Raw genomic sequence first — 139,908 nt, forward strand, 5'->3', positions numbered from 1 at the left:
TCTATACATTTTCTTATTACAAACAAAATAGATCTGAAGAGGACTGAAGAGTCCCTCTAGGGTTATATTTAAACAACAAATGCCACAGTCCTCCTGCTGACAGTGATTCACTTCAAATGCTTGCTGTTTTTCATTGGCTTGCAGTTTTAGATTGTGCACAGGCTGATGATCAGTTTTTCTCTTGTTCCCTGGGAAGACCAACCATCGAGGATTTTTTCTCTTGCTCTAGAGCAGCCAAGGGCATCGACAGCTATGGCAAAGCTTTGCTCCCTTTGCTTTATCTCAGCAGATTCGAGTGGGAGAAGAATTTATATGTAGAATGTGAAAAGGCCATGTTAAGTTTTCATGTGACCATGGATAATCCTGGCATCTGTTTCTGCAAACTTTTCAGATTGTTCTTGTAAGTTAATGAAAGAGATGAATTGTTACGACGTAGGCCTTAGTTAGTTGAGCAGGCAACAGACTCTGTAAGTTTTCAAACAAATAAAAGCGAAAGACAATGGGAACCTGTGGCCCTTCTGACTTTGTTCAATGCCCAGTGCTATTTCCCTAGAAATAGAGGTGCCAAAAATCACCACGAACACCTTCCTTGTTCTCTTAGAATGGCAATGGAGAGGTGCCGGAACCCACCTGAAAGGTGCCAGAACTGAGTTTCTGTGAGTTTCCCCCCCCCCCCCGAAAAAAAGCACTGCCAGCTCCCATTATCTCTGACGGTTGGGAGTCCAAGAGCCTCTGGAGGGCCACATGGTTCCTATCCTGGAGTTGGGAGGCTGCAACAGCACATTCTAGCACATGCAGAATGTAAACATGTTAAAGGACTTGGGTTCAGGCCTAACCATCCTGGTTTCTGCAGGTAGGCAAATGGCAGGAAACGGCTGCGAATTTTGCTCTTGCTCAGCCTTGGCTTTCTCCTCTGCTTCTTCCTTGTGACCAAACAGAGTTTGCACATAAAAGTGGGACCTCCCCTTGACCCACCCACCCACCAAGGGCGCCTGCTGGCCAGCTGAAAAACCGCTGGCATGTCCTGTATGTGGCTTAATGTCTTAAGCTCTCTTCTGATTCCACCCAGCTATTTCTGTCCCACACATCAACATTCCTTCTCTCCCTCCCTCGCTTCCAGTGGAAACTGCAAGCAGATGCCACCAACTTAGATGGCTTTAAAAGAGGACTAGGCACATTCATGGCGGAACAAGGCTAACAGGGACTGCTAGCCAGGATGGCTATGCTGTGCCTGCAGTGCTGGAGGCAGCAATGCTTCTGAATACCAGTTGCCGGAAATCTCAGCAGGGAGAGAGAGCCCTTGTGCCGAATCCTGCTGGCCTCTGTGATGCTGAATAAGATGGGCCATTGGGCTCTTCTGATGGTCTGATGGAACACACACCCTTCTTGAAGGAAGCACAGTACCTTAAACACACAGCCAGACTTTGACTTGAAAAAGAAAGACACACACCCATTCCTCCAGATAGGACAAAGGAAGGAAGAAAAAAGGTCTTGCCTGGTAGGAGTGGGGAGAGCATCATTTTGAAAGATGGCAATCCAGGGACGCGAAAAGCTTTCGCCTGCATGCAGTTCTGCCTTTTGTGCAGCTGGTTATAGGAATGGCCTCTTTAAAAGTAACTGCTTTGGTGCATCTTCGGTCCCCTCCCCTCTCGGCTGCCACACTAAGTGGGAGGGTGGTGGCAACACTTATCAGAGATTGGCAACACCGTAGGGCTGTTGTGTTGCAGCTGGGCAGCGAAGGGAGTGGGAGAGACTTCTCTTAGGCTTCTGCTCTTTGTCACACACCCCAGGTCTTGTTTCCCTTGCCTTCTGCCCCCCTCCCCTCTGTGTTGCTCCATAAAAGCAGAGCATTTCCTTCTCTTCTGCAAAGGCTGGGCTTTGGAAAAAGCACTCATATAGCAATGCTGCCTCCCTAGAAAAGGGGGAAATAGAAGCCTTTGATCCACAAAAAACACCACTCTAGGCCCTGATGGGTGAAAGACTATAAACCTAAATCTCTCCCCTGAGGGCCACCCCACCCCTCAGCCTTCAAGGCCTGAGCCCAGATCCTGCAAAAAGGTGCGAAGAGCCAAGTCCTGCTGAGATCTGGCAGTGCCATCTTCCATGTGTTGTGTGACTAGTGATGTACAGGGTCTTCTTCCGTCGTGGCTGTTTCTGCATTACAGCAAAGTCCTGATGGCAGGAAGACACCTGCTTGCCCTTGAGCTACAAGGGGAGCCTCTGCACAAAAATGTGAGGCCATCAATAACTATTTCTTTGCCCCCGCCACCCCAAAAAAGGCATCTCCACTAGCATTTATTCATTTGAATATATTAATTCTCTCCAGCAACTATGTTTTTTCTTAACCCTCAACTGTTCCACTGTTCCTCCCGTATACGTGGTGTCTCTTGTACATATTGAGCCACCCGCGCAGAGTCTCTGCCACTCCTGCTGTCTGCCCCAGAGATCAGTGCCAAGCGAGTTTGAGGCAGCCGTAGCCCCGAGGATGGAATCTCAGGGCTCGATGCCATTTCCAGCTTCCGGTTCAGTAAGGAGCTTCGCTCTCTATCTCAGGAGCTGGCATGTGGTGCAGAAATAAATTTTCCGTTTATTTTTAACTAGCTCAGTAAGTGTGTATGCGTGTGTCTGTGTCCTTCTGTTTTGCAGCGTTTGGTTTCCACTTGCAGAAGCTGTGAGGGCCTTGGGGGCAAGCGGTCAACCTCACCAGGGGCTCCTCCTCTTCCTCCCAGGAGACCTGGCCGTCCACAGGGCATCCGCCCCGTGCCTCAGCCAACGTCTGACTTGGATTGCAGGTTGTGGGTGGCAGTTATGTAACCCTCCTCAGACAACATCAGGTAGTTTTGCATCAGGAAAGCCAAGCAGATTATGGAAGGAAGAACGATGTGAGACCAAAAGCAAGCCAGGCAAACTCTAGAGCTAGTGATAAAGCTATACTCTCCATGCCTTCTGCCACATGACTCAGGGTGCAGAGTAATGTACAGGTATCAGTCTTGGGGGTGGCAGAAGGAGCGTGGCCAGAGAATTCATGGGTGAGCAAATATTTGAATCTGACTCCCAATACCAGTACAGTGGTGCCTCGGGTTACATATGCTTCAGGTTACATACGCTTCAGGTTACAGACTCCGCTAACCCAGAAACAGTACCTCGGGTTAAGAACTTTGCTTCAGGATGATAACAGAAATCGTGCTCTGGCAGCGTGGCAGCAGCAGGAGGCCCCATTAGCTAAAGTGGTGCTTCAGGTTAAAAACAGTTTCAGGTTAAGAATGGACCTCTGGAACGAATTAAGTACTTAACCCAAGGTACCACTGTATCTCTTATGGCACCCACAAAAGGACTCAGAAAATCTCCCCTCCATAACCTGCAATGCAATGCAAGACAATTTCTCTTCCTGTTCAGCCCCTGCTTCCTCAGCTCCATTCCTGCCTCCAACCTCCTTGAACACAACCACATTTCACTGAGCACCAAGATGGGGCTCTGCCCTCGTTCCCCTCCTGGGCAGAGGAGAGGTGCAAAGAGCTTCTCCTTGTTAGCGGGGTGTCCACACACGGCCATAAGGTGTGTTCGCTGCCTTCTGCACATTGTTTTTTTGCCAGCGTCCACACACTGTTGTCTTCAAATTGTTGGTAAGTCATTCTTTGGGTGTTCTCAAAGCGTCTTTCAGTTGCACATTTATAGGCCATTGTTCTACATTTCACAATGCGTTCCAGAACTACTTCTTAGTTTAATTATGGTGGTTTTTAATGTGGTGGCAGAGAAGGAAGTTTGGCAGCATGGACCCCTTCCAAACTGAGGCTGGACAGTTTAGGTGCTAAGCATTTGCACAACTGGACTGCTTAAGTGTCTGCCGTTTATTTGCAAGCGAAGAGGGTGGGCACCTCAGAAGGAGCCACCTCCTAGGCCATGCCCACGTAACCTCCTAGGCTCTGCTCAGGTACCCCGCCAGGTCCACCAGCCCCCACTGGATGCTGGGAATTGGAGTCCAGAGAGGTCTGGAGGGTGCCGAATTGGCTCCCCCGGCTTAGAATAAACGTAGCGATGGAGATGTTTGCCAGCAAATTCTGGTGCCGCGTGGCCCTCCCTCACTTGAGCCCTGGCACTGCTCCCACCTTGGACAGAAGCAAAAACGGACCAAGGGCTTTCTTCTGCCAGAAGGTCCAGCAGGGAAGGGGTCAAGGCCCTTCTGCCTCTGAACTACTGTTCCCCTTCCTCAATGCTGCTGCTGCCACCCTGTGCCTGGCATTTCAAGTGGGCAGGGCGGGGAGGGAGGGGGGAGACAGACAGCCTTTGCTTGTTCTCTTCTCCCTCCAGTCCTCTCCCAGCTTTTCTTCTTCCTGGGCCTCCTTCAGCGGGCGGGAAATAAAAGGTTTTCTGTTCTCTCTGTGCTAATACTGTAAGCCTGGATGTCTTTGCCACAAGTTGCCTTTCTCTCTCCCCCTCTCTCTTTCTGCCTGACCTCTGGGAAACGTCCATGCCAAGGAAGGAAAAAGTGGAAATTTGCTGCACACCAAATGGCTGCTTACAGGGCGCCTTGGGGAGCCTCATTCTATAGTATTTGCCCCCCTCCCTTCTTTTTTGGCTAGCAGATACGGAGCAATGCAGAGGGAGAAGCTGGATTAGGCTGGTGATGCAAAGTGCCACCCGGTGTGGCTGTCAAGCCTTGCAGAATTCACTGTGGCATAAAACCCCCCTTGGGCTGGAGCTCAGGTTGGCACATGCATAGAATTGCAGAATGCTAGAGTTGGAAAGGGTCCCCAAGTGGTCATCCAGTCCAGCCCTTGCAATGCTTAGATGTATTTTCCGGCATTTCTCCACCTTGACAGTGCATCTGTCAGGGTCTCCTTCCAGGCACTGTTTGGGGGGTACCCAACCACAGTTCACTGCAGGCCAGGAAGGAGGTAGGAATAACTTGCTGGCGGAAGCCCCCTCACCTATTGCTCTCCACCCTGACTCCAGGGAACAGCAGAGCTGTAGGGCAGAGGAGGGAGGGCCCCCACCTGCCTCCTGAGGGACTTAATTGCTCAGTCCCATCAGCCGGGCAAAAGGACCCTTGGCACTAGCCAGATTGCTGGCATAGAGCCCTGTAGGGCAGGCCAGTGCTTCTGTGTAGGATGTATTGCACCCTTTAATATGTTTCTAGCCCACCTTCTCCCCAAGCTGAGATTCAAGGTGGCTTACAGCATTTGAAAACATCAGTTATAGAATACAGGGTAACTACAGTAGTTAAAACAATACAGTGGTACCTCGGGTTATGTACTTAATTCGTTCCGGAGGTCCGTTCTTAACCTGAAACTGTTCTTAACCTGCAGCACCACTTTAGCTAATGGGGCCTCCCACTGCTGCTGCGCCGCCGGAGCACAATTCTGTTCTCATCCTGAAGCAAATTTCTTAACCCGAGGTACTATTTCTGGGTTAGCGGAGTCTGTAACCTGAAGCATATGTAACCTGAGGTACCTGTAATTGAAATGCTCCCGTTGAAATACCATTTGCCCCAACGGCAGCCCGGTGACCAGAGCCTGCTTCTGATGGTGTGGAAAAGGAACCCCCCCCCCTTTTTTTACAATTGAACTAAGGCTACTGTTTCATTGAACTGCTCTAGCAGGAATGATCTGCATGACCCAAATGTCTTTGCAAATTCTATTTTTGCATTTCCAGAGTGTGGAAGATGTCCCTTAAATACAGAACTAATCCTGGAGTGTGAGCCAGTCAGGAGAATGGAGCCAGTCAAGAGGATGATGGGGGCATTTTCACAGATGGAAGAGGAGTGGATGGTAAAGTATTTTGATCGCTGCTCCATTCAGGAGACGCAACTTCTCTTGGTTCATAAGATTTGCCCCCTCCCGTTTTTAACCTCACAGCAAACCTGCGAAGTAGGCTATGCTGAGAGGCATCATGGTGTCTGAAGTGGAGCATGCCCAGTCACAAGCAGAAAAAGAAAATGCTTTACTGGATGAGTGAGCAGCTTCCTGGATACCAGAGGCTCTTCGGCTGCGATTCCTGCTTTGCGGGGGGGGGGGGGCTGGATTAGATGACCCTCAGGGTTCCCTTCCAACTCTACAAGTCTGCAGTTTTATGAAACGCCACCTCATTCCCTCGTCCCCTTCCTCCAGCTACATGAAACACAACAACAATTGCGTCCTCGCACGAGCCAGTGGCCTGGGAGCTGTCTGCACGTGTTCAGAGGTCCACAACTCTGGGTTTGGATGCGTCGCTCGCTCTGGTATGCAGACTTGTATTTCAGATGCTTGGCATGCATGCAGCTGCCTCTTGACTCCTCTATTCTTCTCCCTTCCCTGCTTCAACAGCAGCCGGACTGGTGCATTTAAAGAGAGAGGAAGGAAAGCCTTTTTTAAAAAAAACCCTTCTGTAATGTTTGGGGAATTTCAATTGGCATCCCAGGCCTTTTTCCAGCCAACGGAATAACGGTGCAGCTGGGTTTGAATTGCAGGGAACGCCTCCCTGCTTGTTTCCCAGCTCCTGCCGCAGCTGCTCCAGGCAGACAGACAGAAGGGCTGGCTGGCATTCCTGGATCTGATGGGGACAGCTCTCCCCTGGGGCCAGAGAGAGACCCCTGGCTCCTAGCTGCTGACCCCCCGCCCGGTCCCGGAGCGCCCCCATCATGCCGTGGCTGGATTTCTTCTGGGCTTGCTTCAAGAGGCCGAAGGTAAGGGAGCTCCCCCTCCAAAACCTCTCTGAGGCTTTCGCCACGGGTGACAGCTGCCGGGACACTTTCGATTGCCAAGGTCTCCTCTTTGGTTCAATTTCTTCCGCAGCAGATTGCCCTGCTCTGCCTGGCTCCTGTTGTTGCATGTTAGGCAGGGAACCAGCCTGTGGCAGCTAAGTTACCTTTTAAAAAAGGCATTTGACACAGCAGCAGCAGCAGCAGCAGCAACAACAACAACAACAACATCCGTCAGGTTTTAAGATTCTCAAATGCTGCAAACTGAAACATCTCAAACTACAGTTGCCGGAATTAAGCAGCGTATATATGATGCTTTTGGATGGCCTTTGGCTAAGGCAGTGATGGCAAACCTTTTATAGATGGAGTGCCCAAACTGCAACCCAAAACCCACTTATTTATCGCAAAGTGCCAACATGGCATTTAAACCTGAATACTGAGGTTTTAGTTTAGAGAAAACAACTCATATATTATCATATTTTGTCTCAAAAGAAAAGCACAATGACAGAGCTTTCAATGATACAAACAGCTTGTAAAAGTTTGCATTAAGATGACCCAAACTAAGTAAGGAAAGCAATCCCAAGTGCTTTCATTGACTTAAAATTATTTGGCAGAGAATTCCACACTTTAATGATTCCCCACTTTTAAGCTCCAGCCCGAGCAAGCAAGTGTTCTCAGCGTGGCCCTCTGAGTGCGTCCCCCATCACACTGCCATTTCCTGAAAGGGCCCCAGGGGCTGCCCCATGTGCTAGCCCCACTCCCTTGCCCAGCCCCGACTGGCCCCTACGCAGGGTGTCCGGCACGGCCGAAGGCTGTGTAAAGCCTCCACCTCGCAGCAGCAGCAGGAGGAAGGTGGCTGGTGGTGGCAGCACGCCTCTGAGTGCGTGCAGAGTGCTGCGCCCTCCCCACCCACAGCGGAGGGTCCCCAAGGGAAAACTTTAGCTCGGATGCATTGGGCAATGTCTGCTGTCTGAGGGCTGAGCCTGCTGGCAACAGCAGCATATGAAACTGAATGCCTAGTATCCAGCAGAGAAACCTTCAATCATCAGTTCACAGGTTGCAAATGATCTGTGTTATTGTTTGGGGGAAGGAAGAAGCCTGCACCCCAAATCTCTCCAACAGATAAAACAGGGACAAAATAAAGACAGTAGATGTTATTTTTTGGAGGAGGCGGAGAAAATAGGTGTAGCTTGACTGCATGAGACTGTGGGTTACAGTTGCAGGGGGCAGGAGAGGCTATCTGCAGTGGGTGCCCCCAGGGTTTTGGCTTGAACAGAGTCCCGCATGCTGTGCTCATACACTGAGCTTTAGTTTTGCATGGACTGAGTTCCTATGAACGTGTGCTGATAAGACACACCCACACACACCCACACACCCACACCCACACCCCTGCTTCCTTGCAAAGGGGGGGATTCAGAGGTCAGCCAGAGCTGCAGCATGCAACTGGTTAGGGATTCAGAGGCTGTTCGGGGGCTTTGCCACAAAGAGCCTCCAAAGCCAACAGTTATTTGCTTGCACAAGGCCATTCCAGCGGCTTCTTTAAAAAGAAAACCCAGAAAACCCACAAATTGCACACTTGTTACTCAGTTGCTGTGATGGATCCCCACAATGAGACTGAGCTGCTAGTTCCAAGGTAGGCAAGTTGTCCTATTTCCTGGGATAGCTCAGTTGGTACCTCAGCACAAGACTCTTAATCTCAGGATTATGGGTCTGAGCCCCACATTGGCCAAAATATTCCTGCAATGCAGGAGGTTGGACTAGATGACCCTCGTAGCTCTTCTCCAATTCTCCATATTCTATTATCCTGTGCAGTGCTGGTACCGAGCTATTTTTCCCCTTTGGCAAGGCTATTTTGTGTGGTAGGCAAGGCTAACTAAGGTACTTTCGCACCCCCCTAAAAAAAATATTTCTTTGATTTTCAAAAACAGGAGTCTTGTAGAAATGATAAAATTGTTCAAAATATAAATAAAAACAAACCAGAAATTCACAAGATATAACAAAAAATAATCTGTATAAAACTGTGCCCCTCAGAGTGGTCCGCACCCTAGGCAGCTGCTTAGCTGGCTTAAGGATAGCAGAGGCCCTGCTTCTGTGCGTGAAATGCAAGTGCCCTGTCCCCAATGTAAAGATTCACCTGCTGGACGTGATCAGCTCAGGCTGCAATCCCAGGCACACCCGCTTGCTGCAAGTCCCTCTAGTATTTTTATCTGAAGAAGTGTGCATGCACACAAAAGCTTATACCCAGAACAAACTTAGTTGGTCTCTAAGGTGGTACTGGACATTTTTTTTTAGTATTTTTATTGCCATTACTAATTACCTGCCCTTCACCCTAAGGTCCCGCGATGGGTTGCAACACTGAAACACAAAATTTAAATCTATAAATCAGTTTGTACACATGTTCGTCCAGGGGCCCATGTTCCAATATATTTTAAGCACCTGGGCATATCCCTGGCCAATGTAATCTCTTTGTCAAGAGTTAAATATTGTGCTAGGGTCCCTGTCCTCCTCACATACTAAGGGAGAAGAGAGAGAAACAGAAGAAACAGAAGAGGGAGAGCCCAGGGGCCGTCATGTTGGAGGAGGCAGCTGTGGAGTGTTGCACAAGATGTCAGAGGGCAGGAATGTCTGCAGGAAATTTATCCCATTTGCTGGAGGGAGAAATCCACCCAGTCCCTAGGAGCAAGGCTCATTGGGCTGGGGAGAGGCTGCCCCTAATGAAGGTCACTTGCATTTAATATTCCTCATACACCCTCTGTAGGAGGCCTCCCTAGAGTCTCAAGGGACCTTGGAGAAGAAGTTTAGGAATGTCCCATTCTCATGAATTTCACTTTCCCACAGGCCGTTGGGGACCCTCTTTCCTGTCTCAAGCTCAGGGGCTTAAGGAAGAGGCACTGGGACACTGGCCTCTAGCTGTTGTGAATCAGTAGGTTTTTTTTTTTTCTTTTAAGGGGGATAGAAGACTCAAGGGCAGGTCTGGAAAAACTCAGATATCAGCCCAGCTTTGAGAGTTCCAACCAGGTGGAACGCACAGCATGTTGGGGACGGGACTCGCTCCAGTCTCCAGCAGGCTCTTTCAGCTTCTACAGAAGTCTTTGCCACCCTGATATACACCTCCAGATGCTTTGAACTCCCATCTGCCCTATCCAGCACTGCCATGCCAGCTGGGGCTCATGCAACATCTGCTCCGAAAGGTCTGGAGCCTGTGATCCTGTGTCTGTTGAGCTGAGAACCTACGAGAGTCAACTTGGTGAGCTACCCAGACCAGGACTTTAATTGCACTCGGAGCTGCCTGTGATGAAAGCGTTCAGTAGCCCTCTTTCAAAACGGTTCCTTCCAATTGCTTATTTCCCCTGTTCTTCGATGGCCCTTTTGCAGCCCTGAGTTTTCAGTAGGGCAAGCGAAGGTCGCTATGAACCTGCTCCTGATTAGGGAGACGGCGGAGGCTCTTCCTCATCATATATATTTAACTGACCTTTCTACACAAATAGCCCAACCATTGTTTTGGATCTATTATTACCCAAAGGCACTACCATTAGCCACTGCTGTCACCCCTGCCCCCCTGCCCCCTTGAATACTGCATCATGGTCAAAAAAATTGTCTTTGTAAAACTAGCTCTGGAAATTTGGTTGGGATCTTTGTCCATGGCCAAGGTTTCAAAGAATAAGGCTGCCATGTGTTTCAAAGGATTGCATGGGATTTATAGAGAGAGGTGTGTGGGTTGAATAACTTACCTTTGTTGTTATGTGTTATTTTTTTCAGTGCTTCACATCACTGGACCGGAGGAGGGACGTGGGTGAGTTGCAGTGATCTCTGTCTTCATTCAGTCTTTCATTTGTTGCTGGGACATTTGTTGCATACCACAGGCAGAATACACTAAATTCTATGCATCCCAGAGAACCCAGATCAGGGCTGTGCGAGTCCCAGTGCCCTAATCAATCAATATCAATCAGTCAATCATTGTGTTTGACTAAAAGCAATGACAAATTCAATGACAGATCCAGCAAGTGAGTTAAAACCCGCACTTGCCATTCCTCCCCCTTTTCTTCTTCTTCTTCCTAATTGTTTAAACCAATTCATGAACCAAGAACTTACACATTGACCACTAATAATGAAACATAAGTTGTAGATATGTTTCCACATTTATTATGCTATTTTTGTGATGTATGACATGAGAAAACTTGGTATATTTATTTGTATAACATTATTCTTGTTTATAAAACCCAATAAAAAAACCTAAACACTAAAACTAAAAGAAATCCAGAGATATACATCCATTTCCAATCGGTCAAATTAATGAATCGCCTGCACCATGGTAGCCAAGTCTGCCCCTGCCCAGATTCAGGGTCAAGAAAAGCTGAATTGCAGCGTCAAATAGCAAGTTGTAACATCTGTTTGATTATTCTGTACAATTTACTTAACTTCCAATATCCTTGGAGGAGGTCCCTAAAGTCACGTGGGGGGTGAATAAAAAAGTTGTGGGATGAGGAATCCTGAGGGAATCCAAAGGGTGAGGAAGCTAAAATGCTAAAGGCATTTTGACTTTGACTTTTGACTTTGATGAAAGCTGTCCATGCTATACTCCTAGTGGTTGTCAAGTCCCCACTGACTTCTGAGGTGTTTTTCTTCAACGTCATAAGGACTAGAAACCTGTTGAATTAAAAATAGATTGGCAGTCCCATAACAGTACTGAATTCTGTGCTTGGTGCCAATTTCCCTGATGACATGTGGCATGGCACTGTCAGGGAGGGGAGCCCAATTTCCCCCCGTCACTTGGTCACTTGTTGCTCTGTATTTTGGTGATGTTGTGTGTGTCTTGTTAACGTAGGTAGAGAAAGAAAGGAATCCAGTTACACCAAAGTATATACAGATTTTTTGGGAAATGCTTCATTTCCACCTGACCCTTGGACTCCTGAACAGCTTCTCTTACGTAGGAACTCGACCTTGCAGTATGGCATGTATATTGAAATGTCAAGTTCTGAAATGTTCTGTTTTGTGAGTGAGAGAAGAGTGCAGCAAATAAAAATACATCCACATACTTAAAACTCCTAAGAAAAGAAGTATTTTATTTTGAAACCAGCATTTCAAAGCATCCCTTCTCCCTCTCCCGTTACAAAGAGTTTGCCGATTTCTTCACACCAAGCTCCCTGCATGCAAGCTTTGCAAGGTTGTTGTAACAGGCAGGCAGGATGTAACAGGCATTGCTTCCCCCGCTCAAAGCCTTCCTCCTCTGCAATCAGCCATTTCGTGGTGAAAGATACAATTGCTGTCCGTTAATCAGAACATCGGGAAGCGGGTGGCGATGTGGGTTAAATCACAGAGTCTAGGACTTGCCGATCAGAAGGTCAGCAGTTCGAATCCCCACGATGGGGTGAGCTCCCATTGCTCGGTCCCTGTTCCTGCCAACCAGGCAGTTCAAAAGCACATCAAAGTGCAAGTAGATAAATAGGTACTGCTCCGGCAGGAAGGTAAATGGTGTTTCTGTGTGCTGCTCTGGTTCGCCAGAAGCGGCTTAGTCATGCTGGCCACATGACCCGGAAGCTGTACGCCGGCTCCCTCAGCCAATAAAGTGAGATGAGCACCGCAACCCCAGAGTCGGCCACAACTGGACCTAATGGTCAGGGGTCCCTTTACCTTTAATCAGACATGAGTATATTCACTTACACGAGGCTCCCAAAATTTGGGGTGTCAGAGAGAAGGGTTGACTGGAGGCCCTTGTTGCCTTTCCATATTTGGGTCTGAGTTCATTTCAGCCAGCTTGCAAATAGCCACTGGCCTGGTTGTCTGTGGCAAGTAGGAATCACAGCTGAAGTCTCAATAGCAGTGACACACAACAGGGTTCATGAAACTGCCTCCATGCCGTTTCTCATTTCCCTCTTTGGACATTTGCAATGACCCGGTGGGTGCTGGCAGGGGGTGTCTGGTGAGCTGCTTTGCAGAGCAGATGACGCTGTGAAAACCTGGCTGCTTTCCCCAGAAGAGGGCGCTATTTCTCCACCCTCCTCGGCCCCTTTCTCACTCGGGGCAGGCCGTGACCTCCTGACCTGCCTAACGCAGTTCCCATTCAGGTCCAAAGGCTGCTCTCTTCTACAGCCTCCTTCCTTTCACTTCTCTCTGGTGACGCTAACCAAACTTCCCATCTATTGTTTCTGGGGTAAACAAGAAGCGAAGGATCTTGAAGCGAACACAGCTGGCTGGTGCTATGCCCTGGAAGGCGTTTGCTCTAGCGAACAATGGCTTTGGCGCCTTCAGGGAGCAAATTTACTCCCATAGCTGCCCCGTTAGCTATTGAAAAGGGGATGAAAACTGGCACGGTCGTGGGGTGTTCAGCAGTTGTGGCACTTCCTGGGCAAGCCAACTTTGCAAAATGAGAGGAGCCAGATTGCTCTCAGAGCTCTGTGAAGTAATATTTGTGACCAGCAGGGGTGTGCCCAGCGCTGCTGCTTCTCAGTTAAAACTACTCATTACATTATCATCGAACTTCACTCCCGATTTGTAATTGGATTTGGTGCTTTAATGACGGATGCGCACCACCTTGAATTCTTGGGAGAGAATCTTCGAGTTGGAAGGGACCCCAATTGTTATGTACTGAGTTGAATAGGATCCAAACTGAAGCAGTCTGATTGGTCCTAGAACAATAGGATCCAAATTGCAGCAGTCTGATTAGTCCTAGAACAATAGGATTCAGAATGCAGCAGTCTGATTGGTCCTAGAACAATGCAGCAGTATGATTGGTTGGCAGGAACCACCCAATCCTGCTCCAGATAGAAGTGAATCCACAACCTGATTGGCTTACAGTAGAATTCCGGAATTAGCCAATCATGTGCAGCCCATTGTGTAAATAATGTATATAAAGCAGATACTGTGAGGGGACATTCATTCATTCCTCCTCACCACTATGAGCTGAATAAAGAGCATGAAATCACTTTGCGACTCTGAGTATATTTCACCAATGATCATTTAGTCCAACCCTCCCACAATGCCTTATAAAGGGGATGGCAGTGATGAATGAATAAATAAATAAATGGGTTTATAATTATAAGTTATGTATCATCATCCATGAATCAGGTCAGGCCTCTTTAGGGAAGGAGTTTCAAAGAAGCGAGTGCTACAGCCGAGAAGGCTAAAGCATCCATAAGGTAAAGGGACCCCTGACCATCAGGTCCAGTCGCAGATGACTCTGGGGTTGTGGTGCTCATCTCGCTTTATTGGCTGAGGGAGCCAGCGTATAGCTTCCAGGTCATGTGTCCTGCATGACTAAGCCGCTTCTGGTGAACCAGAGCAGTGCATGGAAACGCCGCTTACCTTCCCACTGGAGTGGTACCTATTTATCTACTTGCACTTTGATGTGCCTTTGAACTGCTAGGTGGGTAGGAGCAGGGACCGAGCAACGGGAGCTCACCCCGTCGCGGGGATTCAAACCGCCGACCTTCTGATCAGCAAGTCCTAGGCTCTGTGGTTTAATCCACAGCGCCACCCGTGTCCCTCATAAAGCATCCATATCCCAAAGAATTGTATTCCTCCCTTTCTGAAGAGAGAGAATGAAGAGGGGGGCAGGAGCATAGATAGCTGCTCTAGCACCCGGAGCAGAGGAGGCAGGGCGATCCATGCACGGGGGCGGCACAACGAGCTGCCCACAGAGACCGCCTGGCGGATGCAAGCCCCATGCTGCCGTTTTGGGCAGCACGGGGCCCCGAGCCACCGTGTCACTCCCCACAGTAAGTGCCGCCCCCTGCGGTGTGCCATTTTGTCACCCCCTTCAAGGATGACACTCGGGGCGAACCACACCCCCGCACCCCCTTCCTACACCCCTGAGCGGGGGGAGGCAATGTATCCGCTTGGACCTTTGAAACAGCCTTTGTCTGGGGGTGACAACAAGGTGCTTTCCATGTGTGTTTTTGGACTCCCAACAGGCCCCAGCCGGGAATGGTCAATGGCCAGGGATGAGGGGGAATTGTTGTTCAATGATACCTCCAGGTCACCAGGTTGGTCACACGGAAGCACACACACATATCCACACATCTGAAAAAATGTTTAGGGGTACTTTCATTTTGACTCCAGGAAATCACCATTTTATAGTTCAAATCGGGAAAAATAGATACAGTAAATGGACACAAGTACAAAGATTCACAAAATGTTTCGGGGTATGCGTACCCCTGCATCCCCCCAGGAAAAAAAGCACTACACACATCTTTGACATTTTACCATTGCAACTCTGTGGACACAGATGACATCAGAATGCTGTTAATAGTTTTGTTGGGGGGGACAGACCAGTTCCAAAGTCTGGCTTTCAGATACACACAAAAAATATAAATCCATTATGTGTGAGAATTCTGTATGTGGGAGCGTTCATTAGGGCCTGTTTAATTGCTCCATGAAAGTGAGACCTAGAGGTCTTATTTATTTGTTATTATTACAATCACAGACAACAAAGTGCAATCTGACAAAGGGTTTGGAAGAGAGACTTGGCCCCCTTAAATGGCAGTCTGATTGATAGGTGAGGCTCAGGAGGTGGGGGTTGGACTAGATGACACTTGGGATCCCCTCCAACTTACTGTTCCGTGATTCAATGATAAGGAAGTGGTTCTTCCTTGCTGTGTACTGAAAAGCTCAGCAATTTACTGGAACTGAAAATAAAAACTAAAACTGATTTGGTTTGCAAATACTCTCACACACAAACAGAGTGATCAGAGGGAATCTCCCGTCTTGATTCATTTCTGCAGTCAAACTTGTGATCTCTGCCTCTGAGTCATTCTGGGGTGCTTCACACCCGGCATCCTTGCTGAAAATAAACCTTCCAGCACCAGCCTCGTCTGACCTCAAGAAAAGCAAAAAAACCCACCAACACCCCATTCTTGGCTAGACAGCTTTCCCCCACTGTGTCTGGACAAGGTTTACAGGATCTATCCCAAGCTTGACTATTTAGATCTGGACTTTCTGTCCTACTGACTCTGGGCTATAGCTGGGGGTGCAGTGGGGCTCCATCTTGCCTATATTTGACAACTTGGAGAGTTTTGCATTTAGGAGCCAAGAGACTCTACAGAGTTTCTTTGAGTTCTGATGGCGAAGGGGAAATCAGTGGCTGGTTTTTCCTCATCTTCCAGGGTATCGCTTTCAAATCTTGGCTGCTTCTCTGATCTCCCCAAAGCTCTTTGCAGTTTCCCTCTTATCAGTCCTCACCACACTCTGTCTTCTGTGATATCCAGGGACGCGGACTTATAAAAAATATTGGGGGGGCCCGGGAAAGCTAATGAATAATAAATAAGCTCATGAATATGCAAATAAAGTGGCGCCGCCTCCTCGTGAGCAAATAGGGGAGAGCGTGCTGCGCCTATTAATCAGCTCCGGAGCGGAAATTGGGTGGAGCTTTTGCTCGGGAGGGAGGGCAGGAGGCATGCAGCCCGACCCTGTGCATTTTGGGCTGGGGGAGGGGCGGCGATGGCGCTCTGCTGGAGGGGCGCCGGAGATTATTGGGGGGGCAGAGCCCCCCCAAACGAATTTTTGAGGGGGCTCGGGCCCCCTCAAGCCCCATGGAGTCGGCGCCTATGGTGATATCCTTGCACCTTTGGGAGCTGAAGTGAACCATATCAGGACCGTTTGCTTTTTGATCCTTCTCCACAAGAGCTTACATTAGATAACGCTGGAGGTGGTGAAGGGCAGTGGCAGAAGTTCATTTCATTGTATAAAGCAACCAAGGTCCCTTTCTAATAAAATTACACCAGAGGCCCTCGGGTTTGTGAATAGTATTACATTTGTCGCTCATCTTTCCTCCATCATGGAACCCAGAAGCAGTGCATGTGGTTCCTATCCATAAGAACATCAGAAGAGGCTGCAGGATCAGGCCAATGGCCCATCTAGTCCAGCATCCTGTGCTCACAGTGGCTGAACAGTTGCCTGTGGGAAACCAGCAAGGAGGACATGACAACAAGAGGCCTCTCCCCTCCTGTGGTTTCCAGCAACGGATATTCAGAAGCATTTCTGGCTCCAGTTGTGGAGGCAGAGCAGAGTCATTATGGCTAGTAGCCATCGAGATAGCCCTGTTTTCCATGAATCTGTCTAATCTTCTTTTAAAGCCACCAAGGTTGGTGGCCATTACTTCCTACCCACAAAGAGGGCTGGGAAAGTTCCCCATCAGTAATCCTGGAGGACTTGCCAATTAGTGTGGACAATCCTGAGACAAGTGGACTAATGGTTGAACTCAAGAAAAGGAGGAAATTTCCAGAGGACCCGGCGTGGAATTCTTTCAGGAAGTTTTAAGTCAACTAGTGCTTTTCAGAGTTACTGTAGTTGTCAGAAGTGGCCTTACTATGTGGCATAGGGACACGGGTGGCGCTGTGGTCCAAACCACTGAGCCTCTTGGGCTTGTCGATCGGAAGTGAGCTCCCGTTGCTCTGTCCCAGCTCCTGCCAACCTAGCAGTTTGAAAGCACACCAGTGCAAGTAGATAAATAGGTAACACTGCGGCAGGAAGGTAAACGGTGTTTCCATGCACTGTGATGGATCACAGTGTTCTGTTGCGCCTGAAGTGGTTTAGTCATGCTGGCCACATGACCTGGAAAGCTGTCTGTGGACAAATGCCGGCTCCCTCAGCCTGAAAGCGAGATGAGTGCTGCAACCCAAGAGTTGCCTTTGACTGGACTTAACCACCCAGGGGCCCTTTACCTTTACCTTACTATGATGCATGTTGAAGTGGTGAATCTGTGAGTGCACATACATGGGCATTTGGGCTGTGGCCCACAGGAAACTGTCTGGAATATGTCCAACTTAAAGGGTCAAAGTTCATTCTGCTCCATGGTGGATTGTGTCCTGCCTCGATCAGCGTCTGGCAGAGATAAAGGAGCACATGGATTTCCCACCTAAGTTTCGGAAAGGTCTTTGGCCACCTTGATACAAACAAATTCACAAGGCAGGGATACGTCACGGCACTCCGCATGAGCGTAAAAATAAAATGCAAGCTTTTAAAACTTCAAACTTTCCAGCGCGCGGTTACAGGAAAACTCTTGCGTCGAAATAAGAAGTGCAGTCAGACAGTTACACAACATCTCCTTTCTTCTCCTCTTGGGAGAGTCTGAATTTTCATGCCTTCCCCAGCTGTGAAAGTTTCCACTCGCCTCTGAAGCCCTCCCTGCCCCCCCCCACCAGCGATGATTTCCAGCTCCAGAATAGTCATCCAGCTCTAGGAAGGCCTCCTGCTTACTTGAGCGTCCCGGCAGAAGCTTTGAGCACAGCGACCCTTGATGGTTTGCGGAGGGGCATGCATTCAAAACCTGGACCACAGGCAGATGTCAAAAGCGCCTCACATTCTCTATCCATACCAACTCTGCCCACATTTTGCAACGGGTATGAATTATACGCATTGAACATTTGTGCCTGGGTTGATTTATAGAGCTTCTGCAAGCAGGGAGGGGAAGGCAAGAAAACTTAGCATTCCTCGCTCAGAGGCAGTGAATACCATAGAATTATAAAGTGTTAGGGTTGGAAGAGACACCAGAGCTCATCTAGTCTAACACGCTGCAACCCAGGGGTACTACAGGAGGGGAGAGTGTTGCTCTTGTACTCAGGCCTTGCTTGCAGGTTTCGCTTGGGGAAATCTGGTTGGCTGCTGTGAGAAGAGGATGCTGGAGAAAATCTGATTTAATCTTCCTGGTACTGGACAGCTTTGCGCCCCTGCCACAAAATCATGAAAACAGAGAACGCAACACTGTGCTTGCTCTGAACTGTGTCCAGGAGTGTGAAATACACACAACTGGATCACAAAGTGCTCATCTGTGTACCGTGTGGACGCAGGGATTGCCTTTGCAGCACATTCACAATCCCTGGAGGAGGAGGAGCTGTAAGAAGGTGGCAGTTTGTTGGGGGGGGGGCTGAGGTCTCCTGGCTCAGGTGCTGCAATTGTCCCGTGAGTTAACCCTCTCCCCTGAAGGAAGAAAAGCTCCCCCCCCCCAGGCAGCACGAACCAGCGCCAATCTTCTTGTTGTTCAGCACTTTGGAAAATAGCTTCCAGAGTCCTAAGGAAGGCAGGAAATCCACTGCAGGCTCCAAACATCCTCCTGAGGGTTAAGAGGAAGTTTTGGTGTGCAAGGCAGGAGAGAGGGGCAGGCAGGACTTAACCCTTTCCCAGCCCATCCCTTCTCCCCTATAAATACTCTCCCTCTACCATCACCATTTTTTAACCCATGCTCTGAAACTAAAAGTGGATCTTGTTGAGGTGGGAATGGCATTGGGGAAAATTGAAGTGTGTGAGGGATGGGTGGGTGAAGCATCCCTCTTTCATGCCAACCCTTCCCCATTAGTGCCTCTCTCCCCCCCCCCCACATCGCCATTATCCTGGCAGATGTGTATTGGTGAACATGTACCACTCCCCCAAAGAACACAGACTGAGCATAGACCAGCGTGCCTGAAGCTTTGCCTCTTCTCCCATTTGACCCCCACAACAGCCCTGTAAGGGAGGTTGGCTGAGGAAGAGTAACTGGCCCAAAGGAACACAAATAGGGATTTGAAGCTGGGTCCCCTCTGTCCTAGCCTGATGCTCTAACCACTGTACCTTGCCTTCATCCTGCTGGTCTAGTAACAGCAACTCAGAGCAGCTTCCAACCAAGAACAGATGAGAATGCGTGAAACGACAGCCTACATACTAAGAGCCAACAGATTAAAGCCAACAATCGTAAAAGCAGCAATGGAAATAATTTTTTTGAAAAATAGCAGCACAGCTAAATATTAAAAGCCTGTGGAAAGAAAAGTCAAGAGAAAGGAAACTGGACCAAAGCGGCAGGTCCAGGGCCTCGGTGGTGGCGGCCCCACCATCATGAAAACCCCACCCTTCTTTTCATTGCCTGAACTGGTTGTGCCATTGGCCCTCCTGAGCAGAGGATGGATGGATGGATGAAGTTTACTTACAGTATATGCTGCTTTCCCACAAAGCAGCTTACAGCAAAATTCAAAACATTGGAACTACAGAGTATTAGTAAGTTCAAAAATCAGGCAAACACTATTACAAAAGCAAAACTATATAGGTTTAAGTACATAAATACAATGCAAAACAAGTGTTAATCGCTAATAAAGTTTCTGGCACTGGTCTGGCTGCACACTAGGAGCCTGGCTTAAATGCAGTTCAGAGATGGGTCTTCTTTCCATGCTAGAGGACAGTCAGCTGACTCCCGCAGATGTACTCCACAGGAGGCTGACGGCAGCAAGAGGCAAATGCCAGGGAAGGCAAAGGATGGCAAGGCTCTCCGCCAGCCTCCTGGAAGTACCAAATGCTGGCGCAGGTCTTACTGGGATGGTTTGGGAGCAAATGGACCCGGGGCCATTCAGAGCTTTAAAGGCGGAGAGAACAGCACTTCACTGAGCCTGGGGAGAAGCAGGAAGGTGAAGAAGCTGCAACTAGATGCCAGCGGTTTGGTGCCACACAAAATGTCTCAGCGCTGCCGTTTGACCAACTGAAGTTTCCTGAGCAGTTTTCAAAGGAGGCCTCTGCATGGACAGCATCGCAAGGAAGCCAGGACATCATGGGGGTTCTGTGACGCATTTCGTACCTGCAAAGCAGCATCAGTCTGGAAACGGTCTAAGCGCCCCCCTCCCTGCCTGGCCTCACCTGTTGGACGGCAGCCTTGCCATCCTCGGAGCAGCTCGGCAGATGCTCAGAAAGGGACCAGGGCTGCCCCCTAGTGGCGTTTCCGAGAAGGCTTTTCGAAGAAGACTTCCCCGACGTGGCGCCTTGCTGGTGTCTTTGGCGCCCGGTTGTGGGAGGAAGAGCCTTGAAAGCTGAGTTGCCCCGTCCCTGCCGGTGCCTTTTCTCTCCCTTCCGAGCCTGGGGGAGCCCCAGCGGGTTCTGCTTTCCCGGCGAGGGCGTGGTCGTCGAGGAGGAGCCTGCCCGGCCCTGGATCTCCCTCGCCCAGGCGGCGCAGAGGCGCAAAGGCTCAGACGGAGGATGGAGCGGCCGGGCGCAGCGAGAGGCTCCCGACGGCGCGCCCTGTCCGGAGGCGGAGGCAGGACCTGCGGGCGTTCCTTCTCGCGGCTCCTGCGGGCGCGGAAAGCAGGCGTCGCGGGTGGTGGAGGGTCCCGGGGGAAGCCAGGTAAGCACCCGCCCGCTCGCGGTCCAGGATTCGGCCCCTTTCAGCCTCTGGTTTTCCCGCTGCTCTGTCTTTGGTCCCGCTTTACGCGGTTGGACTGATTTACTTGCTCCATTGCTTTTACAGGTACTTATTTTAATCTGTTTATTTGCTTTCTTGCATTTCCTAATGATTTCTTGCATGTCTCTCCCACCTTCTGCTCTCCAACTCCTAGGGTCCGAGGTCCCTTCGGTCCCCCCCACCCATTTTTTTAAAGCGTCCAGCTCCCTCCCCCCAAGTTGACGGGCATTGCCCTTCAAATGGTGAGCCTGCCCCGAGTCATGTGATTGATTATGCGGAGGCGGGGCTCACCTGCCACCCCCATATATTTTATTCAAGTTGGCACCCCTACCTGCAAGGATCTTCAGGCGGCCTACGTGGTTTCCCCCCACCTCATTCAATCCTCACAACAACCCTGTGAGGTTAGACTAAGAAACTGACTTGTCCAAGCAGTGGCGGACTTTGGGCTTTCAAATTTCAGCAGTGCCCTGTGCGATACCAACATTCAGCCACATCCTGCCTCTTGCCTTCCCTTCTAAGTCATTGTTTCGGTGCCCACTGAGGCACCCTCTTGGCTCTGCAATCCTAACCAGTCACACTCCCCTAAATCTGCCTCTGGCCTAAGGTCACCCAGTGAGCTTCATGGATAAGTGTGGGGATTTGAACCTTGGTCTCCTCACTCCTGGTCCAAGGCTCTAACCAGTACACTGCACTGACTTTTTATGGTCAAGGGGACCAGGGTGCCTCTTTATAGAGAGCTGGCCGGTAGCTGGGACACAGTCCTCCAGGCAGCAGAGGCTGTTGAATAAGGACTTCAGACAGAAGCCACCTTGGGGAATGCTTGGCTTCTGAAACAGCTCCCTGCAAGGTGAAAGTCAGCAGCTTAGGGAGAGAGGCTGGAAGCCAACTCCCAGTTACTTGCAGGGAGCTGGAAGTATTTATCTATGAACACAGAGAGTATAAAAAAACCACAACCATCTGAATTCCGAAGCAGTACCTTCCATTCCATTCTGTTCCATCTCCCAGGAAGAGGTTCCTGGAAAGCTGGATGGACCAAAGTTCAGATTCAGTATAAGGCAGGCTTCTGAATCTGCATGCAGAGGAGAGGTTTGAGGTGGAGCAGGTCCCCTAATGGTGTCATAGCACTGGGAACTGACATAGACTCATAGGATTGTAGAGCTTGAAGGGACATCTAGACCAACCCCCTTCAATCAGGTTCAATAAGTTGGGTGTCGGGAGAGTGGCAGTTCTAGAAGGGAGGACCTCAGGGTCACAGGCAGCTTTGCAGTTTAGGACAATCCTAAGTTGGCCACCATCCCAGATGTGAAGAAGCTGCACCCCTGCTATGAATTACATTTCCTTCAGCTCCCCTGAAACCTCTGTGTGGATGGGAAAGTGGGATTAATCTTCCTTGGGTCAGGAGCTCCTGCTGCAGATGTCCCTGTAGGAAAAGCCCCACGCGTAAGATCAACATCACATGCCAGCTTCTAACCGGGATTTGTGCCAGTTCTTACGCCTATGATGCCTGAGTCATCTCTTCAAGGGGGAAGCCCTGATAAACTCCCTGGCAGAACTTCCCCAAATGAAGGAGTTTGCCAGCCTGCTGCCCCAAACTGCTTATGGCCATGGAATCCACACCCCTCAATCAATGGTCAGTAAAGACCGGATATAATCTGTCTCCCACTTTCTGCCAACTTTCTGCGAGCAAACTAGGGTGAGTGCTGAATAAATGCATCATATGGAGGAAGCCCTGGTCCCTGATAACTCAGTCGGTAGAGCATGAGATTCAGGGTTGTGGGTTCGAGACCCATGTTGGGCAAAAGATTCCTCCATTGCAGGGGATTGGACTAGATGACCCTCGTGGTCCCTTCTGACGCTACAATTCTATGACTCTGTGCCTCTGTCTTAGAACCGCCTACACAGTCTTTTTCCTCAACGAAATCTGGGCGCTGTAATTTGCAAATCTCTCGCTAATTCCCAGCAACCTTTAACAGACAACAAATTTAAGCTTGTTTAAATGTTAACCTTCTGCCACACATAGAAGACCCCAGGAAGAAGACTTGGCTGGCCCCCCCCCATTGCTTGAATTGTAGTGTTTTTCAGAGACCATTGTTTCAGTAAAAAGGCCTGCTTCCTGTGCTACAATGCGGCATAGTTTTTGTTTGCTTGTTTTTAAATGCATCTTACCAAAAGGCACAGGGTTAAAACTGCAGGTGCTGGCATTTTTCTGCACAGAAGAAAAGCGGAAAGGTCTGGGAGGGCCCTGCTTTTATTCTATGTCTCACCCTGCTTTCCTTTCCCAGTGACTCCTGCCTATAAAGAGAGGGGGCTCCAGTGGCGTAGCATGGGTTGTCAGCACCCGGGGCAAGGCAAGTAATTTGCGCCCCCTAACCAGTGGATTTGCGCCCCTAACCCTAACCCCCAGATGTTGCGGCCAGTGCGGCCGGTGCGGCCGGGGCCCCCTGCACCCCCCACGCTACGCCACTCTGCAGCAGTAGCTTCAAAACCCACCTTGCCAGTTCCCAAAGGGCACCATGCACAGCAAAATCCAACGCCTTTCGTTTTTCTCATTTATTTTTATTATTACTATGTATCTTTAAAAGATAAACATTCAGCGTAACAAAGAACTTAAACCGGAAGCCTTTCTTTAGCGCACACACACACACCCTTAGGGGGATGATCCACCACTCATTTACTCGTCAGCAAGCCCGCCAAACTTGCTGACGAAACCGAAAGCCTCTTAACCCGCTGGCGAGAGGCTTAGTCGGGCCTCGCCCGCCCACCGGCTTCCTCTCGGAGGTTTTTGGGGAGCGCAGGGCGCGGCGAGGCCCGGTGGCGCGTCGGGGTGCGGAGGCTGCCCGTGCCGGCCAGGCGTCGGTGGCAGCGTCGGCGCTGCTGCAGCGGCTGCTCCTCCTGCGAGCAGTGAGTGGAGCGCAGCCGCAGCGGCGGCGGGGGGCGCGCGCGCTAGGGCGCAAGGCTGGCCGTGGCTGCGGGGAGCCCGGCGGAGGAAGGAACTTGTCCCTTCCCTCTGGACTCGCGCCCCCCCAGATGTTGCGCCCGGTGCGGCCGGCACCCTTGGCACCCCCCACGCTACGCCACTGGGGGGCTCCTTTAAACTCCTGAAGGTATGGATTAGCCCGGAATAAAGGGATTCTTCAGCTGCGCTTCTTGAATTGCAGGGGGTTGGACTAGATGACCCTTGGGGCCCCTCCATGAGAAGATGAGTTGATGACAGTCAGGGGGGTGGCTCAGACTGAGGCGGTGGCTGCACACAGGAAGCTATGATGCAAGCTAGCTAGTGTGGAGGCAAGTTCATTGTACAGTGGTACCTCGGGTTAAGAACTTAATTCGTTCTGGAGTTCTGTTCTTAACCTGAAACTGTTCTTAATCTGAGGTACCACTTTAGCTAATGGGGCCTCCCGCTGCCATCGCACGATTTCTGTTCTCATCCTGAAGCAAAGTTCTTAACCCGAGGTACTATTTCTGGGTTAGCAGAGTCTGTAACCCGAAGTGTCTGTAACCTGAGGTACGACTGTACAAGAAGCAGTTGATTCTTGTCTCTTAGTTTTGAACCCCCACTTCCGTCTCTGTGAAAAAGGGCCCCAGTCTTGCTTCGGCTGACCTCCCTCTCCCTGTGTTGTGTCACACACTCGCCTGGGCGGTGATGTCGGCTGCCATTCCCCAGCGCTGTGTTACGAGCTATTAATACCCCCCTGCGCGTGGGCCCGGCTCAATGCTGCCCATTCATCAGGCTGGCTGAGGCAAGCTGTTGGCATGTGGGCCTCCTCCCAGCCCCTCCTGCCAGGAGCACCCCAGTGGTTGGTCTCCTTCGGGGCAGAGATAGAAGCGTGAGTGTTTCGCCCTCGGCCATGCTGGCCGGCTGCCTCTCCAGCGCCTCATTCAGTTTTGCACGTTTAGGGCCTGGGAAATATTTCCTGCTTCCAACCCCTGAGTTCTTTGGTTCCTTGTTTGGATGAGGAAAGGAAAGGAAAAGTCTTGAAAGCCTCACTGACGCCCAACGTTTCCCCTCTGGAATACAGGAGAATGAAGTCAAGGGTCAGCGTCAGCCCTCCCTGACCCGCCACACTCCAGATGTTTTGTCTGGGGGCTGATGGGAGTTGTAGTCCAAAGAGAAGCACCAGGCGGGCAAAGCCTGCCTTAGGCCTTGTGGCGCCCGTAAAATGCTGTAAGCCGTTAAAGTGTCACACCTGGAAGAGATGTAGGATCTAATCCCCACCTAGCCACAAAGCTGTCTGGGTGTGACTTTGGGGGCCAGTTGCTGTCTCTCAGCCTAACCAACTTTGAAGGTTTGTTGTGGGAATTAAATGAGGAGATAGAGAAACACATACACCACCTTGAGTTCCTTGGCGAATAGGGCGGTGTATAAATGCAGTGCAGTGGTACCTCAGGTTGCAGGCGCTTCAGGTTACAGACTCCACTAACCCAGAAATAGTACTTTGGGTTAAGAACTTTGTTTCAGGATGAGAACAGAAATCGCATGGCGGTGGTGCTACAGCAGCGGGAGGCCCCATTAGCTAAAGTGGTGCTTCAGGTTAAGAACAGTTTCAGGTTAAGAACGGACCTACAGAACAAATTAAGTTCTTAACCCAAGGTACCACTGTAGTAGTAGCAGCAGCAGCAGCAGCAGCAGCAGCAGCAGCAGTAGTAGTAGTAATAAGTCCAGTGGCTACAAGGGGCTTGTCCACAGGTAGCTCAGTCAGTAAAGCATGAGACTCTTAATCTCAGAGTTGTGGGTTCAAGACCCATAGTGGGTGAAAGATCTTGCATTGCAGGGGGTTGGACTAGATGACGCTCGTGGTCCCTTCTGATTCTATGTGTTTAATGTTAAAACGACTTGTGTCAATGACATTAATGCAATGTGCCCTTGGGCCTGGTCCAGAAGCTCCAGCTGGGGCAGAATGAAGCAGCCAGGCTGCTGATGGGGCATCTGGCCAAGAACATGGGACTCTTCTGAAAACGGCAGCACCGGCTGCCCGTCTACTACTGAGCCTGGCTCAAGGTCCTTGTGTTAGTTTATAAAGCCCTGGACAAGAATATTGTAGGGACTGCCTGAACCCTTCTGTCCCGGCGCAGTTGCCAAGATCATCAGCAGGAGCATCGCTGGTTGTTCCCCAAGGCTCAAGTGACAGCAATGAGAAGCCGAGCCTTTAATGTCACCAGCCCAGGCCTGCGGAACTCTCTGCCAATAGAGAGGTGCATTCTGTGCCAACTTTTAAACGCCTGCTGAAAAGTTTTCTATTCTGTCAGGTGTATGCTTGGCAGTTAAGAGTACATCCTTCTGCAATGGTACCTTGATGTCTGTTTTAAACAAAAGGTCTTCCACACACACACACACACACACACACACACACACACACACACGTTACCTCCTAAGTATGCTGCTGAAGAAAGCTACTCTATTTTATGGAAGAACATGCCCAGAGACCCATTATTGAATCTACAACATTCACCATCCCCAATAGAAAAGTGGCCACCCCTATTCCAGATGGAAGGCATTGTGTTTAGGTTCAAAGAAGCTTCATCATTGCCACTTTCCTGATGTAAATAGGCTTCCCCCCAAAAAAACAGTTCATAGGGAAACACCATATGTGCACCATGTATGCGTTGGGGAGGGGGCGAGATTCAAGTTGTCATGGAAGCATGGGTGTAGCCAGAATTTTTGTTGAGGGGGCAGGACATTTGTGTGTGTGAGGGGGGGGGGTCAGAACCGACATGATTGGCCAGTTATTTAAGTAGTCCTATTGTTTTAGTTGATCTAGGGGGCCCTGGTTGGAAACAGTGAAATAGTGCCCAGTCCTGATCCAGTTTGGGCTCCCCCACAAGCACTTTTTTGGGGGGGTGGGGGCAGTAGCTGGGGGGTTAATGGTGGGTAGGTCGAATCGCAGTTGTCCCAAAGTCACTCCACGTTTTGCTTTTTCTCTCCCTGGCAAAAGCAGGCCTTGCAGATGGTCAGGCTGTGAGGCTTAATGCCCATTTGGGTTGTGTTGCAACAAAGCCAGCTATTTTAAAATGTATTTGCACAGACAATTCCAGCACCTTCGCCGCAACCCTTTGGCCCACAAGCCTCCCACTTCCTCCCAAGGGGAAACATAACTGGGGCTCTCGCCGCCCGCTAAGGAAGCCCCCTGCCCCTGCCCCCTCCCCCCCATTCCCTGGAAACGCCCGTCTCTGCTCACATTCAGCATAAGGATCCGATTGGAGGAACTGAAGCTTCATTTGGGAGATCAGTTCCTAAGGAGCCCCCGCTTTCTGTGGTGTTTGGAAATACAGGTTCAAGGAGGATGCCGGGGGCTGGATGTGGCTCCCCCCCCCCCAGTGGCAGAGGAGGAGGAGGAGATGGTGGCAAGGCAGGAAGAGGCTGTGGCTGCATTGTTAAGCAGTTGAGCTCAATGCAGGGTTATGGTTAGGAAACCACTGACACAGAGAGGTTGTTCCTGAGCATGCCAACCATGTGGCAGAGTTTCCGATACCTCTCGCTTCTTATGGAGACTTCAGTAGCGGGGAGCCTCCTTTCAATTCACCTCCCGGCTTTCATTGACTTGGTTGGGTTTCACCACATCCAGCTGCATTACATGTGACCCAGAATCCTTGAAATGTAGAGCTGGGAGGGACTCCAAGAGTCATTTAGTCTGACCCCCCTACAGCAAAGGAATGAAGCACTATGTATATATTTACATGGTGAAATTTGTGGGCTGTCTCAGTGCCATCCTGTGCACATCTAATGCAGTGAGCTCAAAGGGACTTGCTGTCTTGTAAATAATGTTGCGTGCTTCCTCAGGGTTCGGTTTCCTTGGAGGAAAAGGACAAAGGAGACTGTGGTGTCTTAGGATGTATGGTTTTCGTTACCCATACATCCAACCTGAGCATAGGATGGAGAGGCTCACAGAGTTAACACCCCAATAGATTTTGACTCCTTGTTCAGTTCCTAGGGAAGCTCCAAGTCCAGCTCAGAACAAGAAAAGCCTCTGTGTCTCCAGCTTGCAGCACAATCCATCTCCCCCCCCCCACTTCTCTCTCATACCAACTCTTACACAGCTCCCCTTTCCCTCTTGACTGCTGGCATCCTGCCAGGTGAGGTGGGAAAAGACCCAGCCAATTTTCTCTATGGCAACAGAGGTAACTCTCTGGGCATGTAAATGGCAAGGACCTAACTAGTCACCTTTAGCAAAGACACTAGACTAGCTGGTTCAACAGCTTCTTCCACCAGATTCTAAACCTCACTGAGTTTATTAATATTTTGAGAAAATTGAGAAATCTTATGTCGGCTTTTGGTTTTATCAGCATTTCCCCATGAAAATTGTGCATCATGTTTCGCGAGGCGCTTGAAGATTTTTGTTGAATAAGCAGTTTATAGCTCTTGTCGACGGGATAAATAAGAAGAGCGCTGCTGGATGAAACCTACTCTGTCCAACTTTCTGAGGTCTTCTGTTTAATCTGTACCATATTTTTTGACTTGCCTTTTTTGTGGGTACCCTACTTTAGTGTGGAAAAGTTGGCTTAGAGTTGTTTCAACGACTGTGTGGCTTTGAAGAGGGAAGCATCGAAATGGGCTTGTGTGAAGACCCTGCGCTTCCTTCTAACCTTGTACTGGGTGGGGTGTCTTAGAGAAACCAAGGAGCTTTGAAATACTTTGTAACTTTTGCTGACGGCTTCGTCTTGGTCAGTGCTGGTGCGACAGGTCATCTGGGAGAGGGAACCGCCCTGTGTAATGGTTGGAAAGGGTAATGCTCTTGGGAGGTTTCTCGGATTGCTCTTTGCCATTTGGCAGGTGAGAAAACACAGCTGCGGAGCTGGCAAGGGAGGCATCAGGGATCAAAGTCTTTCTGGGGTGTGCGCGATTAAACCGAGAGGGTCCCACATGAAGCAGTTGCGATTTATGGACCTTTGAATCCAGGCTTGTGCACATGTTTCGGATTAAGGGTGGGTTGCGTTGAAGGGATGGTTGTGTTCTCAGTCCTAAAGGGAATAATGGATTTCATATTGTTGGGGCGTGAGTAATGGGGGAACAGGGGCAAAACACTTTTCATTAGGTAGCATTTGAGCTGGCAAATCTGGGTAAGAGAGTAGACTCTCTCTCTCTCTCTCTCTCTCTCTCTCTCTCTCTCTCTCTCTCCTCTCTCTCTCTCTCTCTTACACACACAGATGTTTGCAGGTCAGAAAATAATAAAGTGGTTTATTGTAGGAAATGCATAACTTGGGTGGATAAGGTTTCTAGGTACAGTATAGCCTAACTTTCTGACGTTGGAAGAACTTGTATAGTCCACATGGTCCTGCCCTTTGACAAAATGGAGAGCGCTGCCAGACTTGAGGAAGTCCGGAGGTTTGCAGAGGTGTGGAAAATCTGTCGGCCCCAAGCAGAGGGGTGCCAGAGGGAACACAGCCCACACCTTTGAAGGCAGGAGGGCTGTGCAAAACCCAGCCACCTTTTTATTAATAGAGCCGGAAATGCTTGGATGTGGTCCACCTGGATCTCTGTGAAGCTTCTAGTCAAAGATGATGCTTGATGGAAAGTAACCGCCCTCAGCTTCCGCAGCTCTCTTCCCTAGCCACTGCCTCCCCCACAGTACCTGTGGCAGGTACTGAAGTCTTTTGGGAATGGGGCAGGGTGGGGATCTGGAGCTGAGGGAAGGGGTGTCTTGTTTCGGGCCAGACTTGCTGAGTTGCCCCCAACATTGGGGGGCATGACATCACACACGGGCGCCCCCAACCTGGCCAGGCACACTCGGCTCACCATTCCCCCCACTACCAACCACCTTCCTGAAAGGCGCCCTGGTGTGTCCTTTTGAGGATTGTCACAAAGTTGAAAATATGGGGGGACTGCCCCCCGGCCCCCTAGATGACACCCCTGTTTGGGGCCAAAATGGCAGTGCTCTGGTGGCTGACAAGCAAAGCTGCTTTTCAGTATGAGAGATAGAAACAGAATTGTAGGGTTGGAAGGGACCCCCAAGGGTCATCCATTCCAACCCCCTGCAATGCAGGAATTGCAGCTTAAGATTCCCTGACAGATGCGCGCATTCAACCTTTCCAAGGAAGGAGAATCCATCACCCTCTGAGGTAGTGGAACGTGTGCAGACAGATGCACCACCTTAGGCCACAAAGCCCCACAATCTTCGAGTTCTCAAGAAATTCTCAATTACCCTGAGAATTGAGGAAGAAACTTGTCCTCAGAGGAAGAAAACATTTCAAGAAAACGGAAGGTAGATTTTGGCATATACTAATGTGACTCTCCAAAGTGGATCATGTTCCTTTGAGTCACATGAATCCTTGTTTATCTGTGGTCTAAACCACAGAGCCTAGGGCTTGCTGATCAGAAGGTCGGTGGTTTGAATCCTGCGACAGGGTAAGCTCCTGTTGCTTGGTCCCACGTCAAAGTTCAAGTAGATAAATAGGTACCACTCCAGCAGGAAGGTAAACGGTGTTTCCGTGCGCTGCTCTGGTTCGCCAGAAGCGGCTTAGTCATTCTGGCCACATGACCTGGAAGCTGTCTGTGGACAAACGCCGGCTCCCTCAGCCAGTAAAGTGAGATGAGTGCCGCAACCCCAGAGTCATCTGTGATTGGACCTAACGGTCAGGGGTCCCTTTACCTTATGTAACTCTCCAGAGTGGATCATTTTCCTTTGAGTCACACGAATCCTTGTTTTTAAACCCACAGTTAACTCTTCTCGCTGTGGTGGGCAGAGGTGACACGAGCCCCCCAAAACCTCTCAGCCAGATGTAAGGGATATGCTTAAACCCACATAGAGTATGCACAGGACTTTTCTTGCCCATGGCAGCCTTTTTTGCTGGAACCTTTGCCACTTTTATCAAAATAGGAGTTTGGGCACCTGAAAAAAAATTTAACCAGAAAAGTACCGCACACAGCATACATACATAGACCATTCACAGTGGGTATATACAACCCACACAAAGACAGCATCCACATAGAACCATAGAATCGTCGAGTTGGAAGGGATCCAAGGGTCATCTAGTCCAACCCGCTGCAAGGCAGCACATGACAGCATCGTCAACCATTTTCCTGGCTCGCATTTCCTCCTCATTCAGTCTGGATGACCCTTTCAGTGGATAATCCGATGAAAGAAAGAATCCCTGTTCCCCACGAAGCTCATTTGCAACCCCTCCTACGGGTTTCTGCGTTAGCAAGGAATCGGTGACTGTTTTGTGACGTTTTGTCAAGGGTTAAGGGGAAAGCCCAGCTGTTTGGCAGGCTTTCCTGTTGCTTCAGCGATTGGCCAGACGCCTCAGGGGGCGGGCGCAAGGAGGCAGCTCCAGCAGTTTGGCCACCTGTGCCTGGAGCAACCCTCATTTTTTTGCAATTGACAACGGCCAAGGAGCAGCAGCTGCTTCAGCTGCTGCTGCTCTGGAGCCGGCAACAAAGTGTGTGTGTGTTTGTGTGTGTGTATGTAAGTATAACTCTGGGGGCATGTTGCCTCCGGCCCTTGCCCTGCCCCAGCAGAGGAAGCGACTGAATCTCCCAAGGATTTTTGACAGCCAAGGAGTTTTCTCCTGGTACCTCAGGCACAGTTTTTCAACACAGGACATGGAGGAAGGCAACTCGAGGTAAATAGTCACTGCAGCAAAATGCTCTCCGATGCTGTCAGTTCAGTGGTGAAGCTGTCTGTCTGTCTGTCTGTCTGTCTGTCTCTCCCCCTCGGTCTTTCGCTTTCTGGCTCTGAAGAGTCATAACTTTCCCCGAGGAGCGCCTGACGCTCACATGATGACCTGGCAATCCTGTTTTCACTTCATCGACTTGACCTGCCTGAACAGAAAAATGGTGTCTGTGTGGGTCCGGTTATATGTGCCCCATTCCGAGGCCGTTCTCTCCTAGGAGACGTTACTGGTTTGGGTGCATGGCAAGGGAGGACTTCTCTGCTTGTACAAACGTTTCATAACCCATCTAAACTGTTGCAGGAGCTCCTTCCGTTGCTGCTCTTCCTTGTCTTTTCCTACAGGAGCACTGTGTGTGTGTATTATGTGATTATGGGAGTTCTTGGGTTGCGTCTCGCTTGTTTTGTGATTCAGGAAAGACTGAGAAATGTGCGCATGGCTCCCTTCCAGCCTCTCAGGGTGGTGGGCGCTGAGCAGGTGGGCCCTTTTGTAAGCGACCGGCAAACTGAGTGGGTGAGATCCCCAGTGTGGTCCTGATCCGTGCACATGGCACAAAAGAAGTCAGTGGCAGCATCAAACACACACTCAGTTCAGTCCACGCTGGTTGGCCCCTGCTCTTTGAGGCTGTAGAATCATAGAACTGTAGTGTGGAAGGTATAGCCAAGGGCCATGTGGTCCAGCCCCTTGCAATGCAGAACTCACAGCCAAAGAATCCTTAACAGATGACCCTCCAGCCTCTGTCAAAAAAACAGAGAGAGTCCACCACCTTCCAAGGATGTCCATTCCACTGTCAAACAACTCTTGTCCACTGCATTGGCAGGTGCTGCGTTTCAGTCTGAAAATTCAGATACTTATTTCTCATATTTTACCGTAATTCACAGCCTGCCCTGTCTCCAGGACTCTGGGTCTGTTGTACCCCAAAATAACACATGGCTTAACTATGAGCTCTCTTGAGTTTCAGGCCATCCATATGGAAAACTCTGAGTCATGGGCAGGGAAAACATGGAAACCCAGAGTGCTATTCAGCACTAGTCCTGCTCAGAGTAGACCTATTGAAGTTAATGGATGTTAGGATCCCTAATTTTATTGGGTTCTGGCTGACTACAACCCCAGATTTAGTGTCTGAATTGAAGAATTGAAGAATGGATTGTTAGAAGTATTGCCCTCCTCCAAAAAAGGAAATGCAAATATCTGTCTATAGTTATGTCTGTATTTTCTGTAGCTTCTCACTTATTGACAGAGATGGCTGAGCTTGTCCCCACTTGCTGAGGGCCAGAATAACTTGGTTCATTTCCTGAGGCTTGGAAAACAAACCCCTCTCTCTGAAACACCCTCCTCCCCTTCCCCTTAAGGCCTTACCTGGTCAGGTGGGCGAGGTGACCTGCTCAGTCTGCTCTCCGGGTGCTAACTATTGATGGGCAGGATCAAGGCCCCTGCTCCTTTATCTTGGGTTGGAGAGAAGTTCTAATAAAGGATTTCTTCAAATACAGGACGGTCATCTTGAAAGTCCTTGAAATGTGGAGGGACGGAGAAAGTCCCCTACGAAGAAAAGTTGCCGTGTTTGGGACTTTTTATTTCAGATAAAAAGGCGAGAAAGAGGTGGTTAAGATACAAGTTTATACAATGAGGTATGACATGGAGAAAGTGAATAGAGAGACAAATAAACTCTCCCTCTCTCAGGACACTTGAACTTGTGGATAGCCAATGGAGCCGAATGTTGGAAGATTCAGGGCAGAGAAAAGAAAGGACTTCTTTATGCAACACGTAGTTAAACTATGGAACTCGCTCCTGCAAGAGGCAGTGATGGCCACCAAGCTAGGCGGCTTTAAAAGAGGGCTGGGCAAATTAATGGAGGAGAGAGCTATCCATAGCTGTGTTCTGCCTCCAAGGTCACAGGCAGCAATGCTTCTGAATACCAGTTGCTGGAAACTGCAGGAGGGGAGATTGCTGCCACTCTTGTGCTTGGCTCGGGCTTGTCGGTTGCTGCTCTCCATGCATGTTGCTGCTACTCCTGCCATTGATCTGTGCCCTTTAGAGGACAGGGGGGAGAGTGTTAGGAATCAGAAGGGTCTTGAATATTGGAGATTGTTGGTGATGAGAGAAGCCGTGAATTCTCCTCCGGCTTGGATTTCAACCTGAGCCAGGGAAGAACCTCCAGACTTTGAAAACTCTCCTCTGATTTAAAATCTGGAGGAGATCATGGTGCAGGGCTGGGTGTGCACCCAGCACTATAATGGACAATGGTTATTTAGTGGTTGTTGCCAGACTGGGAGCTAGGAGAGCAAATCCCTGCCTGGCCATGAAGATCCCTGGGTGAGCTTGGACCAGTCACTGCCTCTCAGTCTAATCTACAGCACAGGGTTGTTGTGAAATGAGGAGAGGAAGCTGTATATGTCACCTTGAGCTTCTTGGAGGAGAAGAATTAGATAGGAATGCAATAAATAAACAAACAAAGGAGTAAGAATTGATTCCAAAATAAATAGGATTAGTAAATGTCTTCCCTCTCCCCATTATATTTCTCCTAATCTCTTTAGTGCTACTTTAGGAGCACATTAGGCCAACATAATCCATATTAACCATTTTCCGTTGCAAGTCCTTGTCGCTGACGTTTGGACATATCATTCTGGAGGGTTGAATGAGGGCACAGATTGCCTGTTCTTTGTGGCAGTCAGAGGCATTGGTGGCCAGGGCCCAAATCCACCTCTCCTTTCTTTGGAAAGGGTGCTAGGGGTCACCAGAGTGAGTTCTGGATTGGAGCTCCTTTATTTCTTGAGCAGACTAAGTCCTGGCATGTGTGAATCGGTAAAGATGATAAACAGTGCCCCTGCAGGCGTACAGAGTGCTCTCCTCACCAGCGAGGGACCACAGCATTTCAGTCTTTGTAGGAAAGGCAATCGGGTAACGTGAGGCGACTTCTGCCTCGCCCCGTGCCTTCCCTTGAGAAACTGAGCAGACCTGGGCTCTCCCTGTGCCATTTAAAGCAAAGGAATCCCTTCTTTCCCCCTTGAGGCAACAACAGGGGAACTGGGTTAGCAGCAAGGCGGGGATAGTACTGCAGTGCTTGGAAAAAGCCCTCTCAGAGACCCGAGTTTGGAGGGCTATGTTTTGCATGGAGTATGAATCCATTAACCTTTGCGCACAGTTCCGCCACATTCCCTGGCATCCGGAACATGGCCGTTGAGGGAGGCTGCATTCCAGTAAAGTCAGGGGTCTCCCCTCCAGCCCAGTTAATAATTGAGCTGCAATGACCCTCCTTGCGCCGTGTCTCCCTGAAAGTCACCTCTGTATACTTACAGTCACGCTTGCCGGCACTGGGGGCTCCCGAAGTTTCAAAGTAAAGGAGACCTTTGTTTCCTTGCTCGCTCTGCCCTGAGAGGGATGTCGCCAGTCTCAAGACCCCATTTGAATGTGACTTGTTTGGCAATGCTCCTAAAGGAGTTGATCTGATGAAATAGCTGGACAATCTGTAACTGGACAGAGTCTGGACAGAAGCGGAATTGGTAGACTTAAACTACAGAAACCCCAATCTCTGAGTGGTGAGAGACTCTGGGATGCCTGTGATTTTCCCAGGGGTTACTTTCCTGGGAATGAAGGTCTGTGGTGTCTTTCGGAACTACGGTTTTATTTATGCACATGAACAACCTGAGCAGAGGATGGAGAAGGGTTCATGGCATTAACCCCCCAGCATTTCTCCCCACAGACTTCCCTTAGGTTCCCAGGGGAACCCCAGACTCAGTTTTGGGTTCAGCACAGAACAATATAAACCTCTGTGTCTCCGGCTTCCAGCATCAGCCAACCCCCCCCCCCCTTTCTCTCTTACACACACACACACACACTTGGCCTGTTGCTCCCCATCCTAGGGTGACTGGTGGCACTCAGCCAGCTGGGGTGGGAAAAGGCCCACCCATGTCTGTGTGACCACAGGGCAAACTCTTTCTATATGTAAATGGAGGTGCTTAAACTGGCCAGCTAAAGGACTGGTTTTGCTGGTTTCCTCTTGCATTTTCTACCCTCACCCACACAGAAGCACAGGTTTCGGAAGGGATCCCTGGGTGTCATCCAGACTGATCCCCCCCCCACACCTATAACAGAACATAGATCTAGGTTAAATGGGGGTGGGGGACTTGATAATGACATAATCTCTGAAGCTCCCTGCAAAGATTATTTCATTGCCAAGTTCTCCACACACCCCACCCCAGTTCTAGGATCCAGATTTGGGATGACTTCAAGATAAGGCTCTCCCATCACCCCCTGTCCAGTGGCTGTGCTGTCGGAGGCTGATGGGAGTTGGTAGCCCCAAACATCGGGGGGGCGGGGCGGGACAGATTGGGGAAGCATCTATGGCGGACACAGAGGCAAGGATGAGAGAAAGATGGAACAGACTGAATGTCTTGACACGCATTGGGGAAAGGCAAGGCCTTGCCAGTCTTTCTTCCCAGAATCCTCTCTGCTTAAAGGATGGGGGTCAATAGACTCATAGAATTGTACAGCTGGAAGGGACCCAAAGGCTCATGTGGTCCAACCCCCTGCGAGGCAGCAATCACAGCTGCGTCCTGAGAAAAATACCACCATTTGGATGAGTTGAGAATGGCCTTTGGGGCTGCTGTGGGCTCCTTTTCCTTTCGGAATGATGGCGACTGAAGTGTAGCATTGGGGTTGTGAAAGCAGAGTGAGGGTGGCTTTCCCATTCCTTGAACCGCCTCTCTGGCCTCCTCTCCAGCTACTGCCACCGACTGTTGTGTCAGCTGCTGGTTGGTTGGCACATGGGCAGGTTTGGCCCATCTCTTTGCTTCCGTGGGGGGACGGTTCTTTCCTGCTCATTTGCTGATCACAGAAGCTCAGCTGTGAGCCCGGAGATAATCCCTCCATTACGAACGAACCAGCTTTGCATGGGAAACTGAAGAAGATTCTGTTCTGCTCAGCGTCCCTCATTTTGGAGTGAACCAGGCCTGGTTTATCTTGGCTGAGCACTTAATAAGTGACATATTACCCTGCCAGCGTGTGCCCGGGAACATTTACGGAGCGTACAGCAACGGCACTGTTTGACTATCCATTTTAACGGTCGCTTATCAGGAAACGGCACTTGTCATATGGTGCCAGATGCGGTCTTGCACACACTTCCACAGATCTGTTACATCGAAGAGAGTGACTCAGTTACTCCCCCTTCCCTCCCAAAAAAAGAGACAGAAAATGAGGAATAAATGAATCCTTCTTCTAGTGTTCTTAAGATAACATTTCCATTGCCATGCCAGGAACAAAATGTAGTATTGGGGTGGATCATTTCCCCACAACATTGGGGAATAATTCAATCACAGTTTAAGGTGTTTCTGTTAGAAATGGGTGTCCTCTTTTGAGACATAAGGGTGGGGAAAGGGGCTTCCAGTCTCGGCTCGTCCCCTTCCCTCAACCTGCTCCATTAATCTGCTTTCCGCTTGCTGAGATAAACTGCAGGAAATCCCTAGAGGCCACCTTAACCGAACCTCTGAGCTGTACAGGAAAAACATCCTGGATGGAGCTGCGGAGTCTCTGCTCCCAATTAAGCCAGTTGGGTTCTGCATTTTATCCAGATCCAGATGTTCTCTCCGTTGACGAAACCTCTGGTGCACGTAGGAGGCACCAGCCGAAACATAATACTCATGTGAACTTTGGAAAGAGGCTCTCCCTGCATCGGGAGGGCATGTAGAAGGAAGGCTTGGTAATTTTGCCCCAGGGCAAGCAGCCCACTTCCTACCTTGGACTGGGGGCAGTTGTGGTTGGCCTCCTCTCCTGCCCAATAGGAATCAGCAGACCTGAGCTGGGGCACCTGGTCACTGTTCAAATGCAGCCTTTAACATTATCTGTTCTGCCTGCATGTTAATAGAGACATCCGGGTCGCTAGACATTAAAGGCGGTGGAACCTCCTTCATTGGAGGTTTTTAAAGAGGTTGGAAAACCATCTGTCAGGAAGACGCCGTTTGTTTATTCATTTATCCACCCCACCTTCTCCCCAGACTGGGGCTGAAAGTGGCTTACACAAGTTGAAAACACACACAGATAAAATACAGAAAGCTGAAAAAAGATAATTAAAAAGTAATTAAACTATAACTATAAAAAACTATGGGACGCGGGTGGGGCTGTGGGTTAAACCACAGAGCCTAGGACTTGCCGATCAGAAGGTCAGCGGTTCGAATCCCCACGATGGGGTGAGCTCCCGTTGCTCGGTCCCTGCTCCTACCCACCTAGCAGTTTGAAAGCATGTCAAAGTGCAAGTAGATAAATAGGTACCGCTCCGGCGGGAACCTATCCAGGGTTTCCATGCGCTGCTCTGGTTTACCAGAAGCGGCTTAGTCATGCTGGCCACATGACCCGGAAGCTGTACACCAGCTCCCTCGGCTAATAAAGTGAGATGAGCGCCTCAACCCCAGAGTTGGCCATGACTGGACCTAATGGTCAGGGGTCCCTTTACCTTTACTATAAAAAGCTATTATTTAGCTGTGATTCCAGCATCAAAGGGGGTTGGGCTAGAGGACCCCTGGGGTCCCAGAAAATGTTTTGTTTGTTGTATTTATATCCCACCTGTTTCTGCAAGGAGTTTGAGGTGGCATACACATGGTTCTCCCCTCCTTGTTTAATCCCCACAACAACCCTGTGGGGTAGGTTAGGCTGAGAGAAGACGGTGACTAGCCCCCAAAGCTGCATGCAGTGAGCTTCATGACCAAGTGGGGATTTGAACCCTGGTCTTTGCCCCCACATTTCAGGGCTTCCCCACACTTCTGCTCATCCCGCTGCTTTCCCCCAGGGAAAAGCCTGCTTTCTCCCTCTGAATCGGAACAAACGTCAGTCGGGTTTCCTGCAGGTTGATGCTTGTTCCGATTCAGTGGTCAATGGCGGGCATCACTGGGGAAAGTGGCAAACAAAAAACCCGCTCGGCCCCATGCCTAGAAAATGCAGGAGAAGTGGGAGTGTGGAGGAGCCCTTAGCCCAGGGGTCAGCAAACTTTTTCAGCAGGGGGCCGGCCCACTGTCCCTCAGACCTGTGGGGGGCCGGACTATATTTTGGAGGGTGGGAAATGAACGAATTCCTATGCCCCGCAAATAACCCAGAGATGCATTTTAAATAAAAGGACACATTCTACTCATGTAAAAACACGCTGATTCCCAGACTGACCGTGGGCTGGATTTAGAAGGCGATTGGGCTGGATCCATCTCCCGGGCCTTAGCCCAGCACTCTAGCCACTGGCTCATAAGCTGACCCTTCCCTTCCTCCATACTCAGGTCTGATACATCTTTTTTTAAAAAGAAAGGTTGCTGTCTGCTGAAAGGTTGGTTTTGAGAGCTCAGCAGCTTCCCCCCTCTCCCTGCCTTTCCTCTGGGTGATGCGGAAGCGAACTTTGTCACGGAGAGACTGCGTGTCTTGCTTCATTCAACTCTGTGTCCTATTTGAAGGGGGAGCAGCGACATTAACAGCGCTTTAGGGCTCTGTGGCTTCCTCTCCTCAGAGTTTCCCTGACCTTTTGCGCTGCAGATCCTCCTCTTGCTCTTTGGACATCTGAACCTAGGGAGGTGCCTGGAAGTCTCTCCTTCTCCCTCTTTTTAACCCAGGCTGCCTGGCGAGAATCCTAGGAGTAGAACAATCAACAAACACAGCAAGCTATTCAGGTTGAACTTAATTAACCCATATGTGAAATAATTTATTTCATTTATTGCATCCTACCTTTTCCGGCCTCCACGGAGCTCAAGGTGTCTTGCATTGCCCTCCCCCTCCTCAATTAACACCCCACAACAACCCTTCGAGGTAGGCTAGGCTGAGAGGCAGTGGCTGGCCCAAGGTGAGCCAAGTGGGAATTCGAACCCTGGTCTCCCAAGTCCTAGCCAGCACTACAGCTCCCTGGCTCTCTTAAATCATGCGTCCTGGTGCTCACTTTTTTGAGGACCAGGTAAAGAAGATGTCAATCTGCCTGCTGGCATTCTGATTTCAGGGTTTTATCCGCTGCTGCTTTTAATGCTTTAGCTTAAGTTTATATTCTCTTTGTCTATCTCCACTGCTTTATTATTATTATCTTTGATGCTTTAATGTTTTCCTGTTCTTATCATCTGTAAGCCATTGGTTTGGTGGCGGGGGGGGGGGCGGAGAGCTTTCTTGGAAGTGAGACATTTGCAGAGGAAATGTTCTCACTGGATCTTGAAAGAGATCTTCCTTCCTGTCTCCCATAATCTGACATGATGTTACTTTTACCCCCACAGTGAAATTCAGAGAGGGGGCAGGAAAAGTGCTGGGTGTACTCATGTCTCGGCACTCTTAAAAAAAATAGGAATTTACCGTGAAACTGCTTTGAACAATTATTTTTTTTTTGAGAGACAGATGATAAACTGTGGTATGTTTAACAATGAAATTCACTTCCACAGGAGGCAGTGATGGCCAACAAACTAGATGGCTTGAAAATAGGATTAGACAACTCCGGGGAGGAGAATAAGGCTATCAAAGTCTACTAGCCGCAATGGCTATGCTCTCGTTCCATGCTCAGAAGCAGCAAGGCTTCTGAAGGCCAGTTGCTGGAAGCCACAGGAGGGGAGAGTGTTTTTGTGCTCAAATCCTGCTTGCGGGTTTCCCATTGGGGACATCTGGTTGGCCACTGTGAGAACACGATGCCGGACTAGATGGGCCACTGGCCTGATCCAGCAAGGCTCCTCTTATTTATTTTTATTTTTTGTAAGTTGTTTTGAGTTTCCTTCTGAGGGGAAAGCAACTAATAAATATAATTATAATCATACCCGTGTGCAGAACATTTGTGATGAACGAAAACGTCATGGGAGTGTTTACATGACAATCATAAGTAAATCAATGTTCAGACCACTTCTTTATTGAAATTATCACTTGCCCGGGAGATGGGATGTGTCTGGCTTTTTGGAAACCTCACCCAACAAATCATACCCTAAAGCACTTTGTTAACTTCAGGCAACTTTGTTCTGAAGATTGTAATAGCACAGAACTGGAGGGGGAACCCAGAATTAGCCATTCTGGCGAAGGAAATAACCCAGTTGTCCAATTTTGGTGGAACAGTCATGTTAAGAGATGTAAGGTACATTGCAGAGCGTCGTCCTTCCATTCGTTTTCGTAAGCGAAAGCGTAACTTTGAGGTTTATCCTGTTTTCCGTTCCCCTTCTCCCGACTGGTTCCATGAGCATTTGCAGGACACAAGGGGTTAAGGCTGCTCCCCAGCAGGATGGAGCAGAGTAGCTTCTTTCATGAGCTGAGATGGTTTATTTCCTTGCCTTCTTCAGGATTCAGGGAGGTGCTGGTTTCTTTAAAGGCATTTCCTGTAGGCAAGTTTATATTTGGCATAGCGCTGGAAGCGGAAGAGGGCTGGGACCAAAGTGGCGGGCTTGGAACAGAGAGAACCAGATTTTTCTTAATGTCACCACAGATTCCCTCAAAGAAATCTGCACTCCTTGACTTGTGTCAATTCCCTCAGGGAAGGAAGAAGGTCATGCAAACTGTCCCTATATGGATACTTTATAAGCTGCTCCTGTTTTTTGTTTTCTTTTTTTAATTGGGCTAACAACAACAGAAATACGCATCAGGCTGGTACAATAAAAATAGGCTGAGTATACTTTTAAACATAGTATGGAATAAAACCCATTACTCTTCATGGGTGGGATACATGTTAAAGGGGAATAATATCATATATTATTGAATCCACCAAATCTATCGGTAAGCAGAGGGAGGTGACAGACCGTGTCACCTACTGCCCTAAAACTACAGCATCCACCATGCCTCAGACACATTACAAAATGACCAGGTAGGCAAAGAGAACATAAGGTAAAGATAAAGGGACCCCTGACCATTAGGTCCAGTCGCAAACGACTCTGGGGTTGCAGCGCTCATCTCGCTTTATTGGCCGAGGGAGTCAGTGTACAGCTTCCAGGTCATGTGGCCAGCATGACTAAGCTGCTTCTGGCGAACCAGAGCAGCGCACAGAAACACTGTTTACCTTCCCGCCGGAGTGGTACCTATTTATCTACTTGCACTTTGACGTGCTTTTGAACTGCTAGGTTGGCAGGAGCAGGGACCGAGCAATGGGAGCTCACCCCGTTGCGGGGATTCGAACCGCCGACCTTCTGATCAGCAAGTCCCAGGCTCTGTGGTTTAACCCACAGCGCCACCCGTGTGTCTAAAAACTTGTGATGAGAAAATGGGAAGCGGCAGGCTCCCTTGGAAGGTGGTGGACTCTCCTTCATGGGAGGTTTTTAAGCAGAGGCTGGGTGGTCATCTTTAGCTGTGATTCCTTCACTGAAGGAGATTGGGCTCGATGACTCTTGGGGTCCCATCCAACACTATGATCCCACGATTTCCTTGTATGAGATGCTGAAATGCCCGAACTTACAACCGTGTTGCTTTCTGTTATTGTGACTTTTTCACATCGGAAGAAGCGAGTTACGAAACCGGGCTTATCCAAACACATCTTGTTTGAAGATAGTATTTCATCGCACGCAGGCAGTTTTCCTGACCCCATGTCAATGGCTTCCATTGTTTCATTGTTGGCTCTGTTTCTTGTAGGTGAGCAGAGGTGAAATCTGGTCTACACACACACACACACACACACACACACACACACACACACACACGGCTTTGGAGATGTGAGAATTCTGGACGAATTTATTTGGGTTTGAGATCTGGCTAGCAGAGGGGAAGTGAGAAGTGCCTTAGTTTTGTGCCCCTCTATTTTGGACAATACCATCGTAAAAGATGTTTTCTGATATTCTCCCAGTGCTGTGCTTTCTGCCTTTGAGAAAATGGAAAGGGGGGAGGGAATCGAAGATCAAGAGAAAACAATTCTGGGGGCACCTCTCTCCCATTCTGGCCCCTTGGGCCAAGGTATCTGCAAGGTCACCACATCCTGGGATCATTTTTAGGTACCGGTAAGCCAAAGATGGAGCAACATAGAGCCCAAGGGAAGAGAGATGGACTACGTTATGGTTGGCTAGCTGAAGTGGATGGTGTCAAGACACCAGCAGTTGGCTTACCGTGTGAGTTTGATGGGTGATAGAAAATAGATTTAAAGAAAAGAAAGCCAAACACTCCATGATACCCACATTTTGCAATTTGGCCTCAGGAAAGAATCTTGTGTATCTGAATTTGATACATAGGAAATAAAGTCCTACCAAACATTGCAGAAATGTTCCAGATCTTCTCTGCCTTTAGAAACCACTAATTTGTGGGTTATTTTCTCAGTGATAGCCAGAACCCACACATTTTTGTCCTGCAGAGAAAGAGATGCATGTTGTGTAATGTCTTCCATTTTTGAGCTGTACGGGTTTGTGTTGCTGCTAGCATCCAGGTGAGGTACATTGCAGGGGGTTGGTCTAGATGACACTTGGGGTCCCTTCCAACCTTAGAATTATAGGATTCATTAAATAAATAAATAAAATTAAAAAATTGTCCAGTAGCACCTTAGAGACCAACAAAGTTTGTTCTGGGTATAAGCTTCCGTGTGTATGCATACTTCTTCAGAACATCTTATACCCAGAACAAACTTAGTTTGTCTCTAAGGTGCTACTGGACAATTTTTTAAATTTATTTTGACTTCATCAGACCAACATGGCTACCTACCTGAATCCAGGATTCATTCAAAGTTTTGAACAGAAGTTGAGGGACCATCTGTCAGAGATTCTTTAAGCTGTGGTTCTTCCATTGCAGGGGGTTGGACTAGATGACTCTCAGAGTCCCTTCAAACTCTACATTTTTATTTTTCTACGATTCGCAGGAGGCTTTTAAACAGAAGTCATCTAGTCCAAGCCCCTGCAATACAGCAACCACAGCTAAAGAATCCTTGACAGATAGAAACCCAACCTCTTTTTAAAAACCTCCAGCGAAAGAGAGCCCACCACCAAAATAATATTGACTAGTCAGATAACGATGGTCTAAATATTGCCAGGGTTCTTGTGGTGCATTCCAGGTAAGAGAAAAATTATAGAACAAGCCAAGTGTGATGGGAGTTTCAGTCCCAATATGTCTTCACCCAATTTCATATTCTTTCTTCAAAAATTCCTCTTTTCATTTGTTCAACTTCAGTTTTGATAAGAAGCCATTTCCTCCCTTATTCATATTCCTGCATTGCAGAAGGCTGGACTACATGAGCCTTGGGGCTCTAAGATTCTTTTTTGGTGACTTCCTGAAGAAAGATAGGGGGACCTTCAAAGCAGAATCTTGCTTCTGACAAGGTGGCCAGCAGCTGTCGATCTTCAGATTTGGCACAGCCTTTCCACATGGTTACCTGACCAGAAGCAACCTCTCATTCATGTGAGCCTGAAAATCCCACTTAAGTTGGGGTTATGCGGTGGGTGAGCATCTCACTAAACAACCATAGGAATTTGGTGCTTAACCTCTGGAGCTTAACCTCTGAAAGCAGTGACCCTGTAGCCAACTCCTACGGAAAAGGGATTAAAAACTTTCTCTAGAGTCAACTGAACTTCGTGTCACGATGGGGGAAGGCAAAGGAAGCTGGTATTGCAGTCTCTCCACCGCTCCCTGCTTTTCCCCAACCCCTCTGGGGATTTTTTTTTAGTTTTCCAGCTTATTTAAGGTGCCTATTCCTCCTGTCCCACTGGTACTGTGAGTTTGGGCAAATTATGGTAACTGTGATTTCCTTCTTGTTGATGTTGCCATCATCATAAAGTTGTTTGTTAGCAGTTGGCAATCTTTTTTCCCAGCTTAGCAAGATGGGCCTCTTGGGCCAAATGTCACAGGTGAGCAAATCTGGCGACCTGTCCATCACCTGACATCACAAGGTTAGCAGATGACTCAGTGTCTGGAAGTCCTGAAGCACCAAATCTGAAGGGATGGGGGGAGGTTGGTTAAATCCTGCTGTGTTGGCTGGATTGACCGGGCAGTGTCAACTAGGTATGGTTTGGGGGAAGCAACCTCGCAGGCTAAACTGGAGGGCCAAGACTGGACCACAGGTTAGATGTGGCTCACCCCTCTTCTAGTGTAATTGCTAGAAATTGAAGGCATGTTCATGCATTCAGCTAAGCACCAGTCTTTCCGCATTGTTCAGGGAAGGTCTGTGGAGGGTTTTTACTCTTCATTGGGTGCTAGTAAACAAATGTATGAGACACATGAATCTAAGTATTGGGTACAACAGTGTTTCCCAAAGCTTGGGTCTCCAGCTGTTTTTGGACTACAACTCCCATCATCCCTAGCTAGCAGGACCAGTGGTCAGGGATGATGGGAATTTTTTGTCCAAGTTACAGCAGGACTGTAAGCTAAAACTGCCATGTTGGGGGGGGGCATGCAGTATGAAAGAATGGTAAAGTGCCTTAACCTTTCCCTTAAATAGAAGCTTATAAATTTCAGAACAGGAATTGTGCTTTTTACATTCAAAAAGGGAATAAAATAAGGGTGTTCTCTCTTTTCCTCTTCCATCATCACTCCAAGTAGTTTTATGCCTCTCATTGCAGAGGGTTGGGCTAGGTGTCCCTTAGGGTATCCATTCCAACCATACAATTCTATGATCCTTTTTGGCATGTCCAGGGTTTATAAGCTTGGTTTTGTAAATGACACGCATCCCTGTCCTCCAATTGGCTGGGTCTGGGTTGGAGAGGGCGAGATACTTTCTTTGGGCGCCCCTCGTAGCAAAATGCTGCAATGCACAGACAAGCCCAGAACCTCTTAGGAGATCCATGCATACCAGTAAAATTCCTCCAGCTTTATCAGGTTTGCACAACACCATTTTGTGGCATCTTCAGGATTGCACAACTCTTCTCCTCACTGAAGAAAGGTGGGGAGGAGAGATTGCCTGTTGCCTTTGAGGGCAATTTCTGAATGGGAGAGCTAAGCACAATAGTCACCCCTTGGAAAACTCTGGATTCCATTTCCCTTTCGCGTTCCTCTCACAGGATTGCCACCTTTCGTCCCTCAGCAGGGCTCTTCTGCCTTTTTGCAGCTATGTCCCATGTGCTGTGGATTCCTAGGCAAAACCCAAGCAGTCCAGAAAATGAGCTGAAACTCTGCTGCATTTCCTTCCTTCCTTCTTTCTTATCCTAGCTTTCATGCTTCCTGCTGTCTGACCTGTTCATCAGTTATCTTAGCTAGTTATAAACATTGTACATTGAAAAGATATGTGTCTTATTGTGAATATCAGTGCTTATAAAGCCTGAACAGAGGGAAACTGCACTGTCTTTTTTTTAAGGCACAATCTCTCTCTTTTCACCCCTCTTCACAAACAATGGAAGCAAAACAAGCTTCCTGCTCTGGGAATTTTGCTTTTTACCCTTCTGTAAATTTTAACTAATGGATTAAATTAGCTAAATCTCATCTGGTGAAGCGAGGTCAGGTTGCAGCCCGATGTGATTTCCTTTCTAGCCAGTGGAAATATTTGTAGGACCACCAACAGAGCCCCCACTTTCAGGAAGAGGCCAGGAAGGTGGAGGCAGCCCAGTCAAAGGAGGGGATGGGTTCCTTTCAGGAGGTCAGGCTTCTGCAGACCCTTCGTGGCATTTGGCTGCTTCTTGCTGTGTTCAAAGAACTTTGGAGCTGCTCAGAGACACACACTGCCTGTGGGGATAACATTTCTGAAAAATCTGTTAAGGGGCGTTTGGCCTTTCCGCAGAAGCAACAAACCTTTGTTTCTTCCCCTCTTTCGGTAAAAGCTGGTCTGAATCATGCTTTGTGGGGGAAAGTGGGGAATTCTTGGCTGGCAAATTGCCATGCCAGGTTGCGTATCGCTCCTCAGTTTCAGGGCTTATCCACACTTGCCTTTCCTCAGATATTTCCAGGAACAGGCTGTGCTCCATTTCCAAGCATCCCTTTCCTTTTCCCTCTGGAGCATCCCTCCCCCCGCCATCCTGCTCTTTAAAGCTCAATCGGAACAAACAGCAATCAGAGACCTGCCAAAGCTACTTGGTGACTTGGAGGGCCACAGAGAGACCCTAGGCAGCTCGCTGGCCAGTCTCCTTCCATCCAGACAGCCCCCGACTGTCAGTTCAGCAATGCTGCCTGAGGCCAATTGCTCTCTGCATCCTGTTTTGAAATCTTCCCTGCATTCCTGGCAAGGATACGCCTGTGCACAAAGGAGGGCTCTTTTCTCTGTTTGGGACCCCATGACATGCTTCGGAAACCATTTCTGACAGGCCTGTTTGTCACCGTGCAGGGGGAGAGGAGGTCATGGGTGCTTGTCTCCTGGCATTGCAGCCGCTTAACAGTCTTAAGGACAGAAAGGGTTTGGCACTAGCTGCCTCTCTGTTGTTGTTGTTGTTGTCGTTGTTGTCATCATCCTCCTCCTACAGACCACGTTTCCACACTTTCTTCATCTGGTAAGGGCATTTTATGTCATAGAATCACAGAATTGTAGAGTTGGAGGGGTCCCCCAAGAGTCATCAAGAGTCATCACAACTAAAGAATCCCTGACAGATGCCCATCCAGCCTCTGAGGAAATCCGTTCCACTGTCAAACAGCTCTTACTGTCAGAAAGTTCTTCCTAATGTTTAATGGGAATCTCTTTTCTTGAAATTCGAATCCATTGGTTTGGGTCCTCTTCTTTGGAGCAGCAGAAAACAAGCTCCCTCCTATCTTCCACGTGAAAGCCCTTCAGATATTTGAAGGTGGCTCTTACCACCTCTCAGTCTCCTCTGGAGATGCCGGGCAAATTTCCGCCCATGGGGACTGTTAGCTCACAGAGGAGAACTCCCAGGTTGTCCTGGAGTCATAGAATGGCAGCATTGGAAGGTAACCCAGAGGTCATCCAGTCCAACCCCCGACATTGTCAACGGAGTGCCTAAGACCACCGAGAGTCTCTTGCAGCTGAGGCAAGATGGAAGCTCTCCCTCTCTGCTGTGCTCGCTGTTACCAGCTCTCCCTACCATTCCTTGGATGAAGCAGGGCTTGCACCTGAGTAAACACACACGAGACTGGGCTCTAAATCTGCTCGTTTGGGTCCTTGCAACGCTTTCCATACACATCCCATCCTCCTTTTCTGATTCCCTCTGCTCTTACATATTTGCAGAGGAGAGTTGTTTCAGGATCCTGAGCTGTCCTCAAATTCTGGGTGACTGGAATTCCTCCAAGGAGACAACCACCCTCCCATTTCACGGGAAACAACATTGCGGCTTCATCTTCTGGCGCCACGGGAGCCCTGAGCAACAGGAAGGTCCACCCAAGAGCGAGTGGGAGGGAGGTTTTTCCTGTGGAGTGCTAGGTTGAACGCCAAAAGTTGGGGAGAGGAGGATGGGACCCCAAGGAGCTGAAACACCCACTCCGTCCCTCTGCAAAGAAAGAGGCGCCTTTCAGGTGCCAAAGCGGGGAATAATCTTGGCTTCGAAAACATTGAGGACCAGGACAACTTCTGCGTTGGCAGGTGAAACCCAGGCTATTCTCAAGGAGCATCTTGGAAGGAAGGAGACCCACCTGTCAGGGATTCTTTCGCCTTGATTCCTGCATTGCATGGGCTTGCACTAGATCACCTTTGGGATCCCTCCCAACGCTACAGTTCTATGAGAGGAATCCAGTTTGGTCTGGGTTTCTTTGATTTTTGAAAGAAAATTGGCTCTGTTTGCACCTCCCAGATGAATACACAGATCGGAAGAGAATTACCCTACAGATATTGCACTTCTCCAAAGTGGGTGGTGACAGGTCTCAGCTCAAAAAACATACCGAAATGTGTAATGTTCTAAAATGAAGCACATTTAGAAATGTCTGCATGGAGATGAAATACACAAGTTAGTTTTTCATACTTTTTTTTAAAGATGCAAATTAATGTGGAAACAGGGTAGTGGGGACTTGTCAGTAAGCACATGCAAGTCTGGGAAAAACCACCAGTCCAAACCACAGGACCCACGTGCTGCTTGCGTGATGTTTTCCACACCAGGAGTGGATCTGGATGTTTGGCTGTAATGGATGCTTGTAGGTTGCGGAGAGTCTGCTCGCTTCTCCACCTTGGCCAGTTTAGGATAATTGAATTGTAGAACTGGAAGGGTCCCCAAGGGCTCATCTAGTCCAACCTCCTGCAATGCAGGAATCGAAGAGTAGTTAACCGGTAAGGAACTTATTGGTTTGACCAGTTAAAGGCTATTCTGTTGGGTCAACAGCGCTGGGGCACCAGGTTGTGCAGAGCCCCAACTAAAGGCCTTTGGTCTCTGCATTCTTTCTTATGTACTGAAGTTTTCACCCTGGGCCAGCAGGGGGATACTGTAGGTAGTTTTCACTCAGGTCCACATATGCAAATAAGGAATTGAAAGTGACGTTCAGTGATTGGATAGTTACAGAAAGTTGTTACTGTTGCGTTGTAGTGGAGTTCTATATAAGCAGGCTGGCTGAACCCTTCAGTTCAGTTCAGTTCTGTTCTGGCCTGTGAATAAACAAGAGCTGTTTGAAGAATCGCTGTGTCGTCTGATATGTTCACCCACAACTTAACATTCTTCACCTGGCAAACGCTCCAAATGAAAGGAAAGGAGATTCTGACTAAACATCAGGAGGAGCTTTCTGACAGTAAGAGCTGTTTGACAGTGGAGTGGACTCCCTCGGGAGCTGGTGGACTCTATTTCCTTGGCGGTTTTCAAGCAGGAGTTGGATGGATGCTTCAGCAGTGCTTCTTGCAGTGCTGCAGGTTGGACCGTTCTATAGTCCTGCGATTCTGTGATGCTATGGGGTGATGGCTGTTCTGCTTCTGGGCACAATGTGAAGTGCTGGTTCATTTACACACCATGGGAGGAAGGCCTAAAAGCTAAACTGCTATAAACATCGTTGTGGTTTCTTCATTTCACGGGGCTTGACTTGAAGGCCCTTGGGCGTGCCTTCCCCCTCTCTGATCCTGCTATTCATTGGAGGCTTTTAAACAGAAGTTGGGTGGCCACTTCCCAGGGATTGGTTGTCATTCCTGCATTGCAGGGGGGTCGGGCTGGATGACCCTCGGGGTCCCTTCCAACAGCACAATTCTATGATTCTGTGACTCCAGCCTGGACCCAGTCATGGGAGCTAATAATTCCAAAACCAACAGTTCATCCAGCTGCTCAAGCAGCATCAGCCTGGTCCCTTGGGGTGGGATTCTGTGATCCGAGTGGAATTGCTGGTGGGCTTGCTTAGAAGCCAGCATCTTTTGTTTGGGACCCAGGCAGCTGCTTTAACTGACAGCCTTCCACCTGCAGACTGACCCCCGAGAGAGGGAGGGAGGGAGTCTTCCTTTTCTATGCTCTCCGTAACATCCACAACGCTGTTGCTGTCTTGCATTGCGATTCCGTGAGATCATATTTGGCGCATGCTGTTCGCTCTTCCTGTGTGGGTGGAAGTTCCAGGCAGAGTCCTTGGTTTGCTGGCGCTGAGGCCCAGGGCAGGACAGCACTGCCGATGGATAAATGCTGCAGTCATGTGTGCAGGATGGGACGGTCAGGACTGTTCCCAAGCCTTGCAGAGAGACGTCCTCCTGAGTGTGGCCTCTTCCATGCTCCTCGAAGCCTTTTATTTGTTGAACATGCCTATCTGCTAAGCACAGATGGCTGTGCTCTGCTACCCACGGTTGGAGGCAACGGTGCTTCTGAATCGCAGTTGCTGGAAACCGCCAGAGGGCAGAGCGGCTCTTGAACTCAAACTTCCCACAGGCATCTGATTGAGCTAACTGAGAACAGGATGCTGAGCTAAATGGGCCTGATCCTGCAGGGCTCTTTTGATGTTTCACTAATAGGTCGCAGGCTGTTTGCTGTGGCAAAGCCAGATGGGGAAACTTTGGTTATAGGGTCCTAGAATTGTAGAGTGGGGGGGGGACAGATGAGTGGGGGGGGGGCGCACACAGGGGCCGCCCTGTCACCAGGCCATGGCATGTTGTGTGGTTGAGCAGTAACATCTGAGTTGTGTCTCCATGCCTCCTTGCCTCTGCTCAGCTGAGTGCTTTGTCAAGGCGGGCATTGTTCTTGTGTCTTTATTTGTTTTAAATAGTAAAATAGTCCTGTTCAATTTGTAAAATAAGGGGGGGGGAGGGAAAGTTAGAACTGTAGAGTTGCAAGGGACCCCTGAGGGTGATATAGTTTAGCCCGCCCCCCAGCAGTGCAGGAATCACAAATTTGAAAACATTACTGCTTACCCAGGTATTGGTTAGGTGCCTGTCAAGCTACAGTGGTACCTCAGGTTAAGAACTTAATTCGTTCTGGAGGTCCGTTCTTAACCTGAAACTGTTCTTAACCTGAAGCACCACTTTAGCTAATGGGGCCTCCTGCTGCCGTCACGCTGCCGCCGTGCAATTTCTATTCTCATCCTATAGCAAAGTTCTTAACCTGAGGTACAATTTCTGGGTTAGCGGAGTCTGTAACCTGAAGAGTCTGTAACCTGAGGTACCGCTGTACTGTTTTACTTCAGTACAACCTCAGTTCAAAGCATTTGACAATGGAAACCAAGAAGTTTAAAAAATATATACGCAATAAATGCAGAAGTCACAACTGAAGCATCCATGACAGGTGGCCAACCAACCTCTGCTTAACCCCCCCCCCCAGTTGATCCTTCCTAGCCTTTTGCCTGGGAAACATAGGTGTGCCTAGTTTTGGGGGTATCCTCTTTTTGCAGCCTTGTTGTTGGGATCAGTGGTATGTCAGGGGAGGGGTTTTTTTGGATTACACTGAGGCTAGAAGTTAAGACCCAGTGAGCAAGTTTTACTAGAATTACCAACCTCCCTCTCTGGGAAATTTTTTTGATGCATATCCTACTGCCTCACAATTGCGTTCATGGAATTCTTGAGCTACGATCCCTGCATTGCAAGTTGTTGGACTAGATCAGTGTTTCCCAACCGGTGTTCCGCGGCACACTAGTGTGCCGTGAGACATCGGCTGGTGTGCCGTGGGAGGAAGGCGGGCGAGTCGGGCGGTGAGAGGCGGCGGCGGCGGCGAGGATCCGCGTCGAGCCGGGGGCGGCTCCGCGGTGGTGGTGCCGAGTGGCGGGGCAGCGCGCGCAAAAGGGAGGAGCGCGAGACAGCGGAGGAGGAGGAGGCCGGCATGTCCGGGCAGCAGCAGCAACAACAGCAGCAGCAGCAACTCCCGCCGCCGCCCCCTCCTCCGCCCGCTATCGCCGCCACCACCACAACAGCCGCCGCCGCCTCAGCTGCCCTCGCTCTGCTGCCTCCTCCCACCCCGGCAAGGGGGAGGGAAAAAACTTTCATTTTTGTGCGTCCCTCCCGGCGTGACGCTGCGCGCTGACGTCACGGGGCGGGGCTTTAATGGTGGTGTGCCGCGAGATTTTTTTCCGGCTAACAGGTGTGCCGTTGCCCAAAAACGTTTGGGAAACACTGGACTAGATGACCCTCGGGATGTGTGTGTGTGTGTGTGTTGCAAAACAGCTTTCAGGCAAATGCAGTATCAATTCCGGACAGTTTTGCAACAATATCACAATCTTGGCTTAACGATACTGTATAAGCAAACTTTTTATTAAAACAACAACAACCAAAAACACAAGACTTACTAGCAACATATTGAAGTAGCTGCGACAATGTGATCAAACGCAAAACAGCAATACAACAAGCATGGAGACCCGCAACCCAATATGCAGATGGAAACTAAATGCAGAGAATTACCCCCTTGATGACAGCTTGTCTATGTGAGGCTCCCCCTGCAGTTGATTCATGAGCTGCGGTTAGTAGAGAATGCTGCAGCACAATGGGTGACAGGAGGGAGGCCTTGGCATCACAAACCACCTGTGCTCAGGGATCTACACCGGTTGCCGATTTGCTTCTGGGCCAAGTTCAAGGTGTTACTGCTAAAACCCTGAACAACGTAGGATCAGTTTAACTGCAAGATCGCTGTACAACCACTCAACCGCTTTGATCAGCAGAACTGGTGCTGTTGCAGCTGCCATGTGATCCCCGTTCCACACTTGCAATTCCTCCATCTTTTAGTGTAGCGGCACCTAAACTTCGGAACTCCCTGCCTATTGATGCCAGGCAGGCGCCTTCTCTGTACTCTTTTCGCAACCTGCTAAAAATATTTTTGTTTAGGCAAGCCTACCCAGATGTTTAGATAGCATGTGCGATTTTTCTATTCCAAACAATCCCGATAATAAAGGGCACAAAAAACTTTAAAGAATGGCAAAGGGTGATTTCTAGATTTGTCTGGGAAGGAAAGAAGCCCAGAATTAAGTTTAAGATATTAACAGATACCACTGAAAGAGGGGGCTTCGCCCTGCCAGACATGAGAACGTACTACGAAGCGGCATGCCTTTGCTGGATTAAAGAGTGGATAAAGTTGGAGGATACAGAGTTATTGGATTTAGAAGGGTATAAGAACAAATTTGGATGGCATGCCTATTTGTGGAGAGATAAGATAAAAGTACATAAGGGATTTGGCAGCCATATCTTTAAGGGACCTTTGATAGAAGTTTGGAATAGATATAAGAACATATTAGAACCAAAAACCCCACACTGGTTATCACCAGTGGAGTTAATAAGTGTAAAGAAAGTCAATATGGGGAAAAATGGGGTAGGTACGAAGAATTGGTATTGAAGGAAGGAGGGAAGTGGAAAATTAAACCATACGACCAGGTAAAAAGATATACATACGATTGGCTGAGCTACTATCAGATAAATGAGATATTTAAAAAAGAAGTGAAAGAGAGGGGCTACGATGAAAAGACATCGAAATTTCAGAGAGAGATAATAAACAGTGATCGGAAAAATCTGTCAAGTATGTATAAAATACTGTTAGAATGGAACATGAAAGATGAGAAAGTCAAAAAAGTGATGACTCAGTGGGCAAAGGACCTCGGCTATGATATTCAATTGGAGAATTGGGAAAAATTGTGGAGAGTGAATATAAAATTTACAGCATGTGTACTGCTAAGGGAGAATATGTTAAAAATGTTATATAGGTGGTATATGACACCCGTTAAACTAGCCAAGATGTATAAAACAGATAACAAATGTTGGAAATGTAGACAAAAAGAAGGGACGTTCTATCACCAATGGTGGGAATGTGGGAAGGTTAAAAGCTTCTGGGGCGAAGTCTATAATGAAATCAAAAAGATATTAAGCTACACATTTGTAAAGAAACCCGAAGCTTTTCTATTAGGTATGGTCGGAAAAGATATTAAAAGAAAGGATTATAAAATCTTCCAATATGCGGTAACAGCAGCTAGAATCGTGGTGGCGCAGAAGTGGAAGCAGGAAGAAAGCCCAACGTTAACAGAGTGGAGATTAAAATTGACGGAATATGCGGAGTTAGATAAATTAACAGGGAAAATTAGATATATGAAGGATCAAAAATTTATAGATGACTGGGGAAAATTTGCGGATTATCTGGAGAACAAATGTTTAGTAAACACAACGCTAGTAGGATTTAAAGAGGCACTGTAAAACACTAAGAAGTATTGCTTATGGAAAACAATGTCTGAAAAATGGTACTAATGGCAGTACGAAAGATTGGAATGCGTTATAAAGAGATAAATACGAATGAATGTCAAGGACGTTGAAGGAAGTCCAAAAGAATGAGATGTATGAAACACGGATTTAATGTATATATATGGAAAGATTAATAAAAAATTTTTAAAATGCAAAAAAAAAAAAAAAAAAATAGATAGCATGTGCGAGTTTTAATCTGTTTTTAAAAAAGGTAAAGGGACCCCTGACCATTAGGTCCAGTCCTGACCAACTCTGAGGTTGCGGTGCTCATCTCGCTTTATTGGCCGAGGGAGCCAGTGTACAGCTTCCAGGTCATGTGGCCAGCATGACTAAGCCGCTTCTGGAGAACCAAAGCAGCGCACGGAAACACCGTTTACCTTCCCGCCAGAGCAGTACATATTTATCTACTTGTACTTTGACGTGCTTTCGAACTGCTAGGTTGGCAGGAGCAGGGACCGAGCAACGGGAGCTCACCCCATTGTGGGGATTCGTACCGCCGACCTTCTGATCGGCAAGTCCTAGGCTCTGTAGTTTAACCCACAGCGCCACCCGCGTCTGTTGTTATTTCAAGCGTCTGAAATGATTGTTGGCGACTCTTCTAATTGATAATTTGATTGTTTTATCTATTTTTGTAAACTGCTTTGCGTGGTTTTTTGTAGTTGCAGCAAGACTACAGGTAACTCAGAAGGACAATTCAATGGCATTTTGGAACCTGTTTACATAGGAATTCCCATACATCCATTCAGTTTGTTTTGTTCTAATATTGTACAGGATTAATAACATTTGCTGGAATCTCAGTACTGCCTTGCAGGAGGTTGGACTAGATGGTCCTTTTGTGTGTGTGTGGGGGGGGTCCCTTCCAATGCAACAAATTGTACAATTCCTTGAACAGTTTGCTTTGTGATGGGGGAAAGGGTCCGAATCCTGGATAGTTCCTGTAATTCCTTCGGAGATAACAGATCTCTTGCTGTTTCTTGGCTTGGACCACTTTTTGATGCTGATGTCCAGAGAGGCATTTTTCACTTGCCCCACCCTGCACTAGAATGCTTTGATTTTTTTTTTACTTATTTTTTATTTGCGTGTGCAGCTATGGTACGAAAACAAAACCCTGTTCCGACCGGCCAAAGGAAAGGCAGATTTCTTCCTCCTTTCCTGCCCCCTCCCCCATCCCTCATCCATTGCTTTGTGGAACAGCGGGAAGGAAGTTCACATTTCCATTGCTGATGTGAAGCAGAGTTCATCAGGATCCCAGGGCACGTTTAAGCAACACACCCTGTTTTCCTTGCTGCTCTGGAATGGCTGCCTGGCTCGCCTTGCAGAGAACCCGGCCTTGCCTCTCTCCAGAAGCCAGCAAGAGAGCTCTTGCCTGGGTCAGCCAGCGTCTGCATGGATCCCAAGAGGCTGTGCAGAGAGTTGATCAGGCCTGCAAAGCTTCCGCTGTTGTATCCTGGTGATCCGTCCACCTTCAGGGGTGATCATGAACTTCCAGGCTGCTCTGAAAGGAATGACAGAAGCTCTTTCGTGGCTCCCTTGCTGACTTCTTCCCAATGCTCTTTGTGGATAACAGATCTCTTGCTGTTTCTTGCTTTGGTGAAAATGTGTGCTATGTCTGGAGGGTGGTAGGCTAGTCCTTTGCAAAGGGATGATATCTGTGTGGTGGAATTCACTGGGTCAAGTCCTTGTTTTGCAAGTAAAAAAGAGGAACTGATGTCCAAACAGTGGGGGGAAATGAGGATGGCCAGCTAGTACTCAGTTTGTACAGATATCTTCTTGGGGTGTGAGGAGCAGACTCCTAGACTCATAGAATGGTAGAGTTGGAATGGATCCCAGGGATCATCTAAGCCAACTCCCTGCTATACAGGAATCTCAGCTGAAGCATCCATGACAGAGGTCATCCATCTTCTGCTTAAACACCTCCAAGGAAGGAAAGTCCATCACCGTCCAAGGGAGTCCTTTTCACTGTCAAACAACTCTTACTGTCAGAAAGTTCTTCCTGATGGAAGCTCCTTCCTTGTAACTTGGAGCCATTGGTTCCATCTTCCAGGTGACAGCCCTTCAGATAGTTGAAGATGGCTATCATATGCCCTCTCTTTATCCTTTTATCCAGGCCAAACGCCCCCAACTCCCTCAACTGTTCCTTATCCAAATCCTTGGTATCCAAACCCTTGATTATCTTGGTTGCCCTTCTTTGCACACCTTCCAGCTTGTCAGTATCCTTCTTAAACTGTGGTGCCCAGAACTGGACACAGGACTCCAGGTGGAGTCTGACCAAGACTGCTATGACTTCCCTCAATTGAGACACTAGACTTCTGTTGATGCAGCCTAGAATTGCCCTCACAGAGCTGTGTTTCCCACAGAGGTTTAACGATTGATTTCTCTTCTGAGGGAACTCTGAAATCGCAGTTCTGTGGAGGGAATGGGGGTCTCCTGATAACTCTCAGCACCTTGAAAAAACTACAATTCCCAGGGTGTTTTAGGGGGAAGCCACGATGGTTTAAAGTGGTATCATAGCGTTTCAAATGTTTGGTTCCTTGTTTTTGCTGGAGACCTCTGTCTGCAGCTCCTCCTCAGCTCTGTCTGTTTGCTCTCTTACAGAGGCTGAGGCTGCCAAGGCCTGTGACTGGCTGCGAGCGGCTGGCTTTCCTCAGTATGCCCAGCTCTACGAAGGTAAGAGAATCAGGACTGCATGCAATTCCTTTGGGATGAAGTGGGGAAGGGGAGGCCCAGCCTGACACCCAGATCGGTCCACCCATGAATATTCAGCCGCCACCACCACTGTGACTGTGGTTGGCTGGTCCACCTCTCTTGCTGTGTTTACTTAAGATCCACCCTCCCTAGATGTCCAGGTGAGGTCCCTCCTCAGATGGCTGCCAGTCTCTGCCTTCCCCCAGTTAGATACTGTATTATGGAATCACAGAATGATAGAATTCGGGAGGACCAGCCTAACCTGCTTCAGTGCAGGAATCACAGCTAAAGAATCCCGGACTGATGGCTGGCCACCCATCCTCTGTATGAAAACTTCAAGTGAAGGACAGTCCTCCACTATCCAGTGGGAGTCTGTTCCACTGTTGGGACAGCTCTTCCCCTCAGAAACCTCTTCCAAAACTGCTGCAGCCACCACTTTGGTCTCCATCTGAGACTGACTGAGCCAAAGGAAGCGTCAGGCGATGTCTGCATGAGAAATGCTTTTACATGAAGTTTGGGGGAAGAAAGGTAGGAAACCTCCCATTCAGGCTGTGTTTGTTTTGCTGCCCGCCAGCCTGTGGAGCATGCAGCCACTTCATTTCAGAGGGGTTCTTTCCCTCTTCTTCTCTGGGAACCACCCTAATGTGTCCCCCCCCCCAGATGGGAGTTTTTAGGAGTTTGTCCATGTCTTCCACATCCACCCAAAGGGCCAGCTGGGCTTCTGTTTTTCTCCTGCAGTGGACGTTTGGCCCCCACTGGCCCACAGAGACAGAACCTAGCAGTCCTCCTCTGAGAGGCTCCTGGTGGCCACAGGAGTTGGACTCCTGCCCCCTCCTTGACAGGATACCCTCTTGCTCACTTCCTAGCTGGTGTTGAGGAAGGTGCTTCTATCAAAGATAGGGGATCATGGCCATCTTTTCACTGCCTCCTCAGGTATAAGGGGAGTTTTCAAGCACTTGGGGATTCTGGGCTCATGTACACTTCCTTTTGTGCTGTGTTTCTAGTGTCCAAGCGGTTTTTGTTGTTGTCCTGGCACTTTCCCTGGGAAAACCCACATTTTACAGCTGAAACAGAGCAAACGGCAGTCTGTGGAAAACCCAGTTGGCGTTTACTCCAATTCAGCAGTAAAACACATGTTTTCTCGGGGAAAGTGCTGGGACAAAAAATAAAATAAAAATGCTCAGACACAGACCTGGAACCTCCATACCTGTGTCTAGACAGCGTGGATGAAAAGTAAATATGCATGAGCCTTCTGACTGACAGCAAGAATCATAGAAGGGAAGACAGAGAGGTAACATGAGAGCCATCTTGAAATATTTGAAGGGCTGTCCCACAAGAGATGGAGTGAGCTTGTTTTCTGTTGCTCCAGGGAGCAGGAGCAGAACCAATGGTTTACAGTGACAACTAAACCTCAGGAATAACTTTCTGACAGGAAGAGCTCTTCCACAGCCACTTGGATTCTTCCTGCATGCCATATACTTTACAACGCAAACCATACACAGCACAGGGTCTCCAGGTTGACTTTTGTTTCCTGTCCACACATGGCATGGGAGAGCCAAACAAAAGCCTGAGGTCTGCCTTAGCTGGAGGACAGGAGAGTTATGGGGCCAGGACAATCGGAGGAAGCCCCCAGCAGCAAAGCGCAGCCAGCCATTGTGTCGATCAAATACCTCCCCTCCCATCACGTCCGCGCAAGACAAGACTGGCTGATAGTTTTCCAGGCTGCCCCTTTGTGAGGGTGGGGTGCATATGGGTCTGTTTTTGTTTGGTTTTTAGAATTGGGGAGGGGGAGGTCCTTAGGTGCTTGAAGGCTTCTTTTGGGATGTGTGCATTCTCCTGATGAGATCAAGCTTTGTTTTGAAAACAACAAACAACCCACAATACTAGCCCTTAATGTAGGAATAACAGAAAAATAGAATTTTAGACTTTGAAGGAACACCAAGGGTCCTCTAGTCCAAGCCCCTGCAATGGGGGGAACTTGAAAGCCATGGGGGGAAATCTGAGGGAAGACCTCTTGGCTGAAGACAAACAGGACCAAGTAGGGCTTCATGGGGCCTGAGATGCCCCATGTCACTCCCCAGCCCTCCCCAGTGGCTACTATTCCCTTCGCTCTTGCTCTGCATGCATTTATTTCTCGATTAAATAAAAATTGCACACCTCTTAATGGCAAATAAGCGGTTTGCAAACAAAGGATTCATTTAAATCACTCACACACACACAAAAATACCAGTTTACCAGTTTAAATTTGGGAGTTCATGAAGCCCCTAGTCTTCAGCACAAGTTGCTCTCTTATTCTGACACATGTCCTTTGGCAGCCTTAAGGACTAGAAACTTGTTTTGCATTACATGAAAGCTGAGATTTGCAGGGTGCTGAACGCCAGTTTCTAAGCCGGTGTGGTATGATTCCTAAATTGCAAAGTGCTGCTTACAGAAAGTGAGAGTGGGCTGGTGAATTCAAGTTAGGATGGAGCCTAAAAGTGAGCACAGAGAGGGCATTTGGCAGGGCAGCAGAAATACGGTTGTCCCTTCTTCCACCACAGACGCCACTGTGGACAACCGGCTTCTCCTCCAGCACCTTCAAGCAGCCGTCAAACTCTTCTCTCCTCCTTCTCATCCTCAGAATCCCTCTTCCCTCTCGACATTGCCTCTGTGAAGAAGGACCACAGCTTCTTGGACCAGGATTCCCTCAAATCCCTCTGCAGGTTAAAATGAAAAAATAAAAATGGTCACTGTTGCCAATGGAAGGATATGGGGAAGCACGTTGTTGTGGTCAGAGGGTGGCGTTGGAGAGGGCAGCTCAGCCAGGCCCAGGGGATGTGAAGGTCTGACCTTTCCTGGTCTTGTCAAGCAGCTGACTGTCAACTGGCTCAGTGAGGTGGGGAGGGGGATCCTGGGACCTGGCCTGTCCTCTCTGCCAAGCCCATTTGGGTCTGGGGAAATATTCTGTCCATTTGCTTGATGGGCAGACCGCTGCTTCTGGGGCTGATGAATCCAGAGCATCTTGCTGCTCAGTATATGGCTGGTTGGGTTTTTTTGGGGTGCCAGCCCTGACACACTGGCATGACTGGGATAAGCCCAGAGGGTGGAGATGCTACAAGATGTGAGCTTGACTGAGCTCCAGAAGCTGACGTCACAGATGAGGTCATGGACAGGAAACCTGAAGCCATGGCTAAATCAAAGAGCCGTTCTTAAATGTGGCTCCCAAGTCTTCCTCTGAGTTGCTGGTGGTAAGAGCGGTTTGGCAGAAGAGCAGACTCCCTCGGAAGGTGCTGGACCCTCCTTCGCTGCAGGTTTTTAAGCAGAGTTTGGATGACCATCTCTCAGGGATTCTGTAGCAGTGATTCTCACATTGCAGGGATCACCCTTGGGGTCCAATCCAGCTCTACAATTCTGTGAAGTTATAGCTCTGTAGAAAAATTAGGGGATGGGTCGCAGGGGTCCTCCCCAAGCCTGCTGCTCCTTCCCTCTTGTGCTTCACTGGGACCATTTGGGCAACATTAGGATCCCTGTGTTAACTTTAATCCACGTAAACCAGGTTCCTGGACGAGATTATTGCACTGCACGTAACGCCACAAATGGCTGTGCACTTTCACATTCCAAAACCTACCACAATGCTCCCCCTTTCAGTAAATTTATTATCAACTTCTCTAGCTTTTTAAAATTGTAATGGCTACTGCTGCTATTGCTACTATTTTAAAATGCCCCCCCCCCAATTGTTGCTGTCTCATGTGATTATTCTATTGTCAACGTTGTTCCGATGCTCTGGGCCTGTTTTAATTTTGACCAGGCAGCTCTTGGGCTTTGCCAAAATAAACAGCCCACCATCTCAAAATACAAATAAATCACATGTGTGCTAACCAGCTTGGGAAGTTGGGGTGAGGCTTTTCAGAGGCCTGAGGCCTGTCCCAATGCCCTTTACTGATACCTTTTAGCCTGGTAACCCCTTAGAAGGAATACATGATTTCTGCATTGCAGATGGTTGGTTTGGATGACCCTTGGGGATCACTTCCAACTCGTATGATTCTGTGATCACCGAGTGTCTGTGTTGGGGGCCAGGCTTTAATCCCCTTGCCAGCTGGCTCCACACTCCAGGAACTTTCTGTTAGGGGGCAGGAGGCCGGGGGGACATATCTCTGGACTCGGGTCGCAGTTGCTGGCGTGAGATGAAAGTGATGCTCAGCCAGTCGCCGGCATGTTTGAGCAGCTGGAAGCGCCTCGCTGGGGCTGCTGAGCCACACATGTTGGTTGCTTAGTGCCCATAGCTCCCCCTCTATTGGCCTGAGCTGGCACCCCCACCCACAGCATCCCTGGAGAGAGCCGTGTGTGGTCACTTGATCCCCAGCTGTTTGCAGGACAAGTGACGGTGCCCCGAAACAAGAGCCGCTTGTTTTTAAATAGCCTAGCCGGCGGCAGCTGGGACGGGACGGCCGAGCCAGACAAAAGCCCCTCTCCTTTACTCCTTGCAGGAGACTCGTGACACTGAACTCGTGCGCCTCGATGAAGCTGGAGGTCCACTTTCAGCGGAAACAGGTAAGCCTGGGCCATCAGATGGGGAGGCCGGGAAGGGCCCAGAGGAATCGAACCTGGAACTGGGGAAGGAAGCTCAGACAGACCTAGCACAGCAGAAAGCAGGTCTCAGTCAGGTTTTCTCCCTCCCTGCCACCCAAATGGATTTATTAAAGGTTTTTAAACAACACAGAACAGACCCTGTGGTTCTTGCATTGCAGGGGGTTGGACTAGATGACCCCCTGGCCCCTTCTAGCTTTTCTGAACATGCAACAGTCTAATTAGTACAGTCAGCATGGTGTAGGTATTAGAGTTGAGGGCCTGGGAGAGGCTAGGGCTCAAATTCCTCACTTGGCCACAAAGCTCACAGGTTGACCTTGGAGGCCAGTCACTGCCTCTGGGCCTGGCCTTTCTCAAAGGGGTGTTGTGGGGCTCAAATGGGGAGGGAGAAGAACAACAACCAGTTTGTAGCAGTCAGAGTGTCAGACTAGCGACCTGGGAGACCACGCATGGTTGTTGTTGGGATTAAATGAAGAGGAGAACCACATGCTCTACCTTCAGCTCTTTGGAGAAAGCAATGGGTTAGAAAATTAAATTCAATTAAAATAAATCCCAGTAACTGAGGGATTAGGGATGTGGGTGGCGCTGTGGTCTAAACCACTGAGCCAAGGGCTTGCCGATCAGAAGGTTGGCGGTTCAAATCCCTGTGACGGGGTGAGCTCCCATTGTTCAGTCCCAGCTCCTGCCCACCTAGCAGTTCAAAAGCATGCCAAAAGTGCAAGTAGATAAATAGGTACCTCTCCGGTGGGAAGGTAAGTGGCGTTTCCGTGCGCTGCTCTGGTTCGCCAGAAGCGGCTTAGTCATGCTGGCCACATGACCCAGAAGCTGTCTGCAGACAAACGCCAGCTCCCTCGGCCAATAAAGCGAGATGAGCACCGCAACCCCAGAGTCGTTTGTGACTGGACCTAATGGTCAGGGGTCCCTTTACCTTTAACTGAGGGATTATTTCCTGTGCTTGCTTTAGAATGACGACTCGGGAGACGAGGACTTCTGTGCCATCAGCGATCGGTGGGCTTTCCAGAGAGACAGCCGTAGGTGGTCCCGAATCGGCTCCGACGATTTCCTCTCCCGCAGCCCGGAGGCAGCCTCCACCATGAGGAAGCTGCCCAGCCAGGAGAGCATCCTCACTGACCTGAGTGCTGAGCTGGAGGCCTCCTCTCTCCACAGCGACCCCAGCACAGGCGAGTGTCCTGCTCTCCCGGACCCATCCTCCACCCAGGATTCTCCGACCTTGACCCTCTCCATCCCCAGCTTGGAGGACCCCTCGCCCACTGACCAGTCCCAGGACATGAGTGGGACCAGCAAGGGGGACGCCAGGAAACGCCGGACTCGGAGCTTCCTCAGGAGAATCGAGTCCCTCAGGAGGAAGGACAAGGAGAAGCTGGACTCTGCCAAAGCCCAAAAAGAGGATGGGACAGATGCCGAGTCCTGGTGGAGCTCCTCAAAAGACCCAAGAAGTGGGGTGTCGCCTTCTTCCTGTGGCAGCAAAACGCTTCCCTCAAGAGGGCGCCGGGCCAACGGGGCCTTGGCCTCAGCTGGGGAGCAGCCCAAACATGGTAGCGTTTACCTGGAGGACTACAAGGCAGGCCGGGGCAAGGGCACCCCCTGGGATGCTGGCGGATTGGGCCACCACGGCCTGTTCGAAAGGGACTATTTGGTCCACATCCCCAGAGACTACAAGCCGGGCACTTTCCCCAAGTCTCTCTCCATCGAAAGCCTGTGCCCGCTCGAGAGCGGGTGTTTGCCTGACTGGAAATCGAGCGGCCCAGCTTCAGGCCTCTTGCCAGGCGGGGTTGGGATGGGAAGCAGGACAGGCGAGGCCTTGGAGTGCAGGCTGAGGCGGCCCTCATGCGGCTCCACAGGCAGCTGCACCAGCCTCTATGACAATGTGCCCGAGTCCAGTGGTGTCACGGACGACCTGTTTGGCCTGGACAGGGACGTCATCTACGAGAACCTGGACGAGATCCTGGAGCACGTTTGGGGGCTGCAGAGGAAGGTGGAGCTGTGGTCCAAGGCCATCCAGCTAGACCCGGAGGGCGGAAGCATCGGTGGCGGGGAGGAGACGGACTCTGGAGGGGAGCCCGCCACCCCAAACTTTGAGGAGCGCTCCGTGTCAGACATTGGCACATCGGCCAGCGACTTTGACAGCACGGCCAACTCCCTGAACGAGGCGGAGGACCTGGGAATGAGGGAACGGAGAGACTCCGGGGTGGGCGCCTCCCTCACCAGGCCTTGCAGGTAGGGGGTCAAGGAATTGTTGAGGTGGGTGGGACTCCCAGGGTCATCCAGACCGACCCCCTGCAACTTGGTTAGACAGGAACCAGAAGATCACACCATGCTTCTATAGGAAAACAGTGTGGCAAACTGGATGTTTTGAGGAGAGCCAGGGTAGTAGTATCCTGGAATTGCTGGGTTGGAAGGGATCCCAAGGGTCATCTAGTCCAACCCCTGCAAGGTGGGAATCGCAGCTCAAGAATCCCTGACAGGTGGCCATCCAACCTTGCAGTCAGGATGTGAGAGGTACTTCCTTGTATTTCCTGGAATTTGTCCCTCTATTCCTCCCTCTTTCCACCAAGCAACTGTTCTGCAGGGTCTCCTTGCAGGTTGCAATCCTGCTCTGTGCGCCTGGAGCTTTGCTCTACACAATTTTTGAGTTTTCTGGAGTGAGGATGCCTATCACACGTAACAAGTGAAGGATGCACATGTGGAACTGTCAACCCTGTTTTTCTTTCGATTTGCCACGGGACTGCGGTCGGACTCCTAGGATCTTCCATTTTTATTTTTAAATTGGCATTTGGCAAATGTGGTCAGTGCTGCCCGAAAGGAGAGAAGCAGCTCCTGGAAATGCAGTGGATGATAACCATAGTAATAACAGCGTTTATGTAATGTGGGTTGCAGCGGGTTGGGCTGGATGACCCCTGGGGTCCCTTACAACTCCACAATCCTAGGATTCTACAATGCACCAGCCTTTGCCTTAACATGGCAGGGCCCTTATGGACCGGTACCATGGGTGGGTTGTGCATCAGTTTTGAAGACGGTTCCAGGCACCCTGTGGGAAAGCCTGGGAGCAATTACAAAAGCTAGCGAGTTCTCTTTGGTCAACTAAACCCATGGCGGGAAAATGTCCCAGATCAGATTGGAAGTTTGGCGACCTCTAGCGAGCCGAAATGGAAATAGCACCCCTGTGAATTTTGGTACCATTTAGATGTCTGCATCTTTGTGATGGCACCCCCAAAAATATAACAGTTACAGTTTGCTATTTCTACGTTGCTGCATCTTACCTTCAAAATCTATGGGATGTGGGTGGCACTGTGGGTAAAACCACAGAGCCTAGGGCTTACCAATCAGCAGTTCGGTGGTTTGAATCCCCGCGATGGGGTGAGCTCCCGTTGCTCGGTCCCTGCTCCTGCTAACCTAGCAGTTCGAAAGCATGTCAAAGGGCAAGTAGATAAATAAGTACCGCTCCGGCGGGAAGGTAAATGGCGTTTCCATGCGCTGCTCTGGTTCTCCAGAAGTGGCGTAGTCATGCTGGCCACATGACCCGGAAGCTGTATGCCGGCTCCCTCAGCCAATAAAGCAAGATGAGTGCCGCAACCCCAGAGTCGGTCACGACTGGACCTAACAGTTAGGGGTCCCTTTACCTTTACCTTCAAAATAGCTAGACCCCCCTTTTCTTTTCATGAATTCATTTCTAAATTAGGTTTCTGCTCTTTGTGGATGGAGGATTTTACTTTTTGCCTTCTGCACACTCCTAAGTTGGACTGAGGATGACCCGTGGGGTCCCTTCTAATTCTTTGATTCTAATCGTGATGCTCTATTCTGCCTTGGTCAGACCCCACCTCTAGTTCTGTGCCCCGTTCTGGGCACCACGGTTGGAGCTGAGGGTCCACTTTGAGTGGCTGGTGGCAAAGCTGGTTGAGATAAATGAGTGACGTCTGTTCTTCCTCCCCACCCAGGAAGCTTCGCTGGCACAGCTTTCAGAACTCCCATCGACCCAGCCTGAACTCGGCTTCCTTGGAGATCAACCGCCAATCCGCTGCCCAGCTCAACCTCCTCCAAAAATGCTCCCTCCTTCGCCTCACAGCCATCATGGAGAAATACTCTGTCCCCCATAAGCAGAGCTGGTCATGGTGAGTCAGCAGAAAGATTCTGCCAAGGAATGTTGTGGTCTGAAATATCCATTAGAAGGTGGGGAAAGGAAAGGGAAAGGCAGGAGTATTTGGCCCCGGGCATGGGGGTTAGAATAGATGGCCCTTGGAGTACCTCCCAGCACTACAATTCTAGGATCCTGTATAGTATGTATATATCTTTAGTTGAATGGTATCCTTGGAGATACCATTCAACTAAAGATATGTACATACTATACAGGATCCTAGAATTGTAGTTCTGGAAGGTACCCCAAGGGTCCAAGGATGGGATGCGGGTGGCGCTGTGGGTTAAACCACAAAGCCTAGGACTTGCCGATCAGAAGGTCAGTGGTTTGAATCCCCGCAACGGGGTGAGCTCCCGTTGCTCGGTCCCTGCTCCTGCCAACCTAGCAGTCTGAAAGCACGTCAAAGTGCAAGTAGATAGATAAATAGGTACCAGTCTGGCGGGAAGGTAAGCGGCGTTTCCGTGTGCTGCTCTGGTTCGCCAGAAGTGGCTTAGTCATGCTGGACACATGACCCAGAAGCTGTCTGTGGACAAACACTGGCTCCCTCGACCTATAGAGCAAGATGAGCGCCGCAACCCCAGAGTCGTTTGCGACTGGACCTAATGGTCAGGGGTCCCTTTACCTTTACCTCCAAGGATGCTTCTTCAAGGGCATTGCCCTCATTGGGCTAAATAAATTGACACACCTCTGAAGGCTGTTATCCATTCTCTCTCTGCCATGTGTGTGGCAGAGCAGATTATTAATGCAGAATCATAGAATCAGGGAATTGTTGTGTTGCAAGGGACGCCCCCACCCCTGCCCGGGCCATTTAGTCCAACCCCTTGCACTGGCAAGAATGGCAGCTAAAGAATCCCCAACAGATCGCCATCAAACCTCTGCTCAAAAAGAGTGACCCGCAACTTCCTTTACCTATTGTGGGAGAGGGTGTTTGTAAATGCTGATGGGATGTGCATTCTGCTGGGGGGCAGATTGCAGTGGCAGAAAAAGAAGGGAAATAGACAGTTTTGGGGGGCAGGGGGAGGCAGTGTTGAACTTGCCAGTAAATTTATGCCCTTACTAGGGAGAGAAGAGGACAGGCCTTTATTACCTGGAGCACAAGGTACTCTGGGAAATAAGGCAGGAATGTGCTAACAAAAACTGCCACCTGCCAGGGATACTTTAGCTCTGATTCCTGCATTGCAGGAAGTTGGACCAGATGAGCCTTGAGTTGGTGCCTTCCAACTCTATGAATAACAAAGCAGAGACCTGGGGACTCCCCACCCCACCCCCCCCGCTTCCTTCTCCATCCTTCTGATGCCAAATTGCTGTATTCTTCCCTGCATTTGTTCTGTTTGACTGTTTCAGCAATAGGGTGGGGGGGGGTTTGGGGGGTGCTGGGGGAGAAGAAGAGCTGGGCTGAATCCTGTTCAGGCTGGGCAGGCAGCCCCTGGAGACACACATCCCCCCCCCTCCTCTGCTTTCCTTTGACAGAATGGGACAGGCATTCCCAGCAAGGGCCCACAATCCCTTTATCTATTTTTCTATAGTATTTTCATTGAATTGCTCCGTACAGCCCAAATAACAAAACTTAAGGCTTCACAAAACAAAACATGTAAAAATGAAACTGAACTGGACCAAGGTCAGCAATGGGATGCAAGAGAAAATGATAAAAGCTGGTTATCTGGATATTTGCAATTCCCTATTGACCACCACCCCTTCTTTCCTTCGGCAGGGCGGTCCCGAAGTTCATGAAGAGGAGCAAGACTCCCAACTACAGGGACAAGAGAGTCTTTGGGGTCCCGCTACTCGTCCACGTCCAGAGGACTGGACAACCGCTGCCCCAGAGCATTCAGCAGGCAATGCGCTACATACGCAGCCAGTGTCTGGACCAGGTGAGGCGACCTCGGCAGGCTCAGCCAGGCTTTGCCTCGGCCACAGCCCCTCTTAAGTCTTGGGGTGCCAGCAACCTGCCCCTGTGGGGGTCTGGTCTCCTGCAGCAACCTTCGCCAACATATTCTCCTCTGACTCCCTCAGACGGCAACACCCGCCAGCTCCATCCAGCAGGGCTGTTAGAACTATAGAATTGTAGGGCTGGAAGGGACACCAAGGGTCATCCATTCCTGCCTCCCGGAACTACAATTCCCAGAGTTCCCTGAGAAGAGGGATTGGCTGTTAAACCCCTCTGGGAAATGCAGCTCTGCCAGAATTATTATTTCTCAAAAAATAAAATAAAATAAAATTGGGGGCAGAAGTGAGAACACCATCCAATGATACACAGTTAAGGCCACATCTCTGGCAGGATAATGTAGTTATGGGGAGACAGAGTCTCTTTATAATGCCTTGGACTTGGAGCAAGAAGGTGTAGGGGGTTGTAGACCCATTTGGATTACTTGGACGCGGGTGGCACTGTGGTCTAAACCACAGAGCCTAGGGCTTGCCAATCAGAAGGTCGGCGGTTCGAATCCCTGTGACGGGGTGAGCTCCTGTTGCTTGGTCCCAGCTCCTACCATCCTAGCAGTTCGAAAGCACGCCCAAAAGTGCAACTAGATAAATAGGTACTGCTCCGGTGGGAAGATAAATGGCATTTCCATGCGCTGCTCTGGTTCGCCAGAAGCAGCCTAGTCATGCTGGACACATGACCTCGGCCAATAAAGCGAGATGAGCACCGCAACCCCAGAGCCGTCCGTGACTGGACCCAACAGTCAGGGGTCCCTTTACCTTTACCTAATACTGACATACTTGATCTAGATATGAAAATTTGTTATGTTAGGTACTAGATATCCCATTTATTTCATGGTGTTGGCGATGATACCTGACATGTCATAAAATTCTATGCAATAGTGATCCAATAGTAGATTCCAATGTATAGTTAGCAGAGTAAAAACTTATACAGGTGGCAGGATTCCCCCAAAAATAGACCAGAGGCAATTAATATTTCATCTAGCAGAGCTTTACTGCTACTGAAGGGAAATGAGCATAATGGTCACAAATCCAATACTTTCAGGATTGGCACTGTCCATAAGAAATCCAGTTGCAGCAGACTTAACTTTAACTTACAATAACTTATAATAAGGCTAAACCTTAACACTAAGCATACTATGTACAGAACACCACACCAGAAGGAAAAGAGATAGAAAGAGAAACTGAAACCCAGAGTCCTTCTGGCCTATTATTATTGTCCACATGACCTTGACAGAAAGAGATAAGAGAACCAGTTTAAGCCAGCTGTACTCAGCTTTTCTGAAGGAATAACCCAAACATCATGAACCCTCTGCTTGCTTCTTTCACACAGAGAAGCTTCCAGAACCCTCTTGAATTAATTAGAATAGGAAAGATCTCTACACATCAGATCAATACTTTCTGTACTAAGAAATGCAAACTGACATGACATTCCATTTTAAAAAGCACAACTTTTAAACAGGAGGCACCACAAATCAAACCTCCGCTGCAGAGTCCTGGTCTGGACGCTCTGTGGAAATGTCTGAGAATCACAGAACTGTAGGGCTAGAAGAGACCCCATGGGTCATCTAGCCCAACCCTCTGCAAAGTCAGCTTGGCCAACGTTTGGACTCAACACAAGAGAAGCCCTCAGAGCTCTTCGGTTCAAGGGTACTTGCATTTTCCTTCATATGATCTTTCCCTCTCTCTTTCTCTGGGGTCTCTGAGCAGGTCGGCATTTTCCGCAAGTCCGGGGTCAAGTCCCGGATCCAGGCCCTGAGGCACATGAATGAAGCTTCCCCAGACCATGTGAGCTACGAGGGCCAGTCGGCCTACGACGTGGCTGACCTGCTCAAGCAGTACTTCCGTGACCTCCCAGAGCCCGTCTTCACCAGGAAGCTGATGGAGACATTTCTGCAGATTTACCAGTGTGAGTGGAAGAAGGGTTCTGGTTTTGTTTTGTTTTTATGGACTTACCGGCTGGGAAGGGGACAGATGAGAGATTGTTTATTTGTTTTATCTATACACCACCTTTGCCTCCAAAAAGCACAAGGTGATGTACATGGTTATCTTTTCTATGTTGTCAGCTTTCTGTATTTATCTGTGTTGGTTTAATTTGTGTAAGCCGCCTTGAGTCTGGGGAAAAGAAGGGATACAAACAAACAAACAAACAAACAAACAAACAAACAGTGGTGGTAATAGTAGTTGTTGTTGTTGTTTAGTCGTTTAGTCGTGTCCGACCCTTCGTGTCCCCATGGACCAGAGCACGCCAGGCCCTCCTGTCTTTCACTGCCTCCTGCAGCTTGGTCAAACTCATGTTCGTAGCTTCGAGAACACTGTCCAACCATCTCGTCCTCTGTCATCCGCTTCTCCCTGTGCCCTCCATCTTTCCGAACATCAGGGTCTTTTCCAGGGAGTCTTCTCTTCTCATGAGGTGGCCAAATTATTGGAGCCTCAGCTTTAGGATCTGTCCTTCCAGTGAGCACTCAGGGCTGATTTCCTTAAGAATGGAGAGGTTTGATCTTCTTGCAGTCCATGGGACTCTCAAGAGTCTCCTCCCGCACCATAATTCAGTAGTAGTTAGTAGTAGTAGTAGTAAATAAACAATCCTTTTGGAGCATCCCAGCATGGCAGAAGAAGGCAGGAATTGCTTTGTGTATTTTCCAGGAGGTAAATCATAAGGTTGACATCCAGCTGAGAAGATGTGGGGCTGTCTCTAGCTGGGGTGTCTGAGCAGAATAATCCCAGGTGTCAGGGGCCAGTCTGGGAGGCTGTTTTTCAAAAATATTTTGACAAAAATACAAATCCAATATTTCCCAATAAATATGCATATTTCGACTTCCCCCACCGTTTTTGCCCTTTCTTATATTTTAAAGTTTGTAACACTGCATTTCCTTCCTTATTCCAATTATTAAGTACTCCCTCGTTTTCCTTTAGCATTAATTTTAACTGGTTTAAGTTAATCCCACTAATGAATTTATATGTGTACAATAACATTTCAAATAATCCACAAATTTCCCCCCGGTCTTTGATAAAGTTTCCCCCTGCTTGGTTCCTTATTGCTCTTGTAAGATTTGCCATTTCCGCATAGTCCATTAGTTTAGTCTGCCACTCCTCCTTGGTTGGTACAGAATCTTATTTCCATCTCTGAGCATAAATCATCCTGACTGTGGTCCAGTGTGGCAGGTTATTTGGCCCTCGATGACCAGAAACAGGACCAAGTGGGTCAAGGGAGCAGATCCAAGCACCACTGACGGGCGTAGGTGATCTGGGTTTTGGATTTTGGAATGGGGTTTGGGGATCCAGCCCTGACATCCTCCTCTTCCTTCCAGTTGTGCCGAAGGACCAGCGTCTGCCGACAGTGCAGGCAGCCATTGCTCTGATGCCCGACGAGAACCGGGAGGTGCTGCAGACATTGCTCTACTTCCTGAGTGACGTGGCCTCTGCCCAGGAGAACCAGATGACAGCCGGGAACCTGGCGGTCTGCCTGGCCCCCTCTGTTTTCCACCTCAACGTCTCCAGGAAGGAGAGCACTTCTCCCAGGTGAGGCGGTGGGTACCTCAAAGCCAGGCACTGCAGATCTCTCCTCTCTCTTTGCTCTTACCTGTGGGCACCTGGCTGCGGGCATCACCTAAGGCAGGCTCAGCAGGTTGCAGGGTTCTGCAACACCTGAGGCCAGGAGGGACTCCCATAAAGGCTCTCTCTAAGAAACAAGGCCATCCTATGCAGTGGTGAGCCATGGTTCCTTCATCGGAGGGGGTTGGGATAGATGACCCTTGGGGATCCCTACAGTTCGGAGATTCTGCAAACTTTGCCCACAGCTCCTCCCCCCCCCAGCATGTCCCCAGCACCTAGGCTCCCCGTTGATTGTCATGCATCTGAGATTCAACAGCCTCCCTCCATGGAAGGCCCCTGCTGCTGGGAATTCTGGGTGGCCCTCTCGTGGCACACAGAAAGGCTTTGGCTGATTCATGGCAATCATGCAAGAGTTTCACGAGCCGAGCTTTTTTAAAAGAAGGAGGGGAAGGTTTTTCTTCGTCTTGGTCACCAGGTGGTTCAAAAACAGTACCTAAGAGTTTTTATTAAATAGGGTTGCCCTATTTCAAAAAGCAAAAATCCAGACACAAAGGTTTTTGAGCTTTTTTTGCTCAAAAAGAAGTTTTGGAGGTATTTTTTAGGAAATTTGCCAAAAATACAACACTTCTGACATGGGTTACCTCACGCCCATGTGCTGAATTGCCAAACGTTTCCCTCAAAGCTCTTTCCCCTTATCTCCTGTCTCCTCTCCCCTCCTCACCCTGGTCAGGATGATTCACAAGCGAGCCACGATGGGCAAACCCGACCACAAGGACCTGAATGAAAACCTGGCCGCCACCCAAGGTCTCTCCCACATGATCACGGACTGCAAGAAACTATTTCAGGTACTGGCCCTCGGCTCAGGCTTTGTTGTTGTTGTCATTCCAACTTCTCAATTAGCACTTTTAAGAGGGTAACCGAAATTTGCATGATAAAGACTGAGAGTGCACCCGCTTATAGCGGCTGGAATGACCATCCCTCCATTTTTTGGAGAAACTTAGACAGGGTCAATCTTGCTATTTGACACACTAAAGTGTGGGATATTGCACTGTCAGGGTGGGGTGGGGGACACAACTAGCCAATAAGCTGAGAGTCCTTTGGGGGCCAGCGGAAAACAAAGGACAGTTTTGTACTTGCTTGGTCTGACTTTATTTCATTTGTAAGCAAGGAGGAACATGGCCATTGATATAATAGCTTTCCCTTGATATACCGGTAATAGTGTCCATGCTTTGCAACCCTGTCTTGTTTAAGCATTATGCCTACTGCTATAAATAGTTCCTGTCTCTACTTTCCACGCACTCACATGCCTGTGGTTTGTTTATTTTGGCTTTATTTTGTACCTGTTTCTCATTCGGCAGTAATTGTGTATGGACTATGTTTATTGTCATCAGATCCTGTTTGTTAACACTGCATTTTGCAGAATTATGTAGGACCTGTTTTTGGAATATTAATAATAATAGTAATAATAGAAGTAGTAGTTGTAGTAGTAATAATGATAATATTATTTAAGAACATCAGAAGAACCATGCTGGATTAGGCCAATGGCCTATCTGGCCCAGCATCCTCTTCTCACAGTGGCCCACCAGATGCCTGCGGGAAACCTGCGTGCAGGATCTGAGCACAAGAGCCCTCTGGAGCAAAATTTACCTGGCTCCCAAAATGTCCCAGAGCTGCTGCATTTGCTCTGATTAGATCAGCCCTCCATTCCCCTCCTTAGCTTCCTTTGACCTATATGGGACAGATTGCGAGAAGTGAGGTTACAGGGAACCAGGCAGAGGGCCTTCTCGGTAGTGGCGCCCTCCCTGTGGAACGCCCTCCCATCAGATGTCAAAGAGATAAACAACTACCTGACATTCAGAAGACATCTGAAGGCAGCCCTGTTCAGGGAAGTTTTTAATGTGTGACATTTGAGTGTATTTTTGGTCTTTGTCAGAAGCCGCCCAGAGTGGCTGGGGAAACCCAGCCAGATGGGTGGGGTACAAACAAACAAACATTATTATTATTATTATTATTATTATTATTATTATTATTATTATTATTATTATTGGACAACCATTGCTCACCCAGCATGATTTCCCAGGGGATCCCTGTTTTTGCTGGGATCCGGTCTCTGCCCGCATCTGCTCACAACCACGGCTTTGCCTTTCCAGATCCCCCAGGACGTGATGCTCCAGCTTTGCAACTCCTACTTGGCAGCGGACACCCAGCCTCTCTCCTTCTCCGAGCTGATGGGCCGGAGCCTGCAAGGGGAAGGCCGGGATTCCCGGATTGACTTGGAAGTCAGTATCCAAAGCCTGCTCAAGGAGTCCTTTGACCGCTTCAAGGGGTGGCTTGGCATGCCTGGACCCCTCAACACGGAGATCTCATGCAAGAAGGTAAGAGGAGATGGGAGGCTGGACTCTCCTCCGTTGCAAGAGGTGGAACCTGGAGTCCTTGAGCTGAGATTGCTGCCTTGCAGGGGGTTGGGCTGGATGACCCTCAGGGTCCCTTCCAATGCCGCAACTCCGTGATTCTACAGAATGACACCTTGCCTCCCTGTCTGCTCAGGTGGGGGACGTGCACCCCCTGCGCCTCTGGAAGGTGTCCACGGAAGTAGAGGCACCCCCTCAGGCGGTGCTTCAGCGGGTGCTCCGGGAACGGCGCCTGTGGGACGAAGACCTCCTGCAGGAGAAAGTGATGGAGGCCCTGGACCACAACACGGAGGTCTACCACTATGTGACGGACAGCATGGCGCCTCACCCCCGGCGAGACTTCCTCGTCCTCCGGTGAGAGCCAGGAAATATCAGTGCATCTCCCTTACCCCATCCCAGTGGTGTTCGCTAGCCAGCATTGCTACCTCTGAACATTGAGGAAATCCTCTTTTAAAGCCATCTAGGTTAGCGGACATCCGTGCCTCCTGTAGGAGCAAGTTCCATAGCTTAACAATTGCGCTGTGTAAATAAGTTTTTTCTTTTTCTTTTCTCTAGCCTGAACTTTCCAACATTCAGCTTCATCGAATGTCCATGAGTTCTAGTGTTGTGAGAGAGAGGGGGAGCAAAAAATTCTCTGTCTATTTCTCCATGCCACACCTACTTCTATAAACTCCTATCATGTCGCCTTTCGCTTGTGTTTCTTCTAAACTGAAAAGTCCCAACCTTTCCTCTTAGGGGATTTCCTCCACCCCCTTTTTCGGTTGCTCTTTTCCGAACCTTTTCCAACTCTGCAATATCCTTTTCGCTTTTAAATTCATTTTTATTAAAGATGTTCTTGTAAATCTTGAATAAAAACGAATTTAAAAATGGAAAGGATATTGCAGAGTTGGAAAAGGTTCAGGAAAGAGCAACAAAAACGATCAAGGGGGTGAGACAACCGGAACTGCACCCAGGATTCCAAATGTGGTTGCACCATAGATTTGTATAATGATATTGGCAGTTTTCTTTTCAGTTACTATCCTAATGATCCACAGCCTGACTGTTCCTGCTCACCCGTTTTGTTTTTCCTTTGCAGAAAATGGCGCTCAGACTTGCCCCGAGGAGGCTGCCTCCTCGTGTCCTTATCCCTGGACCATAAGACGTTGCCCCTGGAAGGTGGGGTCCGGGCAGTGGTCCTGACCTCCCAGTACTTGATGGAGCCCTGTGGGATGGGGCGCTCCAGAGTGACCCATATCTGCCGCTCAGATCTCAGGTGAGCTGTCCAGCCAAGCCTACAGAATCATAAAATTGTAAGGTTGAAAGGGACCCCCAAGTGTAGAAGATGCCCCCTGTAGTATTTTGGAATTGATATCCCGCTTTATCACTACCCGAAGGAGTCTCAAAGCGGCTAACATTCTCCTTTCCCTTCCTCCCCCACAACAAACAGTCTGTGAGGTGAGTGGGGCTGAGAGACTTCAGAAAAGTGTGACTGGCCCAAGGTCACCCAGCAGCTGCATGTGGAGGAGTGGAGACGCGAACCCAGTTCACCAGATTACGAGTCTACCGCTCTTAACCACTACACCAAAGATTAGCAGGAAGATGTATGCAAAGCATGAACCAGGAGCGCTGCTTTTATTTTTGTTAAGCCAAAGAAAGGTGTCTTAGAGTAAGAATATTGGTCTGCCTGACTCTGTATTGCCTAAAGCAGGGTGTCCCAAGCTTGGGTCTCGCAACTGTTTTTGGACTACAGCTCCCATTATCCCTGGCTAGCAAGGCCAGTGGTCAGGGATGATGGGAATTGTAGTCCACAAACAGTGGGAGACCCAAGTTTGGGAAACACTGGCCTAAACGGACTGTCCGTGGGTATCCAGGGTTTCAGAGGCCGAGTCCTTTCATTTTATAGAATTGCAGAGTCCAACCCCCCACAACGCAGGAATCTCAGCCATGCAGCACATGGTTATAAAAGCAGAGGAAACCAGTGCTGCTATAAAACAAAACTGCTCCAAGTCGAACGGAACAGAGTCGATGGCGGAAAAGAGTTGGGCACCATTCAGTGAAGCACCTCAGGTGTCAAAAAGTGCAAAGAGGTGTGCTAACCTGTTGCAGGAATCTCAGTTAAAGCATCCCTGGCAGATGGCCATCTGATCTCAGCTTTAAAAAATGTCCCCTGCACTTTCACTACTTGGGCTTAGGATTCTGTCTGAAGAAGAGTTTGGATTTGATATCCCGCTTTATCACTACCCAAAGGAGTCTCAAAGCGGCTAACTTTCTCCTTTCCCTTCCTCCCCCACAACAAACACTCTGTGAGGTGAGTGGGGCTGAGAGACTTGAAAGAAGTGTGACTGGCCCAAGGTCATCCAGCAGCTGCATGTGGAGGAGCGGAGACGCGAACCCGGTTCCCCAGATTACGAGACTACCGCTCTTAACCACTACACCACACTGGCTCTCATGATTATCCTAAAGATGACCCCTCAGCCTTTCTATTGACTGCTGCTCATATGGAGATAGCCAGATGTTGGAAAACCGGTGATGGGCTGAACACTGATTCTTGGTATAACAGAGTATGGTCAATAGCATTGGCTGAGAAACTAACATGCCAAGTGAGAGCGCCAAACACAATCCATGTTCCTTTTATAACATATGGCAAATGTTCATTGAATACATACATAGTTCGGACTGCGGCAGGACCCCGCCCAGCCAAATGAAACTTTTAACGCATGGCATGATAAAAGTCTGCCATTTTATCAGGACAAGTTACTTGTTGTTTACTGTTGTAACAATTGTTTTCTCAAAATTTATTGTCTGTACCATGAAAATAAATAAAATCAGTTTTTGTTTGTTTTTTAACCCTCCAACGAAGGAGAGTCCTCCACCAAGTCCATTCCACTGTCCAACAACTAAAGCCCTTGCAGATTGCCTGGGCATCTTCCTACTCCTCCTGAGACTTCGATGGAGTCTCAGTATCAATGAACAGGGAATTCCGCTTGTGCAGCGTGGAAGATGCCCCCCGCTAACCTGTTGCTCTTTTGTCTTTCCAGGGGACGGTCTCCAGACTGGTACAGCAAAGTTTTCGGCCGCCTCTGCGCCATGGAGCTGGCCAGGATCCGAGACTCTTTCCCGGCACTTGACCCAAGAGGTCCAGAGACAAAGATCTGAAGGGGGCTTCTGGGGCTCTTGGATGCTCTTGGAATGTGGAGTGGCTTCAGCCTTCACTAAAGGGGAGGAGCTTTTCCAGGTGCCTGAACACCTGCGAACTGAGCAGCCTCTGCCCCTCCTGTCTAAAAATGTCAGCTCTTCAAGGCTGAGCTGCTCCGAGGAGCAGAAAGGTCTCCGTTTGTGACGGTGCCCTTTCCTGGTTGAGCAGCGTGCTTCATGTCTGGGAAGCCATCTTGGAGGTTCCTTCTCAAAGCCTCTGAGGGCTGTCTGTCCACTCCCCACACCGCCAATGGATCCAGCATCCAGATACCCATTTAGCTGTGATTCCTGCATTGCAGGGGGTTGGATTGGATAACCTTGGGGTCCCTTCCAATTCTACAATTTCAGGGGAAAGGAGAAGAGCCGGGCCACAGGGGTGGAGGTGGGTGAGGAGCATCTCAACCTGCAAATCTTCTAAGGTTGTGGGCTGGCAAGGAGGTCCACCACCAGCCAAAGGAAGACAGTCCTAGGCTAGGTGAACCCAACCGTCTGATCCAGCTAAATAAACTAGTTCTGGGTTGGATCTGATGACCCTTGAGGTCCCTTCTCCAAACTCTACAGTTCTGTGATTCTGTGACGGCAGGATTGATGGAGATGGCATGCAGAGGGATGCCAGAGGAGGGCAAAGTTGTCTACAGGAGTCAGGGGATGACGCTGCAGGGAACAGGGAAGGTTAGTTGGCAGTCAAGTTTGTGTGTAGGAGGCATTGCAGGATGAACAGCCGTGTTGTAGCACATGGGGGCAAGAGTGTATGTACGTGTGTAGGAGAGGGAGAGAGGGAGCCAGAAAAAGATTATTTTATTCCTATTTGCTGCCACCATTCCTGCATGGCAGGGGGTTGCGCTTAGATGACCCTCAGGGTCCTTTCCAACGCTATGATTCTTATCACATGAGTAGCACAGAACTGGCAACTGAGTCCAGGTGTTTCCACTTTTGCAAGGGAGACCTTTCACTGAACATGACAAAGAGCCCATTGGCTCAGAGATATTTGATGCTATTCTTGGCAAAACCAAAGGGCGACGGATGCAGATGTGTGTGACCAAAGCCTGGGGTCTTGTGTCCTGAGGACACATATCTTGCTCTTGAATGCCAACTACATGATTCCAGTGGGGGTTGGAGGGAGGAAAAGAGATGTCACTGCATCCTCCATCAGATGGCTGTGGTCCTCTGATCTTTCTAAATCAATAGTTTGACATTGGCTAACCTTGGCCTTTTATTCTATTTTTCCGTAACCAGGGGTCCAACTGACTAGGCAGCATTCCAGCTGGAAGGCATGAAAACTTTTCCAATTTTTGTTAGAGATCTAACGGTGTCTGTTCTGCAGGTGATCAATTCAACGGCTCTTGTCAACTCCTGCACTGCAGAGGGTCAGACTAGGAGACTTTTGGGGGATCCTTCCAACTCTTACAATCCTATGGTTCTATAAATCATTGGAGGTTTTTAAACTGAGATTGGATGGCCCACAGTCAGGGATTCTTTAGCTGTGATTCCTGCATCACAGGGGGTCAGACTAGATGAAACGTGGGGGTACCTTCCAACTCTACATTCTTTGGATTCTGTGAACTCAAATAGAAATAACTGATGTAACATTTGTGGGGGTATTTTTTGTCTTACTAATACCTTGGGGGTGGGGCTGTTATTTCTCTAATCAAATTTTCCTCTCGCACGTATAAATATTGTACAGTTGTAATATTTAATATATAACTTGAGTGGGAGAGCATTTGGACAGAGGTGTGTATGTTTGTATGTGTGTGCGTGTGTGCGAGAGGAAGAAGCGTATTTTGTATTTAAAGGGGGTTTTTTGTACTAAAGCCGTTGTGGGGTGTCAAAAGGAGAGAGGAAACTCCCTGTCTCTGTGTAATAAATAAAGTACTAACCTGGTCACTGGCTGCTGATGAATATGATTATTACAACACCTAAAAGACAGTGTTAAAAACAAAATTACAGGAATAAGGCGGGTCCTACAAATATAAACCTCAAATGTCGAACACCAGGGTAAAGCCATGTGTCTTTAGCATTCGCTAGAAGCTGTTCAATGTAGGCACGCCTCTGTAGGGAAGGATTTCAACAGCTTATGGGCCACCACAGAGAAGGCCCTTTCCCACCCCTTACCCTGCCAAGATGTAATCTCAGAGCCTTCGTCTATAATCTTTGAGAATTCTGGGAGGAAAGGTCCCTGAGGACTGGAAGTGGGCCAGTGTTGTCCCCATCTTCAAAACAGGGGTGGGAAGGGAAGACCCAGACAACTACCAGCAGGTCAGCTTGATGCTTATGGAAAGGTAATAGAACAGATAATTAAAAAGTCATTCTGTGAACACTTAGAAAAGAATGCTGTGACTACAAAGAGCCAAGCATAGGTTTTGAGTTACAAGCTTGGTAGATCAGAGGAATGCTGTCGATGTAATGTATCTTGATTTCAGTACGGCTTTTGACAAAGTCCCCCATGATATTATTGCAGAAAAGATGGTAAAATGTGGGCTGGACAATGCTACTGCTATGGGAATTTGCAGCTGGTTAACTGACCAAACCCAAAGAGCGCTCACTAATGGTTCCTCATCATCCTGGGACAGGTGGGTTGCCACAGGGTTCTGTCCTAGGCCTTGTGTTGTTCAATATCTTTGTAAATGACTTGAAGGACTTTGCAGATGACACCATGGGAGAGGTAGCTTAATGGGCCAAGGTTCTGACTTGGAATACAGCCATTTTATAGGTAGACCCCCTACAGTCATCTCTTTTACACAGCTAGAACTGCTTGCCAGGTACACTTTTTGAATATTTGAATTTCTAATCTAGCTGCTTAGTTAGCCACCACAGGCACTTCCTCGATGGGAAAATCAGGGTTGGGAAGAAAAACAATTTTAACAAAGAGTTCGTGTTAATAAACAAATAAATAAATAATGGTTTATTGCTGCCCATGCCCCACATTTCCAGTAATAGACAAATCTTGGATTTAGTCCTTGGGGCGAGGAAAAGCACTGAGACGCCAACACGTCAATTTTGCAAATTAAGATGCAGCTTGTGGGGAGCGTCCCTTTGACATCAAACGTGAACTTTGAAATGCAGAGATTTCAAAAATTCAACAATAAATGCTGCTGACTTTGGAATCCATGCAGAAAAACACACAAGCAAGAAAACCCCCTGCATTTCCGCTCTGGTCCTCTTTCCCACGGGAGAGATTGCCCTCTCAAAGCAATCCTCTGCATCAAGCCCGCATCCAGTTTGCCTGCTTCTCGGACTTTCCTACTTCGGCTTCTTGCTGCGTCGACATTTAGGGGTGGTTTCTTTGCACAAGACGTAGGGGTAACGGTGGTACTTCTTGTTGTACGTTTTGGCATACTTTCGGAAGCAGAGGGCCGCATGGCGGTCGCATTCGCACGCCAACACGGCACAGTGGGTATTGTTTCTGTACTCTGCAGAGGCAAAAGCGGCGAGGAGACGTCAGGCTTGCAGGATGCAAAGCTTCCTTTTGACTGGAACCTCATGTGAGAAGTGCCTTTGTACCGTAGGCCGGCGTCTAAACACATTCACACACACCCCCTCTTCATTCTCCTCCCAGGCAAGCAACAGGCATTGCCAGAGTTTGAGAACATGTTTTGGCCAAGCTGAACCTCTCCAGGAGGGCAAGAAGCAAGGCCAGTGAGGGGTGCAGCTCAGGGAGAGTTCAGCAAGCCTGATCGAGACCACCAGAAATAAATGGGGGTGGGGCATATCTGGAGACAGTTCTGTGGAATGGTTCTATGAATGGCCGCCTTCTTCTAAAGGGAAGGTGGGCAAAGGAAAATAAACCCAAATCCTTCTGCCCGCCACTCACCACAGATAACATCGTCATTGATGATCAGGTATCTGTAGTGATCAATATATGGGTGGCACTGCTTGCTGTGTAGACCCTCATAGCAGCAGTCGTGTTTATAGCAGCACCTGGAAGGGGAGAAAAAGGGGGGTGCAGGGGGAGGAAGGCCTGCTGGCAGGAAGCCCCTGTTGAGATTTTGAGAATTTTTGTGTCCTCCCCCCCCCCTCCACTGCGCTGCTGAGCTTTCATTTAAAAATAAAATAAAATATTGTTATTACTATATTTATTTACATCCCACAGTTTTACCAGACAGGGATTCAAGGTGGCTTACACCTAAAATAGAAACGGCTAAAAGCTAGAGGGAAAAGCAATAATTAAAAAACAAGCATTAATAGAAATGTGTGTGTTAAAAGGTAAAGGTAAAGGGACCCCTGACCATTAGGTCCAGTCGTGACCGACTCTGGGGTTGCGGCCCTCATCTCACTTTATTGGCCGAGGGAGCCGGCGTACAGCTTCCGGGTCATGTGGCCAGCATGACTAAGCCGCTTCTGGCGAACCAGAGCAGTGCACAGAAACGCCGTTTACCTTCCCACAGGAGCAGTACTTATTTATCTACTTGCACTTTGACGTGCTTTCGAATTGCTAGGTTGGCAGGAGCAGGGACTGAGCAACGGGAGCTCACCCCATTGCGGGGATTCGAACCGCCGACCTCCTGACCGGCAAGTCCTAGGCTCTGTGGTTTAACCCACAGGGATCTGTTAAAACATGCGGATAGCTACACTGAAAACAGCAGAGCACCAGCACTTTCCTTAAAAATAGTCTAAACATTGAATCTTCATACACACTGATATGGAACTCAGCTACAGTGGTACCTCGGGCTACAGACGCTTCAGGTTACAGATGCTTCAGGTTACAGAGTCTGCTAACCCAGAAATAGTACCTCGGGTTAAGAACTTTGCTTCAGGATGAGAACAGAAAACGTGCAGCGGGAGCGGGAGACCCCATTAGCTAAAGTGGTACCTCAGGCTAAGAATAGTTTCAGGTTAAGAACGGACCTCCAGAATGAATTAGTTCTTAACCCAAGGTACCACTGTACATTGCTACACACACAACAGGCGTTTTAAATGTGTTATAACACTGTGACACCAGGTGGCGCTGTAGAGTTCAGTCTTGAGGTTTCCCCAGCCCTGTCCTAACAGAGGGAAATGTGTTTGAGCAGGTTAATCAGCCCTCTTCTTCACCCACTTATGCTGGCATGGCAGCATCACAGGGAGGGATGCATTGTTGATGCACACCGGTTTCTGGCGCACCAGACCCCACCTACCAGGAATATCTGGCATCGCCTGCAAGCAAAGCCGCCCCCCACCCTGTCTGGCTGAGTGAGGCTCGTGGTGTCTTTGTGGAGGCCCAGGGTATCGCGCCGGCCAACTCACATGTCTGTCTGGTCCCTCGGCTTCCCTCTCCCGCCCTTTCCGCAGTAGCACCCATATCCATTGAAGTGGATGAGGGCATTTTTGTGGGTAATCCTCTCGATCATCACCTTGAAGTTGAGCAGGCTGCCGTGGATGACGGACAGAGCTGGGAAGGGGACAAACAGCAGCAGGAGGAGGAGGAAAACAGGTGGGGGTCCCCTGTCACGGCCCGCATTTTGGAGAGAGAAAGTGCAAAAAGCCCACCTCAGCCAGGATCTGGTCCAGGGACAGGAGGGCAATTCAATGCCATCCGCATGCCATGGCAGGTGCCCCTATTTCCAAAGCAATGCTCAAATCGAAACACGGCTGGCCTTCGAAATTTGCACTTAGCCGGATTTTGCAACTTATCTCACCTGCTCGTGATCCGGCGGATCCCAGGCAGCAGTGGCGTAGCGTGGGGGGTGCAGGGGGGGCCGGCCGCACCGGGCGCAACATCTGGGGGTTAGGGTTAGGGGGCGCAAATCCACGGGTTAGGGGGCACAAATCCACGGGTTAGGGGGCGCAAATTACTTGCCTTGCCCCGGGTGCTGACAACCCACGCTACGCCACTGCCAGGCAGTCTCAGCCCCTCCATTTCCCCATCTCTGGAGCACCCCCTTCTGCCAGTAGGGACCCCCCTGGGGGCACCTCTGCCCACCCACCCACATTTGGCAGGTGGGAAGGGGTTGCTGGCTGCACCAGTGGGTGGATGTCTCAGCAGCTGACAGGTCCAAACCCTTTCCAGCACAAGACGGGCTAAGATGGCTCCCTTTCTTTCTTTCTTTCTTTCTTTCTTTCTTTCTTTCTTTCTTTCTTTCTTTCTTTCCATAAATGATTTATAGCCCACTGTTCAATAGAAGATGGTATCTGGGTGGGGTCCAATCAGATCAATGGATACTGCCCAGTTTCCTGGAGGGTTGCTATCCGTCAGTGCTGACAATACCGATCCAGAGGGGGACCAAGCGCCTGACTCGGCACAAGGCAGCTTGCTGAGAAAAAGGGGCTTCTGGTAGCAAAAGTAAGCGAGGAACTTTTTAGCACTTACCGCCCACCCCCAAGATAGCAATCAGGAGAAGTCGCCTCATGTCTGAGGAAAACAAGAAGCAGAAAAGGGAAGAGGTAATTCCCACATCAGCTGATCACCTGAGGAACAGAGCACTAATAAAAACCACAGATTCCTCACATTCAGAATTGTAACATCACTTTACATTTTACGAACTGTCACAAAAATAGTTTTCGTTTTCCTCTCTAGCCCTCACCCTGCTTTGCTACTGACCTTGTCCATTTTGACCAGGAAAAAGTGGCCGGAATCTGGTTCTCAGGCTGGAAAAGGGCTCCTTGCTTTGAAACAGCCACCCTTGCCCTGGTGCCCTTCAGATGTTTATTATTGTTTGCTACATATCTGCTAGCCCCAAAGTGACTTACATTAAAGCCAGGTAGTCCGTGTTGTTGGACTACAACTCCCATTGTCCCTGGGCTGGTGATCACGAGTTTGGGGAAGGGCTGGTATAAGAGGGCTGGGCCTTTCATAAAACTAGAACTCTTATAGGTCACATGTCTCAATGTTTGGGTAGCAATCTTGGGGTCTCTGCACCAAAGTTTCACTCTCTGGAGGTTTCTCTGAGAACTAGAGATCCTCACTTGATATACTTCAGATGCTAGGGGGTTGGGGGAGGGAATTTCAGGAGGGTCTCTGCGGATGATCTGAATAACCATGCAGGTTTAAGAGAAGAGGCTACCCTTCAGATATCCAAGGGTGCAGAAGTTAAAATGTCTTTAAATGCCTTTAGAAGTGCTTTGAATTGAGCCTGGAAACCAATCAGAAGCTGGTGTGATTGTTTCAACAGCAAAGTGATACACTCCTTTCACAGACCCTCCAAAATTCCCTATTTTCCAGGGACATCCCTGATTTAGAGACACTGTCCCGGTTTCTGATTTGATCCCAGAATGTCCCACTTTTCCTTAGGATGTCCCTATATTCATTGGAGAAATGTTGAAGGATATGGAGTTATCCGACCCCTGAGCCATCTGAAGGGCTTTAATGTTTAATGAAAAGTTTAATGTTTTATTATGTTTTTATATATGTTGAAAGCTGCCCAGAGTGGCTGGGGCAACCCAGCAAGATGCGTGGGGTATAAATAGTAAAATTATCATTATGGAATGGGACATCCCTATTTTCATCAGAGAAATGTTGGAGGATATGCTGTCACATTTTGGGTCAGTGGAAGATTCCAGGCACTTTTCCAGAGCAGCCCCAAAGAGAGCGCTTTGCAGCAGAGGTCCAGGGCCTCCCAAAAGCAGCAGGGTTGGCTGATAACATTTAGAAGTAACGCACATTTCCAGCTAAAGAACGGGGAAGTAATTTTTAACCCAGAGTCTAATATTACCTAACTTCACCATGGCATCGTGATAGCCCAAATATAACATAAGCATATTTGCAGATGCAAAGAACAGACACCAAGGCATGTTCATGCCATACATTTAAAACACTGTGATACCACTTTATGTCATGGAGCTGCAGTTCTGGGAGCTGCAGTTTGGGAAGGATGCTGAGAGTTGTTAAGAGACTCCTGTTCCCTTCACAGAGCTACCATTTCCAGAAAGTTTTAAGAGTCAATCCCTCTTCCCAGAGAACAGCACCCACACTGTCCTCTTGATTTCTTTCAGACCCAATTTGTAGCAACTTCTTTTCTTTTATAAAACCTCCAGGAAATGTGCCAGGGACATTCCTATATAAAAAATATAGTTATAAATACAGTATACAATTGCAAAGTAGCACTATTTCCCACCGGAGGGGAGCATTAATAAACACCGTATGAGAAACTCAAAGTGCTGGATTTGCATACAATTAAACCCGTGGTCATCACAAATCCCCCTAAAAAACAACAACAACTAGGAGGAAGCTTCTACACTTGATCTTAGCCAAAAGGCCGAGAAGCTTCAAGGAGGAAGCTTCAAGGAGGAAGCTACTAAGATGTACAATGTACGGGACTTTCATCAAACAGGACTTATTTCGGGAATGGGCATAACTGTCAGAGTAAGCATTAAATTTCTTCCGAGAAATGTCAGCTTAGTTCTGGTTAGTACGCCATGAACACACAACAACACAAACTGATCCCCCAGTCCCAGGTATGATGGACACCTATTAATGGTCAGCTCCCAGCTTCTTTCTGTCCTGTAGAGAAGTTCATCTGAGTTGAACTTCTGAGACCAGGAACCATGGCGCATGGAGTCAAGAGAGTGATACATTGCCCACCACTGGCCATTAGATCTCATGCTTTCCCTTCAGAATCTAACACAATTGTGATGCTTAGAGCCATGGAATCCGCAGAGCAGAGGGGGGGAAGGAAGGGGAAAGAAGAGAATAAGGAGAAGGTCTTGCCACTCAACATTTCTCAGATGGAGGATGAGACGTTCCCCACACCTGAGTCCCAATCTCAATCCAAGAACTCAGCTTCAGATGACACACAAGTTATCCCATTCAGATCAGACAAAACCGCTCTGAATCACTTTCTGAGGACTGATTATGTGGATCCTTAATCACCATCAGGTTCTAGAGATAACTCCCCTATAGCATCTCCTGTTCCACAGCCATGCAGGAACATGAACTGCAGAGTAAATTCCAGGTCTTTTAAGGATTGCAGACCTTCAAGAGCAGAGCCATTGGAACTGAAGGCCCTGCCAGCCGCCTTTGCTGTGACAACATCTTCTCATAGCTCATGAGGTCTTTGCTAGACCTTTGCCAAGACAACATCTTCCATAGCTCAGCCAGCAGGGCCCACCGGTGGCTGTCCAAGGTCCTGATTTGACTTGCCTTGGCAATTGCTATGACTTTCTGAGTGAACTACAGCAGAAGAGGAGAGAAATGGGGATGTACATGCAACATTGCCATTCTCATGCCTAAGTGTAACACCCTTTCCACATTCTTAATCCTTCTAATGACTTTTCCCGCACCACGCCCCCAAAAAACTTGAGTAATTGATACTCAAACCAGGGTTACAAGATGACACTCAAACATCCAACTTTGTCTGGTCCCCTGAGAAGACAAATTGACGGTACACATTTGGCCTTGCTGAGATTTATCTGTTGCCATTCTGCTTGTGCTTTTAGGTAACTTTCTGTTTCTTGACTTTCTGTTTCTTTCAACCACAAACACCCCACCCCCCGTTCTCATTGACCTTCATCTCTACCATGTAGTGCACCAGAGGGTCTTCCGCAGGGATGTTCTGTGCACTTGTTCTGTCATACACAAAATGCATGACTTTCTCACTTCTGGCACAGTGTTGATACCCCGACATCTATTGATATCCTTGTCGCCATTCTCTGAAAACAGGGCTTGTGCATTGCCTGAATTACTTAGCCGAGTATTGGTTCCTAATTTCCTTGTCTCTTTAGCATTGTCTTGAGACCGATGTGATCCTTTGAATCTGTTGAAATCCTAGGTTAGCAACAGGAAGAATTAGAGGAACTATTGGAAATGACTATAAAAAGCAGTAGAGATATGAGATGATCAGAACCCTCCAAACTTGAAGCATTAAAAAATTTATAATTTGGCAGAATATTTGGATTATTTGATATGTATATGTATAATTTGGAATATTTAATGTGATTGGATTGGATTGGATTGTTAAAATGGAAAAATTAATAAAAATGATTTATTTATTTTTTAAAAAAGAATCTGTTGAAATCCTGCACTTCCTCCTTTGCTTTCGTAGTCCTTTCCTGAGGCATTTGCTTCCTATCACCCTCATCGATCACACCTGTAGTACGAGTTGCAGCAGCAAGCTTCCTGGTGCCCTCCATGGTCAGAATGTGCTTGAAAATGAAGCCATCCAGATGCATGGTTAGAGTTATATGCTTGAACGCTGTACTCTTCAGGTCCTTGAAATAAGCCTTCCTGGAAGCATCTGCTGGTTAACTCTAGTTCCAGGAACAATGTTTGGTTTATTTCTTCTACCCTGAGAATGAAAGCATTGCCCCTGTACCAGCAGGAAAACATACTTCATTGCTTTCTTCTTCTGTCTTTGCATCTTCTTTGGGATGAAGCCCTCCAATTCTGTCCAGAATTATTGCTTACTTATCTCCAGTCAGGGCCGGATTTAGGTTCGATGAGGCCCTAAGCTACTAAAGGTAATGGGGCCCTTTATATGGCCACCTGTCCTTTGTCAACAACAAATTGTTGCTGTTTTTTCTGTTGAATATATGCTATGTGGTAATTTATGGACCTAATAGGTATCTAACCAGTGATATTTTAGGAAGCAGGCTAGCAGGCGGGATCCATTATGTACATTATAGGAGCCTACACAACACAAAACACTGTTGCTGTATGTAGGTTTTATCTTATTTGTTTTATCTTCTATTTTGGAAATGTACATCCAGGGTGTTTTTCTTAATTTTTTTTTTTGGGGGGGGGCCAAGAGAGTGGGGCCTCAGCTATAGCTTGTTTAGCTTATACATAAATCCAGCATTGTTTCCAGTGCTCCAGTGTTCCCTTGTTCTCTTATCATAGCAATAATGTGCACCTGAGACGTGCCGGAACTGAGTTCTGGTGAATTCCAGCTGAAAAAAAGGCCTGCTTATCTCACAATTTGTTGGCATGCCTATCTCCTTGCCCTCTCCCTCAGTTTACTCACGTCAACAGTGATGATTTTTCAGCAGTGACTTCACATTTCTTATATCATGTGCTTTCACAACCAGCGCCGTGCTTCTTCAGTAGAAGTGTCAAGTTAGGTGACGCTGCCCTCAAAGACGAGGTCATTTTGCCATCAAGTTCACCAAGTGTGCAATGTCATTCCTGATGTTGCAATCAGGCAAATTTGGCAATCCCTGGTTTTCATTCAAAACCTTATCACACTCGTTTGGGTATTCTGACAGGAATGGAAACTTTGTGAATGTCTGGATGCATGCTGACATGAGAGCTGGGGACATGTTTACATCAACCATCTTAGGTTGTTGTGAGCCGTCATGGTGCTGCATTCCCAGCCAATATTATTTTCTTCTTCTTTTTTAGTTATTAAATTTATATACCACCCTATACCTGCATGTCTCAGGGCGGTTCATGGGATAAAATGAAAATGCAATGTTTTGTCTTCTCTGTGTCGTGTTATTCAGACAGCACGCTGCACACTGGATAGATTTTTCTGGTGTCTGAATTTCAAACAGCATTATACAGAAGTATCTGCCCAAATTTTTCTCCCTTGCCACCCCTATCAACCCAATAAACACATTTTTCCAGTGAAAATAATAAACCATAAATAAGTGCATACCATATGTAATTTTACAAGATAGTAATCCTGCTTTGTAACAGATGTTGCTTACTGTAACCACTACTATGCTATAAGATCCACTATCCTGTAACATTACATATGGTATGTACAGTTGTTTATGGTTTTTGTATATTATTTTCACTGGAAAAATGTGTGAGATTATGATATTGTATTTATTTGCATTACTTAGAGCCTGTACTACTGAGGAAGTCTAGGATGGCGAAACAAGGCTAATATTCCGGAAATCCTTGTCTTAGACTCTGTGAAAGGATTCTGTGGAACTGTAACAACTCTTCATGTGGATTATTGGACTCTATAAACAGACAGGTGGAATAGACACTTATACATGTATGGATCTTATGCATGAACTGACTATAGAATGAACTGACTATAGAATGAACTGATCCACTGGGTCTTCTGCTTTTTTCATTGAACTTTATAATTTGATACAATGAATAGTGTACCTTGTTTGTTCAAAAGTGCAGCCAGTTACATCTTGTGTGTTTATTGAGTATGTTTCACATAACCAGAGGTTTGTTGTTGTTTTACCCCTATCAACCCTGCTAACCAATCTTCCTGTGTCATCAACGCTCAGACTTGGAATCTTGGTAGTGCCCAAGTACTGCTGATAAACCTTGAGCTGTGCAGAGTTGTGTCACATGATTACACACAGGTAATCATATGACACCTGCTGTATCATACCCTGGTATGGCTATGTGTCCAGTAGCAAGCACTGCATCTTCATGCAGGTAAGTTACCTTCATAGCTTTGCACTTGCAGGACATTTGTAGAAGACAGTTGACTAGGTTCATAATCACCAAACGTCATCGGACAAGGTTGGGGTTTGGGGTATACTTATGGCCCCCAGTTTGAGTGTCAATTACTCAGTTTGGGAGGGCGACACGAAATGTGGGGTTTGTGGTGCAAAACTAGCACAACACTTTGGCATCGGTTTGGAGGGGATCCAAAATTTCAGGGTCACACGTTAATGAAGTTCAGCAACCTGATCTCACAGTAGCGAACTTGTAGGGAACCTGTAAGCAAGACCCAAGCACACAAAAGTCCTCTCCCTTCCTGTAGTTCCCCGCAACTGGTATTCAGAACTGTGGAGTCAACTCGAGCCATTCTGGCTAGTGGCTATCCATAGCCTTATCCTCCCTTCATGAAATTGCTCAATCCATCTACGTTGTCGGCCATCACTTTTAAAGCTGTGCTCAACTGTGATGATAGCAAAATGTCTGGCCAGCAGAGTACCTTTTTTCTTCTTCTTCTTAAGAAAACTGCATGGGAGGAAATGTGAGTTATTACAGTTTAAAAAGAAGCATATGGGCAATTACATAGAAATTATGAAAGAGAATCTGAAAACTATTTACAGGGAAGCCCTAACAAGAATAACTTCTGTATAACAATCCCTAACGGGGCGGAGTTAACAGTCCCTAATGGGGCGGAGTGTGTGTGTGTATATATATGTATATTCACCCTTGATCACCAAGCAGAAGTTATCTGCAGCCTCTGAAATTCTCCCTGCCATACGCAGAAAAAGTAAGTAGAGAGAGTGGGGGGAAAGAGGGAAAGAGGCAGAGAGAGAGAGAGAGAGAGAGAGAACAGACACAGCTCCAGATTGTGAAGTTGCCCTAGTGAGCAGGAGACGCTGCCACATCGTGGCTTCTTCTATCAAGAAGCCAATTGTTGCTGGTGTTACTTACTCATACAGTGGTACCTCGGGTTACAGATGCTTCAGGTTACAGACGCTTCAGGTTACAGACTCCGCTAACCCAGAAATAGTACCTCAGGTTAAGAACTTTGCTTCAGGATGAGAACAGAAATCACGCAGAAGCAGTGCAGCAGCAGTGGGAGGCCCCATGAGCTAAAGTGGTGCTTCAGGTTAAGAAAAGTTTCAGGTTAAGAATGGACCTCCAGAACGAACTAAATTCTTAACCCAAGGTACCACTGTACTGTACAAGTAACACCTGCTATTTGGGAATGACTTTGCTGCCTTTGTTTTGTTTGTTCATCACTGCTCCTGTAAAAGGAACATCAGATCGAGAGGTTTAAATTTCTTTTTCAGGGCCACACATGGCAAATACGACTCTGTCTGCAGTGGTGGCTTTGCTACTGACATGTGGTGAGTATGTGCGGGGGGGGGGGGGGAATCCACGTACTTAAATTTTAGTCTCTCCCTTACATCACTCCACTCAGATCAATGGCAAGCACACAGATAGAGAAACTTAAGAAGCTGTCCTTACGCTGTTGAGTTGGACTTGCAAAGTGCTCCCCTCCCCCCGCCCGGGTTTCAGATAATGGTATGCCCCAAACCTACCTGGAGGCTGAAGCTGGGATGTTCTACAGGCAAAGCAGGTGTTCTGCCCCTGAGCTAGGGATGCACTTGAAGCTGTCCATGTTCCATCTAACACCCTGTTGTCCACGCCAATGTTCTTCCGCCTGGTGTCCTCAGGTGTTGCTGGACTACAACTCCCATCATTCCCAGACAGTTTAAGCCAATGATCAGGGATGATGGGCATTGTAGTGTTGGTGGCAAGGATAATAAAGGTATAAAAAATTGGGTGCCAAGATCCAGGTTTGATGAGGGAACCCCAGCAGAGATTTAAAATCACAAAATATGCAGCAAATAAAGCATGGAAATATAGGCTGTTGGATCTTTAAAAGATGCCCTTGTGAGTTCCAAAATGTCCTTCTTCCCACAGCAGAGGAATAGATCGCACACTTGGTAAGTTAAAAATGGTTTTACTTACAAACTCTTCAATGCTTAGGTTCATGTGTTTTTCCATGTAGCAGTCAGAAAGGTTGCACAGGCAGTAAGACTTGGCTTATTTGCAAAGTGGTGAAAGTTCCTAAATTGTTTGGTATAGAAACTCAGGAATGGCTGATGAGAGCCATGCGGTTTGAGCTGGAGCAACCAGCTTAGAACCTCTTAACATGTTGAGCTTCTCAGGTAGTCTGAGGTCCAACTATGAAAGACAACACTTTAAGTTGGGAGATTAGATAGATAGATAGATAGATAGATAGATAGATAGATAGATAGACAGACAGACAGACAGACAGACAGACAGACAGACAGATATACATAGGTCCTCCCAACAGATTCCATTATATTTTTAAAAGTTCTTCTCCTTCAGCCTCCTTTACCAAACCAGAGAGTCCCATATTTGCTTTGTAAATACCCCAGTGATTTGAGGTTTCCCCCCTCTGACTGTTTTCAAGGTGCAATTGAAGTAGGTGGCAGTCTCATCCAACTTGCTGAGATGATCAAACAAATGACTGGGAAAAATGCCATACCAGATTACATGGCCTATGGGTGTTATTGTGGATGGGGAGGCAGAGGCATACCAAAGGATCAAACTGACTGGTAAGCTAATAAATAGTCCACATGAACCTTTAGGGAACACCAGGATATGCTTCCTACAGAGCCAGACCCTCAGTCCATTGACCCAACCTCTGTGGCTCTCCAGGGTTTCAGGCAGAAGTCTAGGCCAGACCTACCTGGAGATGTCAGGATTTGAACCTGGAACCTTTTACATACAGAACATGTGCTGTTCCACCAAGCTGTGGCCCAGAGTGGCTTAACCACCAACCCCACTTCCAAGGGAACTTTGGGAATTGTTGTGGTTTTTTTTTAAAGGGATAGTGACTGCCTAACAATTCTCAAGCTCCTTAGCAAACTATACCTCACAGGATGCTTTGGGGGGGGGGGAGCCATGACTCTTTAAAGTGGTATGATACTACGCGGGTGGCGCTGTGGATTAAACCACAGAGCCTAGGACTTGCCGACGGGGTGAGCTCCCGTTGCTCGGTCCCTGCTCCTGTCAACCTAGCAGTTCGAAAGCACGTCAAAGTGCAAGGAGATAAATAGGTACCGCTCCAGTGGGAAGGTAAACGGCGTTTCCGTGTGCTGCTCTGGTTCGCCAGAAGCAGCTTAGTTATGCTGGCCACATGACCCGGAAGCTGTACGTCGGCTCCCTCGGCCAATAAAGCGAGATGAGCACCGCAACCCCAGAGTCAGTCACAACTGGACCTAATGGTCAGGGGTCCCTTTACCTTTACCTTTTATGGATGGGGCCGCGTGGGGGCATCCCTGCTGCCCTGCCTACCTGCAATTCACTTCTCCTTTCAGGAGTGTGGCCCTCCAAGCCCCTCTTTCTGGCCCTGAGGACTCTCCCCAAGTCCATGCCCTCCTTGAGTTCTTTTGCCTGGCTGGAGGGATGTGAATGGGAGTGTGGGAACCGTTATCTTTTGCACACCTGAAAGGTAGCCTTTCTGTACAAGGAGAAGAGTCGCATCCTTTGCCCCAGCTGCTTTTCCTTCTGGCCCCACCCACCACTGGCATGTGGCCCTTGGAAAGTTTCCCATGAGGAAATCTGGCTCTCAGGAAACGAAAAGGGTCACCTGTCCTTATTTTACACTGTTTCACTTTGCTCTTATTCCCCCCGCCCTCAGGTGCTGTCGTAACCATGACTGCTGCTACAAGAGAGTGGATGAGCAGGGATGTGACTCCAAACTTGCCACCTATTCTTACACCTACAAGTCAGGGAACATCATCTGTGGTGAGTTGACCTTTGCAGAGCAAAACCAATGCCTTCAGGTGGACGTTTTGCCCACCTGCTCCACCCCGCTGTCCATATCTCTTGCACAGTGAGTCCCAAGATCGCAACAACCGGCTGGCTACCGGGAACTGTAGTGCAAGGGGCATTGCTTTGGGAAGCGCCAAGCACAGGACTGGCAAGGTGCTTCTTTCTCACCTCCCCAAACAACCCTGCCCCCTCATCATCAGCTGACGATGGTGGGTGTGAAACCCTCTTGCTTCGGCCGCATGCACCTGTCTCCTATTCTGCACAGCCAACTCAGAATTCACCCTCCCCCTTATGCCTATCAGGTGGCTGTGGTTTGGGGGAAATGGCCTTGATAATCAAACTGGACACACACACCCTCTGCCCACTGTATGGTGGGCCCTGAGATTGTGATGATGATGATGATGATGATAAAATTATTTATAACCCGCCTTCCCCAGCCGAAGCCGGGCTCAGAGCGGCTAACAACAGTAAAATAATACAGCATTCTAAAATCAATTCATTATAAAATCATTTCAAATCAAATTGATGGCAACCATTGGGCTAGAGTTCTGTGAAGAAATTACCAAAGGAGGGGGGGTCAGGCTGTGCCCTGACCAAAGGCCTGGTGGAACAGCTCTGTCTTGCAGGCCCTGCAGAAAGATGTCAAGTCCCACAGGGCCCTAGTCTCTTGTGACAGAGCATTCCACCATATCAGTGGACAAGTCTTGCCGAAGCAGAGCCAGCATGGCTTCTGAAAGTCCTGCCTCACTAACCTCTTGATGTTCTTTGAGAGGGTCTACAAGGACATAGGTAGAGGTGACCCAGCTTCCCCAGAGCAATGCTATGCCAGGGGCACGGTAGGAAATTAAGAGAGTGCCTAGGCTCAGCTGTCTGGTGATGCTGCCACCCTCACCACCAGATAAGTCCACTAGAGCAGTGTTCCCCAACCTTGGGCCTCCAGCTGTTTTTGGACTACAACTCCCATCATCCCTCGCTAGCAAGACCAGTGGTCAAGGATGATGGGAGTTGTAGTCCAAAAACAGCTGGAGGCCCAAGGTTGGGGAACACTGCACTAGAGGACCACCAATTGATAATGGAGGCCCACCAGGTCCATTGAGGACCAGCTCCATATCAGCAGTGGCATCGCAAGGGGGGGGCGGTCCACCCTGGCTGCCATGTCGGGGGGGTTGACAAGACTGCACCCTGTGGGGTGCTCACCCCACCCAACCCCGGGCGCAGCGGTGGATGCAGCCATCGCCCCACCACAGCCGCATGTGGAGGATCTTCCGTTCGCGGCTGCTGCTGCGAGCAGAGGATCCTGCCACTGCCCGTATGGTGCTCAAGCAGTGCCAGTGGCAAACCGCTATGTACAACACATGCGCGGTGTCGCATGCATGCGCTGTACATAGCAACACCGGACATGTGCTGTACATAGCGGTTTGTCGGCGGCGGTGCTCAAGCACCATACGGACGGCAGTGGGATCCCTCCTCCGCCACAGCAGCTGCGAGCAGAGGATCCTGACACCGTCCATACGGCACTTGAGTGGCGCCAGCAGCAAACTGCTATGTACAATGCATGTGCGGTGTTGCACGCATGCACTGTACGTAGCACCGCCACACATGCGCCCTACGTAGTGACGCCACACATGCATCGTACGTAGCGGTGCAACACATGTGCAGCCGGTGGTTTGCCCCGCCCTGGGTGTCGGTTAGCCTTTGTTCGCCCCTGCATATCGGGGCAGAGGGGAGAAAGACAACTCACGTTTGTGGAATGCTCTCCCCAGGAAGGTTCACCTGGTGCCTTCATTATACACCTTTAGGCGTCAGGTGAAAACATTCCTCTTTAACGAGACCTTTGGCTGATTGACATACGATGCCCTTTCAAAATGTGTTGTGGAAGCAGGGGTTATTGGGTTGTCTTTGTTTTGTATTTTCTGTTTTTCATATTGTGGTTTTTTGCTGTGAACCATTCTGAGACCTTTGGGCATAGGGCAGGATACAAATTATAATAATAAGTACTACTACTTCTGGCTGGCTTAAGAGACTGTGAGTTACAGACTCCCTCTCTATCTCCTGCCCCCAGCCATCGCCTTAGTTACAGAATTTCTTCCTTAGCCCAAAATACTATCTTGTTGTGTTGTCAGGAAACGAACCCTGGTATTGGGCAATGATTCCGGGTACTTCAATCCAGTGTGAGCGCCTGACCTGTGAATGCGACCAAAAGTTTGTGCAGTGCCTGAAAAAGAACTTAAAGACATACCAGAAGAAGTACACCTATTTTCCCAACTTTTTGTGCTTTGGCCACCCTCCTCTGTGTCCTGCTGAGCCAAGAATGAGGTGGAGTAGGGAGGCAGTAGGGGGAGGGAGTTTGCATGGAATACAAAATTCAGTTCCGGTTTTGCATTTCCCTAAGGAAGACCTGGACAGAAATACAGCTGCAATATCGAAAAGTTCCCTTCTTTCAACTTTGCAACACTTTTCTCCAGCAAAAAAACCCATATACGAGTTCCGCTCGCCACCTTCCTGCATGAAGCGAAAATGTTTTTCTTCAACCAGGCCTTGGGCCGATTAATATTCTACAGCCTTTTGAATGTGTCTGTGGCAAGGGCGGAGTTGTTGTTTTCCCGGTTTGTTTTACTTATTTACCTGTTTTTATCCTGTATTTTATTCTGTGAACTGCACTGAGATCTTATGATGAAGGGTGGTATATAAATCTAATAAATTAATACAAATAAGCTTGTGGTCTTCCCCCCCCCCCGAAAATGAAATAAAGTCATGAAAATTCATCTGCACTTTTAGGGCATCTTTCCCTCAATATACACATTTTGAAGGCAATTTTCTCTGATAGAAGGCATGTTCTTTTCACTAATATCAGCTTATTCCATCGGGTCTGTCACCTGGGGGCAGCCATTTCATCTGGCGGGGAATCAGAAGGTTCGTTCCATCAGTTTTGCCAAAAGCCCAGCTCTATAAGGCCCCTCCTGCCCCCTGTTAAACCTCAAAAATATCCTGCTGTACTTGCGTTCCACGTCTTCATTGATGCTTTCTTTCCTGGTATCTTCTCCCTCTCTTCCTTATTTTCCTTCTGTATTCCCCCCCCCCCCGGTTTTCTTATCATTTTCAAATATCAATAATAATTATATGGGCGGGGGGACCCAAATGCCATACATAAAAATACATAAAATTAATATAAGTAATATTAGCATTGTTTGGCACACTTTCCTCTTATATACAAAAGACGGTCTTCTCCTCTGCTGGCCTGTTAAGGACATCCAAAGCAACACATGAAACGTGGTTAACTTCTGCCACAGCCAGTGAGCGCAGCTTGGCGCCTCCCTCAGCTTGGTGCCCCAGCTGGTTGCTGGCAATGCCAAGGTAGATTTTTTCACCAGTGCCACCAGACAGGGCAGGACATAGAGGTGGGTCAGCTGGGGCACCAAGCTCAGAGAGGAAGGAAGCGCCAAGATGAGTTCAGTGGCTGGGGGTTGTTTTTTATGTACTGTCAGCAGTGAGCTAGTGAGACAAGAAGAAAGTGCTTGAACTGAGCTGAGGAGTTCAAGATGAATGCTGGGGCATGAAAGGGTCTGAAGAAGAGGACCAGGTGGTGGCTTCATCGCAGATGGAGAGGTGAAAATGGGTGCTTAGTGATGGCAGGGGGAGGAAGATGCAGGAGGTTATCATGGAGGGGGGTTCTGTAGAAGCAGGGGTTGCACCAAAGGAGGGGAGAGGAGGAGGCATGTGTTATGTACTGAGTTGAATAGGATCCAAAATGCAGCAGTCTGATTGGTCCCAGAACAATAGGATTCAGAATGCAGCAGTCTGATTGGTCCCAGAACAATAGGATTCAGAATGCAGCAGTCTGATTGGTCCACAGGAGCCACCCAATCCAACTCCAAGTGGAAGTGAATCCACAACCTGATTGGCCTACAGGAGAATCCCGGAATTAGCCAATCACATGGGGCCCATTGTGTAAATAATGTATATAAAGCAGACATTTCGGGGGAACTGGCATTCCTCACTACTATGAGCTGAAGAAAGAGCATGAAATCCACACTCGACCCCGAGTATATTTCAGCATGGATGTGGGGGTGTAGGGGTAAACAGGGGTACAAAGGGGTAGAAATGGATGTGGCAATGGGGCTGGGAAGGTGAAAAGCAATCTGAGTATTTCCAAGTGGGTGGAAAGGGTTAGGGAGTTAATGTTAACTTCCAAGCATGGGGCGGAGGTGGGGAAGGGTTTGGTGAGTGGGGAAACAGGGGGACAGCTCCTAGTCTGTTTGCTTCTAGAGCCCAACCTCATCTGAACCAGAATGGCAAAACCATCTGAGCAGGCTAATTCCGGGAGTCCCACGGCAGGGGAAGCTAGCTCGTTTTTTGTTTCTGCTTTCCATATTCCTCCTATTAAGCTCCAGCACCAACATTTCCTGTACAACTTGGTGAAAAGATCCTTCTAATAATAGTACAAATGTCCACACCTTGCTGGAGAAAGTGACCACTCGGGTTGCGAAAGAAGGATGGCAGCTACTGGTGGTGACCTTTGCTATTTTTCATCATTCTTCTAGAATGAAACCAGGCAGGCCCAGAGGCAAGATCTGTTGTCTTACTAGCTGGGGAATGAACTGGCTAGAGAGGTTTAGGCATGTTAGTCCAGTCAAGGAGCAACTTCCTTTCTCACCTGGTTACTAGATATGGGGAAATGGGATTTTCCCCCTCACTAACAGTTAAAACTCGCCAACGGACTATAAATTCCAGTTGCCACATTTCTGAGGAGAGAAGGACAACCAAATCACAAGGAAGAAAGGGAGCCAGGTGTGATATCGACCCCCAAGAAGTTTTACAAGGAGGCTAAGCAAAGTAAGTACCACTGCCGTTGGTTTTGCTTAACGAATTGTTTCTGCTGCAGCACAACACCAAGCCATCAGTTTTAGAAGGAGGTTGGACAAATTCGAGGGAGAAAAGGCTCTCAATGGCTACCGGCCATGATGGCTCTATTCTGGCTCCACTGACTAAGGCAGCAGTGCTTCTGAATTTCAGTTTCTGGAAAACGCACGTGTGGATCCAGCCACATCGTTGCTGGGATTTTTCACCCCTGGAAAGAATGGCACCTTCTCCACAAAAGGAATTGGCGTTCTCTCATGTAAACCCCCAGTTTTTCATTCATCGGATGAAGACAAAAAGATCTGTCAAAGTTCAATTCTTATTCCCCCCGCCCCTTCTTAAATTCACTTCTCTACATTTCTGCTTTGTTTTTTAAAAAGTCTTCCTGAAAACTCATCAGCATTCTTTGTATGCCCTTCTGACTAATGTTTTTTTGCAGGCAATTTCCCCTGATTGTTTGTTTGCTGACGTTTCAAATCAAGTGCTGACAAAACAGATAATGCAATTCAACGGCAACATAAATATTCATTTGAGCTGAAACACAAACATTTCTTCTGTAGGTGGCAACGGGGATCAAAACCAAAGTGGGTTTTGTCGGAGAGGAGTAACACCACAATTGTGACTTCCCTGGCAAGTCTGTCAGGTGCCCCTTCTCCCTCAGAGCTCCTCCAATGGGCACCACCCCTCTACCTTTCCCTCCACTCTTTCTTGGCTCCATGAGGCAAAGCCCCCCCCATCCTAAGCCTCTTCTTATTCCCCAACACTGCTTGACCCTTCTCCATACCTCTGTCCACCCCCCACCCCCGCTTCTCAATTCTGTCACCCCCCAGCCTCTCTGGGCCTTGGCCAGACTTGCCACCCCATCTCTGACCTTCTGCTTCCAGGCCTAATCAGGCCCCTCTTTCTTAGGCCAATCTGCTCTTTTAAACACCTAACGTTGCCATGCTGTCCTTGTATCATTGTCCGAACAGAAATCCATGCCACAGGTGATTGTGAGGCCAAGGAGCGTGGTGAGGAGAGGACGTGCTGGCATTTTTGCTAAAAGGCCAGACTCACATAGGACCCAAATTTGATCCGGCCAGCTTCCTAGTTGCAGACCTGTCCTTTAAGAAGGAATGGGCCAAATCTCAAGGGTTGACTGCCAGCCTTCCAACCCCACTTCCCCTTCAAACCAATACAACCCTTGGCATTTTACTGTGCTTAGGATGAACTGTTTGTGTTGTTGAGCCGTCTTTGGGGGTGTGGGGTGTGGCTGATATCGAAAGGTAGAATACGGATCCTCTAAAGAAATTGAAAAACTGTACCACCTCTCCTTTAGGTCTTTATCAACGGAAGATGAAGATCTTATGGGGATCAACGCTGTTGCTGGTTTGCAGTAAGTGGAATCACAGAATAGGGTGGGAAAGGGACCCAAGGGTCATCTAGTCCAACCCCCTGAAATGCAGGAATCTAAAAGTAACAGGGAGAGGAGAGATTAAATTATGTTGTGCTAACAAAAGGAAGGGGGCATACCTTTTTTTAAAAGTGTACCCCCTTCAAACTTGGCAAAGCCTACTTCTGAGGACACCTTCATAATTTGGGGGAATTCGAATCTGAGCAAACAAGGTCAAAATTGAAGCAGGTTGGTCTTCTTGATAAATTAATCCAGAACACATTTGCTTCTCCAGCCATCATCAGCTGTGGCTTCACCTACCCCCACCCCCTTGTGGCTCCCAACAGATTACCTCTGAGAGGATACAGCCCCCAATGGCTGATGGAGGGGGGGAGGTTGCCCACTTCTAACATGTATCAAATCCTAAAATGTATTAAAAATGCTACACAAGGTATAATTCATTTATGGATACCACCACCACAAGATGTAGTGATAGCCGCTAGCACAGACCAATTTATTAATGAAGAGAGGTGGATCAATATTTGCTAGAGAGCATTTGCCCCATTTTCAGAAGCACTGTACCACTGAATACTGTTTGCTAGAAGGAAGAGGTGGAGAAGCACAACAGCTAGGACAGATCCCTTTCCCTAATAAGCTAAGCAGCTGATGCCTTGTCCATTTCTTTGCAGGTGTTTTGGCAGTAAATGGGAACCTCTTTCAATTTGGAAGAATGATCCAAAAGCTCACTGGGAAAACGTCTTTCCCCCACTACACCACGTACGGGTGTTACTGTGGGGTGGGTGGCCAAGGCAAACCGCGAGACGACTCCGACCGGTAAATCAATGGCTTGTGGGTTGTTGTTTTTTTACATAACTGATCACCTCACTATTAAAGAAGTACTGTGCTAGAAAGGATTTGTTGGTGTGGGGTCACTTGTTCTAGCCAGGTGGGGGGGTATTGAGTCGGTTCACCACACTGGGGGCTTTCATTTCATTGATTTGCTTTTTTATAAGGATATCCCACTGGGTTATCCTCAGAAACATCCCCCCGCCCCGCCCCAGATAGGCAGAAGGTTCTGAAATGGGAAGTTTTGAAACAAGAAGTCAAAAGGTAGCCCACGACCACATTCACACCATACATGTAAAGCTTTATGAGACCACTTTAAAAGTCATGGTTTACCGCAAAGAGGAAATTATTGTTAAACTACTCGGGGAATTGTAGTTCTGGGAGGGGAATAACTCTCGGCACCCTTAGCTCCCACCTACAGCTCCCAGAATTCTTTATTGCCCCTGGTAATGGAGCAATAAAAGAACAAGATGAGGACCCCCTTTAATTCTGATTGTCGCCATTTGATAAATTCATGGGCGTAAAATAGTTCCGTTGTTTTAATTATCGGTGCAACTGATGCGTGTACCTTATACAGTGGTACCTAGGGTTACAGATGCTTCAGGTTACAGGCGCTTCAGGTTACATACTCCACTAATCCAGAAATAGTACCTCAGGTTAAGAACTTTGCTTCAGGATGAGAACAGAAATCGCACGGCGGCGCAGCGGCAGCAGGAGGCCCCATTAGCTAAAGTGGTACTTCAGGTTAAGAACAGTTTCAGGTTAAGAACGGACCTCCAGAACGAATTAAGTTCTTAACCCGAGGTACCACTGTACCTATTTTTTTATTAAGATGTGTATAAATAATAAAATAATAATAAAAAGAGGACCTTTAGCTCCCTCGGGCAGGTGAACAGTATAGATTTGTCTAAAGGAGATTTCTCTTCCTTCTCCACAGCTGCTGCCTGGCCCACGACTGCTGCTACGAAAAGTTGAGTGACTGTAACCCCAACACCGACATATACAACTATTCCATCGACGATGGAGTTATTACTTGTGGTAAGTAGCGACAGGAGGAAAATTTGGTCGCATCCCTTCCTTTTTGAAGGACAGACAATTCATACATACCATGAACTAAATGCTATTGTGCGCCTGCCGGCTTCACTAATGAAGAGGCAGGGGATCCATCGAAATTTGCACTCCTCCGACAGATGGCTATCCTACCTCTGTTTAAAATGAATCAGAGTAACAGTAGAGTTGGAAGGGAACCCAGAGGTCCTCTAGTTCAACCCCTGCAAAGCATGACTCACAGCTAAAGAATCGTAGAAACATAGGCTTGGAAGGGAACCCCAAGGGGCATCCAGCCCAACCTCCTGTGATGTAGGAACCACATCTAAAGAAACTCTGAGAGATGGCCATCCAACCTCCAATGAAGGAGAGTCCACCACCTTCCAAGGGAGTTCGTTCTCCACTGTATTACAGTAGGGTTTTGCATCCCAAATTCAACCCCTGGTATCTCCTAGTACAGCTGAAAGAGACTCTTGGTGGACATGCCACTTGGGACCTTCTGCATTCAAAGCAACTGCCCTACCACTGAGCTATGGCCCTTCTCCATGTTCCTTGTTGGTAGCTGCCTAAACCACATCGCCACAGAATCACTGACTTAGTTGATCACATTTTTATCCTCCACTTCCTCCAAGCAGCTCCCTGCATCTTCCTACCAACCCTATAAGGTCGATTACTCCGAGAGAGTGGTTACTTTGCAGGAAGGGGGTATGGCTCAGCTACACAGCCCCTGCCTTGCATGCAGAAGGTCCCAGCTGTCCTCTCAAGGTAGGACTCAGAGAGACTCTTGCCTCCACTTCCGGAGAGCTGCTGCCAGCCAGTGTAGACAATACCCTGCTAAATGGACCAGTGGTCTGACTCAGCATAAGGTAGCTTGCTATGTTCCTACGCATTAAGGAGGAGGCTTGGCTCTGTGGCAGGGCACAAGGTCCCAGGTTCAATCCCTGACATCTCCAGGTAGGGCTGGAAAAGACTCCCTGTTCAAAGCCCTGGAGAGCTGCTGCCAGTCAGTGTAGACAGTATTAATCTAGGTGGGTAAATTGTTTGGCTCTGTAGAAGGCTGCTTGCTAGGAGCCACAAATGCAGCCTTAGCTGTTTGCAGGAAGGGCAGGATGATGACATGACAGGCTCCATCTGTTCTCTCAACAGGTGAAGGAAGCAGCTGTGAAAAGCAGATCTGTGAATGTGACAAAACAGCAGCCCTCTGCCTGAAGGACCACCTGGACACTTACAATGAGGAGTATCGCTTTTACTCCGACAAGAACTGCCAGGAAGGGCCGATGAAGTGCTGAGCTCAGCCCCTGCAGCCCCAAAGCTGCTTTGCAACTCCTCTTCAAAAATAAAAAAAAGTGAAGCTTGTAGTCATTGTGCGAGGTTGTCCTTTTCTTGGGAGTTTGGGGAGCGACTCAGCTTGATTTACGGAGCCCAGTTAGGTGAGGGAGGATTCTGTCTTCTTTTGAGGGTCGCGCAGCAACCACTCTCATCCCCATCGCTCAGCTCATGGCGACCCCGACCCCAATGACAGCTTTCTTCTTTGCATTCGGTCACAAGTGACCCTATCAATAGACTCCATTGTGCAGAAACTAGTTTCGAACAGGTCCGCCAGGAAATGTGAGCTCCTATCATACCGCTTTGTGCCTCTTGACTGATCAGGACATCCGGAAAGCAAGACAATACATCAATCCTGAGCTAAAAGGGCGTGTGAGCCTTTAGTGAAAAGCTGTAACTGAGCGGTGGAGCATCTGCTTTGCATGCAGAAGGTCTCTGGTGCAATCCCCAGAGGCATCTCCAAGTAGGACTGGAAGAGAAAACCTGCAGAGTCACTGCCAGTCTGTGTAGACAATAATGAGCTAGAGGGAACAATGGTCTGAGCTGGCAGAAGGCAGTTTCCTGTGGCCCTGTGTAATCGGGATCCTGATGCCCAACAGTTCCTTCCTTATTCCTGTGGGATGTGTTGGGTTGAGGACTAAGCTGGGTGGACCAATGGTCTGACTTTGGAAAAGGTCACAAAATGGCCACTGTGGGATGTGTGGCATATCCTCAAATGTTACTCCAATAAAAAATAGGAATGTCCTATTCCATTATTATTATTATTATTATTATTATTATTATTATTATTATTATTATTATACCTGCCCATCTGACTGGGTTGCCCCAGCCACTCTGGTGGCTTCCAATATATATGAAAACATGATTAAACATTAAAAAACCTTCCCTATACAGGGCTGCCTTCAGGTGTTTTCTAAAGGTTGTATAGTTACTTATCTCCTTGGGCATAACTCCAGAGCCTCCAACATTTCTCCGATGAAAATAGGGACGTCCAAAGGAAAATAGGGACATTCTGGGATCAAATAAAAAACCAGGACCCCTTCTGTAAATCCGGGACTGTCCCTGGAAAATAGGGACACTTGGAGGGTCTGGCAAAGGGCTGCCACATCTAAAAAGGGACAAGACCAAAAAATAGGGCGTGCAAAATGGGGAACAGGGCCTACACATCAGCTCCTAACTGATAGAGAGAAACGCTTTGCCCCTCTTCCCTATTCACAATGGAGTGTCCCTATCCTAGCATCTACTGAAACATGGGCATGTTTAATAGGCCATGTTCAAAGCTGGAAATGCTAAGTCAATGCAAAGAGGAACTGAGCAGGAAGAGCAAACAGCCTCTTGCACACTGTGGAGGTTTGAGGGGCTATTTATGGAGACCTTTTGTGGGAGCCGCAAGAGGTCCTGGCTGGCACGCACGCACCTGCAGGTGCCAGGTTGGCAACCCCTGGATCTTCTCAGTAGGCTTCACTGATCACAGCACAAGGGGTGGAACAAGGCAGCAACAGGAGTGAAAGCTTGTCTCAAAAGAAGCGTCCTCAAGTGCAGGAAGACCGCAGAGAAGAAGGCAATAGCACACCTTGCCCTGCATTCTGCAGATTCCTTTGGCACAGTGTTTTACCAGCCCTTTGCACAGGACAGCATGTGGGGATCAGTGAAACACCACACCAAAAGAATATTGATGCAACATTCATAATGCTGTGCAATTGCACCAAGATTCCTTTTTGGCAGTGTTATGCATCAGTTACACACACTGAATATAGGTCTGGCCCTACCATTAGGCAGAAGGCAATGGTGAACTCCAGTGACAGGGAGCGGCAGCGAAGCCTGGTGGCCTGCCTTGCAGGAGCAGAAGAAAACACTATCCCATCACCAGTGTTTAAGTAAGATACCTGTCCAGCCAGGTTCTTTACACATAATTCTTTTTTTTTTTAATTCAGTTTTACACTATACATTTGAATTCAAACAATAATAGTAAACATCAACATATAGGATTCCCTGAATCCTTAGCCTTCCCTCCACCCTTCATCGTTTCCATAATCAAACTTTATCTGCTGTATCATATAATTTCTCCATTTTTTCTTTTTTCAAAAACAACAACAACAATTTTTACCTTAGTTTTAAATACACTACAAGTGTTACTAAAATCCTGCCAAAGTTTTTAATTGTTTGCAGTGTTCTATTAAGTAACTTGCAAATTTTTCCCATTCCTTATTAAAGTTGACCAGGAAAATCAGAAACCAGGAAGATAGAATCTTGACACATAATTCTTTGCACATAATTCATGTCAGGCACCAAATGGCAGATTCAGAGAGGAGGCGGGAGGTCAGTGTCTTAAAAATGCACCAACGGAGCCAGTTCCTGCTCTCCTTGCTAGTGTGCTTGCAGTGCACTGTCCTCCACACTGCCTCAGTCCTCCTCCTGTTAAGAAGCAGAGACAAACCCGGTGGGAATCTAGCATAGAGCCTCTGCTGCATCCAGTGAGCTGAACCTGGTCTTAGGTAGGCTGCAACGGAATGATCAGGAACACTTCCCAACCCGTGTTGAAGTGTGTGAGTACACCCCGGTAGGCCCCAGTGAGGATCTGAAGACACTTAGCTGGATCCTCCGAGATATCCGTCTTGGGGGAGGACCACGCCACCTCAAAAAGGGGCTTCTCCCCATCTCTCACCACCGTAGCTGTGACAAGTGTCCCTGGAATTTGGGGACTAGTTTGGCTCTATGGATGGGCAAGTCCCGGGAACGCCTTCATGTACTCAAGGGCCCTTAGTGAGAACTGTCAATATTGATATATCCTTTCCTAAGGCTATGGAGTGAACTGGCACAGAACAATAGCCTGAGTGTATGTGTGTGAAAGAGTGCATGTGTGTATATATGGTACACTGTAGCTTGCAACTTCCTGACTTCTTCTGCCCTATTCTAAGGAACATTCATTTCATTCTACTGATTTGGACAAACCGTGAAAAGATGGGGTGTTCGCTTGGGGTCCTTCTGCTTCTCCTGTGTGGTAAGTGCATGTTCAAGACAGTCACATGTCTAAAGGATGCCAAATCTAAATTTTCTAATACCTCAGTACAGAAGAAGAGTTGCGTTGGCCTGTTTTAACATTTTAGCAACCAAGATTCACACGTATTATTTTCTTTTCTTTTTAAAATTATTTTTATTAAGATTTTACAACAAGTTTTAGCATAATCAAAAATTCAAATTATGGTACATTTTCAGTTAACACCCACCCCCTAACTTTCCCCAGCTTCCCTTTCTGGTTTATAGCATTTTTATTTCTTCTGCTTATAATTTTATATGCCTTATGTACTAAAATTAAAGTTGTACCTCATCAATCTGTTCTTAACATTTTAACTTCATTTTTCTATTTTCTATTTATATTTGTCCGTTGTAAGTGTATTACTCGAATCCTGCAAGTTAGTTCATTTCAATGCATTGTTTCTGTGTATATATCATAATAGGTTCCCAATCTTTTTGAAGTCATTGTTGCCCTTATCTTTGAGTCTCTCAGTTAGCTTCATCATTTCAGTGTATTCCATCAACTTTTCTTGCCATTGCTCTTTCATGTATGTTATTTTCAAGGATAGGCACTATACTTGTAATGACATGAACTGTTCTCAATTGTGCTATTATTCTGTAGATTTTAGCAAGTGATTAGACTGTAGACCAGCATTCCTGAAACTGTAGGGCTTCTCCGCATTATAGGAGGAAGACATGAACCTAAAAGGAACCAGGGAGGGGTGATGAAAGAAAAGTTAGGGGAAGAAAATGCAAATTAAATGTATTGGGGTAGGGGAGAGGAATTGACAGAAGATCAGTAAAAAGAATTTTCAGGGTGGCAAACTTGAAATGAAAAATCCTTCTAAAACCAGATCACCCAATTCTGCCTGAAGTGGTGAAGGCAAATGAAAATAGTTCCAGAGCTAATGTCTGTGCTTAGTTTGATGAAAGCTGAACTATGGAACATGATAGAAGCATGTACAATTTTGCATGGCAAGGGGAAAGTGGACAGAGAAAAGTTTTCCTCCTGCTCTCCTAACACCAGAATGGTGAAGCTGAAAGTTGGAGGATTTGGGACAGCTAAAAGAAAGTTCTTCATGCAGCGCAGTGTTAAACCACGGAACTCCTTCCAACAGGAAGCAGTCTTGCCCACCAGTTTGGATGTCAGTTTCCCATTGAGGCGTCTGCCTGGCCACTGCAAGGAGAGGATGCTGGTTAGATGGACCCCTTTGGCCTGATTTGGCTAAAGGTTCTTCTTAGGTTCTCAGGCAGGCTTCTTGCTTCCAGCTCTCTCCTTAGGAAGCAGCAACCTGATCCAGTTTGCGGATATGGTCCGTCAGATGACGGGAAGGCTGCCCTCTCTCTTTTACAATGGGTATGGATGTTACTGTGGACTTGGAGGATCCAGAAAGCCCATGGATGAAACTGACTGGTGAGCGGGACTCTCGCTGAGAACAAGGGGTGAGGGAGAAATGGGATTCCGTTCTTTGCATTTAAAGGCAAACCTACCTAATTTGCACTCCCTGAAACGAAACACAAACGGAAATGCAGCTGTTTTGAAATTTGCACTTTGACCAAATTTGCAGTACCATCCTTCATACTAGTAATGCATTCAAATATGCATATGGGGGGGGGGAGTATGCATAAATATATACAGTGGTACCTCAGGTTACGGGTGGCACTGTGGGTTAAACCACAGAGCCTAGGACTTGCCAATCAGAAGGTCGGCGGTTCGAATCCCCACAAAAGGGTGAGTTCCCGTTGCTCGGTCCCTGCTCCTGCCAACCTAGCAGTTCGAAACCACGTCAAAGTGCAAGTAGATAAATAGGTACCGCTGCGGCGGGAAGGTAAACGGCGTTTCCGTGTGCTGCTCTGGTTCACCAGAAGCGGCTTAGTCATGCTGGCCACATGACCCGGAAGCTGTATGCTGGCTCCCACGGCCAATAAAGCGAGATGAGCGCCGCAACCCCATTTGGCCACGACTGGACCTACCGGTCAGGGGTCCATTTACCTTACCTCAGGTTACAGGCGCTTCAGATTACAGACTCCGCTAACCCAGAAATAGTACCTCGAGTTAAGAACTTTGCTTCAGGATGAGAACAAAAATTGCGTGGCACTGGCAGCAGGAGGCCCCATTAGCTAAAGTGGTGCTTCAGGTTAAGAACAGTTTCAGGTTAAGAATGGACCTCCGGAACGAATTAAGTACTTAACCTGAGATACCACTGTATATATATTGGTGGAAATAGCAGACCAAAATGCATCATATGTGGGGAAATTGCTTTGCAAGAATGGAGAGCCCCGTCACCTAGTTGCAGCACTTGCAGCCAACTTATGCTTTTGGGATGCTGATGAGGACTCTTAAGTCTTCTTCTTCTTTGGCAATCACTCATAACCAAGTAAGATTGTCTTCTATGAACAAGATCTTAACAGTTAGTTAAGTGACTGTGGAGGCTAATTCTAGATCCACACATCCTTCCACAGTGGGGACATAGGTTTCTGGGCTGGAGCTGATCATGGTGAGGGATTGCCAAGTGTGCCTTCCTCTTTGCTTGTTTCTCTCTTTTGTCCTGAGTTCGAGCATCTTCAAAGCCCATGACACCTTTGGTAAAGGCTGTTCTCCAATTGGAGTGCTCACAGACCAGTGTTTCCCAATTGTTGGAGCAGGTGGCACTGTGGGCTAAACTACTGAGCCTCTTGGGCTTGTTGATTGGAAGTTTGGGGGTTCGAACCCCCGCAATGGGGTGAGCTCCCGTTGCTCTGCCCTAGCTTCTGCCAACCTAGCAGTTCAAAAACACACCCGTGCAAGTAGATAAATAGGTACTGCTGCTGCGTTTTAGTGTGCTCTGGCTTCTGTCACGGTCCTCCGTGCACCAGTAGTGGTTTAGTCATGCTGGCCACATGACCCAGAAAGTTGTCTATGGACAAACGCCGGCTCCCTTGACCTGAAAAGTGAGATGAGCGCCACACCTGCAACATCCTTTGTGAAAATCAGTCTGGATTATGGGGGCATCATCCAGACTGATCCCACCCCCCCAAAAAAAAAACCTCTACAGCGTGAATAATAATGTACCTAATCTCTCTGTCTTAATTGTCTTCCTTCTTGCCTGAAGTAATCAATTTGATCTGTGCTGCTTCCAGGTGCTGCCATACCCACAATTGTTGCTATGGAAAGATGGAAAAACTGGGTTGCAAACCGAAACTAGAGCTTTATACCTACTTTGTCGGGAAGAGCAGAATTGTGTGTGGTATGTGTGAACATGGAGCATGTTTGGGGTGGCTGCAGATACTTGGACGAGAGCTAGAGATGGGTGAGAAAACCAATCCAGTGGGTTTTTCTGCCAGCTGTTAGAAGCTGACTCTTGAGCTGAAAAGGGTTCCCCGCCTCCCTGCTTCAAGGAAAGGTGTGGCAAAGAATTAGGAAAGTAACTAAACAAGGTAACTAAAGCAAGCAAACAAAAAGCAAACATGCAGGCACAAAGTCAACAAGGATGTGGGGGCTTTTCAGTGTTTTTCAGTGTATGGGCAGAAGTCATGGGTATGTCTAAAGTGCAATTGTCAGACTGGTTGGACACGGAGGAATGTTGGGAGGTACCAGCTGGGGAACCCCCAGGGGAAGAAAGCTCAGAGCCAGGGGATTGGTGGGACAATGATGAGTTGTCAGAGGGAGAAGACTGGGAGGAAGAAGTGTCAAAAACTGAAGAAGGGCTTAGTGAGCAGGGGGAGCCTGCGGCAGAGAGCAGTCCAGAATCAGAGCTAAAAGCTGCAGCAGGGGAAGGGGATGAGGGAGGCCAATAGGCAGAGAGGAGTCAGGCTGGTGAAGAAACACGGGTGTTTCCTCCTGCTGCTGTGACAAGTTCCTCTCCTCTCTGGTCTCCCAGGACCAGGAGAGGCACAACGTGGGAGGAGCAAAGGCAGGCACACCAGCAGAGTCTCAGATTTCTTGAGGAGGAGACTTAGGCAGCTGTGGATGGCAGGGACTTTCAGACAACTGCCTCATAGGGGCAAGACTTGCTGCTGAGCTCATTAGGCCTGGCATCCCTGTGCAGATCCTGATTTTCTAATTAAAAGTTAACTTTTCTTGCTGTGTGTTATTTACTGCTGGCTCGCTCCTGACAGCAATGAGCTCTTGGCTCTCTGGGAAAAGGTTTGAGGCCAAGGGGGCACAGTTGGAAACAGTAAGAGACGCAAAGAGACAAGTGGATGTCTCACTCTTGGGATATGCAGATCTATCTCAACTTTTGGCTCTTTTGTCTTCCAGGTGGAAGGACAATGTGCCAGAAGATGACCTGCGAGTGTGATAAAGTAGCCAGCTTCTGTTTCCAAAAAGCCACCTATCACATCAAATATGCCTTTTACCTGAACATTCTATGTAGAGGCCCCACGCCTCCTTGCTAGGATCTCGGAAAGGCTGCTTTCTCAACTGCCTTCCTGAAGGTGGTGCAGTTAAACATATCCTTTTGCTCAATGTTTATTTCATCCCATCATTTCTTAGAGTCAACCTTGCAGTGCCATTGTCATCACCTGACACACTTGAGATGCCATGGGGGCCTCAACAACTGGGCAGGCCACACCACTCCTACCTCTCCTGGGCCTCCAGTACCTGGCGACTTGGTCTGGGAGACACTTGCCATTTTTATTTCCCACAATGCCCTTAGTGTCGTGTCACTGCAGGGCATTTTTGGAAATTTCAAGGACAGCTTCTCCACTTCAAGTGAGGCCCCCTCAGACTTGGAATTGACCCTACCACCTGATCTGGCCTCAACCCCAAACTCGTTTTTCAAGTGACTTAATGATGAATTGTTTGTTCTTGGAAATGCTTGTAAGCCATCCTGAGAGCTATACTGGATGATGGGCAGTTGAGAAGCTGCAGAAATGAGTAAATAAAAACAAATAACATGGAATTCATGGTCTCCTCCATAATTTCCCAAACCGGAACAGAGTATTTGGGGGGTGAACAAAGCTGCAATGGAATATCAGCTCGTCTGTAGGTTTGTAGGACTGAGCTACACTACTTTGAACTGCAATTGGGAGGTACCTTTTTGAATGCTTCCCCTGCATTTAAGAAAAGAAAATAGAATTAGAGAAGAGGTTCAGCACAATGAAGAGCAAGGTAGGGCTTTAGGGCTACTAGCCACAATGACTATACTGTACTCTGCCTCCACAGATGAAGGCAGTTTTACCACTGAGAGTTTGTCACATGTAACCAGTGAAGGCATGGACAGTAGCCAAGCAGTTTCCATGAGAACCAAAAAGTATCCAGCTAGAGACTCCAGTGCAAGCAGATGAAGAGCAGGCACTACTGACAAGCGGAGTCTAATCCGTGATCCCAAAGTGGGCATTAAGCAGCATGAATACTTGTGGGATTTGCTGCCCTGCCTCAAAGGCTGAGCAAATGTCAAGACCAAATATTTATCAAGCCCAAACAGGTTAAATAAGGGATCTGCCCTCAGGATGAAAGATATGCGCCAAACACTGTAGGCAGTGAATATTATTTCTAGAGCCCTGAAATGTTTGCTCCACTTGGCTGAGTTCATCAGATGTTTGCAGGCAAGGTTAGCTCAGGACAATGTTGATCTTGTCTTATGATTTTGTAAACAGACCCCAAATATACTCAAAAGAAGCTATGGTGTTTTGCTCATCCTTCAAATGGACATATCCTTTGCAAATTCTTGCATTTCTGTTGGCACTGGAATTTGATAAATCTCAAATTATACTGCAAGGTGGGCTAAACTGCCTGATGTGTCCAACATGTTTTTGCTTGGGGAACACAAAGGCCTTGCTGCCCCTGTTCTTCCAAGATATGGGTCAAACACTCTGCTATCTTCAGGATTACCCAGAGGCAAACCACTCCACTACATGTGCCAAGTGTGTGTATATGTGTGTCAGGGTGGTTTAGTGACTAGAGTGCCAGACCAGGACTTGGAGACCAGCGTTCAAATCCTCACTCAGCCATGAAGCTCCCTGGATGACCTCAGGTCAGTCACACTCTCTCCACAGGAGTGTCATGGGAATAAAGTGAGGGAGGGGGAATCATGTGGGTTGTAATCATATAGGAGGAAAAGGGGAGATATAAATGTAATAAGAAATAAGAATACAAGCAAAGAGAATATTAGGACCTTGACAATGTTAAGCCTCTGAGTGGAAAATTCTTCCCAGAGGCACTCAGCAGCCGTCTTTTTCTGCACCACATAAAACTCTGATTTTTATCCCTGCCTTTGGTGCTTTAACTGCTTTTATTGCTGGTTTTTAGCACTGCTTTCCCTTAGGTTCAGATTTTATTTTTTTGCCCCTTGAACTTTCCTGCAGAGGCAAGTGTTTCATGTGCCAATGGCAGTCGGGGGCCAGAGGCAAAAGTGGGTGGGACTAGAGTGCACATACAATTTGCGCATGCTGGGGAAAGCAGTGGCATGTGCAATCCTAAATGCCAGCGCAAGACCTGCTCTTGGGCTGTGGGCCACTGCCAGGAAGAACCACAGGCTTGTAAAAGGGAAACGTGGCTGTTTTAACTGGTTGATAGCCCCAACAAGGCCAACTTTATTTTGATAACCACAAAGATGCAGAACTTTTATCCCCTCCATTATCCACCAAACATATTTACAACCTCAAAACTGGATCTCTGCTATGGCTCTCTTTTCCAGAACGAAGAGGACTGTCATTACTTGATGTCACCGAGAGGAAAAGTTCTTGGGGTTGCTGAACAGCTGTCCAGATTGTTGGCACCATAGAACTAACTGTAAGGAGAACCTTCACCAAACTGTCTGTCAGCCTAGCCTGGTGAGAGGCATGATTGACAGCTCTGGCATCAGCTTCCGTTCTAAGGGCAGGGGCAACCACTGCCTTTACAGCAGTCTTGGCCAAATTGCTGCTCTCCAGGTGTATTGAACTAACAGCTCCCAAGTGGCCAAGGCTGCACTAGCAGCTTGCATCATGCCACTCCCGGTGGTCCTAAGCTTTCCCTCTGCCCTTTTTTAGTTGCATGGCATTTTTTAGTATGTGTTGGCTAAATCCACCCTTTGGCTTATAAGTATCAGAAGCACCAGAACCCTGTTTCCAAACCGCCATCAGGCAAGTGCTACATTTTCCAACTGTCGCAGCACTAGGATAAAAAAGTTGCTTCCATCCAAATTTCGCCTTCCGAATCAACCCATTTAGGCATACTAAACCCACTCTTTACGGCAACTGCAGAATATATATATTGAAATCACACAAACCCTGTTCCACTCCAGTCAGCCTAGGAACTGGCCAGAGATGACAAGGATTGGAATCCAAAAGCAGCTGGTGGGATTGCGGGCGGGGGGTAGCTTCCCTTTCCCTGCAATATCTGCTGAATTAGCCTTTTAAAAACCCCAACTATAATAGAACTCTTTAGGGAGGAAAATAGGGGTTTTTTAGCGAACAAAATTAACGAACAAGTGTCCCTTGGAAGTTTGCCAGTATAATTTCTTGGGTCTATAAATTTTAACATGATGAAGAAGTAATTCTTTGAGTACCAAGTGTCTTTGGATGAAGGCCATGACATTCACAAGGAAACAAAACTGCCAGTGTTCAAAATGAAAGTACACTTTGGTTCAGCCTTGTTTGCATCACATACTAGTAAGCTGGCAAGGATGGGGCTTGTCCATTTCCTCCCGATTGTTGGTGAAGTGGCCACAGTTGAAATCCAACTTAGGTAGCGCTGCTCAACCGCTTCATACTCTGATTTGCCCACCCCCACAGGAGGAGCCCATCTCCCTGCATAAGTGGGGCAGGACTAAGAATCCCACAAGGGCAGGCACAAGATGAGATCTGGTCCTTCCCCTACAAGTCTGTAATGGTGGACAGCTGCCCAACCAGTGGTGTGACACAATTGTGGCCTATTCCTGCTAGGGGTGCAAGTGAGTAATTGATCAAACAAACCCTGCCGCAGATAGGAAAAGTTTCTCTACACTATCGGCCTGTCTGTATAGAATTTGCTACTATGCACACAACCCACAACCCTCCACACACACACCCAGACACAAGCCACCATCATTTCCGTAGGCTAAAGTGCACGATTGATCATTGTCTAGAATTTAACAATATTGCCATGGGGAGTAGGATTGGGAGGAGAAAGCAACAATCTAACAGGCTCAGTACCAACTTTGGTAGATAAGTTTTCACTTTGGGATGTAAGTCAGAAGCAGTTTTCTTTTTTCCCTGCTGACTTTGCCAAAAAGAAGGTGTGTTCCTGAGCAAAGAAACCCTTTAACCCTCCTGCAGGTGGGGGTCACTGAAAATAAGACAAATTGGGAAGTGGCCATAGAAGATTCGGGAGCAAATTCCATGAGCTCTGCAGCAAGAGGATCCATGATTGGGGATTCCACCCCTAAGGCCTCTGTTGTCCAGGCTCCAGCACAGGAACTGCTCAGCCATCCCACACCAGTGTTCTTGTGCACAACTGAAGAATTGTTTAACTGTCAGTTAAACAGCATAGCAGACACCCCTGTTCACAAAGACAGACAGGGGCGAAGTGTTTGCTCTGAAGAGGGTACTTTTGGGGTGCAAAGTTCAGCGGCCAGAGTTTCACTTTCCCACGCACATCAGAAATGGGGAAACACCATTAAGTCAGATGTTGAGAGCCGCAATGGTCTTCACCAGGGTGACCTGCGACTCAGACTCCATGGCGTTCTTATTATTGTCTGAGAGGTTGCTCTTGCTTCCTAGGACTTTCTGCCGGTGTCTGTCTTCCTGCCTTCGCTTCTTCTCCAGTCGCTGTTGCTTCTTCTCCTGCCTGTTGGACACCTGCCGGAGGGGAGAATTAGCAAAGCACTGAAGGAGGAGGAGGAGGACTGTGATTTAGAGGGATCCCCTGGGTAGCAGAGTCTGGGGGTGCAAGTGTCAGAAGAAGGCAGGGACCAAGGCCTAAACAAAGGGAACACGAAGAAAGGGATGGACTTTGCCATTGTCCTGGATGAGCAGGAGGAGAGAGTGGCAGCACAACAAGCAAATAACAAAATGACAGGAGCTGCTTCAATCATTCTGTGGGACTTAGGGCTGTGCAACAGCTTTGGCCAAATTCAGAACTGAATCAGGCCAATTTTTTCCCTGTTCAGATTGGATGGAAGAAGCAACAAATCGCTCCGGAGAAAATTAGGCTGTCCCAGATCGATTCATGGCAATTTGTGCTGATCGGTAGCTCAACACAGCACTCAGAAAGCCAGACAGTTTCCAAACTGCTGCAGTTATTAATTATAAAGCCATGTAAGGACACCAGGGTTGGGAGCTGGAGGAAAGTTAGAATGCTATGAACAGGTCCAGACCAGATCTTATCTGGATTCACAAATCTGGACTACAAATCAGATCAGTTCTGTGTGTCTAGGGTATGGGACAGTAGGAATTAAGGGAATGACTGATTTGGCAAGACTGCAGTTTTAAAGATCACCCTTCCCCAACCTAATGCCCTGCAGGCAGTTTTGAGTACAATTCCCACCAGCTCTGGGGCTGATGGAGTCATGAACTTGGAGGACACAAGGTCGGGCAAGGCTGTTTTGGATGAAGCACATGCATTGAAGGGATTTCTTTTTAAGTGATACCACCACAAGCCTGAGTGGAGTGTCTGGACAAGGAGATGGATGGCAATGCTGGAAGGACATGTCGGGAGAGAGCAGATCTCAGAATTTCTGCCTGGGATGTGACTCTGACATCATCCAGGCAGATTCCTCTGTGGAATCCCCCATTAAAAGTATCACTGCAAGGCGGGGGGGACGGACCCCAGGGCTCCCACAGAACTCCCCCTCCCCCTCCCCTTCAAGATACCTTTGGTGCCTGTTTTTTACTGGCTTGGTTTCCTTCCAGCGAGCTCATTTGGGGCTTGTTGTTTTCTATTTCCTGGCTCCCAAAAATCCTAGTGCCACTTCCATTCTCTTCCCACAGGGCTGGCCTGGGATGCAGTTTTGGTCGGTTTGTCTCCTGGGCTTCCTGGGCTTTCTCAGCATCTAGGAGAAAGACAGTGATTTGTCAGAGACCCATCCTGGGCCAAGGGGGTGGACTAGATTGCCCTTGGGGTCCCTCCCCATTCCACAATACTGATTCTAGAAGATGCAGTGGAATGGGCCATTATTGTGGAGTGGCAGAGGGGAGGAAAGGGTAGCAAGGGAGAACCAGCAAACAGAAGGCTTAAGCCAGCCTGTCTCCCATCCATCCATTCCTTCCTGCAAGTGGTCCCCCCCCCCCGTGGGTTTATTTCCTGGTCTTGTAGCTGCCTGGAACAGCGTATCTGTAAATGGGAAGCAGCAAGGAGGTGGGAGAGCTAAGTACACCCCCCCTATCCCCACCTGCCAGAGGAGGTTGTGGCAGACACCAGCTTGGGCAGCTCTAGACAAGTAGGGCTATCAGTAGCTACTAGCCAGCATGGCTACGTTCTCCCTCCACTATCAGAGGCAGCATGTCTCTGAATAGCAGCCATTGCTGGAAACCACAAGAGGGGAGAGTGCTCCAGCTTGCCAGTTTCCCACAGTCATCTGGTTGGCCCCTGTGAGAACAGGATGGGGGACTAGACAGAGGTGGAATAAGAACAGTGTGACCAGTACTGCTACACTGGGGGATCAAGCCTAGGGGGCGCTGCAGGGTGTCGTAACTATGATGTAGTGAATTGAACAGAAAGGAAGATGAGAGGCAGGAGGCATGAAATTTTGGCCTCACACAGGGCACCACTGAAATTTGAAAGATTGAAGTCCACCCCCGAACTAGATGGACTCCCTTTGGCCTGATCCAGCACCCAGCCTCTTTTTAGGTCCTTATCCCTCCATATCTATTCCATCTCTGAAGTGGCAGGGCATGTTTGACAGGTGAGATTCATGCACCTGCCTTATAATTCTCCCTTAGTTAACCTATCAGGAAGATGCTGTGAACACAATGGAAGACTGTGGGCCAGGAACACTTAACTGCAGCCTCTGGAAGGCTCTTAGAATCATAGAATTGTAAAGTTGGAAAGGACGCCAAGGGCCATCAAATCCAAACCCCTGCAATGCAGGGATTTGGGGGGAGGCGGGGCGTGTTCCGCTTCCATGTTGCTTCCCTCCTTTATTTCAAACTGGCTGCTTTACTGTAATTGGTAACTGTGTGGCAAGAGCAACCCATTACTCACGGAGCCTTTTCACTTCATTTATCTGACACACAACAAATATTGCAGACTCGATATTGTAGTCCTCCGTTTCAAGGATCCGGATGATTAAATCAGAATCCTGAAAAGCAAACAACATGTGCCAGATAGACAGTGAATTTTACCGTTGTACAGCAGGCTTGTTTACGCACATAACCCTCTGTATTATCCACCCAGCCAACCAAGATGCGTTCTCAGAGTTCAATAACATATTCTAGCAGGAAGAAACACTTAAGGAGGGAACGACGAATGGCAGATGAGGGCTGCAGCTAGGGGAGAGGGGGCTTAGCCTAGTGCCAACTAGGGGCACATTTAGCTCCTGGGGCTGAGGTTACACCCATCTTACAGCAAGAGAAGGAAATCTGTGGACCTCCAGACACTGTCAAGGGACAGCTTTAATCATCCCTGACTACTGATGGGACTACTGGAACTGATGGGATCTCAATTCCATTATCATCACTATCTGGGGGGGCCTTGGGCTTCCCACCCCTCACTGCCCAAGAGGGACCTCCACCAGCATTTCCCCAAGCAAAGGAATGGCACAGGCTCACCAGGCAGCCGGTTGCATTCCGCACTTTCTGGACAGCATCCTCAATTTCGTCTTGGACTTCCTCTTCTGATTCTGCTTCCTCCTTCTCTTTTTTATTACATTCGTTTCTGACCAACATCTGGAATGACAGGAAGGCATTGCAATATGTCATCCTATGTCGGGGGGGGGGGTACGGGTGTATCGTGTGAGCAAGGCCTGCCATTTATTCCACTGAAAATATTTATAGGCCACTATTCAAACAAAATGGTTTGGAAAATATGGCTTACAAAATGGTTTACAAAAATTTTGTAACCCAGAATTGGCTTACATTTTGTAAACCAAAATGGTTTACAAAAATATACACAAATAAATAAACCCAGTGCCTTTCCGATGTAATCGGTCTCTCAGCAGGCAGACAGGAGACCACCCAGGTGGGAAAGAGCCATGCACAGCTGCTCAAGGACTCCCCAGAGGCTTCTGCACATGGAAGTGTATGTGAGTGAAAGAGAGAGAGAAAGCAAGTGTCAGTGAATGTGTGTCTTCAACAATTTCAGTTGCAAGCCAGAATTATTCCCACCTGCCCAGCAGTTTCTGGAAGGAAAAATCACCAGGAAACGGGCTAAATGATCAGAAGATGGTTGCAGCACTGCATGAAACTGAGCAGCCACACGCTTCAGGGAGAGTGTCAATTCACCTTTGACAGTGGGTCAGAGTATCTGGTACCTGCTATCAGAGATCCTTTATTAGCTGGAGTTGCCAGGAACTACACCTGCTCCTTCTGCATGCCAAGCAAGTGCTCTATAGCTGAGCTAGGCATCCCTTCTAAACCCTTATCTTACCCAGCTTGGATAATTAAATCCAAGCAGGCTCCCACCCACTGCTTAATTCATTCCACAACATCTGTTTTAACAGGGTATGAAATCTGTTAAAATGCATTACTTTGCTTTTACAGCATCACTGTATTGCCAAGCTAAGCATCCACTGTTCAGCAAAAAGAGAAAGCCCCATGTCAGGAACATCTCCAGAGAGTACCTAGCAGGGCCCAGAACCAACCTCTGTCTGTAGCCGGGCAGGAGCCTCAGAGTTGTCGTTAATCTTCCGGACGCTGTCATAGTGCTCTCCATATCGATATGCAATGTGCAGCTCTCGAGCGTTGCTTTTGTCTGTTCCACGAATCTGAGAAAGAAGAGTGGGTCGGGGCAGATGAATGATGAGAGATTGGTGCAAGTGGGGCTTTAAATCTGGATGCTTTCAAGAGCATTCAACTTCCTCAAAAAGAAGCAATGCCTTTACTGAGGCAAGTGCTTGCCATTTCCAGTGAGGATTCATGTGATTTATTGGTTCTACAGTTTCCATCTATCTAGCTCAGTGAAGGGGAGGCCCGCAAGCCTCTCATAACTCTACCAAGAAGAACTCCCTTCTGCCAGTTCCCCCATCCAGCACCTAGATCCTTAGCAAGGATGCGTTTCATGGGTCAGCTGTGTCAGAAATACCAGTAAAAGGAAAGTCCAAATTTGGAGAGACTGAAGCCCAGCTTATAAGTATGGCAGAGGATTTCAAGACCAAGGGAAATATGAATGGTGACATTATTCCAATGTAATATTTGTAACATTTTGTACCAGCCGCAATTCCAAACAAGTTGTCATAGACAGGCCTATGTGGGGTGGACTGAAATAATATAATCTAGATGCCTATTTTGCATAAGAAAGGGGCTGGCCCTCCTTCTCCAAATTTGGAAAATTGTAAGCCGTATTGCAACAGGAGGAAAATTATGCATTAACCGGAGTAATGGCACATTATGACAAATTGAGTGTTTTGAGGCTTACCTGCCACAAAGGGGCATTGAGCTGGTGAATGACAACATTGACTTGATTGTTCTTTGCAAAGGCTACAATGGCATCGTTGCCAGCAAAAGTTCCAGGCTGTGCCAAATTGGCAACTGGAAAAGATAAGAAGAGAGGAGCAGAAGAAATGAAATGTACATTGAAGGCGGACAAAAAGCAAATAAAAGAAAGATGCTACACAGATAAGGCAATGGCAACAGCACAGAACAAAAGACCCTTTGACAAGAACAAGTGAAGTTGCTAAAGGGACATTCACTTGGAGTAATGCCAGGCAACCAAGACCTGCAGGATCCCATTCAGCTCTTGATGGGGTACATGGAGATGTTTTATCTATAAACCTGTGTCACTGACAACATTCACTCCCAATTTAAAGCAAATATGGGACTCTGAAACAGTTTATGACTACGTATGGAAATATTAATGGTTCTCCTATAATGATACAATGTGAATGTAGGCTGAGACTTATTCTGATGCAATGCATTGGAGTACACACATTTTTTCTTCCAAAGGCCTCCAAGTGTTGGTATGTATTGTATAGGGTTGCCATATTTCAAAAAGTAAAAACGCCAAGAGATATTGAATTTCTAGCTTTTTTTAGACAAACCCCAAAATTGTTGAGCTTTTTCTTACAAAAACGCCAAAAAACCAACATTTTTTTATTCACTTGCCAGGACAAACCACCGCCTTTTGGAAATTACCCCCTTTCATCAATTCTGCCTTTGAGATCCCCGGAATTATTACAGCCCTAGTATTGTACATACATCCCACAATTCAAACAGGCTTCCTTAACTTGCCATCTTCCAGATGTTTTGGAAGATTCCCAGAGGCCCCAGACAGCAACTATGGAAATTATAATCCAAATATCTGGAAAGTGGCAAGGTGAGGAAAGCGGAGTTAGACAAGCATTTTAAACAGTTCAACAGCAACAACAGTAGTAGCACAGCAGGGCGAGACAAACATAAGAGCACAACAGGAGAATTATATGTTAACCTAGATGCCTGGGAAAATAAAAACAGACATGTCCTAGGCAACCTTTCTAGTGGGACACGGGTGGCGCTGTGGGTAAAACCTCAGCGCCTAGGACTTGCCGATCGCATGGTCGGCGGTCCGAATCCCCGCGGCGGGGTGCGCTCCCGTTGTTCGGTCCCAGCGACTGCCAACCTAGCAGTTCGAAAGCACCTCCGGGTGCAAGTAGATAAATAGGGACCGCTTACCAGCGGGAAGGTAAACAGCGTTCCGTGTGCTGCGCTGGCTCGCCAGATGCAGCTTGTCACGCTGGCCACGTGACCCGGAAGTGTCTGCGGACAGCGCTGGCTCTCGGCCTATAGAGTGAGATGAGCGCACAACCCTAGAGTCTGGCAAGACTGGCCCGTACAGGCAGGGGTACCTATGCAACCTTTCTAGGTTTTGAATGTGACCTCAACATACAGACCCTGATGCCAAGCCATAAAGCAGGAGTGGCTAACTCCCATCAGGCCCAAGCAAGAGTCAGGGATGCCAGGAATTGCAGTCCAGCACCCTCTGAGGGTCACAGGTTAGCCACCCCTGCAATGGAAAGCTTTAAATATAAGCACCAGCACTTTGAAGAGAGCTTAGAACCAGTGCAATACACAGGGCCGTCTTAAGCATATCTGGCGCCGTGGTGCAAAGATACCTCCGGCACCCCGTTTCCCAGAGTTGTTGACTTGTCGACCTTTTCCTAGCCTCTGCGGAGATCACTCTCCTCCCACGGAGGCTTGGGAAGGAAGCTGCAGACCGCTAGTCATATAGTTGGCAGGGCGCAGTTTCCATCCTAAGCCTCTGCAGGGATTGCTCTCCTCCTGCGGAGGCTTGGGAGGCAAGCTGCATGCCCGCCAGTCATATGGTTGATGGGGCACAGCTGGCGGGCGTGCAGGGAAAGGAGTGGCCGCCTGCAAACCTGCGCAGCTCCTCCTCTCGCTGGGGCGCCCGAGAGGCCAGAGACCTGACGCAACGCGCCAGTAAGCCCAATAGGAAAGACGGCTCTGGCAATACATATTCCCGCTGGCTGATCCCACTTAGCAGCCTAGCAGCCTGTATTTTGGACAAACAGCACTCAAAAGCAGCAGTAGGCACAACTTCCGCCTCTCACAAAGGGCACCCACCGTGTTTCTCAAAAGGAACATCATCCTCCACAAAAGGCTCAAAGTCCTCCCGTTGCTTTATCATGTAGTCCACAGTTTCCTGGCGGTGTTTGAGGTGGTCTCGAGAGTGACCTTCAAGCTGGTCCCCAAGAGCCCGGAACAAGCAGTTCCTGTGGGAAGACATTATGCCCAATTGAGTTTGTCTGAAGGAGATTTGTCAAAGGGTGGTGGAGTAAAATCATGGTCCTTGGTTTATTAACAATTCAGGACTGAATCAACAGAGGTCCATAAGAAGCTGCCTTACTCTGAATTATGCCACTGGTGCATCTAGCTTTACACTCACAGGCAGCAGCAGGTCTCCAGAATTTTCAACAGGGGCCTCCCTCAGCTCTACCTGAAGATGCCAGTATTGATCCTGGGACTTTCTGCATGCAAAGCAGGTGCCATGGTCTTACTAAGCTCTTTTGTCAAATCACACTATACAAGGTTTTCCCTCCAGTACAATACAATTTGGATGTCTGTCTAGCCAAGCCTATGTCCCTGATCCTCACATTTCCTTTTGTGTGTTTATAATCATACTGCTTTTTTTAAGGATCCCAAAAATAACTTAAAAACTTAAGAACTGATACCTGGGTTTATTTCCTCCTCTATCCCAATCCATTTTCCTTTTGTGCTGCACCCAGTGCTTTTTTCTTTAAAAATGTTTAGGAGTACTGTACTGTACTCTCATTTTGACTCAAGAAAGTCACCATTTTCTAGTTCAAACCGGGGGAAATACAGGAAATGGACAAAAGTACAAAGATTCACAAAATGTTTAGGGGTATGTATCCCCCTGCATCCCCACAGAAAAAAAGCTCTGGCTGCACCTTTTCAGACTGCCAGCCTGAGAACAGGGAAAGTCTGCTTTTCCGTTTTAGACTTTTTAGAGCATTCTGTAAGCTATTCTTGAGAGCCTTTTTTGTCTAAAAAGCAGGAGAAAGGTTCGTTGCATAAATAAATAAATAAATAAATAAATAAATGAGAAATGGATAAAGATGGCAGTCCTTGGGGAAGGAGCAGGGAGTATAATTCTGCTTCCTTTTCCAACTTGCTCCTTTAATGAATCTAAAGAAAACAAGGAAATTCAACAGCAGCTTTTTCCCCACAACTTCCTACCATGGAGAGAAGGAAAGCTTTACATGCCAGACTCCTGACTGTCTTGAGCTTGATAAAAACACAGGGGCCTTTTAAAAACGCCAGAAAATAAGCTGGCAACGCTAAAGAAAGATATTGGGAACCAGTGGCGTAGCGTGGGGGGGTGCAGGGGGGGCCGGCCGCACCGGGCGCAACATCTGGGGGCGCTCGCTCGCACTCGCAGCTCTCTGCCCCTACCTGGCTCGAGTGCTAAAATCCACGGGTTAGGGGGCGCAAATTACTTGCCTTGCCCCGGGTGCTGACAACCCACGCTACGCCACTGTTGGGAACGGGGTCTTGGCTCAGAACGTTTGCTGGGCCGTAGGGGCGGAGCCACTGAGAGTGGGCGGAGTTTGCTTCTAGACATCAAAGTTGAGGGACGGAACAAAGCAACCACTGGCGCCTCAGCTGCAAAGGCCGTGGCTTGGAACCCTCGCGCGCAGAGGGCGGCTGTGGGCGGGGCGTGGAGGGTTGTAGGCGGGTGTAGCTTAGATCTCCCTCTCGCGAGCAGGAGCCGTTGCGGTGGGCGGGGTTTTAAAGCTGAGAGGGCGGGGCATGGCTCACCCGTCGCCCGGCACCTCCCTGAGGCGCAGCCCGAGCGCCTGCAGCTGCCCGGCCAGGCCTCCCTCGCCCTCGGCCTGGGGTCGGTTCCGCCTTTCGCGCGCCAGCGCCCTCCGAGCCGCTCGCTCGTCCCGTTTCCGTTCCGTCTCCGCCTTCCCCGGCCGGGCCTTTGCCGCTTGCTTGCGGGACATCGTCGCGGGAGAGCCCGAAAACCGGCTCCTGTCAGTCGGCGGCGAACGCTGTTCTCGTTACTGCGCCTGCGCGCCAAGCCCATTTCCGCCTGACGCGGAAGCAACTAAGAAGTGGGGGTCATAGAGAAATGGGTTGCAGAGCGGTCATCTGACGCATGGATCATAGAGAACAGGACCAGAGCGGTCACCTGGCCTGCAGGAAGCCCGTTGGGACCTTAAAAAGGGCATGTGTTTCATGGGTGGGATTTGCTTGCCGCTAGGTGATCCTTGTGGTGTCTTCCAACTCTACAATTCTATGATCAGATTCTTCCGCCATCCCTTGTGGAGCTCATACAGATACTTAGGCTGAGCTTTCAGCTTCTAACTATTTTATGATCATCTAGCAGTTGGATCTCTGGCTAGCCAGAGATTATTTTACAAGCTACCTGGCTGTGATCTCCCTTGAAGCAATTGGAACCATTCATGCCACCCTGTCGTCCACCTCTAAAAGCCAAGCCATCCTTTACCAGCTGGAATCATGTGTTGCTCCCCAATCAATCTCTTCTTCAGTTTATCACCCCGACCTCTGTACTTTATTTATTGCCTTGTTTTCTTATTAGCTCCTGTTGACGTTAATAGAATTTGCCCAGTTTCAGGATTAGTCCTTCTGGTTCTTTCCAGTCGATTTCTAGTTCTGGGTGTCTCAAAAGACAGTGGGAGATATGTGGAAGAAGGACACAGGGTCAGAATGAAAAGCAGTTGTAGAACAATATAGTGGGGGTGGTTTTAAGGCACTGTAACAAATCCACTAGCCAGTGTGGTGTAGTGGTTAAGAGCGGTAGTCTCGTAATCTGGGGAACCGGGTTCATGTCTCCGCTCCGCCACATGCAGCTGCTGGGTGACCTTGGACCAGTCACACTTCTTTGAAGTCTCTCAGCCCCACTCACCTCACAGAGAGTTTGTTGTGGGGGAGGAAGGGAAAGGAGAATGTTAGCCGCTTTGAGACTCCTGAAGGGGAGTGAAAGGTGGGATATCAAATCCAAACTACTACTACTACTACTACTACTACTACTACTTCTTCTTCCTTTTGAGACCCATGGCACCTGTTCACCCCTGTGAGGGGCACACCCTCCAGTTGATTGAGACCAGGTAACCTCCAGACTAGATTACTGCCACGTCTTATGCATGTGGCTCTTTTGAAGATCTAAGAAAAAAATAATTCAAAGTACAACTGATTGGCTGCTAATTGGGGGGGTGGAGTGGACAAATGGATCACATCTCATCAGTCCTTTAACAACTGGACTGGCTGCTTACCTTTTTTTAATGAGCACAATTTCAAGGGGCTGCTGCTAATCTTTGAAAGCCTAAACAGCATAAGTCATACAATCTAATTAACAAATCATCAATAAAATTATTTATTACTATTATTTATTGAATTTATATACCACCCTATACACACCCACAGGTCTCAGGGCAGTTCACAGGATAAAATCAGAATATAAAACCACTAAGTACATAATCAAAATAAAAACAACCCAATAACTCACAATGTTAAAATGTTGTTCATATGAGTTGCAAGAGTTTCCTTCAGGATTCAGCTCTCTGCTCCCAGGGTCTCCAGAAGCTAAATATCTGAACAGGAAATTGGCATATGAACACAGCCTGCTGGATCGGGCCCATGGCTCATCTGGTCCAGCATCCTTTTTCCACAGTGGCCAACCAGACCAAGGAGAAGCCCTCACCAGGTGGCAGAAAGGGAGATTCAGCAGGGACTTTTGCTTGAGGAGAAACCCTTGCAGAGCTTCACCCCCACTCCCATTATGGAGGCATGCAAGGGGCATTTCTCAGGCATCAAAGCATCTCCGGCTGCCCCTGTATGCACATGCACTCAGAAATAAGTTCCATCAAATTCAAAGGGGCTTCTCCCCATGTGGGTGGGTGTGGAGGTCTGGTGGCTTAGACCCCATTGCTTAGCCTCTGCCTTTGTCCTGGATTGTGACTGAGGTCAGCAAAAATCTGTCAATTTTTTCCCCTTGGTTTCTCATTTTTCCACTCTTAAATTCAGCACCCAACGTTTCTCAGATTGCAAATTTAAAAAAAATAGTTCTCATGAAAATTCAGCATTTTAGTGCCTATTTCTCCTGTATGCAATCTTGACTAATATACAAATTCTTGCAAAACAATTTCCCCTTCTATAAAGGGTTGTATGCTATTATATTAATATACACTTTACCCTAGCATGTGCATCTCTTGGCTAGAGAACTGCTTTGCAAAATTCAGAGAACTACACATTTCAGAGGACAGTAGTGCTTCACTGAGCATGTTTCAAAAGGTGCAAATGAAGATTGTTTTCCTTATAAATGTAGGCCAAATTGAATTCCTTCACCCCTAATTGTGTCCCTGATGTTTTCACATTGCACCAGCTGCAAGCCATAATGCACCTATACTTCAATCAAAAATACCCACTTGAAAAGCGTTTCCATGCGCTCTGGCTTCTGTCACAGTGTTGCGTTGTGCCAGAAGCAGTTTGGTCATACTGGCCACATGACCTGGAAAGCTGTGTGTGGATAAACGCCGGCTCCCTCGGCCTAAAAGCGAGATGAGCGCCCCAACCCCATAGTTACCTTTGACTGGACTTAACCATCCAAGAGTCCTTTACCCTTTTTTTACCTTACTTATTTATTATTTATTACCTTTTACAAATACAGTACCTGTGGATTTAGGCATAGAAGAAAACAGACCAGATATGTATACTTTGTAGTTAAACAAAGATATTAACATTTATTAAAGATTATTATTAATACTACATAATGAGATTATACTTGCTGGTAAGCAAATCTGGTTTAAACATCAGATGCAATATGTTATTGCTGCCTTAAATAGATATTACAACAATGCTGGTGTTGCTTTAAGAAGATGGCTAGGTGTCTGCTGCTGTTCCTTTTCAGCCAGGAATGGAAAATATTTGGCCCTCCAAATGTTGTTGGAATCCAACTCCCACAGTCCCAGCCAATATGGCCAGGGCTCAATGGAGTTGTAGTACAGAGAGGCGCAGGTACTGCTATGCAATAACCAAGTACCATTCCCAACTCTACCTCCGTTAATTCAAATTTGCTTGGAGCTCTTCACTTGAAGTTTGGTCAGGTTCACTTCCCCTCAGTTATCTGGCAGGCTTCCCTGAGGTCACCACCAGGAGGCTTTACTCTGGTCAGGAGCTTCTTCAGACGACTTGCCTAACAGCTGATTCACTGGACTGCATTCTTCCCCAAGCCTATTACAGGAGACCTCCTCCCCTCTCTCACAGACCTTCCTGGCTTCGGGCTTCTCTGCTTGCCTCTTCCAGAGTCTTCTTAAGACCCTCGCTGAACTTTACAGCCCTCCTAGGACTGTTCAACTGACCTCCAAACGGCACTGATCCTGTCCATTAAGGGAAGCCTGCAAGGAGGACATGAGTGTAATTCCCAGCAGCCTCTGGCAATGGAGGTGGAACACAGCCATTGGTAGTCTTAATCCTCCATGAATTTGGCTGGTGCTCTGTTATTTCTCATAAAATCCATATACCTGTACCTCTTAATTGTAAAAACAAACAAAGTGGTGTACAAAAAGAATAAAACAATAAGATTATCAGTCAAAAAGTTAAAAACAGAACATCCAAAAATAAAATCACCAACGAGCTAAAAACAGATTGAAACACATTTCAACATTCTAGGTATCTGGGTAGACTTGTCTAATCAAAAATGTTTTTAGCAGGAGCTGAAAAGCGTACAGTGAAGGCTCCTGCTTGATGTCAACAGGCAGGGAGTTCCAAAGTGTAGGTTTTGCCAGACTAAATGATTTCTTACAAAGGTAAAACAAGTATTAGGTGGCACCTGTAACAATGCCAGGTCTGTAGATTGAAATGGTCGAGTGGGCTTATATGGAGTAAGGCGATCGCACGGGTCAAGTAGGTCCAGGTTAAAGCCATCCATGTTGGTGACCATCCCTACCTCTTGTGGAAGAAGGTTCCATAGTTTAATAATTGCAGTGTGGGAAACTTTCAGGCAACAGAGGTGATGTGACTTGCTCTCATTCTCCAGGAGGGGAGAGAACCACAGAGGCTGCTGCACCTCCACTTTGGGTTGAAGCAAAGCGCCCCAGCTAAGGCCAGTCCCAAGCCCATGGTGATGCAGATGGCCCACTTCAGCAGCCCCTGATCCAAGATGGGTAGAATGAGGGCCGCGAGCAGGGCTGAGAGCAGCAGAAGGAAGACTAGCCTCTTGGCAGCCACCCTGACATTATCACTGCTGTCGCCATCATCTGGGTTGACGTGGGAAGTGCCACGAGCCAGCGGCTTCCCTCTCCGAGCATCCAGAGGAAAGAGACCCTCTGCATTCCAGCCAGGGTTTGGCAAGGGCTCAAGAACGGCTTGCTCCTTATCGCGGAGGCTGCAGATAAGGCCCCCAAAGACGGAGGTGGCTTTTCGGCAGATGGGGCAGACAATTTCCCACGTCTTCCCGTTGTTCCTCAGGATAAGCTTCAGGCAGACGGCGCAGAAGACATGCTGGCAAGCCAGAAGTTTTGGCAGTCTGCTAAGACTGTACCGGTTAAAGCAGATGACACAGTCTGTGTCTGCAGCTGGGACTGCAGAGGAGCATCCAAGGTCCACTTTCTCTGCAGGGCTGTCTGGAGGAGTCGCTACCCAAAAGGCTGGAGGGAAAGAGTTTGGCGGGTTCATGTCCAGAGCCGGTTGATTTGGGGCACCTAGGCCGGGTTGTCCCACAGGAGAGGCTGGGCCCTCTGAGCCTGAAATTCCAACGATGCGTCCTATATCACCTGTATTTTGCATTTCTTCTTCAGGAGAATCTGTGTTTTGCATTCCTTCCGCTGTTTTCAGAGATTTGCCCTGGTCTGTTCCTTCTTTAGCTCATCCAGGAGAGGAACTTTCGCTTTCCAGCAAGCATCTGCAGGGAGGAATGAGATCTTGCTGCGCTCATCTCTGGCTGCACAGTAACCGCTGCAGTTTCCATGATGCTTTACTGGTATTGATATGAGCGATTATTAGTGAGTTGGCTTTCAGCCATGCTGATGTCAGGAAAATATTGCTAAGAAGGATGTTAATCAGTAACGCCACACAGCTCCCTGGGTTCCTGGCACTTGGCAATAACACCGAATTATTCTGCCCTTGATTCTCCCAGTCATCAAAATATGTAATGTCCATATCAGTGGCCACCAATATTTTATTGTTCACTGAAGTTTAAGTGCTTTATGAGTCTTATCTAGCCTGCACACACAGGCATCACAATAGGCTGGATCCTATCGCACCCTCCAAGCTCCATAGCTGAGAAACAGTGGGGACACACAAACTACAAAGATTGCTTCCTCTTTGGCTCGTATCCGTGCTGGTTGGTGACCACTGGGCCTGGTGGTGCTGCCAAGGGAGCCTCTGGAAGCAGCACCAGTTTGCTCTGGGTTCCACCCCACCACTTGCAAAGATACTGTGCACACCTAAGGAATGCAGCAGTACGGTTGCTTTCATCTGACTGGTCACAACCCTGTGAGGTAGGATAGGCTGAGAGGCTCCACCTCCTAATGTCCGCCACCCGCCCCCACTGGAGTCAAGGGTGAAGGGTAGGACCTGCCGGCCACAGCCATGTTTGTGATTGACTTTGCTGTCCACTGCTGTGATTGGCCAGCAGATGAGATGGGCAGGGGGGGGGACCCCAAGTAGTCTTTGAATGATACAGAATTCATGCATGTATCAGGAGTGGGGTGGAGCCTTCTGCTTGGGACATTGGTGAGGGATCTCAGGGTCAAGGGCCAAATGTGACCTTCAGGCTTCTCTCTCTGGCCCTCAGGCCTCTCAGCTTTCCTTAACACGGTCTGTGAGTGTTTTTGCCTGACTGGAATGTGCCCATGAACCCTGATAATGCTTGCCTGGATGGCAAATGTGTGCAGAAAGTAGCCTACCACATGGAAGTAAAATTTGCGTCCAGTGCTCTGCCCCCCTTTTGTCTCTGGGCCTGTCCACCACTAGCGGACGGCCTCAGAAGCTTGCCCAGAAAGGAATGTGATTCTCGGGCTGAAAATGGTTCTTTATCCCAGCTTAAGCCACCCATTTCTCTCTCTCTCTCTCTCTCTCTCTCTCTCTCTCTCTCTCTCTCTCTCCAGCTGGTGCCATATGCCATTTTCACCTTGCTGGAGGACTTTCAAAACAGAGGCTCCTGACTGCTACTGTGCTTATCTCCGATGCGATATTTCTGCATGCAATTTTTTCCATTAATGTTTAAGCGAGACTAGTTGACCGATGATAAAAAGCGCAGGGGATCAAACGGAAGTGTGAAGATCCCTGGGGCCGGGCGAGGGGTGGGGAAGTCCTGGTGTGGGGGAACAATCAACGTCACCTCCTTTGGGGACCTGCCTTTTTCCCCCTTCTGCAAAAGAGACCCAGGAGAATGGAGAGGCTCCAACTCTCCCTAGTTTCTCTCTCTGCCGTTTCTGTTTCCAAGCCAAGTGAGAGAGCAGAATGAAATGAAGACACTGGTGCCAGTTTTGCCGCAAGTTTCTACCTCATCCTGTCTTCTGCAAGAAAGACACCCTGAGGTGTCTGATGTCAGAGGTGGGCAAGCTTTTTCTGTTGAGGACCACATTGCTTTGGGGGTACTCTTGCAGCATCCGCATGCTGGCAGCAGGATAGGCTGAAGCCACCACTAGACTAGAGACTTAAAGAACCAATCTATATACAGTACCCCACTTACTCTCTTTCTGCCACCCATTTTCCTCTCTCCTTCTGCCACAGCTCTCTCGCTTCATCTGCCATCCAGTGGTCACTTTGAGAATTACATAGCATTGATTGAAAGAATGAGGACTTTTTAAACTGAAATTGAGAAGTCCCCCGTTTTGAATCTCCAACCTTCTAAGGAACTTGGGGCATGGCCTTTTGTTTTTGATACGATTTTCATTCTGTGTGTATATACAGCATGATCCCCCCCCTTAAAAGTCTGAAATAGCCATGTCTTCGTATCTTATTTAGAACCAATGAAGGACTAGGAAATGATGGAACAGCAAAGAAACAGAAGGATATTAGGTCTAACAATCTCTTGGAATAAAATGTATATAAAAAGGAGGAGGGACCTGTGGAATAAGACAATAAAATAATCAGTAAAGACAGTGTTATAGAAAAAATAGGGGGATTGGCTTTGCTGCCCAACTCCCAAGGGACTGAGTCCCCTAAGTCCATGATATGTCAGAGATGAATGGATGGAGGCAAGATCCATGGAAGGCAGGCAAGGCAGATCTTTATTTTTCTGTTGCAACAAAGTTCCCTCTCTTCATTGCAAGGAGGTAGGAGAGACCCAGAACAATGGTGCACAAACACCTATAAGACGTTTGAAATTGCCCACTCTGTAGCCCAAGACCACCCCCCAAAACATCATGCATACATCACAGAAGGAAGCGGTCTCCAGCAGAATTTTGAAAGTGTTGCTTCTCTCCTTTAGATGTCCAGGAGATAAAGAACTATACAACTTTTAGAAGACACCTGAAGGCAGCCCTGTATCAGGAAGTTCCTAATGTTTGATATTTTATTATGCTTTTGTATGTGTTGGAAGCCGCCCAGAGTGGCTGTGGCAACCCAGCCAGATGAGCAGGGTTTAAATAATAAAATTATTATATTATTATTAGTAGTAGTAGTCACAGATAGCATTATCCTCCATCAAATCAACGGAATCCTTCCTGGGAAGATGATCTAAATCCCTCTTTGCCTGACCACTTGCTCTCAAGCATCATGCCCACATCTCCCACTCCACATCTTTGCCCAGGATCTAGGCATGGCATTGTTAGTTCCAACCAATGTAGGGAGTCTCACATTTCATTCATTCATTCATTTCCAGACCCATTATAACAAATTAAAATTCAGACCAAAGCACTTGAAACTTGCCACACAGAGTCCAATTCTGCTGCCATTTTCTGTGCACACACAAGAATCTTGGCTGATAAACTGCATTTATTCTGGGAAGGTGAGCTACTGAGGATCTGGCAAACATTGGTATCCTGCCCAGGCCCTCTACTGAAACAGAGAAAGGAATGCATGACCCCTGTGTTAGGGCTGGGGAACATGTAGTCCTCTGGTTGCTGTTGGAATCCAGCTCTCACTAGCATCAGCCAGCACAGCCAATGCTCAGGGCTAATGGGAGCTGGGGTCCAGCAACAGTTTGGAGGGCCACAGGCTAAAGCCTTGCCCCAGCAGAGGAAACACTCACTTTTGGCAGCATTCAGTTCCCAGATCAATCATAATTCACTCATCTATTGACAGCTTTAATTAAAACCTGTCATTTTGTTTGCTCTCAAGAACATCCTATTTCTTGAAAAGCTCTGCCATTTCCTTGGGGAGAAGGCAAGAACACAACACAACCAGTTACTCTATGTGCTTCTTTGCATTTGGTAAGAACAGGGGCTCTACCAGATGAACAGCAGCCTGTCCTCCACCAGAATAGAAAGGGTTACCCCTAGCGCAGTAATGGCCAAACTTGGCCCTCCAGCTGTTTTGGGACTACAATTCCCACCACCCTAGCTAACAGGACCAGTGGTCAGGGATGATGGGAACTGTAGTCCCAAAACAGCTGGAGGGCCAAGTATGGCCATCACTGCCTAGCATATCTGAACATCATTCCCTCAAATCATTGCATTTTGGAAGGGCTTACTCCCTGAACGTGAGAGCTTTGTAACATACACACAGGCTCTGAACAAGCAAGGTAACATTGGAAGTTGGGCAACTGGTAAATTTTCTAGCACTTTGGAATTTTTTTTTTTAAAAAAAGAACCGTTCCACTGACAAAGTTCCTTTTTACAATTTGCAACAAAGCCTGGCTGATCGTGACGCTGTAGATTTTCAAGGGAAATTCATGAAACTAGTTTGTTTAGATGCAATACAGTGGTGCCTCACAAGACGAAATTAATCCGTTCCGCGAGTCTCTTCATCTAGCGGTTTTTTCGTCTTGCGAAGCAACCCTATTAGCGGTTTAGCGGATTAGCGCTATTAGCGGTTTAGCAGCTATTAAAGGATTAGCGGATTAGCGGCTAAAAGGCTATTAGTGGCTTAGAAAAAGGGGGGGGGAGCGAAAAAAAATCTGAACACTTGCAAGACGTTTTCGTCTTGCAAAGCAAGCCCATAGGGAAAATCGTCTTGCGAAGCAGCTCAAAAACGGAAAACCCTTTCGTCTAGCGGGTTTTCCGTCTTGCGAGGCATTTGTCTTGCGGGGCACCACTGTATGTGGATTATGAACAAAAAAAAATGGGGGGAAAAGGTATCCCAAAGCAATAGAAATTAGGGGGGTGGTATCGCATTTCTAAATTTCCAAGATGCATTGGTAATGCTGTGCCATCTTCTTGGCTTGTCTGCTGGGCTTATGTTGTTGCCTCCTCAAATAACCCCCCTTCCTCCCAACTTAGCATCAGCAGCCATAGTTTCTTTCAGCTCCACATTAATAATAAAGGTTGCTATCAAGGCATGAGATAAAGCAACCTCCTTCTCCAACTGCTGAATATGCATTTAAAGAAACCAGTTGATACTTTGTTAAGAGCTAGGGAAACTCTTCCAGAGTGCTAGAACTTATTGGCAAGTATGAGCCCCGCGTGAAAAAAAGGCTATTTCCAAAATATCTACAATGACTCCACCCCCACCACAAGCCTACAATGTTTGCAGCCGGTGCTGAGCCTGCACAAACCAAATGATGCAGTATGCCAAAGGGAGAATAGCCTGCTTGAGGATTAAGAGAGTTGACAGCTTCCCAGTATAGGGAATCACCTCACATACCAGCACCTGGATACAACAAAGATGCACCTGAAGCTGGCAAGTTTACACCAAGCCCAAGTCTTCAAGAAGTGAAAAGGCCTGGTTTAAGTATGTCCAAAAAGCCCCAACATCTCAAATTCCTTGTTAATTTGGCCCCCTTTATCTGTGTTCTGTTTTGTGGTGGCAGGTTCCACCCCCACCCCACCCCCCATTTTTCAGAGCCTTTTGTATTAATGCTCAACTAATCCTTATTCCAGGTGGTTTAATTTCAGCACTATGTTTTACATCAGACTCACAACACATTAATGTCTGGGGTTTTGAGAAAACATGTCCTCCTCTGAGCTTCTGAAACCATTTATGTGGAGTGGGTGGGGAGGATCAGTTAAATCATAAACACACAACACCAGGCAATTCTTAAGACCTTTATTAAGAGATGCTTGCAGTTTGACTTGAAAAAATCAGGTGTATATTTCATACAAATTAAAAATGAGGTTCTTAAAAATCCGAACTGACCAGATATGAAACAATTTAAAAACCTTTAAAGGTGTATTGAGAAAAAACAGGCCTTTAAAAAACATGTTTGTCGCTCCAAAAAGGAGACCACTTTAGGTAAAAATAATAAAAATCCCATGCTGCATAGATAATGCAGAGAGTTCGAGTTATCTGGTCAACAGCAAAAAGCAAGCACTTAAGGTCTTCAGTTCCAATTCTTCTGTTCATTTCTTATTGCTGGAATTTCATATTCTCTTTAAAATTTCATATTCTCTCTTCTTTGATGACTAAACTGTAAAGAGAAAAACAAGAAGTCGCCTTACCATACTGGGTAAAACCCAAACCCCACAAGAGTAGGTCCACAGATGGCCTCTGGGCTCCACTTACACACCACCACCACATAGTGCAACATCTCAGCTGTACAACCAAACCTAGGCATCATGCATAACACACTTTGGACTACAATGGGGAACTTACAGGGTGGTATGCTCCTCCAGCACTGAAGTGCTCCTTGTGCATATATAAAAGGAGACTGCCTGGGAGCACAGTTCTAACCTATCCATCTTGCCAGGCTGCAGGATTTCTGTTCTAACTGGCGAAGAATGCAATCATGCCATTCACCACTTGAAGGCTATAGTGGTTCAGTCCAGACTCAAATTAATGCCCTTAACTGTGGAGTGACAGAAACTAGGGCTGTGATTCAGCCTCAGTCAGGACATGTGGTTTGGCAGCTCTCCAAGGGCCAGGATTCATGAATCTTAACACACTACTGACTGCTTCTTGGAAGCCTCATTTAGACTCAGTACCATCTAAACACGAACTCAGGAAAGTTGCTTGAAGGAAATCCTGTTAAAGCCTTTGGGATGAACTTCCAAGCATTTATTTCAAAGGGCTTGTGTAAGGATCATCTTGTAAGCCTTCCTAAAAAGACCACAAGCTGTCCAATGGGAGTGCCCCCAAGAGTTTCTTGGCTGATTTCCTATAAATTTTGTCTTTCCATGTTTGACCTCTAGAAAACTAGAGGGAAGGCCTGCAACTGTCTCCTGTTGTGAGTACCACAGAAGGATGCTGCTTGGCCTTGCCAATTCAAAACACTTCATCTCAGCTGTAGGACGTCCTTTCTGTGGTCTCTCACCCTTCCCAATTTCACCCAAAGTGACAATGAACATCTACCTGTCAAGGTGAAAACTGTTCTACATGTTGTAGACAAAAATTACGACTTTGCCTGACCGTACACACAGCTCTTCTAATCTTCACAGCGCAGTGAGCCCCCTTCTGGGCTATTCACTTAACCTCTGCTTGACCAAGGTTTCTAAAAGACCAACTCAGATATTCACAATTTAGACTGCATTGGACTCCTTTCACATGGCATCTTAGAACAGCCAGGGAGGATCACTACCACCCCAAGCCCCTTTTTGTTTTTCTTACTACCCAATGAATTCAAAATCTCATTTACTCCTTTGTGTACTGTGGTTGGTCCTAAGGGCTTTCTTATGAGCTGCATTGTGTTTTTATCACCACCTCCAATTCATTTAGCAGGTTTCAAGTGCCTATCTAAGGGCAACATTCCTGCCAGCTGCCTACTAAACAGGGCTCTGGACCCATTTTCCCTCTCTCCTGGTGGGAATTGCAGCCCACTTACCCGGATGATGGTAGAGATGGTAAGCCGGCGTTTACTCAGCCCCGCCCTGCTCGGCCTCGGGAGCGGACGTGTTCTCAGCTGATGGTTCGGCTGCCTTTGTCTCTTTGCCATCTTGTGGTTTAGGGTTTTCTGGGCGTCTGCGTCGGTAATTGAAGTTACGGCGGTACCGACGTTGAGGTGGCTGCTGACCCTGGGCCTCATCACCCTGGTTCTCTTTGTCTTCCTCATTGCCTTCCTCCCTGGGCTGTCGTTGGCGAGGAGGACCCCTGAAAGGTGCAGCAAAGCTGTGAGCATCTTACTCCCACTTCTAGGGGCAAAAGCATTTAAAGCACCTGAGGGTAGGACATGCTCTCTGAGGGAACTCACCTGCGATAGCGTGGTCTGTAACCCCGATACACGTTCTGTCTGACAGGTCTGCCTTGTTCTCCTGCACCCTGGTTGTCAGCACCCTGGAAGATGGAAGAGGTTATAAAATGGATTGTGGTTTGCATTTAGGAAAAAATCCTGCCCTAGGCAAACTGCAATAAAAAAGCAATTCATTTTAATATGTAACGAATTCTGAATTTGACTCACACCAAGATTAAACTGATTTTTTTTAGGGTCATCTCAGTTTAATAGAAATAAAGCTGTATTACTTGGCTTCACTGTGAGGAAAGAAAAATGCCAAAATGTTGTAACTTGCAGGTAGCACAGTGTAACCTGCTGGTTTGGCAGGTATAACTTAAGAATATAGCAACCCCCTGAATTTCAAAAAGGCCAGCGCACAAAAGGCAGGTCTACTAGCTTCTGGTCTGGGTATGTGCACTACTGGCAAGGAATCCCATTATTCAGGCTAGAGTTTCAAGTTTTCAAACCCGGCTCTCAAGAAATCTTCATTAGTAAAAATTACCTCCACTATCTCGCCTTGCACAGGAGCATTGGAATACTGTGGCCGCCGGCCGTAGGGCCGACGCATGTAGTAAGGTGGATACCGCCTCCTGCGGTAGGGGCGGCGCTGTTGGGATTGGCCTTCCGGGAGGCTCTCTGACCCCTCGTTCTTTTCCCCACTCTCACTGTTTTGGTAATTTTGCTGGTAGTTGCGTGGAGGACCTCGACGCCGTGGATATCGTCTGTACTGGTTACGGTCTGCTGCATATTTACTGCCTTGCACTGGAACGCCACCAGGACCTGTAACGTTGGCTGCCTCTGCTCCCTAAAAATAGTCATCAAGAGACAACATGAGCAAGTGTCAGCTGCGCCAGCACAAGCACAGAGAAACCTCCCTGCTGCACCCCAGACAGAAGGAAGCTGCTGGCCTTCACTTGCTCAGCAGCTGAGATCCAAAGAGCAGGAAAGCCCCAGAGTCAGTCCAGGACAGTCACCTCACCTTTTCTCCTTCAACCACATCAAACTCCACAGTCTCTCCATCTCCTACACTGCGAAGGTACTTCCTGGGGTTATTCTTCTTTATAGCAGTCTGATGAAAAAACATTTCAGATTTAGACTTGTAGACATGTTGTGAACTGCCCAGAGATCTATGGGTGGTTCACAAATTTAATAAATAATAAATTTTAAAAGTGCAAGTTTTCTAGATTAGTGATATACCCATGAAAGACCAACAGCAGATGTATATCCTGCAATATTGAACATATAGAAGGAGCCATCAAATGTGTGGTAGGTCCCCTCCCAGTAACCTGTCCAGGGTAACCTTGGAAGTGTGTGCCACAAAGACTTTGCAGTCATGCCAGCGATGCATAGGAAGTACATTCTGATTTACTACGTCCCTTCTAGCCCTAATTTTCTATGCCAAAGACATTAACAAGAAAAAAAATTAACTGGTGTTTCCTTCTAGAAGTCCATGTAATTCAGGACAATCAGTGTAAAAACTCACATGAGTGTCATGAGCTAGTCTTTCTCTAACTAATAGAACAAATTCTGTCTTTTTGAGTGGCAGAAGCTTTAATTCTCAGCCACTCATGTGATCACACTCTATTAAACTGACCTTCATAGTTTTGCTTACCAAACAATTTTCAGTGTCAATAGTAACAGCTGCACTAGGAGCAAAGTTAAATAGTGCTGACAACATATTCCTGGTACCCTGCTTCTGAATAAGCAAGCACCACTAACCCCATTTGAAACTAACAACCCTAATGCCCAATTCTTAAGAAACAGAACTACACCAGAAAGAACAAGTTGTTTCTCATAGGGCTTTCATCCATTTAGGCTCCCAGCAAGGAAGCCATCAGACAACCCAGGGAAGGGAAATTTATCCACCACCAAGAAACAGATGGAAATGTATCCCAAACAGAAATCAAAGAATCACAGAATCATAGCTGGAAGGGACCCAAAGGGTCATCAAGTCCAATCCCCTGCAATGCAGGAGGACATTCCTTACTCAGACACCAGAGAATGATACATACTTTTTGAAATTGAATTAAGAGTCCTTGAATTGAGAATAAGACATTTGTCTTTAGCTCCATCCATTCCTCCTAAACGAAAACTGAGCACTAAATCATATTAATTTAACAACTGAATCAAAGCCAAAAATTAGTTACTGCCCCCCAGCCACTCTTATCAAGTTCAAAATGTTCCTCCCGGGCTTTTCTGAGGGAAAGGCCAGTAGGGAAAGCAGTTGATTGGCTGCTGCTATTGGAAGGGCTCTGTGCACCTCCAGCAGTAATGACAGTCCCCTGACTGCTGGTCTTTCCAATGAAAAAGTTTGGCAAGGAAGACATGAAGGCACCCTGAGCACCTTTCAGCAGCTAGCTCTAACTCTCCCCCCACCAAACATTCCTGCTTCATAGCAGGAAATGCTGGTGTTTGCTGGGGCTTTGCTGATTTGGAACCCACAGCCTTCCTCTGCGTGGGGAGAGCCATAAAAGCAGTGGGGCAATCTCTGCCCAGCTTCAAAGCTGGGAGGGTGGCTCTCTGCTGAACAGTGGATGGCCTCACACTTGCTACTGCAGATAGAGCAGGGGTCACCAACCTAAGGCCCATGGGCAGGAAATCGCGTCTGTGCATGCGCAGATGCCGAAAATCATGTCTGCACAGACACCGAAAATCTGCGGGCGAGCATGCTCATGTAATCTGGCCCACGGAGGGATCTCCACGGGACTGATCCGGCCCAGACAAGATAAACATTGCCGACCCCTGAGCTAGAGGAAACCTGTGCAGTGGGCAATGTTTCCTTCTCTTTTATCACTCTGCTTTGCCCCACCCCCAGAAAAATATTCATATTTGACAAATTATCACCCTGGTTCTTTGTTTACAAAGAAAAGTATCCTTAAGGAGAAGGATTCAGCTAACTGGTCCTGAGAAGACCAGGAGGAGAAGGGGATTGTTCCATCTGGCAAACTGAAAAGCATTGGCTGAACAGAACAGCTGCTGCAGTGCTACACTGAATTCTTCCCAATGTGTCTGGCAGAGGCACCCAAGCAGCACCATTAATTTTTCAAGTGGAGACCAGGTCATATAAATGACAGCCATTGGTGTACAGGAAAAAGCAGGCGTCCCCAAAAAGGTTGGCACCCAACCAATATGAAGTCCCCAAAAGCCTGTGAGTGCAAGGATAGATGATAAGAACAAGGATACTTTTGCTATTTTTTTTTAAAAAAACTTAACAGTACCTAATAACCCAATCAGACAGAACAAAAAATAGGCATAAGCCATTGTGTGACTTGTGGGACGCAAAAGCAAAGGTAAGGTAGCAAAGGGATAAAGACAAACAGAGGACAAGCAGGACATGGGTGGGCTGCAGGGAAGTCCTGACCACTTAAGCACTGCAGGCAAAGAACAGAGGGAAGAAAAACACAATGAAGAGAGAAGGGGCATGAGATGCCAGGTAGGCAAACAGGCACAGTGTGTTGAGCATTCATAGGCTCTTAAGATTGGGTTTTGGCTACCTTATGTCAACTGGTTTCCCCTATAAAAATTCCACACTTCATAACTTCAGTTCTGAGGCAACACTGACTTCTCCCAAGAGCAACAGAACTGATACTTTTCCACCCCTTTCAGCTAATGCACAAAGTGTATCATTTCATCAAAATCCAGCATATCTTGTTGTACAAGGAAACAGTCTCACCTGGTGGACAAACACATCTTCCTTGGTGTCATTCCTGTAAAACAAGGAGTTTCATATTCAGAAAACATGACACAAAAACCCAGCATTTTCCAGGAAGGAGTGGCACTCAATTTTGGACGGAGGCCAGCCTGTAGCATTGGGGGACTGCCAAGGAACAACACATATCACTCCACACCCATGACTTTCTTGTGCTAAAAATACTGGGAGTGTATTAACTTGGAAGTTTCGTATTTCTTTTTGCGGACTCTTGCAATTCTGGCTACAATGATCAAGCAGGTGTAAGTTGAAAGTTTGCCAAAATGCCTTTTTGGACAAATGACAGACCTTTCCTGCAGAAACGTTTTCATTAATATTTGATTTACAAACACTCTCACACTGGAACACAAACATTAAAGGAATATTCCAATATATGCCTTATTATTCTATTATATTTTTACTTCCTAAATAGGGATTATTCTACTTTCTCAGTAGAGATTAAAAAAGAACAAATAAAAGCAGGTAGGGTTTCTACATGTCTCAAAGCACCAAGTATAGTCATCAACCCTTCCCCTATCCTGCAGTCACAGAGCTGTACAGGAGGGATTACAGGATGTAAACACAGTCACTGCCAGAAGACTTTCCTACCACACTGTATTGCAACAGCAGAATGAACTAGGTGGAGTTTATGACTGGACACGGGTGGGGCTACAAGTAGGACAAAGATTTTCAAGCGTGATGTAGATAAATACAATGACTTTGTACAGAGAGTGATTTCTGATCAGGTGTATCAACTACACAAGGAAGTTACATGCCAACATTAATTCATAGAATTACAGAATTGTAGAGTTGGAAGGGACACCAATGATCCTGTAGTCCAACTACCTGCAATGGGGAATCACAACTATAACATCCTTGACAGATGCTTAAAAACATCCAATGAAGGAAAGTCCACCACCTTTTGAGGAAGTCTGTTCCATTGTCAAACAACTCTTCCTAATGTTTAGTTGGAAACTCCTTTCTTGTATCTTGAACCCATTGTTTCCAATCCTACCCTCTGGAGCAGAAGGAAACAAGCCTGCTCCATTTTCCATGTGACAGCCCCTTAGAAATTTGAAGATTGCTATAACTCCTCTCTTTAGCCTGGTAAACACACCCAACTCCCTCAACTATTCCCCATAAGGCTTTGTTTCTAGACCCTGGACCATCTCAGTTGCCCTACTCCATACATGTTGCAGCTTGTCAATATCCTTATTAAATTACAGTACCTAGAACTGGACATAGTATTCCAGGTGTGGTCTGAAGAAGGCAGAATAGAGCAGTACTAGGACTTCCCTTGATCTGGACAGTGGGCATCTACTGATGCAGCCTAGAAAAGAACCAGCTCCCCCCCTTTTTTTTTGCTGCTGCATCACATTGCTGATTCATGTTAAGACCCCTAGATCCTTTTCATGAGTGGCTGGGTATAAATAATAAATTATTATTACTATTATAAAAAATATAATAAAACACTGTTGGAAAGCCAGGAGACCCCCATCGTATATTTGTGCACCTAGTTATTCCTTCCTAAGTGCAGAACATTACATTAGTCCCTACTGAAATTCATTTTTTAGTTTTTGCCCAGTTTTCCAATCTGATAACCCTGATTCTATCTTCTGCAGTATTAGCTACCCTTCCCAGTTTGGTGTCATCTGCAAATT

The 139,908-nt window shown here is 47.9% G+C and overlaps 7 protein-coding genes and 1 long non-coding RNA gene across 15 annotated transcripts in view; 4 read left to right on the forward strand and 4 right to left on the reverse strand.

Moving 5' to 3' along the window:
• The first annotated feature begins 6,451 nt into the window (after positions 1–6,451).
• STARD8 (StAR related lipid transfer domain containing 8) lies at positions 6,452–78,111 on the forward strand. Of its 3 annotated transcripts, XM_081203989.1 has the most exons (15): positions 6,452–6,661; positions 10,436–10,469; positions 56,344–56,415; positions 59,054–59,135; positions 60,900–60,963; positions 61,964–63,237; positions 64,956–65,129; positions 66,864–67,023; positions 68,801–68,999; positions 70,402–70,612; positions 71,376–71,490; positions 72,796–73,020; positions 73,193–73,410; positions 74,132–74,308; positions 76,074–78,111. In XM_081203989.1, exons 1-15 carry the CDS (start codon positions 6,617–6,619, stop codon positions 76,189–76,191), a joined length of 3,168 nt encoding a protein of 1,055 aa, XP_081060115.1. In that variant the 5' UTR covers positions 6,452–6,616; the 3' UTR covers positions 76,192–78,111. The 3 variants fall into 3 exon arrangements, with proteins under 3 accessions (XP_081060115.1, XP_081060114.1, XP_081060116.1); XM_081203988.1 differs by lacking the exons at positions 6,452–6,661; positions 10,436–10,469 and adding an exon at positions 19,703–20,747; XM_081203990.1 differs by lacking the exons at positions 6,452–6,661; positions 10,436–10,469 and adding an exon at positions 31,099–31,361.
• A 1,004-nt stretch (positions 78,112–79,115) lies between these two features.
• LOC308592185 (basic phospholipase A2 PLA-B-like) lies at positions 79,116–84,741 on the reverse strand. Of its 2 annotated transcripts, XM_081203477.1 has the most exons (5): positions 84,614–84,741; positions 82,517–82,558; positions 81,454–81,598; positions 80,042–80,148; positions 79,116–79,640 (listed from the first exon to the last, which is right to left on the reverse strand). In XM_081203477.1, the coding sequence occupies exons 2-5, from the start codon at positions 82,554–82,556 to the stop codon at positions 79,471–79,473; spliced, it is 462 nt and encodes a 153-aa protein (XP_081059603.1). In that variant the 5' UTR covers positions 82,557–82,558; positions 84,614–84,741; the 3' UTR covers positions 79,116–79,470. The 2 variants fall into 2 exon arrangements, with proteins under 2 accessions (XP_081059603.1, XP_081059604.1); XM_081203478.1 differs by lacking the exon at positions 81,454–81,598.
• A 3,478-nt stretch (positions 84,742–88,219) lies between these two features.
• LOC308592499 lies at positions 88,220–91,030 on the forward strand. The gene is made up of 3 exons (XR_014010528.1): positions 88,220–89,279; positions 89,806–89,862; positions 90,960–91,030. It is a non-coding gene; the product is annotated as an uncharacterized lncRNA (long non-coding RNA).
• A 4,751-nt stretch (positions 91,031–95,781) lies between these two features.
• Positions 95,782–101,788, forward strand: LOC308592497 (basic phospholipase A2-like). 5 transcript variants are annotated; one of them, XM_081204039.1, is made up of 6 exons: positions 95,782–95,932; positions 97,058–97,159; positions 98,502–98,558; positions 99,245–99,389; positions 100,339–100,439; positions 101,595–101,788. In XM_081204039.1, exons 3-6 carry the CDS (start codon positions 98,519–98,521, stop codon positions 101,735–101,737), a joined length of 429 nt encoding a protein of 142 aa, XP_081060165.1. In that variant the 5' UTR covers positions 95,782–95,932; positions 97,058–97,159; positions 98,502–98,518; the 3' UTR covers positions 101,738–101,788. The 5 variants fall into 5 exon arrangements, with proteins under 5 accessions (XP_081060165.1, XP_081060163.1, XP_081060166.1 ...); XM_081204037.1 differs by lacking the exon at positions 95,782–95,932 and adding an exon at positions 96,056–96,401; XM_081204040.1 differs by lacking the exon at positions 95,782–95,932 and adding an exon at positions 96,356–96,393.
• Positions 101,789–104,564: 2,776 nt separating this feature from the next.
• LOC308592573 (group IIE secretory phospholipase A2-like) lies at positions 104,565–109,672 on the forward strand. Its single transcript, XM_081204128.1, has 4 exons — positions 104,565–104,775; positions 106,059–106,203; positions 107,910–108,016; positions 109,030–109,672. Exons 1-4 carry the CDS (start codon positions 104,613–104,615, stop codon positions 109,164–109,166), a joined length of 552 nt encoding a protein of 183 aa, XP_081060254.1. The 5' UTR covers positions 104,565–104,612; the 3' UTR covers positions 109,167–109,672.
• Positions 109,673–111,271: 1,599 nt separating this feature from the next.
• OTUD3 (OTU deubiquitinase 3) lies at positions 111,272–122,399 on the reverse strand. The gene is made up of 8 exons (XM_081202343.1): positions 122,103–122,399; positions 120,387–120,535; positions 118,246–118,358; positions 117,473–117,595; positions 116,442–116,558; positions 115,876–115,972; positions 114,546–114,724; positions 111,272–113,531 (listed from the first exon to the last, which is right to left on the reverse strand). The coding sequence occupies exons 1-8, from the start codon at positions 122,288–122,290 to the stop codon at positions 113,355–113,357; spliced, it is 1,143 nt and encodes a 380-aa protein (XP_081058469.1). The 5' UTR covers positions 122,291–122,399; the 3' UTR covers positions 111,272–113,354.
• A 3,294-nt stretch (positions 122,400–125,693) lies between these two features.
• Positions 125,694–128,420, reverse strand: LOC308591585 (E3 ubiquitin-protein ligase RNF186-like). The gene has a single exon (XM_081202344.1). It carries the CDS (start codon positions 127,122–127,124, stop codon positions 126,306–126,308), a length of 819 nt encoding a protein of 272 aa, XP_081058470.1. The 5' UTR covers positions 127,125–128,420; the 3' UTR covers positions 125,694–126,305.
• Positions 128,421–132,447: 4,027 nt separating this feature from the next.
• Positions 132,448–139,908, reverse strand: part of YBX1 (Y-box binding protein 1) — a 12,401-nt gene continuing 4,940 nt past the window's right edge. Inside the window, exons 3-8 of the mRNA XM_081204035.1 lie at positions 138,233–138,266; positions 135,539–135,628; positions 135,062–135,364; positions 134,539–134,621; positions 134,173–134,438; positions 132,448–132,822 (exon numbers count right to left, since the gene is read on the reverse strand). Coding sequence (XP_081060161.1) covers positions 134,204–134,438; positions 134,539–134,621; positions 135,062–135,364; positions 135,539–135,628; positions 138,233–138,266 — 745 coding nt within the window. The 3' untranslated portion in view covers positions 132,448–132,822; positions 134,173–134,203. The remainder of the gene's footprint in view (positions 132,823–134,172; positions 134,439–134,538; positions 134,622–135,061; positions 135,365–135,538; positions 135,629–138,232; positions 138,267–139,908) is intronic.

The sequence above is a fragment of the Podarcis bocagei genome (assembly GCF_964188305.1).
Source record: "Podarcis bocagei genome assembly, chromosome: 7".
NCBI classification, from domain to species: domain Eukaryota; kingdom Metazoa; phylum Chordata; class Lepidosauria; order Squamata; family Lacertidae; genus Podarcis; species Podarcis bocagei.

Excerpts from the sequence above, each read along its gene's own strand:
- STARD8 (XM_081203988.1), top strand. The coding sequence starts at position 20,603 with ATGGAGCGGCCGGGCGCAGCGAGAGGCTCCCGACGGCGCGCCCTGTCC. Across the intron at positions 60,964-61,963 it reads TCCACTTTCAGCGGAAACAG|AATGACGACTCGGGAGACGA; the intron begins GTAAGCCTGGGC and ends TGCTTGCTTTAG. Across the intron at positions 67,024-68,800 it reads GCAGCCAGTGTCTGGACCAG|GTCGGCATTTTCCGCAAGTC; the intron begins GTGAGGCGACCT and ends GTCTCTGAGCAG.
- LOC308592185 (XM_081203477.1), bottom strand. The coding sequence starts at position 82,556 with ATGAGGCGACTTCTCCTGATTGCTATCTTGGGGGTGGGCG. Across the intron at positions 81,599-82,516 it reads TGCTATCTTGGGGGTGGGCG|CTCTGTCCGTCATCCACGGC; the intron begins GTAAGTGCTAAA and ends TCCCCTTCCCAG. Across the intron at positions 79,641-80,041 it reads CAATGACGATGTTATCTGTG|AGTACAGAAACAATACCCAC; the intron begins GTGAGTGGCGGG and ends TTGCCTCTGCAG.
- LOC308592497 (XM_081204037.1), top strand. The coding sequence starts at position 96,347 with ATGAAATCCACACTCGACCCCGAGTATATTTCAGCATGGATGTGGGGG. Across the intron at positions 97,160-98,501 it reads TTACAAGGAGGCTAAGCAAA|GTCTTTATCAACGGAAGATG; the intron begins GTAAGTACCACT and ends CCTCTCCTTTAG. Across the intron at positions 100,440-101,594 it reads CGATGGAGTTATTACTTGTG|GTGAAGGAAGCAGCTGTGAA; the intron begins GTAAGTAGCGAC and ends TTCTCTCAACAG.
- LOC308592573 (XM_081204128.1), top strand. The coding sequence starts at position 104,613 with ATGTGTGTGAAAGAGTGCATGTGTGTATATATGGTACACTGTAGCTTG. Across the intron at positions 104,776-106,058 it reads CCTTCTGCTTCTCCTGTGTG|CTCTCTCCTTAGGAAGCAGC; the intron begins GTAAGTGCATGT and ends TCTTGCTTCCAG. Across the intron at positions 106,204-107,909 it reads CCCATGGATGAAACTGACTG|GTGCTGCCATACCCACAATT; the intron begins GTGAGCGGGACT and ends TGCTGCTTCCAG.
- OTUD3 (XM_081202343.1), bottom strand. The coding sequence starts at position 122,290 with ATGTCCCGCAAGCAAGCGGCAAAGGCCCGGCCGGGGAAGGCGGAGACG. Across the intron at positions 115,973-116,441 it reads GGAATGCAACCGGCTGCCTG|GATTCTGATTTAATCATCCG; the intron begins GTGAGCCTGTGC and ends TTTGCTTTTCAG. Across the intron at positions 113,532-114,545 it reads GTAAAAAACAGGCACCAAAG|GTGTCCAACAGGCAGGAGAA; the intron begins GTATCTTGAAGG and ends CCCCTCCGGCAG.
- LOC308591585 (XM_081202344.1), bottom strand. The coding sequence starts at position 127,124 with ATGCAAAACACAGATTCTCCTGAAGAAGAAATGCAAAATACAGGTGAT.